Here is a 144,179-nt window from a genome sequence, read left to right on the forward strand (position 1 = left end):
ATCATTCAAAAGACACAGGGTATCAAAATAGATTTTAAAAACCCAAGATCCATCTATATGCTGCCTACAAGAGACTCATTTTATACCTAAAGACCCCTAAAGATTGAAAGTGGGAGAGGGAGAACCATCTATATGCTAATGAACATTAAAAGAAAGCTGCAGTGGCCATATTTATATCACAGAAACTATATTTTAAAATAAAAACTGTAACAAGAGATAAAGAAGACCACTGGATCATAATTAAAGGGTCTATCCATCAAGAATATCTAACAATTATAAATATTTATGCCCCCAACTTGAGAGCACCCAAATATATAAATCAATTAATAACAAACATAAAGAAACTCATTGATGATTATATAATAATAGTAGGGGACTTTAACAACCCACTCACAGCAATGGAAAGATCATCTAAGCAGAAGATCACCAAGGAAATAAGGGCTTTGAATGACACACTGGACCAGATGGACTTCACAGATATATTCAGAGCATTTCATCCTAAAGCAGCAGAATACACATTCTTCTCGAGTACACATGGGACATTCTCCAGAATAGATCACATACTAAGTCACAAATCAAGCCTCAGCAAGTATGCAAAGATCAAGATAATACCAACATATTTTCAGATCACAACACTATGAAACTGGAAATTAACCACAAGAAAAAATTTGGAAAGCCCTCAAATACATGAGGGTTAAAGAACATCCCACTAAAGAATGAATGAGTTAGCCAGGAAATTAAAGAAGAACTTTAAAAATATATGGAAGCAAATGAAAACGAAAACATGACAGCTCAATACCTTTAGGATACAGCAAAGACAATCCTAAGAGGGAAGTAAACTGCAGTACAGGCCTACCTCAAGAAGCAAGAAAAGTCTTCAATATACAACCTAACCTTACATCTAAAAGAACTAGAAAAGGAACAGCAAATAAAGCCTAAAGCCTGCAAAAGAAGGGAAATAATAAAGATTAAGGCAGAAATAAATTATATAGAAAAAGCTAGTAGATCACATTAATGAAACTAAGAGTTGGTTCCTCAAAAGAATTAATAAAATTGATAAATCCCTAGCCAGACTAATCAAAAAGAAAAGAGAAAGGATCCAAATAGAGAAAATTATAAATGATAGAGATCACAACCAACACCACAGAAATACCAACAATTATGAGAATACTATGAAAAACTATATGACAACAAACTGGGCAACCTGGAAGAAACAGATAAAGTCCTAGAAACATAAACTTCCAAAACTGAAACAGGAAGTAGTAGAAAACTGGAACAGACCCGTAACCAGCAAAGAAATCAGTAATAAAAAAACTCCCAACAAACATAAGTCCTGGGCAGGATGGTTTCCCAGGGAAATTCTACTAGATAGATATTTATTTATTTATTTACAAATATTTTATTTATTTATTCATGACACAGAGAGAGAAGCAGAGACATAGACAGAGGGAAAAGCAGGCTCCCTGTGGGAAGCCCAATGTGGGACTCAATCCCAGGACCCTGGAATCACGCCTTGAGCCAAAAGCAGACACTCAACTACTGAGCCACTCAGGTGTCCCTCTACTAGACATTTAAAGAAGAATTAACACCTATTCTTCTCAAACTGTTCTAAAGAATGGAAATGAAAGGAAAATTTCCAAACTCATTCTACAAAGCCAGCATTACCTTGATTCTAAAACCAGACAAAGACCCCACTATAAAGGAGAATTACAAGCTAATATCCCTGATGAACATGGATGCAAAAATTCTCAATAAAATACTAGCACTTTGAACTCAACAATACATTAAAAGAATTATTCACCATAATCAAGTGCGATTTATTCCTGCCCTGCAGGGGTGGTTCAATATTCAAAAAACAACACAACACACCCTACTAATAAAAGAAAGGATAAGAACTATATGATCCTATCAATAGATGCAGAAAAAGCATTTGACAAAATGCAGCATCCTTTCTTGATAAAAACTCTCAACAAAGTAGAGATAGAGGGAATATACCTCAGTATCATTAAAGCCATATATGAAAGACCCACAGCTAATATCCTCAATGGGGAAAGACTGAGAGCCTTTCCCCTTACAGTCAGGAACAAGACAAGTATGTTCACTATTACTATTTAACATTGTACAGGAAGTCTTTCTCTCTGTCTGCCCCCCACCCCCCACCAAAAGAAAAGAAAGAAAGAAATCAGCTTTAGAGGAGAGGCCGTGTTTGTTCTGTTCAATGGCATTAGCAAGGGCCTGACACATAGTAGGTTCTACATAAATGATGTACAAACAATGAATGAATGAATGAATGATGCTCTGATATGATCTTTGCATAAAACTATACATTTCTTAGGCAAATTATTTTACTGTAACTAATAGAAAGAATTTAAAAAGTAATTTTTAATGATGGGGCCTCTATAGAAGACTGAAGGCCTTCAGTTTCTCCATGTTTTCTAGTCAAGAGAATTTCTCTTCTTGAGAGGAAAAGCCTTGTTCTCACCTCAGCATAGTGCCCTATAGAGACAAAGGGTCTCTAAGATCATTCCTGGAGGGATGGATTAATACCAAGAACCCAAGGGTGATGTCACCTGTTGAACACAATGCTGCTGAAAAGTGATGACCAGGAAAACCACACTGCAAGTCCCTGGAGCATCTAACGGAGGAGGGGGAGGAAGGGTGGATAACAAGTGATCCTCATAGAAGCTGCTCTCAAGAAAGGCAGGCATGGGAGGTCTGAAGCCTTAGTGATTTGACTCGTGGAGGTGACAAGTATGGAGATTATTAGAAGTTTTAAAAATCATTACTATTGTTGTGCCATCTCTTAATTGTATTCCATGGGTTGGCATATTCTGGCAAATTCCATTCCATATTTTGAGAAGAAAACTGCCCCCCCCCCACTGCTTCAAAGTACAAATATCTCCAGGGTTGCTACAGTTACACTCCTTCCTCTCTGTCTGAATTCAGTACCCCATTTTAAAAAGATATGTTCTCTTCTCATCATTTAAGAACAGTTCAAAAGTAAGTTGACCATTTTTATGGGTGCGACTGCTCCTCCTTTTGTGTCCCTGAAAGAATTAAATTTGGGCAGCAAAAGAGATACTGTTTATGCTTCTAAGGCTCACAAAGCTTTTCCTTGAATGTATAATTAGAAAATTTTCAGAGTCAGATTTTAACTTCAGATTGTGAAGGGTTTTGGTGCCTATTAATTTCTCTTTGAGAGATTAAATGTATTTGTATGGTTTAACTCAAGTCTTTCTATTTGGGAATAATGAAGTTAATTATAAATAAAGTTCTGCCCCTCAAATAACTGGCAAAAAATGATGAATGTATGTTTCCTGTTTGTCTTTCTGTTGGTTATAGACTAAATCATTTACAAATGGTCAACAATAAATAAAAGACCATTTGAATTCCCTCATTCACTTTAATTTAAAACAAATCAACAAATTTTATTAAAAAGCTACAATTTAGCAAAATTAAGATTTAAACACTTGAGAGTCTATCTGCAAAAATTAATGTGCCAATTTCCATGACCATATAACATAATTTGGTGGTTGAAACTGGCCTTATTTGGTGAGCAGGAAGTTCTGGCCCGACATCAGACCACCCATCAGGGAAAAATCCAATTACAGAATAAAGACGAATGAGAAAAATTAAGATGCTGTTTTGAGTAGTCCAAATTATCACTTTTCTTTGGTTTAGAGGCTGCTAATGGGTAGCATTGCATGAAGTGGAAAGTTTGATGAAAGTAGAGATTGTGGCATTATTCTAAATGCTTTATTTCTTGAATTGGAAGTCCGTGTAAAAGAGGATTGGAAGAGAAGGGTCAATGGGTGGCAGTGGAGGACCATTCACTATAGAAATGTAGCACTGGAAGAAAAGGGGCAGGGGAAGATCCCTCACCTGCGCTGATGAAGGTAAGAGCTATTATCTGAGCCGAGTATTTCTTACTCAGCTTTTTATTTCCAAAATGCTAGAGGAAACAACACAAGTGGCCACAGCGCCAACAGGGCACAAGTTTGGCTTGCCAGAACTCAGGATTGTTGAAGCAGCAAATCCTCCTGAAGCTCTGAGGTTTGTATCATTAATTGATGACTCTTCCAGGCTCAGTGGAGCAGCTATTAAACAGCACAATCAGTGCCAAGATAAGAGGCTCTTCTGTAGGCCACCATCTTAGATCTGCAAGTTGCATTATTTGTTTTTAAACAACAGCATAATTATAGTGAGTACACAACTGGCTAATTCTGAGATGTGTGACGTGTTAAGTGTATTTAACTATGACTTTAAACCTGTTAGGTTATCATCAAAATCTATTGTTTCAATAGATTTTCGATAGCCAGACAATGGCAAGCTTGTTTCAAATAATGTTGCCTACCATATTTCTACAGAAGGGCTTTGGATGGTAACTTAGAGTTTTCTGCAATGAGGCTTTAATTACCCATGAATTTCCTATGTTGACATGAAGCTACTAGAAAGGAAAAATTGCTATGGATTGGGTAGCAAAAATACTACTGGTTGAAATTTCTAATTTTCATAAAAATAATTATTTGAAATTACAATTAGAAGGTCTAATAATCTAATAATCTAATTATAATTATCATTGTAGTTATATAATTTATCATTGTACAATCATAATTTTTTTACTATTTACTGTTACTATTATAATACTAATAATGTTAGTAGTACTAAAATGTACATGTGAACTGGCCAGGTAAGTCCATTCTTAATAGACATAAAGTTTATTGTTACCATTTAAATAGGAGGAATATATGCAGACAATGAGGAACATTCTTCATGTACTAATTTTTATACCCACTTTTGCACATTAAATCTGGCTTTCTCCTCTTTTTGAGAAAAATCAAAGGAACCTAAAAGCATTAAAACAAATACAGAGGAATATATACCAAAGAAATAAATAAGTTTCTAAATGACAATGATAACATTGGGTTTTGTTTTGTTTTGCTTTGCTTTGCTTTGCTTTGTTTTTGTTTTACTCTGGAAAGGATTCAAAAGTAACTCACTATCTGTCTTCAAGTCACTACATTTCTGTAAGGGTTGTACATTGAAAGAGGCTTTATATGCAAAGAAAGTTGGGTCAAGCAACACAAAGGACCACTGGGGCCTCCCTACCCCTAAGTACAATGGAAGACTGAGTCAGGCCCCAACATCCTCATAAAGGTGCTTGTCAATTCCAACAGGGCTCACTCACACAGGGTCACCTTTGGGACTTAAATCCTGCCTCCACTGCATTCTTGTTGATCTACCATGTGCTGTTCTTCTACACCTCCACCCTGGTGCTGTGTTGGCCAAGCACAGAACACAATCTGTTTCCTTGTTTCCACACGTGTGCATGCATGCATGCACATGCACACACTATCTACTGACAAAAGATGCTTTTGGAATTAGCAGACTTTATTGAAGATTTTGGGCAGAAAGAGAGTGGCTTATATAACAGAAACTCAAACCACTTCAGCCTGACATTTAGATGTCATAAACCCTTTGCCATGCCCTGCCAATTTCCTCACCTGCTTCTTATTTACACTCTCCCCTCTTCTCCATTTTTTTTGTCTTCCCATTGTTCCAAATTTCAAATGCAGAGCAGTTTAATCCCTTTTGTTGTTCGTCTTCTGCCAACTCTTGCTGACATGGTTATACTTTTCAACTCAATCAGTTTATAAAACATTGTTTTCCAAAACACTTCCTTCGAAGGAATTCTAGCACCAGCTATTTTAAGGTATTGTTTTCCCACTCTGCTATAGTTAGAAATAAGATTAATATATTTATTAAAACATTTTTTTTTAATTTTTATTTATGATAGTCACACACAGAGAGAGAGAGAGAGAGGCAGAGACACAGGCAGAGGGAGAAGCAGGCTCCATGCACCGGGAACCTGATGTGGGATTTGATCCCCGGTCTCCAGGATCGCGCCCTGGGCCAAAGGCAGGCGCCAAACCACTGCGCCACCCAGGGATCCTAAGATTAATATATTTATATGTTAAGATAACTAAATGTGAAACAGACTGCCAAGTGAGATAATGTTTAGGAGGTCCCTGAAATAGAAATGCACTAATTCACTCAAGAATATTTATGTGCTAGGTTATTCTAAAAATTGAAGATACATTCAGGAAAGAAAAGCAAAGGAAGACCTTGGTCTCATGGGGAGAAGACAATACATATGCAAATAAATTAGCATAGAGAGCATATCAAGTAGTAATGCACGTCATGAAACAAATGGAGATGGGTACTAGAGGGTAACGGGGATATGTGGGTGATATTTTACATGGGGTTCAGCAGAGCTCTGCAGGAAATGAAGATGTGAGCCATGCCAATATCTGGGGGAAGATTCTGGGAAGTGGAAATAGCAAATGAAAGTTCTAGAAGCAGGAGCATAATGGTTTTGTTTTCAACGAATAGCAAGAAGTTCAGAGTGACCAAGGCAGAGTAAGTGACAGATAAAATCAAAGTGTCCAATAGCCATATCACACAGAGCCTTGTAGAGTAAGATCTTAGGTTTTATTCCAAATGAGATAGAAGCCATTGAAAGATTTTCGGCAGAGGAATGTTGTGGTATGAAATTTGTTTTGATGTGGCTGCTGTGTGGAGACTAGATTGAAGGGGGTAGAGGCAGGAGTATAGAAACAGGGAGACCAGCTAAAAGATCATTGCAGTGATGTGGCAAGAGATAAGATATTCACCTGTACCAGGTCAACAGTGACCTGGTGAAATCATGAGAAGTGATAAAAAATAAGGCTGAGATTTTTTTACTACATCAACTAGAAGGACGGAGTTACCATTTACTGTAGGAGGAGCAGGTTTGGGGAAGAAAATCAAGAGTTCAGATTTAAAGATGTTAAGTTTCAGAAGTCTGGAACACCAATCAAGAGCTGTCAAGTGGGCAACTGAATACACACTTCCAGAACTAAAAAGGAAGACTGGAACTAGATATAGGAACCTGGGAATCACCATCATTTAGATGTTATTTAAAGCCACAGGGACTAGATGAGATCACCCAAAGTGTGGTTCTAACCACTGAGCAGATGATGTGGCCAGTATTGAATGCAATTGTCCATCATCCCATCAAATGAGACAGAAGAGGATATTCTTTAAGAACCCTTCCAGCTGTAATTCTTTAATTTGCCCTATTTTATAAGTGAAGAAATTTATGGTTGAGAGTCTGGGAGTACTTTTCTAGAGGAGATGCTGAGGAAAGGACTTGTCGGAAAGGAAATGGTTGAATTTGTGAGAGAGGGTATAATTGGTAGTATAAGTTTCTGAGGGATTAGAAAAGATCAAATCCAAAGCTCAAGTAGAGGGACTGGCTTTAGGAGTCAGAACAGCTTCTCTACTGGTAGATTTAAATAATAGAATAATATTCCATTGGATAGATTACACCTTCCTCCCCCACTCATTATACTGTGATAAGTGCTACAGTAGAGCTAGGTATAAAATTAACTAAAATCAATGGGAATGTATCTATTAGGATATTGCTATAACAAGGGCCAAAATAACAGCAGTTTAAGCCAAGTGAAGTTTATTGTGTCTTACTCAATAGCTTTAGCATCTACAGCCTGGGGCTACTATAGCAGCTCTATGCTGTTTAAGACTCAGGCTCTTTCTGTCCAATTGCTTTGCCAGTCTCACATGTTGCTTCTTTTTTTATGGTTTGAGATGGCCAGTTCAGCTGTATAATAACTTCAATCAGGAGAGCAAGAGGGGAGAAGGGGAAAAGGAGGACATGAACCATCCTTTAAAGAACCAGGAAGTGGCTCAGAGTACTAGGGTCACACAGCATTGATCAGGACTTTGTTACACAGCCCCAGTAGGGAGACCAGAGACATAACCTTCAGCTGATTGGCTATGTGTGCAGCTCCATTCAGGATGGTGCTGCTGAAGGAGGAAGTATTCATATCAGCCTGAGTGAAAGAAGAGGTCCAAGAAGTATTTGAAAGACTGAAGTTTGAGCTGAGAATTTACTTTGAAAATACAGCTTTGGATTTAAACAGTATTTTATTAATGACAAGTGATTTCAAGACAGTGATTTTTCGATATCCATAGCAGCCCTGTTAGGTAATCCGGGCAAATGTGATGATTCCTGTATCACAAATTAGGAAACAGAGACTTGGGTTAAATGACTGGATCGAAGTTGTATGTCTAATGCATGATCCTAAAATAAACCTATGTTTTCTGACTTCTCAAATCCAATGCTATGGCAGAGAACAGACCAAAATCTGACTCATACCCAAATAAAATGGTACTTAAGCAGAATTATATCTTATCTCCAGAGATCTTCTCTATTTGGGAACTTTTAGTTGCTTCAGCAATGTGACATCCAAAACAACAGTTTATAAGAGTAAGTAGAATGATGATAGGAGAAATATAAATAAATTTCTATCTTTTTGAGTTTAATTCGTACTGAGAAAACATTCAGACTTTTCCAAATGGTTTGTCTTAGGAGAGGAAGAAGGAGATCAGGGCATCCAAGAGGTCCTCGTGATGCGTCATCAGCTAGGTGCCCTGGCTGCTTGTTTCTGTTCAGTGTGGGTCACTTCATTTGCACAGATGACTCTTGCTGCCAACCTCTGCCCTCCAGGGAGGCTGGGACTATGGGTACCAATGTGTGAGTTTTGCTTTCACACCCTCCAAAACCACAGACTCAGTGGCAGCTGCTATGTGCAATATAGCAGTGGCTCTGAACGCCTTTCTTAAACTCTTTATTTCAGTAGTATCTTGCCTCCAAAAAACCTTGCAGACAAGAGAGTTTTTTGCTCTGAATTGAGGTGGGGTTTCAGCATGCAGAGCTCCTACTTTATTATGGGGTCCTCATTTCATATTACACATCAGTGCATGGGTAGCCTTCCAAAACCCGCACTTAGCATCTATTATGAGTATTATTGCTTTGAGAACAAGAGACAAATTTTTACCCAGTTTCATGATTCTTTTTGCAATAATTAAAAAAAATGATATCCAAATCTATATTTTGATGTGCATTGCCTCAGCTTCTTTTAGAAGAATATACAAAAACCTTACTTCTGGAACTCGAATTCTTCTGCGTTTCTTCATCTTATGCTTAAATTTTACATTTTTAAAAAGTCTTTTCTTTGTGATATGATGTATATTAGAGAACATTTATTCAAATTGTTAGATAGATCCATGAAAATGGATTCAAAATCTAGCAAAATGTGATCAATGCTATAATTAATTCGTGATTGAGAAGTAATGGAGAAGATGGTGAGGAAAGAGACAGTGTAAGACTGAGTAACAGATGGACTGGATGGGTGATGGGCATTAAGGAGAGTACTTGTTATGAGAAGCACTGAGTGTTGTATGTAAGCGATGAGTTGCGAAATTTGACTCCTAAAACCAATGTTGGATCTTACGTTAACTAGAATTTAAATAAAAATTAAAATAAATGTATTTATGTACATTTATTTAGTCTGAGTAACAGTCAGAACATCTTTTCATCTAACACCTTGTAGAGTTAAGAGAGAACATACCACATCCTTCTAGAGTGGACTTTCCTTTTACTCAGAATAATTTTTGCATTATGGTAACAACTTCTGCCTAAACTCTCTTCGCACCTCTGCTTTTTATCTTCTTCCTTAAGAGAGGGATGTGGTATATTTTCACAGGGGGGAAGAGCTGCCTATGTATCAGTGCCCCGCCACCCCCATACAAAGAAACTTAAAGGAAACCCTATGGGCATTCCTTAAGTTTTGTTCTAACCAAGGGATATGATGGGAAGGGAGACAATTCTAATCTAGAAGAAGCATGAGTTTCCTGTCAAAAGAACTTGAAATCAAATGAAGGCTTTCCATCTGCTGCAAAAGGCTCCTCATTTCCGTGTGGGTATGTTTTTCCTCCCCTTCACTTCGGTGTCACACTCCAGGGACTGCTGTGGTCATTATCACCATCATCATCATTTCGAGACATGCAAGACTTCACAGATCCCTTGATCTTTATACCTTGTCCCCAAGGGAGGATATGGTTTTCCTCCTTTCCAACATTGGCCAGCTTTCCTCCCGAGGTAATAAATAAGGTCACAAGACTGGTCAGCAGCTGCTCTCTCTCTATTTGTCACAACTAGTTGGGTTCTTTCTTCTGCCCCATTTGGCTTGAGACCTTCACTCACCTCTCACTTCCTTCTTATCGAACTTCACTGCTTCAAAATTCTCTTGGCCAATATGGAGAGTCTCCCAGATTCTATAGGATTTACTGTTTCTGACTCAAAGTTTAGAAGAAAATAAGTGATTTTTTTTCACATGAAATTTGCTAAAGATAGTGACAATAAAAGTATTTTTCAGGAAAGTGAAAAAATTTTTGGAAACTTCATTCCTTTTTCATCATTTATCCATTTTCTAGTGATTTTTAATAAACCATGAGACCTAATTTTTAAAGCAGTTAACCAATTAATTATGTCTTACATCTGGAAATAAGAGTATTTGGTTTGATTACCAAATGCCACATGTAGATCAGCTGAGTTAGCACTTACTGGGATTATAAAAATTACCAATTCATGATTTTGTGTTATTATCCAAATATAGCTCTTAAGATTTCTGCTTAGGAAGAAAATACCATATGATTTCACTTATATGTGGAATCTAAAAAAACAAAACAAATGAACAAACAAATAAAAATCAGAAACAGACACATAAATAGAACAAACTGGAGGTTGCCAGAGGGAAGGGTGTGGGGGAGGATGGGTGAAATAGGTGAAGGGGATTAGAATGTACAAATTTCCAGTTATAAAGTAAGTAAGTCACAGAGATGAGAAGTACAGCAGAGGAAATATGGTCAATTAAAAAAAGAGAATTCTCCTTGGTTAATAGGTCAGTGATAGCTTATAACTTTCTACATATTTATGTATATGTACCTAATAGCTATAAATGGAATTTTTTTTCATTTAATATATGAATAGTGTTAATCACATAAGGTTATTTTAACCTCTGTTGCAGTCTTATATTTTATTCATTCCTATTTTTTCCTAAATTTAACTTACCATCTTAAAGTTTGGCCTCTCAGAAGTATTTTTCAATGATTTATATATATATATATTTGATATATAAATCATATATATATTTCCATATACATTTACATATATAGCTGGTTTGAAGACGGCAGGTAATTGATGTTCTTTGCAGCCTATGTCTGATGCTGTCTCAGATGCAGTCTTTCCACGGCCATTGTATCATGTCAACTAGGACTCAGCTCAGACATTATCTGCTCAGGGAGGCCCTCCCTCTGCATCCATCTAAAGGAGTCTCTGGTCCCCTGCCTCCATGTACTCTTTGGTATCATTCTGCTTTATTTTCTTCATCTCAACTTCTTTCTGATAGTATCTTGCTTCTGGTTATTTATTGACAGTTCTCAACTACAGTGTAAGCTCCATTTAACTATCTGTTTTGTCATCACTATGTCCTCTGTTCCTATAATGATGCCTGGCACCAAGGAGGTGTGAAGGAAGAAATAAGTATTGAATGAATATGTGTTCTAAGTTGCTACTGAAGCCAAGGTCACAGAGAAAAGCCATAGGACTGGTACAAAATTTGAAGGAAGGGGACTTTTCCCAGGTTAATGATATTGGGTAACTCTTTATAAGCCACATTGTTCTGCACCACAGGGGCAAAGTAGTTTCCTGTCCTATTTGTAATCACAGCTTTTAAAGAAAATGGAAGACTAATTAAAATCGTATGCCTGAAAAGACATGCAGAAAATCATTTTTAAAAGAACAGTTTTTAAAAAGAGAAGGAGAAAATGGGAAGGGAAGTGATATTGCTGAAATGGTCAAGGACTTGACATATGTATTTTAAGGACAGTGTAAATTATTATTTTTTTTGGTAAAGATTATTTTTATTCTTTGAACTCTCACTGGGAGAAATTTCATTTTGAAGCAGATTCTCACAAATCATAATTTAGAACCTACATACAGAAAGACCTTTCTCTTTCCTTGGTCAGGTCCACATAACTCTTTGGAGGGTTGGGAAAACCTTCACACTTGGTCATGGCTCTGTTTCTTCCTTCCCTGTTGTTTTCCCAGTGGCACTGCCCTCTTCCTGGGCCAGCAGATGGCCATGGGGAGCAGGGAAATACCACGTGGGGAGCAGAACAAGCACTGAGCTTAGCTGCACTTGTTCCAAGTATCAAGGAAGTCAGAGAAGACTAGAATCCAGCCTGAAGGAGGGCTAGAAACCAGAGAAAGTCAGCAGGAGACTATACCTTCTTTTTGTTTTTAGCTTTTTATTCAAGGGTAATATTCTCAGAGAAAGTTCACAAGTCCGAAGCATCTACCAAGATGAACTTTTACAAACCGAGCACCCCTGTGTACCAGATCTGGAAACAGAACATGACCAGCACCGTAGAAGCTCTCCTTGTGGCCCCTGCCTGTCACTAACCCTCCTCACCAAGGGGAACCACTCTCCTGTTTTGCTTGGTTTTATACTTGATATAAATGGAATTATGTAGGATGCATGATTTGGTGTCTGGCTTCTTTCATTCTCTATCATGTTTATGAGATTCAGCCACATTTGTCATGCATTGTGTTTGTTCATTCCTGCTGCTGTGCAGTGTTCTGTTGATGAACACAGCACAACCCATTCATTCTGCTGCTGACAGGCAATTGAATAGTTTTCTTTCTTGAAGAAGGAGGTGGGAACTATTCTGAAAAGTCTGTTATAAACATCCTGATACATCTCTTTTGATGACAGTATGCACATACACACATACATTCCTGTTGGAGATAGAGCTAGGAGCAGAATTTCTGGGTCATAGGGTGTGCATATGTTCAGATTTAGTACATAAGCCAGTTTCCAGAGTGGTTACAAGGACTTACACTCACACTAGCAATGCATGAGAGTTTTAGTTCCTCAACCTCCTCACCAATATTTGGCATTTTCTGGTGGTTTTTTTGTTTTTAATCCATGTTTAGCCATACCAGTGGATATCTATTGAATGTGATTTAATTTATATTTCCTTGAGGTTACCTTGTTCTTATGTGCTCCAGTCACAAAGTTTTGGTATCATGTCTGATGCTGAAGCCAGGAGTGAGCTACCCAGGGGCTCACATACAGAATGAGACACGAGACCAAATTCATTCTAAGACAAAAAGGTTAAAGGTTCTTGGGTTCAGAATCAAAGAGAAAAAATAAAAGCGGGCAGTAAGGTTACTTTTGAATCAACTCCACTTTCCCCCAGCAGTTTATCAGACAAATTAGAACCCATCTTTTCAGATAGAATAACTCTCTATTCTATTCAAGAAAAATAAGAGCAGATTAAAAAAAAAAGGACTGAAGCCTTTACTAGAGAAATGATTGCATAAATACTAGACTATAAAATTCAGAAGAATAATTACATGATGGACAGATTTATACAGACTTGGTCCTCATACTTAAAACCATTCTAAAGGACAGTGAGAACAAGAACCCAGATACTCACAAATTAATATTCTTGATAAGTCTCAGAAATCACAAGTCTCATTAACATCTCTCCCAGAGTACTATTTTTGGTAAGGTGAACAGATGTTGGGGGAAAAAATCACCACTACTAGTTTCTTCCTGACTTTATCTTTTGCTAAGGCATCAAATTGTGGGGTGAACTCATTTAGGTAAACCAGATGGAAATACAGAGCTAAAGTCTTGGGGTTACTCAAAGAATCATGACATTTGTTTCCTGGTTCTTCAAGACAGGCAGCAGGGCTTGATTTTGTGTCTTTATAACGGTCCTGCCTCAGAAGGCACAGGCCTGTCAAAATTCTCTTCAGTTTAAAAATCCACTGAAGTACTACAATTACATAAAATTTTTCCATGGGAGAAGCTGGGTAAAGCATACACATGACCTCTTTATTTTGGTAACTTCTTGTAAGCTATAGGTATTTCAAAATAAAATTTAAACATCTTAAATATCTGTCTTCTAAGACAGAGAATCCATAAAAAATAAATTTCTTTGGATTTCAAACAGATATAAAAATGTCCTGTAATTTTACCAGCAATCACATGCATTCCTTTAGGTTACATATAGTAGAGAAACTCCTGTCCGAAGTGCCTATTAAAAGACTTTTACATGAGTTGGAAACATTGGCATACTAAGCTGTGATACTGGGGCATGACATCTCAAGTACTCTGTTTAAATGATGGATATATGGTAGTGATTTTCACTGCTTTATTTCTCCAGCATGAAATTGCCACTTAGCTTTCATAAAAATTTTAATGAAAAAATAAGAACATAATCAAATAGTCTGCAAACAAATCAGCAAACTAGTTGGATGTAGTGGCTTGCGTTAGGTCAACTATGTTAGCCTCACATAAGAAAGATAAATAAATAGAATTATTTCTGAACTCCCACGAGATGCTTCTTGAACAGGAAAATATAACCAAATTATTCATCCACTCCCTTTAGCTTCTAAATTATTCCCAATTTTAGTTCTTCAGACTTAACTTTAAAAAACAGATGACCAGATTTATAATTGTGAGATGGAAAGCAATTAAACACTTAACAATTTGAATTGCTTTAATTAAAATTGAGAATAAAATAATGAAGATTATGCACTTCGATTTCACTATGACCACTCTATGAGAGAGTTTTCTTTTATAAGCTAGGAAGAAAAAGAAAACTTTGGAGAAATTAATTATGCTTTACTTATTTTTAGCACATTAATTTTCCTTCAGGGAAAGTCTGCTATGAGTTTCTTTGTAGAGCTTGCTTTCCTAGAGACTCTCACACATCTTTTTTTTTTTTTCACCAACAGATACTTGTCTTTGGTGAGGAAAGGCAAAAAGCAAACAAACAAAGAATGAGTGATTAAGTAAATGCCTAGCTGTAGATAAGCACCTCATAAAAAGTGATAAATATACCAGACATCAGGATGATTTAGTGGAAATGTTATGCATATTATAAAACATATGTGAATTTATCCATAGGATAAAAGAGAGTGACAGAAAGCTAAATATTCCCACCAGGTAAATAATACATGTGAAGTTGGATAATGCAAACAAATTCTAAATATGCATAAAACATAACCAACTAAATACATATTTACCTAAGAGGTCCCATAGAAATTTATACTACTCCCTAATATTCATATAATATTAGTATGGAACATATTAAAGGGCATTTGGTCACACATACCAAACATGCAAAGACTATGATGAGTGTTATATATCAGCTAATGTTAGCTTTTCACAAAGGAATGTGAGACCCCAAGAGAGGTAATTAGACATTATGGTAGAAGGAGGTGACTGGAGCATTATCTTACAAAGGAAGTGATATTTGTGGCAATATGATAAAGTTATGAACACGCTTGCTCTCAGAGTCGAACAATAAGAACTTCAATCAATACAGCAACCTTGAAGCTACTGACCAAAGCAATTATTTTTAGGGGAGGCTGAAAGAATTATGTGCACATAATGTCACTTTCATTAGAAGAAACTTGGATTTCTTTCCTTTGAATGCTGCTTAAAATTAACTTTAAGGCTCACTTAAAGCCTTCATTCATTCACTTATTTGTTCATTGAACAGCAATGAACAAAATGACAGAAATCCTTGTACTTACAAGGACAGTAAACAAGTGGATAGTAAGACATATAGTATGTCAGATGTGGAAAATACAGCAGGAGGGAAAGTGGAAAAGGAATGGTTTGCAGTTAAAATAAGGTCAAGGAAACTAACCCGGGTGAGACAAATGGAAGAGGAGGGAGTCATGCAGCTATCTTGGGGAGGAATGTTCTAGGTAGAAGGAGCAGCAACCGTGAAGACCTTGTGATGGTGACAAACTTGATGTGTTTGAGGAAGAGCATTGGAGGCCAGTAGGGCTGGAGTAGAATGAGAAGCAGAAATGTAGAAGAGGACAGAGGGTGGTGCTTATGTGGCATAGGCCACTTGAAAGGCTTCAGCTTTCACCCGAGCTAGAGGAACACGTTGTCTCATGGAAGAAAGGCAGCTGGGCTTTGGGGTGAGGGGTGTGTGGAGCAATGTAGCTGGAGGGAAAAATTAGGGAGGAGAGCAGCAGAGATCATGGCTGGTTAATCTGGTTTTCTTCTGCTTGAAAGCTTATCAATTATCCCTAAATCTGCCTTCATGGGGATGAGTGAAATAATAAACTAGGGATCCAGTTAGGAGATGTGAGTTCTGTTCCCAGCCAGGACACTGATACCCCTCCACTACTTCCCTGCCACCAGGCATTCTTTGGCTCCTCCATTTTTGTGCAGTAGAATACTGCAGGCAGGTGGACTTTCTCTCTTTCCCCTTGTGGCTTTTTAATGACCTCCCACACAGAAACATTAGCAGACAGCAAGCAAATACACTACACACGCCGCATTTCTTCACCCAGGCACACCAGCAGATTTTCTATTGATGAAATAGAATTTAAAGATAGTCTTTATTTTGTGGAAGCTGGATTGCTGTGCACTTTCACTCCCTCTGCTGGTTGTGAGGAATGTGGAAAAGCACAAGTCTTCCATCGTTCTGCTAGAAGAGATCCAGAGCTACCCACCAGATGTGGTTTTACTGAGGTTTAAGCCAGAGGAGAAAGAAAGTCAAGGAAGTAGTGTGCATTTAGGCAGACAACCACACGAAGGAAAGATTCGTTCTCTGCCTTGCTCATGATAGAGCTGCAGAATCATGTGGAGCCTCAGGGCTCCAGCAACTTGGGACAGAAGCAGGGCTTGTAGAAGTGCCCTCAGTTGCTCATCATAAGTAAAAAGACTTCATGGATAGTGAGATTGTGCTGTTAACAAAGAGTTAATGTAGCTTTATCTGGAGCACCCATTTCTTGTGATCTGGTCCTAATTTCAAGATAATAACTGTTGTGGGGAGGTGCTTATCTTAATGTTCATTTTTTAATATGTCAATAGAGCAATCAAAGTCTAGTTGAAAGTCATTTCAATTATTCTCTGAACTCATTTAATGACCAGTCTGATTGGATTTTTAAAATGTAGTTCCGTAAAAATAGAGTCTTCATTAAAGTTTTTCTTGGGTTTTAATGCCTTCCCTCTGTGAGACCAGAAGAAAGTCATCACCACTAGCAAAGCATTTATTTTCAAGTCTTGTGTGTGCCTGGTGTGACCTGAGCGCCTGTGCCAAGTTAAATAAAAGAAGCTTGGACATGGTTTGTGAAGAAATTAACTTGTATACTTATTGTTTTAATAGGTCAGACATTTCCTACTCCCTCATATCCAATGACTTCCACCAAAAATAAATGCTGCCGATCCATTTAACACACATCACATTTCCTGGAAAAGCCACGAATACAAGACCTACATTAGTCAGGATCTTTGCGCAGTATTTGTGGCTCTGTTTATCTTTGGAGGAGGCAGAGGCTGGAGGAGCTCCAACCTCCATCCTCCCTCCTGCAGGTGAAACAGGAGTTGTGTTGATGAACGTAGTAGTGGAGAAGAAAATGCTTGACCCTCATTTCTTGTGAGCACTGCTGGCCACAGGAGTGATGACGTTGGTCTTGTAAGTCAGTCACATGATATGTTTGCCTTCTTCCTTGTATGACAGTTATTTATATACTTTGCTTATTGAACTTCTTGATAGTAAACTCATCAAGGTCTGATACAATGTCTTATTCTTTTTTTTTTTTAATTTTTTATTTATTTATGATAGTCACAGAGAGAGAGAGAGAGGCAGAGACACAGGCGGAAGGAGAAGCAGGCTCCATGCACCGGGAGCCCGATGTGGGATTCGATCCCGGGTCTCCAGGATCGCGCCCTGGGCCAAAGGCAGGCGCCAAACCGCTGCGCCACCCAGGGATCCCCAATGTCTTATTCTTTACAGCACCTAGTATGTACTAGTTTCCCAGAAGAGATTGTTGAATAACTAAAGAGTTATTTACTAGATTCTGAATAAATGTTTGTTGAATGAAAGAATTAATAAAGGAATTCAGTTGAGATTTTTCTAAACCATACCAGAATCTATGGATTGCCTTTAATCAATAACAATAATAATATTAATAATAATTATTATTAATAGTTACATTTGTTAAGCATTTATAGTATGTTATGGACTGTGCTTAGCTTTGTAAATACTTTCTCACTTATTCTGTATAGATGGATGAAGTAGGTCCCAGTTATTTATCTCCATTTCACAGATGAGAAATTACTTGCTCAAAGTTACCTAGCTAAGCATTGTGCCCCAACCCATTTACATCATCTTTGGATATTGTCTTTATGAAATGACATGGCCCTTCGGAGCAGTGGTAATGGGAAAATGGGGTCTCATTCTACAAACCTGAAACTATTTTAAGCTCCCTTCCCAAAACAGAACAATCAAGGACCATATTAGCTATTAAAGTATTAATATCTTTGGATTTATAGGGATCCAAATATCTAGAAGATATTTGAAGAGACTACAACATTTTCATTCATTTAATTAAAATATCTTGCTGTAAAGTGCTGCAGATACAGACATGGTAGAGACACTTCAACTATGATGAGTCAATCATTAGAATTGAAATCCAGTATGCTAAGGGCTTGGCTAGATGTGTGAGAAAGGCACCACAACAGCTCAGACAAAGCAGCACAAAACTCTACCTGAGTCTCGGCCTTCTCTGGGAAGAGGACATTTGAGAGGTGTTTCAAAGCGCAGCTGAAAAGGAAGTGGGGGAGCAGAGGCACATTGTCAGGGGGCTAGCATGGGGAAGAGTGAACATGTGTCCACAAAATAGAAGTTGGCTCCCCTAAATTCCCCCATTCAGTTCACACTTTTAACCATCCTTGTGAATGAAATGCAGTGTATATATTTAAAGGATATTGAAGAAATCCAGGAGCAGATAAATGCTGCAACAGATAAGGAGGCATTTTTTATCGAAAAATCCATGTAATTAAACAAAAAATGTCTTGCTAAAGACACAATAAGGAATTGTTGAACATTGGTGGACTGGTTACTGGAGTTGGCTAGCATACCTTGCAGAGGCACAAGTATGCAGAGGCCCTCCCGTGCCGTTGGCCTCAAAAGAACCAGATGAAAGCAGGTAAATGGAACAGAATAAATGAATTCTCCCATGCCAATCCCAATACAACAACAGCAAAGTCTTTGTCTTTGAAAGACAGAATTATTGGGATGGCATGAAATTGCAAATGTCAACATTTATTTTTGGCTACCGTGAAGAAGTAAATGCAAACTGCAAAGTTAAAAAAGAAAATTGCTGTGGCCTCTCAGTTTCTTGAGAACAGTCTTTATACTGCTTTACTTCGGAGTAGAATAGAAAAAGTACAGTTTTTAAAAGTAGTGGTTAAAGATAATTAGCTATGATTTTGCTGTTTCCTTTCTCTGTCTACCTATTTATTTCTCGATTACATATTTATCATTCTTTTGTATTTAAAAGTTATATCAACAGCTTATACATGACATGAATATGATATATATTTGATATATGAGATATATATATATATATCTCCTTTGACTAAAGTTTGAAGTTTCTTTGTAATAACTTGTAATAAATACCCAAATTATTGATCCACTCTTTCTTGCCACAACTCTAATTGTCTGTTAACATTATTTCTCAACATACCTTTTTTTTCATATCAGAGATGAATAGTGCCTTAAAAATAAATGCATATATAACCTGTTACAGTCTCTACATAAGATCATATCCATGTGAGCCAGAACTTAGTTCAGCGTGTGGTAGGATGATATATATCAATTTCACCATGTTCTAGTAAAAACATTTCCTGGACACCATTTTCACCTCATATGATGCTTAGCAAAGCATCAGACTGTTTATTCCTTTATAAATTATTAAACATCAGTGAGTCAGAAAAGTATTTCTCAAATCAGATTTACAGATTATTATTCTCCAGAAGGCTCTAACCATAAGATTTGGCATGTGATAATTATTAGTATAATTTTTTTTTAAGGAAAGACTATTGCTGCACACTTAATACTAGTAACTAATATAAATAATGTTTGAATTGTAGGCTGTATGAATTTTAGTAAATGTTAGGTCTAATTGCCCCTAACAAGTCCAGTCGAAAAAGCACGTTTCAATTGATAAAAGAACATGCTACTTTCATGGTTCTCTGGCAAGTCAAAGGGCTTGTCCATTTTCTTGACATTGTATTTACTTAAAAGAGTTTATCTAAAGGGAAAGAGCAAGGCTGCAGGCAGCTTAGAACAATGTTGTAATTGTCACTAATTAAGTGCCCTCAGCTGTGTCTATACTGGGCTACTGTTTACTTGCCTCACACATACTCAGCTGTAGGTAGCCACACTAAAAATTCCTCCACTTATTACCTTCCTTTCTGTTTTCATTTCTATGTGGGGAAATATTGACAAATATGTCACATTTGACTTTCACGCTTTGTTCTGTCAATGGGTAAATTGAGGATGCAACTGTTCTTCCCTACTTCAAAATTATCTGTATAGAGAGTGGGTTGGAGTTGGGGGGATACTGGAAGTTGCTCTCGGATTTGACCAATGAAATGATTCTGAGGAGCAGAAATGCAGCACAATCATGCTTGGAGTACATCAACATGTTCTCAAACATGCTCTTTACAGCCATGGCAAGCAATTCCCAAAGCTGGCTGGCATTTCAGCCAACATCTAACCACCGACAAAGTTAACTACGACTGTTATAGACCTAACCCATTACTGGGATCTATTTAGCATCATATTTTAACTACTGTACCTTTCGGCCTTAGAGACCTGTAAGAGTTCATTTTTGCCACTGCGAACAATTCTTAACCTTTCTTTGCCTTAGTTACCATGTTTGTAAAAAGATAATGAAAGACTAGACCAGTATTCTCAAATTTTAATGTGCATGTGAATCCTCTGGGCATCATATTAATCCAGATTTGGATTCAGGAAGTCTACAGTGAAGGTGGATGTTCCACCTTGACTCCCAGGTGCTAATCCACGACCATATACTGAGTACCAGGGAGCTAGCTGATTTCTAGTGAGCCCATCAACTCAGATATTCTCTCGTAAAGTCTCTACTTATGAAACATACTTTATCCTAGATTATGTAATAAATTTAAATTCACTGATTTTTTTATATCATGCTACATATCATTTTATAACATCAGTGAACATGATAATGAATGAGGGATGAAATTTAACCCTGGACTGTTTTCTAAAGTTTTTAATTTCATAAATGTACAGTAATTATAACTGTAGAAATTGGGTGCCAACGTTATGCGCCTATGATTTTATCACTAAATACTATACAGCAGCAAAGTAGATAGCATCTTCATTATCATTACCACTTCAGAACATCACAGGGCCCTATGAGGTTCCCGTTAGTATCTATTTCATTTCCCTTTTGTGTGGATAAATACACATTCCAAAAATACCAGGAGCTTTCAGATATTTATTTCTGAAATGTTTGTGGATTTCCTTTTGATGCATTGATTTTCTTCAAGATACCTCAGAATTCTGGCCATCTCAGATTGCCTCTGGCCATATCTCTCCCATATACCACAATACCACTCCACTCAAGCTCCCCCAAAAATCAAATTAGGTGGAACTTTACTGAAGAGAACTCTCCTTCTGGAGTCTTTTTATTTGATTCACCTGTATGCGTAGCTTTCTAAGAACAGCAGAAATACACACAACATTTAAAAGCCTCTATGGCCTCTCTTTCTTGGGATGTTATTTTAGCATCTGCACTCAATTTTCAAAATCAGCCTATTTCATATTCTCATGATTTCATAAACCTTGAACAACATTTATACATCTTGCTCTCAGTTTTATTGTGCCAATTGCTAAGTGATGGTATGGAAGATTTTAACAAAAATATTCATTTCATATTTTCCTTTAAGAAATTAAATGCAGTAGAAGCAAATATTTTTTAAAAACGTTTCCAATGTTTTTCAAAGCATAATATGAAATGCTGGAGTAAACATTTATGCAGATAATGCATTCGTGACTGAACTATTTGGATATTAAATATGGTTGTGGGATATAAATTAACTTAAGCTCTTGAAATTTATAGATGAATTCAAAAATGTAAATCTGCTCAGAAAAAAGCTATTTATCTCATCCGTTTGTATGGTAATTGGTGGTTCCTAATGAAATAATCTGATGCACAGAGTCCAGCTAAATTAGCCTGCCCATAATGCACTATCTTGAAGTGACTTCACATTCTCATTAGAGCCTTTCTAATTTCTAAAGCAAAATTAATGCAATTAGTGATCAAATCAATACATATTGATCATGAGTTTCTTCAATATGGCATGAAAATATCAGGTCAAAAAGAAAGGGCTTTTTTTAAATCATAGAATTAATAAAAGAAATTTAACTTGTGGGAAAAGCCCCCCGCCCCCCGCCCGCCCCAACTTTGTCTTATTTTCCGGAGTTAGCTATTAATTATTAGAAAGTAGCAATATTACTTTTACCATTGTTTGGATGAAATTCAATATAATGTGCTGTGCCCCCAACCCTTCCCCCCAACATGTCAATACTGTATTCATTGTCCATATGGATTTTTCTTCCCATAAATATCCAAAAGCAAATTTTTTCCTCATGGTGCAGAATTTCAGATGACTAATTACTCAAAAGCATTTCTTTCTTTTCACATGCAAATGTAAGCAAGATTCCAAGGAGAAGTACACCCCCACAACCCCTCGACCCAGTAAATGTACCAGTGTTGGAGTGGGCTGCAGTTAAATGTATGCAGGAAGGAACTTGAGGCCCAGAATAAAAAATCAAAACACATTTGTGGAAATCAAGAGACTGTTGCTTTTCTACATACTAATCAGCTTATTTCAGTGAGAAATAAAATACTTCCAAGAAAAAAAAAAAAGGCTCCATCCCTGGAGTCCCTCCCACTCCTACCCAAATGGATTCTGAGATGTGTTCAACTGGTGTCTACAGAGGTTCTGAGGGCAAACTAGGGATGAACTACCTCAGCTGTTCAACTTCTGATTCTGAAAGTCACCAGATTATGTAGATTTGGGAGGAAATTTCTGAGTAAACCCTGAGAAAAGGATCATATTATTGGGCCAAGTCTACCTTTGAGATCTTCCTAAGGGCTAAGCTGGAGAGACCTGATCCAGGGCCTTAAGACTACAGATTGTAGCTATGGCCAGTTAAGTTGCTTCTACATCTTGAAGACATGTTGGAGCACAAGCCACTCTTCCTAGGTCTTATTTCATGACTGTATTTCCAGAAGTTTTATGGCTTGTGGATAAATTCCCTTTTTGTCTGCGATAAAATTAAATTGCTATGTTTTAAGAAAGGTAATTAATTTGAAGTTTTTCCTGCAATTTTCACACCATATGAACATGAATAAAGCTTTTCATGGCGTGTAAATTTATAAACTGTGATTATGGATATGAATGGCAGTGACAGGTGTACATTTTATTTTGTTTACAGACTGGTCCCATTTACTTGAAAGTGATTTCACAGATTTTGGTTGAAGTTCAGATGCTTTTGCACTGGTATGAGAACTCTGGTGCTTCTGCTGGGGCAGCTTGGCAGAATTGATTTTATATCCTCATCAATGTCACAGTTCTTGAAATTAGAGAGTGTTTTGGCAAAAATAGTGGGTTCATATTTGCCAAGTCATTTTTTAATTCTCCTGAGGGGAACAGTACATGCATTTATAGGTGTTTCTAGAATACTATTTTAGAACAATATTGTCCTAAGTTTTTTGTATGGTCATTAGACCTTTGTGATTCTTTGGTAAAAAAACAAAACAAAACAAAACAAAACAAAACAAAAACAACCACCACCACAGATATCATGGATAAAAATGAAATTTGGAAATGTCTTATAGACTCCCAACAGTTTCCAGAAAATTTAAAAGTGTACATTAGTTTAATGAGAGCTCTGAGGAGCCCTGCAGTCAAAAAGCATATTTAGTGTTTATTGAGCTCAACATTCCCAAATTAACTTGGCCACTCGATTTTCTGGTTTTTTGTCTTTTAAAATCTATCAATGCCCCCTTTAGATCTACTTTGGGATACTGATACTCTGATCCTGATTTGGTAAATGGTAGGGAAGTTATAAAATCTGAATTCTGGGAATATGCTGAATGACAATGACCACTTTATGTGTGGTTTTGGTCATTCATGAGCAAAACCAGCTCATGAACATACGTCTCTCCCCAACATTAATATTTTGTTCCTAAACCTGAAATAGTTCAATCAAATCAGTACTTTAAAAAAAACAAACAAACATTAAGACTGACAATAACTGGGATGCCTGCCTGGGTGGCTCAATGGTTGAGTGTCTGCCTTCGGCCCAGGGCGTGATCCTGGAGACCCGGGATTGAGTCCTACCTTGGGCTCCCTGCGTGGAGCCTGCTTCTCCCTCTGCCTCTCTCTCTGTCTCTCTCTCTCTCTCTCTCTGTCTCTCATGAATAAATAAATAAAATCTTTTAAAAAAAAGACTGACTATAACCTTTACCTGGACCACCTATTCCATTTTCTCCCACTTTCTGAGGAAAACCTAAAATAGCTCTTTAAAAAATTAAATAATGCACATTCATTATAGGGAATACAGATAAGGGAGGAAAAAATCACCCTGGATCCCTATACATACATATCTTGATGTATATTCCCCCTATATTTTTATTTGATTCTAACTATGTATCAATTTTGTATTTGGTACGTGCTATTTTTATAACCTATTTTTTTTCCACTCAGTGATACACAGTGACTGTGCTTCCATGCCACTCATCTGTAACATCATTGTTTTTTCATTGCACCCATGTGCCATACCTTTTAAAAGGCACAAAACATACAGTGGGTAAAGGGCCGTGTGTTGAAAAGGCTTCCACGTGTTCTTGTTAGGTGTGTGGCAGGGCAGGTCCTACATGGACACCACTGCAGTGCTGCAGGGGTGGAGGGGGGCGGGGGGGTCGGCTCTTCCTGGGGACGAATCCCTCAGCAGAGGGAAATCAAGGAGCAAACAGAAGCTGAGCACCCTGTCTGGGTCAGTCACCCCCCAGTCCTCTCCCCAACTCATTTTCCCAAATACTCCTGGGGCATGTCTCTGCTTGTGGGTGCACCTTCTCACAGGTTGGAAGGGGACGTTGGCCTTAGAGACCCTCTCTGCAGGGCCGAGCACACACTGCCCTCCCTTCACAGTCCTCTGGAGCAGGAAAGTCAGACCCTCCGCCTATTAGGATATCTAATAGCCAAGCCCACCAGCCAGCCCTTAGCTGCCTGCCCTAGAGATGCCTAATGTCTATGCTACATCAGAAGCTCCCTTGAATGTCCCCCGATTGGATTCTGGTTTCTGGTCAAGCTCTGGAAACCCATGTTCTGCTGCTGTGAGTTCTGATCTTGCAGTAGCCTGAACAGGTTGCTACTAAGGCTGGTGCTAATTTGATTTGATCTGATATTTAAAATTACTCCTTGCAGACACGCTGTGCATACGTATGCTAAAGATTACAAGAAAGCTCCAGTAAAACAGGGGGACATGTAATAAGATTTTCTAAGGAAATGGAAATCAAAACTCATTATCTTTTCAAAAAAAGACTTCTCTAAAGACCCCAGTCTTTAGACTGAATGCTCCCTTACATACATTTCCCAACTATTTTGCACATTCCCAAGATTCCTGTCACCCTACAGTGTTCGCCTGTGTGTGCCTGCACAGGTGAGCACCTGAAGGAGATGCCACCCTGTTTTACCTGCTTATTTGTAATTTTCTGTAATCCAGGAGTCCCTAGACACTAGTTGTGGAGCAGGGAGCTTGGGGTCTTATTCCAGTTTAGAGAAGTGGTTAAAGGCATGGAACCTACAGTTCAAGTCTCAGTTTGCTGTGACCTTGGGCAAGTTCAATCTCTCTGCTTGGGTTTCTCCATTTAAAAATGCAGATGATAATACTACCTGCTTTGCATGGTCATTCTGAGTAATAATGATTTGGATTTATAATGCACTTCTATGGGGGCCTGGGTGGTTCAGTCGGTTAAGCATCTGCCTTCAACTCTGTGGTCATGATTCCAGGGTCCTGGGATTGAGCCCCCACATGGGGGTCCTTGCTCTGGGGGTGGGGGGGAGGGGCAGGGGAAGGGATCCTGCTTCTCCTCTTCCCCCTGCTTGTGCTCTCTCTATCTTTATCTCTCTCTCTCAAATAAATAAATAACATCTTTAAAAAATAATGCACTTTGAATAATGTTTGGCATATGAAAGTATTGCATGGCTATTAATTTAATTTTACTTTAGTCATATCGAATTGCTACTGAAGCCTCCGTTTCTTTACAGGTGCAAGAGAAATATATTGGAAGTGGCCAGCACGGAGCCTGAAACGTGCTACAGGCTCGGTGGACACTTCCCGGGCCACACTTACAACCACTGTGTCCACTCATGAAAGCTTGAGATGGGGTGAGCATGAAAGTGCCCTGAAGGCGTGCCCGTTAGCAACTTCTTGGGCCTCTTGCTTCCAAGCCCTCTTTCCTGCACATCTGTAGTGGTCGTGCAGTTGGCTACTGCAGTTAAGTTATACCACCAGGTTGTTGTGGCTGTTTCTCAGGAGGAGAGATCAGATGTGTGTCTGTGGGGGGGGGGAGGGGGGCGATAACTCATGTGAAAACAGTAGGAAATGCTCAACCCTGCGTTCCCCTCCACCCTTTCTCTCCCAAGCTGTGACACTTTGTAATGTAGGTAAGAGAAGAAATCATAGTGGGGTCTTTGGATTGGAGATGGGAAGGAGGCCCATTTTTAATGGCATTGAAATAAGAGGTAAGCCTAAACCCACCATTGCTTATTTATGGCTGTAGTTATTTCTCTCTGGTACATCCCAGAGGGTTACTTTCTGTTGTTAATTGGAACTTCTAAGCCATTTTTATTTACAAAGTGTTTTACAGTCATTGGTATTGATGACTTATAATTCCCCCATGAGTTAGGTGTCAGGATGAGGCATTGACACAGGCTCCACTCTCAGGAAGCTGAGACGTGAGGGTGGATAAATCTGCCCGCCCCCTCCCACACAGCAGCCATGGGATCCCGTTTTGCTTTGTTGTGGCTTGTCAGACCAGTGTTACCTTCTCCATGTGCTCCGATAGCCACTACGATCGGATTCCTGAATAAAGGGTCTTTAGAGGAGGGTCGGAGGGAAACTGCGACCCTCGGCACGCTTATTTTGTTTTTTAAAGAAGACAAATAACTGCCTGTTTATTGTTAAATTTGTAGTGCCAGTCATGACAAGCATAAGGATAGTAACACTTTTGCCAGCAGGGTGCTTATCTGTTTTACTAGTTCAGAAGGACTTGATTGATGTGAAAGGCCAAGGTCTCAGTGAAGATAATTTAGCCATTTCCATACAGTTTATGCTTGTGTTAGTTGTATCCTGCAGGGGAGTCCCAGGGGGTGGCTTCCCTGACCTTCCCTCTAAAAGGTAACACATAGGAGATTCCTGAAGGAACCATCATCTAACAAGACTAATGATGGCTTCCATGCCTATTATCATTCAGAGACATAGAAAGAGGCTTTAGAAATGCAGTACCACATTCCTCCCTTGATGTTGCACATGATCTATTAAGGCGTTATGTGGCAGATAAATTAATCATTAAAAACTTACTGTTAAGTCTTTACAAATAATAACCAGGTGTACCTTGATTATCTTTGATCTCAATATATATTTTTTCTGTCACTAAACAGATGATACATAGCAGTTTGTTTTACTGGCAACTTTTCTGAAGGACCCAAAGAAAGAAGGCTATTTTCCTCCAGCACTTTCTTCTGCCTTTTTTTTTTTTTTTTTTTTTAAGTTAGAAGGGCTACAAAGAAGTTTTTCACTCAGTAATAGCTCATGACAGCCAGGATCACTTTTTCATATTGCTTTGCTGGGATGTGAGTATAAAGCATCTTCCCTGTTTATTATTCTAGCCATCCTCCCAGTTGATTTATTTCTCCCATTCACTGCTACTTAGTATTTAAAAGTTCTGACCAAGGGACACGCTCCACATCTTGTGTGCATTAGGTGTTCCATGATACACTGGATTCCACTTACTGCCATCACTTTGGATTGAGGTGGATTTTTTTTTTCAATATCATATGTTTTTTCATCACATTAACCACTTCCAGAGCTAATAACATTTTCTACATTCCAAAAAGAAAAGAAAAAAAATGAGAAGATGAAATAATACAAATACAACAATCAAGCTAGATATACATAAGACAAATGAAAATGCATTACAACACAGAACAGGTTTAGTATCATAAATGATGTAATGATTAAATCATTCTTAAGTGATTTAATATGCTTCTGGGGAAACTCACATTAATAGAAATTGCTTGAGTAACTGATAAATTCAGACACGGCACTAGGAATGTGGTGATGGAGATGAGTGGTAACAGGAGGGGAAGAGGTGTCCTTCCACAGGCAGTAGGTTTTGTAAAGCTTAAGACAGCAAGTTTGGTTGAAATTCTTGTTCTCACCACATATCTCTACAGTTTACTCTCTTAGGAAATGCATGCTTTTATTAAAGGTTAGTTTAGAGAGGTAAAAGTTTTAATTTAGCCTTTCAAAAACCATTTTTGAAAATCTTTTCTTTGGAGATGTGGAATCTTCAATATCTTAAGGACTATTTTATGGTTGGGTATTGAAATATGGGGATTACTCCAGAGGGAGAATTAAGATTTTTTTTTTCTGGTTTGTTTAATACAATATACGTGAAAAGGATTCTTTATTCCCTCTGAATTCTGAGAAATTGATGGTGATGATGTGCAATTTTACTTTTTAAAACTTATGTAGAACATGATTAATAGGAAGACAAAAAAACAACCATATCTTCATAAACATGCCAATTACAACAAGAACATACTAGGGCTATTGATATAACTTAATGTTCTCTTTAAAATCAAAATGTTGGGGCACCTGGGTGGCTCAGTGGCTGAGAGTCTGCCTTCAGTCATGGTGTGATCCCAGAGTCCTGGGATCGAGTCCCACATCAGGCTTCCTGCAGGGAGCCTGCTTCTCCCTCTGCCTATATCTCTGCCTCTCTCTGTGTGTCTCTCATGAATAAATAAATAAAATCTTTAAACTACATAAAATAAAATAAAATGTTTTTGAAGGGACCAATGACTATTATGAACTGTGATAATAGCAAAAATTTATCAAACATCAAAACTGTTCTAAGTGCTTCACATGTGCTACCTCATTTTACTATCATAATATTATAATCTAGTATTATTTTTCCCTGTATAGAGGCAAAGAGAGATGAAATAATTTTTTAAAAGATTATTTATTTATTCAGAAAGAGAGAGAGAGAGAGAGAGAGACTGAGGCAGAGACACAGGCAGAGAGAGAAGCAGGTTCCATGCAGGGAGCCCAACGTGGGACTCGATCCCGGGTCCCCAGGATCACACCCTGGGCCGAGGGCGGCACTAAACAGCTGCACCACCAGGGCTGCCCCCCCCCTTTTTTTTGAAATAAATTTCCCAAGAACATATGACTAGGGAGGAATAGAGCAGTGATGGATGAGAAAGTAAATATTGTCTTCTTTCTTTTAAGATTTTATTTATTCATGAGAGACACAAAAAGAGAGAGGCAGAGACATAGGCAGAGGAAGAAGCAAGCTCCCCTCAGGGAGCCCCATGTGGGACTCGATCCCTGAACTCCAGGATCACAGCTTGAGCCAAAAGCAGAGCCCAACTGCTGAGCCACCCAGGCGTCCCAAAAAGTAAATATTTTCTACTGAACAAAGTATAATGCCTTGATGATGTTTTTCTTTTTCTTTTCTTGGTAATACTGACAGTCCATCCAGTGCCATTCTGGCATCTTAGATTGATAAAACTGAGGTCCAGAGAAGTTAAGTGGTTTGCCTAAGGTCACACAGCAAATTAATGGTAAACAGGGAAAGCTCTTCAGCACTCTACCATGGTATCTGAATTGGACCTATTTGGCAGCCTACATTGGACTGGAGTGGTACCAGTGGTAAATGGGTCCCACTCTAAGAGCAGAAAGTAAGGTTATTTGGCTAAATAAAATCAATCCCCTCTTCAGTTAAAAAGAAGACACCTTGGGAGTAGAGTAAGAGCATGAGTCAGAATGAACCTGAGGTGAATTTATGGAGCAAATGACAATTTCTTGGGTATGATCCTAACATCCTACTCCTAACTACGTCTTCATCCCTTTCCTGCACTATCCAGTGACTTGAATTCAGATTCATTATGCTTATGCTGACTGAAATCCAGTCTCCCTGTATGGCCATCAACTTTAAAGTGTGAGTGCTTTAATAATTCCTTTCTGGGATTTTTAAGAGACCAGCTAAAAAGATCGTTGCATGCGGATTTTTTTATATTGTAGCATCTAGAGACAGAAACTAATTTAATATAAGAGAGGCTTCCAAGTATTCTTCAATTCAGATAATATAAACAGCCACGTTTTCATTTGTGAATATACGTCTGACCCTAAAAAGGGTAATGAAAATTTTCGGGGAGAACATTTACAATAGGCATGGTATTATATATTTATTTTAAGATTACCTATCTTTGAGATGCTCAATCATGGTCAGATTTTAAAAATAAAATCAACTCTTCGACTATTATCCAGTATAGTAGAACCTCGCCAATTAAATTCCTGGAGATAAAATAGAAGCACAGGGAAGTTACTTCTTATAGAAAAAAGTCAGGGTAAAGATGGAACCTTTCTGATTCCAGTTTGTATGAGCCAGTATGCCATTTTATTTGGTAATAGTTACAGGGATAGGAGAGGACACTGGGAATATATAACTCTTGGACTTCAGACTAAGATAATTTGAGTTCTTAGATTACTGGGCTAATCTGACTAAACACTAATTTTCTGGGTTCTTATTCTTGTAAATGAGTACATGTTCACGTGGAAAACACAGACTTCAGACAAAAACATCTTATATCCCTTCCTATCTTCCCTAAACCCGGTGAAGAAGAAAATTAAGGATTTCTACCCTAAGAAGAAAGTAATTCCTCCTTATTAAAGAAATAAAGTTGTCAGATTTACTAAAGAAAATTACAGGATGGTCAGTTATATTTGAGTTTAAGATAAAGAATGTATTTTTTTTTTTTAGTACGTGTCCCATGAAATATTCTGATGTAGTGTATTTTATCCGACAACTCTCAAGAGGAACCCTGAGCCCACTCCTGGTGGAAAGGGGGTGTGGGCACTGACCAGCAACCTGTGGGTCCCCATGGAAGTGACTGCCTCATCAGGGCTCTGGAAGAGCAGTACTTCTGCCAACAGATCTTGTTCTGTGCAGTAGTACAAGCACTGCCTGAGTGTCTGTCTTGTCTCGGACTGTGCTGGGAGAGATAGTCATTGTATGTTGGCCATGTATGGGGCCAAATTCATGTAGGGGAAGTGGCCAGGCCTTCAGGAACTGGACCACAGAGACAAAATTAATCCTTCAATTCTTTTACACTATTTTGATGGAGGCCATTCTTATATTTTAAGCATGGCATTGATGTCTATATTCAAACTACTGCATTGTAATCCGAGTCATGTTAGCTGGATTATATTCAAGGTCTACAGGCTTCATCTAATTTAGGATATAATTTGCTGACCAAAGAAAAAAATTTTATTACAAAGAAGTATTTGTTGTGGGCCTCCTGCACAGTCTTCCAAAGGGGATTTTTTCTAGGTACTCTTCCCAACTCTACGGTAACCAAGTGAAAATCATTTGTCCTTCTCAGTCTTGGCTTTCTTATCATCCTTATGTGAAGTATAGGAAGTGAAGTGGTTTGAGGGATAAGACTCAACTGAATGATATTATAACGGAGCTAAGAAGTGATGACTTGTCCGGCAACTACTCAAATGAAAATTGGTGCTGATTTCTAAAAAATGGTAAAACAGTCCCCCCTGAGTGATTTTATTCCCACCACTGGCTATTTATGATTTTTAAAAATATATATAAACTAGAAGATGCAAAACATTTATAAGGGGAACCCTGGGTAGCTCAGTGGTTTAGTGCCTGCCTTTGGCCTGGGGCGTGATCCTGGAGACCATGGATGGAGTCCCACATCGGGCTCCTTACATGGAGCCTGCTTCTCCCTCTGCCTGTGTCTCTGCCTCTCTGTCTCTCTCTCTCTACTCCCTGTGTCCCTCATGAATAAATAAATAAAATCTTTAAAAAGAAACATTTAAAAAAAACATTTATAAAGATTTTAAATGTGTAGTATTTAAAATAAAACCCTCATCACCTTATTTTTTTAAAAAAAATCTGATGAGCTATTTTAGCCAAGAACAGTAAATTAACATAAATTGGCCTGTGGCTTGAACACTGAGAATCAGATTTTGACAAATCAATACAATAAAAAGCACGTTAGGACCATTAAACAAAAGAGAAAATCCAAAGAACTCTATAGAAAGGCATGTTTTCCAGCATAGCAGTTTTCAAGTGCTCAATGTTCTTTTCCTGCGGCATATGAAGGGCACCTAGTGCCCCCTAGCTGAGGAATCTATGTAGTTTCCCGCCCTTCCCCCACTTGACAGACAGCTGGTGTTCTTGGCGCCTCTGCCCCTGCACACCGGTAGCTCTTGGGAGAGAGCAGCTCTCCCTGCAGCAAAGTGCACCGCTGATGTAGGCTCTCTCTCTGCCTTGTCTTTTGTGTGTTTTTGCAATCAAAACTAACATCTTCTTGTCTCTCTCTTTCTTAGTGATTTGTTTCCCTCCAATACTTACATCCAAAAGGAAGATGCTCAGAGTGATAAAGTGGTCCAGAGCCTCTAACGCTGCAGTGATGAGGCATGAGGAGCATACATTATCCCCAGGAAATCAAGTGCATTGTGAGTCAGGGCTTGGGAAAGCAGCTCAGTGTGTACCTGCAGGTTTCCTTACTGGGCCATTGTTCTATTAGTTTGTTAGAAATTAAGACAAGCGTCTATACGGGAAAAACTTTTTTAAAAATCTTGCAAGAAAATACACTAAGGTGGTTACCTTTGAATCAGTGACTATGGTTGATTTTTTTGAATTGATATTTGCTACAATTTAAAAGGTTCTAAAATAAACACCTAACTCTATAGGTCAAAAAAATAATAAACTGTAATAAAGCAAAAGGAATGTGAGGTTACATATTCTGAGTTTGTCTTTCCTTAGGTTTCAGGAGTTCTGTATAAACTTGCTACCTTTGTGAGCTTCCATGGTCGAATCAATTCACTGCATTACCATGCAGCAGCAGTTTCTATCTTCAAAGACCTAAAGCAGGAGAAGATTGCAGAGCCCCCTTGGACCCTTACAGCTCTAGATGTAGGATGTAATGAGTATGTCTCTTGAAGTAAGAGAGTAGTGGTTGGCTCTAAACCACCTGGGCTGAGTGAGCTTTTGTAGCACATCATGTGGCAGCTGAATGTGGAAGTCACTTTTGAACATACAGAAATGGGTCCCTTAAATGAAATGCAAAATTATGGGTAGTAAATGGATTGTCCAAATATATCCATTCCCCTTTTCTTCCTGAGTGTTGCAGAATCTCTGTGGTGAAGTCAGAGGTTGTATGAATTTTGTACAGTTTTCCCCCAGAAGTGCCTGGCACATTGTCGACGTTCAGTGAACTTCTCTTGAATGAATGAAATGTGAGACTGAGTCAAAATTGCATCACATCTGACCAGAATCCAATTATCTGAGCAAGCACATGTTAAAAGACATCTAGCACAAACCCAGGACAAGTATGGGCACTCAGTAAGTGCTCGATAAATGCCTTCCCTATAGACCTCGGGTTTTTCTGCTTTCTATAAATCTGTGCTCTTTCTAGAAGATAGTAGTTACCAAATGGCAGCGTGTGTGCCTTTGAAGATGTTAACAAGCGATTAAAGAAATACATATAAAAGTTCCGGGGCCAAATAAGTTTGGGGAATGGTGCCTACCTTACTTTGCCCTTAGAAAATTTCCACTTACAAAACATTTGAAAAATACAGCAGTAAAGCAGCTTGTTTAACCATTTTCAAAAATATTTTTATCTCTACGAAAGTTATGTATGCACCTAGTTCTCCAGTGTTTGTTATGGAAAGTAGAAATCCTTCACCCCAGCTTTACATTCCCCACTTCCCAGAGGCACCATTGATTCTGTTAGCATTACTTTCAGTATCTCTAAATAGCCCTAAACAACTATTTGTACTCCCACTTTTTGATATATTGGTTTTAGGTATTATCTATTGACTTTGACAATGGAAGTATTAAGAAAAAGGGCTCAGACAGTGCCACAGCAGCAAACAGTGCAGGCTAAGACTCATACGTGGAAGGACTAGCAGGATACACAGTGTCTTGGCATCAAATGGAGAGTTCTGCTTGGGTGAGCATAGCCAGACACAAGGATGTGCTCTGGAGAGGGGCAGCTCCATCACACCAGTTGCTTTCTTCTTATGGGGGCTTTGCTGGCAGAGTTGTGGTGGGGGCAGAGGATGTGACAGTGGGTTTTATACAAATAAGGGTGGTGTTGCCTGGAGATCAGCATTTTGTAGCTTTATGCCAGTTGCCTAGGAGAGTCGAATACCAGTCTTGAAAGATCCTGGGAGGAAGGAAACATTGGTCCCAAAAGGCTCATTGGCAGATAACCAGAGAAAACTGCAGGGTTCACCAGTGGACAATCCAGTAGGACTCTTTTACTCCACTGCCTCATCCTCTTGGTAGTTATTTCACACTTTGGTTAGATCAATATTCAGTGTATTCATTATTATGACCATTTGAAATGCTATTCAGGGTCGAGCCATATAATACCTTTGATTAATTTATCCTCCTGTACAACTTCTAGTTTTCCCTGGGGTTATTTTACTGTTTTATGTTTGCAAAGTTCTTTATGACTAATTTTTCCAAACTCTCCCTCATTTGTATAACCTTCCTCTCAGTATGTTCAAGCACATTAAGCATTCCCTCAGTTTTATCTTCTTAAAGACATCTCTTCCAGAACCTTCAGGTCTCTAGTCTGACTGTCTTGCCCTCAATGCCTGTTTCACCCAGTGGCTTAGTTTCTCATCATTGTAGTGGTCACTGTTGGCACCCTGCTCAGATTCCCTTACAGGGCTGGGGTGCCTATCTTGCAGTTGCTATATATGCCAGTGCCTCACAGATGCTCCTTCCCCAATAAACTATCTGAAGTCAAACGGGAGCCATTTCAACTAAGAGGTTACACCCCTCCCATGGTCAATGCTGGATTGACCCAGGATACAAAAGTCTGGTCTCCTTGCCTTTAGGTGCAATTTATGCAGCTGTGCTCCCCATAGGATGATGCTGAGCTGTTCTTCAGCTGAGTCCTCATCTTTGCCTCCTTCCCCTACCCTATTCTGTTTCCCTCTCCTGCTTTTTCCTGAGAGCTCTCCTTCAATAAGTCACAGGCACGTGAATTTCTGTTTCAGGCTCTGCCCTGGGAACCTGACCTATGACAACCATCACCCTGAGGGGTCTTTTCACATTTCTCTTGAGTTGAATTTTTCATAGTTCACTCTTATTTTGTGGAATTGTGTCTTCCTCCCTCTTGGTTCATTTTCTTGGTTAAAGGCATCCTTTTGTCATTTTCTGAGAATAGTTGCATGGGAGATAAGTTTTTAGTTCTTGAATGACAAAATAATGTAGGCCACTCTCATACATGATCAATAGTTTAGCTTGGTATAGAATTTTAAATTGGCAATCATTTTCCATCAGAATTTTAAAGTCAAGGTTCTATCCCTTCTAGTTTCCAGTGTTGTTGAGAAGTCTGGTGACTTTTTGATTCCTGAATCTTCTTTGTGTTACCTTTTTAGCCCTCATTGGATTCTCTTGAGATCTGTTCTCTGCCCGAGTATTCTGCAGTTTCTCGGTGATATAGATTGATATGGATCTACTTTTTGTGCATTGTGTTAAGTATGCAATGGACTCTTTCAATCTGTCCATTTATGTGCTTTAGTTTGGGAAATTTTCCTGAATCATTTCTTAGAAGATTTTACACCTAACTTTTTTCTCTTCTTCTTGTTGTGATTCCTATTATTTGGATGTTATAATTCTTTAATTGATTCTTTTTTTAAAAAAATCTTTCTTATTTAGCATCTCTTTGCCTTTTGTTCTACTTTCTGGGAGACTTTTTTTTTTTTTTTTCAATTTTATCCTCCAGTTCTCAATTGAATTTTTTATTTCTGTAATCATATTTTTAATCTCAAAAGCCATACTTGTTTGTTCCATTTTTAAGGTATTCTCTTGCTTTATGAACTCAAGATATATGTCTTATCTATCTGAAGGGTTAATGATAAATTTTGGATTTTTTCTTGCATGGTTTCTTTTTTTTCTCCAAATTTCTTTCTTGTTACCATTATTGTTGTGATTGTTATAGCTCAAATATCTCTCAAATTTCTGGTAGTTTTGGCTGACCTCTTAACTTTGAGAGTGAAGCTCTATAGAGTTGTTTGTTACCTCTATGTGCTTGGCCAGGACTCTTCAACCCTGTGCTTCCCTGTAGGGTTATTGGGCTGTGCCAATTATTATATTGCTTAATGTATACATTCAGCTATATGTAACATAAAATTTAAAGAAGAATGGTTTAAACAAGGAAAAGCTTATTTATATCAAATGCAGGTTTGGGCTTAGCATAACACTCCAGGACCCAGACATCTTCTATCTTGTTGCTCTACTATTTTGTGGATGTACAAGAAGGCTCAGCACCATGTCTACATTCTAATCCACAAGAAAATGGAAGAAGGGAAGAAAAGTTTTACATAGAACATCTGCTTACATCACATTGGCCAGAAATATTGGCCACATCTCACGGCAAAGGAGGTTGGCCTTTTACAAAATATGTATAGCCATATGACTAATTTAAAATAATGTTACTATAGAATAAGGGAAGAATGGATATTAGGATGCAACTAAAAGGTGATGGCATAGTCAATATCTCTTTTTAAAATAATATATTTATTTTTTATTGGTGTTCAATTTGCCAACATACAGAATAACACCCAGTGCTCATCCCGTCAAGTGCCCCCCTCAGTGCCCTCCACCCAGTCACCCCCACCCCCCGCCCTCCTCCCCTTCCACCACCCCTAGTTCGCTTCCCAGAGTTAGGAGTCTTCCATGTTCTGTCTCCTTTTCTGATATTTCCTACCCATTTCTTCTCCCTTCCCCTCTATTCCCTTTCACTATTATTTATATTCCCCAAATGAATGAGACCATATAATGTTTGTCAATATCTTTAAGGCATTTTCTTTGGGCTGGTCAGATCTTCCAGAAAAGATTCTTCCAAAATCCTGACTAGAATGTTTTAACCCTGGTTGTCAGAGTTCTGGGAATTGAATGAGACAAAAAAACAAAACAAAACAAAACAAAATAAAACAAAACAAAGACCCAAAATAGCAATAGTGATAGTAGTGGGGACTGGCTATCATTTATTTATTTTATGTAATTATTATTTATTTATTATTTTAATTGAATTTAATTTAATTTTTAATTGTAATTTTTAAATTTAATTTTATTTAACTATTAAATATTTATTATTTTATTTAATGTGGATAATTCTCGTTCTCTAATCCAAACACCAGAGCTCCAGAAAATCTAGCCTTGGCTTGGGGTGGGTTGTTGGTTTTTCTGCATGGAGTGGTGAGGAGGTCTGAGAATCTCATTTTCGACCAATCTTTGTTTTCAGTCCTATCTTCACTTCTAGTTTCAGAAGTGTTGCTTCCAACTTATGAGTCCAGCAAATATTGGGTTGCTTCTCAGCTTTCCTCACTCTTGACTTAGAATTCAGCTTTCTCAAGTCTCCCAAGACATTAGCCTCCCATTCATCTGCTTTATATCTTCCAAAATTTGGGTTTTGTTGACTTCTCACCCATTCTCTTTGTCTGACAGGTTTATACTTAAAAAAAAAATCCCTTACTTTTGTTTTAGTGGGAAAGAATAGAAATAACTTCAAAGTTTCAACCCATTATCATTAACCTAAAACCTGAATTCTTTAAAGCCTTTTGTTTCAATACTTCACTTCTTTCCTTCTTGGAGTACCTAGTAACATTTCCTAAGGAAAGTATAATTTGATGGTGATGGTGATGATGATATCCAACATATAGTGAGTCCTTACTGGTTCTTACTAAGTACTTCACCTTTTATTTCCAGGACTGACATGAAAGCCAATTACACAGGTTCTACTGCCCTTAGACCTAGACATGTAGGCTCCTGCACCAGGACCTGAGCTCAAGGGGTCCTATACTTTGAGAATGCCTTCTTTAATAATTTTTAAGAATTTCTCTGGGCCTTGGGACCAACCAGTGCTGGCATTGCCAGGGTATTGCAAACTCTACTTAGAACCCATGTGTGCTATGGTTCCAGTTTCTTCCATTTAGGGCATTTTCTGGCCCTCTATCCGTTGTGTTGGGTTGACCAGATGCCCTAAGGAACTCTGTAACTCATACCAGTAGACTCATTCCAGGGCCTGGTGGCTAGCCTGGTTCTAGTGGGCTGCCCTAGTGAGCTAATCCAGCTGACTGCAGCAGCATTCTTTCTCAGAATCATGTAAGATTAGATCAGGAGAATGTGCTGACATGCTAATTTGGGGGGACTCTGACTCAGAGGATAAAAAATCTGGACTTACACTGTGCAGTAAACAAATGTTCATGTTCCCTTTCTCTCCTATTATTAATTTTTCATGATAAATCACAGGAGACTGTGAATATTCTTCATCCTGTGTCCAAATGAGTAAGAATTACCCCACACCAATATGTCAAAGGCAAGTCTTACCCAGAATATACAAGAAAATGTAAATGATAGTTCATTTCATGGCCATGTCAAATTTACCATTTGGAACTTTATAGTGTAAAAGTACAGTGACAAATCTTCCAGCCATGTTTCCTCTTGAACTCTTTAGACTGCAATCATTGACCCCTAGAATGCTATCTCTCTCAACCTTGACTGCACCTCTGACTTTCCACATCGCCACCAATGGGGAAGGAAGGTAGGCAAGGAATCTATGGGCAAATTGAGAAAAGTAGTCCCTATACATACCAATACCTCTAGTGGTGATTTCAGCTGGTTCTAATCATTCAGTGCCTTATGCCCTACCAATCACTGTGGTTTCTGAACATCAATCCTTGTTACTTCATGTAACTTTGTTTTATTGTTGCACTAATATAACTGAAGGTCAAATGGATGAAGTATTTTGCCTAAATTTGTAAGCTAAGAAGTAAATGCCAGTGCAAGGATGTTACCCTAGGGCTGTCTGACTCTAGAACTTGCTTTTCAGGGTATATACTCTACTACCTCTAAGATCCAAAAACACCAATGTAGAGTTTAGACATATTTTCCCCCAAAAGAATCCATTGCACTTTTTGGTACTCTCTACTTCAATTAAAGTAGTTAGTTTGCTGTATTATACTTTAAAATGATAACTCTATGTATCTGAAGTCTCTAAAAGAGAGAATAAAATGGATATATATGAAACAATAAAAGGCTCAGAACATGGTGTAGTGAAAAAGTGCTTGGGCTTTTGACTCACACCAAAGTAAGTCCCAATTCCAGAAAGTTACTTTGACTTTCTATGTATCATTTTTCTCATCCATGAAAGAGAAATGTTAAGTATCTATCTCAGTAATTAACAGTAGGCATTAAATAAGATTCCATGGATAAAACATAGCAACTGTATATGTAGGCACTCAATGAATCTATTTTGTCTTCACCAACTCCCAAACACACACACTTATGGATATGGATAATTCTGGTTTACAGACCTATCTGGAGAAACCAATCTCTAACTGTCATCGTATACCCTTGAGTCCTATCGGTGACATATAAAATGAAAGAGTCTGGGACATAACCCACTTATGTTATAGTGGGTTATGTTATTCTTATCTTTGCTTACTTAATTTTGCCAAATGGCTTAATGACACATCTAAATTTCTAGAAAATCTGTTGAGTATAACCTATGGCTGAGTCACTGTTTTTCAATGTTCAGACCCTGGAGCAAGCAAGAAAAAAAAAGTCACAGAATACTTGTTAAAAACAAGCTTTGAAACTTTAAGAAAAAGAAAGGAAAACAAAAAAAACATAGATTTTTGGGATATCTATAGTTTGCGAGATTTACATTTGGAGACATTTTGAGCATGGAAGACGTAGTGAGGGCAAAAGTTATTTTTTATGGTAACTTAGCTTTTAGTGAGTTTGCAAAAGCAAAGTTGGAGAGTTTTTTGAGATCCAAGTGCCAAGATTTATAGACAGCAGCTGGCTAGTATGATCCTCACATTTCCAAGCTCAGTAGACATATAGAAACAAACTAGTTTATGAATGCTAATCTTGGGAGAAAACCAATCAGAAATTTTGCTGCTACTCTTTGGTTTCTGTGTTGTCCTCTTCCCTTTCCTGCCACCACTGTCTACTTGCAGAGCATACTATCCTGGGCACTAGGCCTATGAGAAAGGTTTTTCATATTCATGCACCACTGGCTTTCCCCGTAAAATGTGAAGATGGATTCCTCTTGGAGCTGCTCTCCACAGGCCTGGTCACATGTGTAGAAAAAGAGTAATTGCTGTATAGATCTTGTATGGGCAAATACTTTTGCTGAATGTTTACTATATGAAAAATAATATTTTATTGTTCAAAGGTGAAAAAGACCCTTTTGGGGCTTCTGTTGGAACTAAATTACATGAATTCTTACCCTTTTTCCATGGGAAAGTAACTTTTTAAAAAAATTTTTCCAATTTATTTTCATTCTTAAAATCTAAGTCTTCATACCAGTCATGGCCACCCTGCTTTACTCACCTAAGTAAAAACATTTATATTCACGATGATTACATTCTTTTTTTTTTTTTAAGATTTTATTTATTTATTCATGATAGTCACAGAGAGAGAGAGAGAGAGAGAGAGGCAGAGACACAGGCAAAGGGAGAAGCAGGCTCCATGCAGGGAGCCCGACGTGGGATTCGATCCCGGGTCTCCAGGATCGCGCCCTGGGCCAAAGGCAGGCGCCAAACCGCTGCGCCACCCAGGGATCCCCATGATGATTACATTCTGACTATAATTTAGTGAGCAAGAAAATATTCTGGAAGAGAGAAATGTAGCATTCTATAAGCACTGTAGGAGTAGAAATTTTCTTTTACTTTGTGGTTCTAACATATACTTTCTATAGAGGGAATAACTTCTGCAAAGGCAACTCAAAAGACCTAAAATTAGCACCATATCTTTGATCCAATAGACTATAGTATCCAAAGATTAGAATATAATGAGCCTACATATTTTCTCATCAGTACTTTCATAAGGGAAATAGATAATTGAAAATTAAACTCCTACTAATAGGATGCTGGATATCGGGTTTGTATCTTTTGAAAAAACAAGAAAAAGTAAATTATAAATCAAATCAAGTTTTAAAGTCATAATGGAATCATGCTTACTTGAAATGTGTGTTCATGCACAGGCCCAATAGACTGCCCATAACATTATCTAGCAAAGACAAGAGTCAGAGAGAAACTGTTTATTGTGTGGAGTCGCTAAACACATATATACTTCAAAACAGGACAACAGATGTGGAGCAGCTGCTCATTATCCACAAGGAAGCGGGAGTCTGCCTTCTTTGAAATTATTTATAAGCTGCTTCATGTTTAGTTCTAATATTTTTTTCTTTTGGGTAAATAGAATTAAGCATTCATGATCAGAATTTTAAAGTATATACTGATTTGCAACAACAACACTCACATATATCGCATTATCAAAATGCTTCACACTTTAATTACAGCAATATTCATGAGGGTCCTGTTATATCTAGTCATTATAATAAACACCTATCAAATGCTTACTGTGTGCCGGGCAGCACTCTAAGTAATTTAAGTCATTTGATCTTCACAACTACCTTCAGAGGCAGGTACTATTCTCATTCTTATGTCACAAAGCTCAGAGAGGTTATTAAACTTGTCCAAGATCACACAGCTAGTAAATGGTGTTGCCTCAATTCAAACACTAGCATTCTGACTCCAGAATCAATACTTGGCTAAGCCATCACGCTGTTCATAAAACAAAATATAGACTATTTCAGGTGTGTACGTTACACAGTGTGTGACAATTGTTGCCTTAAAAGAGAAATTTTCTGACCAACAGGATTATCAGTCAGAATAAGCTTGGTTAAGATGTGGACACAAAATGACACAATAGCACCACATGCCCAAGCCAGGTCAGCAAGAGGCTCTGCTCCCCCGACTTACCTAGGGACCTGGACCTCCGTTTTCTCTGGCAACAGAAGACAGGATAGGATATAGCAGGGACACAACAATTCCTAAATTTCCCAGGTCAGAAGTCTCACATTTCACATTCACTTACATTCCATTGGATGAAACTAGTCACTTGGCCACATTTACCTGCAAAGCTGTTGAGAAATGTAAGTAATGGGTAGAAAAATATTAGGAAAAAAGCCATTGAAGTCAAATAAGAATAAAAAGATTGCGAAGAAGCATTTAGCTACTCTGAATGTTAGCTACTCTAAATGTTGACAGAAATTTAGGAGACACAGGATGTCCAAACTTCCACAAAGCATTTGACACCAGTGTCAAGTGGACAAGCCAGAAAAATGATGACTGGAAGGTCTTGTGGCTAAAGAGTAAGGCTGGCCCCTGAGGACACAACTGGACACAGGGCAGCTCCTTGCAGAGGCCCCAGCTTGCTCACCAGTTCTAAATCCAGAAGCACCTGTTGGCTGGCACCTCTGAAATTTCAGGTGTCTCACCAACAATAGCGATGTTTAAATCAGATTGCTAAATTATTAATGTAGAATAACCATAAAAGTGGAGCAATCTTCTTATTTTGGCTGATAAATTCTGTACTCTGGTAGATTTATAAATTCTGAATTATACATAAATTCTGAGCAAAAAGAGCGAATTGATTGTTTTGGTTATCATTGGTTTAAAACTAGGAGAGCCCTGAGCTATGCCAGACTACAAAGGCAGGTCCACATATGAGATGAGACATTGGTGAGAATGACATCTTGGATACAGCCAAGCCTGCTTTGAGTTGGTCTGCTGGCAAGTAGAGGGGAGGGCACACCAGATCAAGGATTCATGAGGGAACAAGTGGATGTGGCTCTGGGTTCTTCCCTGGTCCTCACAGAGACACAACCCTGTCATCTCAGCAGATGATGAGAAGTGTGGATTCTGTTGGGTTGGAGGGACCCAGAACTTGAAGTTCACTGTCCTCATATAGTCTAGGGCTGAGGAAAGGGAGTAGCAGCAGGCAGAGGACATTTCAACCGTGTCCGTGCCATGAGAATCTCACATCTGAGTTCCAGATCCATCATTTTTTTTTAAATTTTGGTAAAATACACATAACATAAAGTCTGTCATTTTAATCACTTTTAAGTGTACGGTTCAGCGACATTCAGTGATTCACATTATTTTTTAAAGGTTTTATTTATTTATTCATGAGAGACACAGAGAGAGAAAGAGAGGCAGAGACACAGGCAGAGGGAGAAGCAGGCTCCACGCAGGGAGCCCGACTTGGGACTCGATCCCGGGACTCCAGGATCAAGCCCTGGGCTGAAGCGATGCTAAATGGCTGAGCCACCCAGGCTGCCCAGCGATTCACATTATTAAACAACCATCACCACTATCTCTCTCTAGTACTTTTTCACCATCCCAACCAGAAACTCTTGACCCATGAAACCATAATTTCTCTTTTAAATTTTTTTTTACTGAAATATAATTGACATACAGTATCCTATTGGTTTTAGATGTTCATCATAGTAATTCATTATTTTTGTATATTACAAAATGATCTCCTTGATAAGTCTAGTTACCATCTGTCACTATAGCAAAGTTATTACAGTATTATTGACTATATTCCCTATGCTGTGCTCTACATCCCCATATTATTTACACCAAAGTTACGAAGACCTAGGTGCCCCCTGTTTTATTTCTTGTCTGTCTGATGCCTGCCACAAGACTGTACTCATGTACATCTGGCTATACCTGCCTGAAGGACTGAATGCTCAGTTAGGCATTCAGGTTAGGGTAGGTTAGGGCTGGAGGTGGAGGCACACAGAATAAATGTCTATGCTCCCTGGCTCTTTACACCAGCACACGAACATCTGCTCCCTCCGTGACCACATTCTTTCTTGCAATTTAGTATTTATACCAAATTTGGACAATAAGTACATTGATTCTTAGTCCATTCGGGTTGCTATAACAAAATGCCAGAGATTTGGTAGCTTATAAACAACAGAAATTTATTTTTCACCATTCTGGAGGCTAGGCAGGTGCAAGATCAAGATACCAGCAGATTTGGTGACTTGTGAGGGCCCACTTTCTGGTTCATAAGCAGCATCTTTTGCTGCATCCTTATAGGGTGGGAAAGGGGCCAAGGGAGTTTTCTTGGGCCTCTTTCACATGGGCACTAATCTCCTCATAAGGTTTCTGTCCTTATGACTCTCAAAGGCCACAGTTCCTAAGACCACATCATGTTGGGCATGAGATTTCAACATACAAATTAGCCGGGGAGGGATACAAACATTTAGACTATAGCATATTCTTTTGTTTTTATAGCACATTCTCTATAGAGGCTCATGCCCTATTTATCATAAATAGGGGTTTCTCTAGATACCTCAGGTGTTTATTCACAGATTACTTATGACAGAAGGACAATCTTATTCTTTTTTTTTTAATTTTTTATCTATTTATGATAGTCACAGAGAGAGAGAGAGAGAGGCAGAGACACAGGCAGAGGGAGAAGCAGGCTCCATGCACCGGGAGCCCGACGAGGGATTCGATCCCGGGTCTCCAGGATCGTGCCCTGGGCCAAAGGCAGGCGCTAAACCGCTGCGCCACCCAGGGATCCCCAATCTTATTCTTATATGTATTTATTTCCTAATTTAACTTTGAAAAACATCTTAACTTGATGTTAGGAGAATACTCTATTCTTCTTTCTATTTATTATCTACAAATGCTAGTTCAATTGAGCAACCCCTATCTGGTTGAACAGCACCAGGGATGCTGAAGGGTAGGTTCAAACCTACCTGGAGTACCACGAGACACATTTCAGGTGGGACTCAGTTGTTAGCCCTGTTCAACTAAAAAGCTTATCCCATAACTGGATAAAACCATAAAATGGATGCTGATCAAAGTGTTTAATGACTTCAAGCAAAGGAGGAAATGCAAGATTTCAGAATCAAACTCTAAAAAGGCCTACTGGGCTAAAATGATGAAATCCAACACTGAGACTGAATGGTGGTCAATTCAAGGTCCTGCACCTGGATCCCAAACTTCAACTGCTTAAGGGCAAGGCATGGGTCATGGGGTTTGTAAATGTTCACTGGTCTGACTTTGGCTCTTTTATATTTCCCAGCTACCCTGTAGTTAGCTTTGCCACTGACGGACTCTGACAGTGGAATGTGAGTGAGAGTGACATATGTCACTTATAAAATGAGGAAGCTGAAAATGAGGTGTGCTTCACCTCACATACTCCCTGCCTCCTGTCCTCAGCAGGATGATACTAGGGAGACCCTGAAAAGACAAGTTGGAGGAGCCACGAGATGAAAGTAGCATATTTCCTTAGTCACCTCTTTGAAGTGAACAATTCAAATCTCCCTGGAATAGGATGTGAGGGAGAATAAATCTTGATTCCATTAAGCTATTGAGATCTTGGGGTTGTTTGTTTACATCTGAAAAGCATTTAAGGATTTTAACTGGCAGTAAGTTTATATGAATCAACTAGAAGGATGCTTCCTATTCTTAACTTAGTAGCACTCAACCACAGGCCCTCCCTCTAAAAGGAAACATTGATTTCCTGTGGACACCTCAACATCCTCTAGGTTTTTCTCCCACCTTGCTAGCTGCTCCTTTCTCAGTCTTTCTTTGCATTTATTCTCAAGGGCTATTAATTATTGAGTTCTAGGTTCAGGGCTCTGGGCTTTCCTCTTTTTATCTGATGTTCTTCCATATGGATTCAATTACCATCTATATGCAGAAGACTCACAAATTCATATCACCACCTGAGCTCCAGACACACATAATCAAACCTTCTACTTGATGTTTCCTTGTGCACTTTTCAATGACTCTTCTTACAAAACTGTACTCCTAATCTTTCCTCACAAATCTGGCCCTCTTCCAATGTCTCCCACCTCAGTGAATGGCACGGAACCCCTCCAGTCACATCAGATAGAACCTGTAAGTCTATGAATCTCTCACCTTTATCTAATCCTTCCCTTCCCCACTTTATATGATCCATTATCAAGTTTTGCCAATTTTCCTTCTAAATAGTTCTCAATTCCATTGTCTTCTTGCCTGTTACCACAAGCCACCTTGGCATTATCTGTTCCCAAGTCTTTTTACTGATCCATGTGCATATATTCTGGTGTCTTCCCAATCCACTGTTCCCTGTAATCTTTCAAAAATTAAAATTTCATCCTCTCCTGTTTAAAACTCCTCATGGAAAAAAAATAAAACTCCTCACGGTTTTCCATTTGTTGTGTTAGGCTTGAGATAAAATAGGGTCTCAAAGATCCTGCATGATCTGGCACTTTCTTCATTCCTGCTGATAGGCATCCCCTTCCTTGTTCCATTTGTGTTGGACTTCTTTCCATTCCTCACACCTTCAGGAAGGTCCTTACTACCCACCTCTACTGCATATGCTTGCTTCCTCGCCTGAGATGATTCTCTGTCTTCTCGTCACCCTATTAGCTTTAACCTCCCTCAAGCATCTTGCTCAAAAGAAAAGAAGCCTTTTTGATCTCCCAGATTAGCTCAAATCCTCCTATTACAGGTTCATAAGACTGTATACCTTTTCTTAGGACTTGTCACAGATGCAATTTTACATTTATTTGTGAGACTGTTTGTTCCTCTCTATATCCTTCACTGGATTATAAGCTCTATGAAAGTAGAGGCCATGTTTTCTTTTGTTCATTTTTATCTCCAGGACCTAATACAGTGCCAGATAGAGATTATATTCCCAGTATTTGCCAAAGGAAGAGTGGAAGGGGAAAGGGTGGAAAGGAAAGATGGAAAATAAGAAGGGAGGAAAGAAGGAAGGAAGAAGACAGATCAGTTTCTCCCCCATGCTTGGGAGAACTGGGTTAGATTGTAAGTGCCATATTTTGAGACCAAAGCAAACCAGAATATATTCAGAAGACAAAAACCAAAAAGGGAAGGGTGAACCAAGTTGGGGATCCAATTACCATTAGTTTCCTGTAGTCAAGGGATCCTATTCTAAAGAAAAATATGTTGTAGTATTTCATGATGTGAAACAATTTATACCGTTCATCTTTTGCAAATAAAGGCATTTACAAGATTTGTAAATAATCTTCAAAATCTATTTCTGGACAAAAATATATACAAAAGTTCTGCAATTTCACCATGCATTTATTGATGGGAACTTTTGTCCCCTTTTCCTGTTGCTATTTCTATACTAATATAATGGAATTATCTGCTTCAATAAATCTCATGAGTAGTCTCCTGTGAACATCTATGGTTTAATTCAAGAGGAATAGTTTATAGTATTTGTCAAAACCATTTTTTTTATGCTAAGTAGAATTACCACCTGATTGCTTCTGAGTTTGATTTTTTTTGGCTTTTAATAATATTGCATATGAATATGAAAGTTATAGTCATGTAGTATAAATTAAAGAATATATAAATACACACGTGGTGGCAAAGTTAAGATTAATAACCAGATTAGCTGCCAACTATGAACGTTAATAAAAGTGACTAACCAAATTATAAAACCATCTGCTATAGTCATTTATTGGGAATTGCCAAGTTTCTAAAAGTTGCTGATATTTATTATATATTTTTAGTAACAGGTTAGACTTTTGCAAATTTTTCAGTTGTACTTCCCTTTTAAAATTCAGAATTTCACAGTGTCAAATATATCCTTCTCACTACTTCTAAGCCTTTAAACTGCATACCAGAGGAGGGTATTTTTATTTGTTTGTTTCAACACCAGTAAAAATACAGAAAGAATCCAATGACTTGATTCTAGATTAAGGAAGCTAATACCTGAATCAGAGGAAGGATCTGTATTCTGCAGCACTAGCTCACAGCAGAATATCAAACTGGGTCCACCTCAGTCTGTCACCAAGAGTTCCATCAGTGACTATGCTAAAGGAGCAGGAACAAGACTGGCTCCAAGTGGCAAATCACGTTGGCAGGAGAGGAGGACACTCACTCTTTGTGGGGAAGAAGTCTAGATTAAAGCATTGCTCATAAGAACATGGTTGAGGAACAACTCTGAGAATTCACATGAGACTGGCCCCAGCTTCAAATCTCCAAATGGGTAAGGGTCAAGGATAAGGCATATTGGAAGAACTGAATTTCAGTCACTGGTAAAATCTTAGGGGATTGTCTTAGAACAGAGTCCAAATCAGCTCCACTACCCAACAGATCAAAGTCAGAAGGAGCCCGCACTATAGAATCAAGAGCAAAATTGCTTCAAATGAGCCGTAAGTAAATGGAAGGAATTTAGAATTTAGAAGGAATTTAGAACTTACCCACTGTCCAGGTAGTGGGCAGAGAAGAAAGTGAAAATAACATGATCCCACTGACACTAAGTCATATGTGAATCGTAAAGGTAATGAGGTTTAAAAAAAAAAAAAACACTTTGACTCAGTTACATTCACCATATCTTATGAAAGTATTCTAAAGAAATGAACTTGGACAATTAAAAATTGTATGGCTAACAGACTCAGACCCTCTCTTCATCATTCCTATTTTTTTTTTTTTTATGATAGGCACACACAGAGAGAGAGAGAGAGGCAGAGACATAGGCAGAGGGAGAAGCAGGCTCCATGCACCGGGAGCCCAACGTGGGACTCGATCCCGGGTCTCCAGGATCGCGCCCTGAGCCAAAGGCAGGCGCCAAACTGCTGCACCACCCAGGGATCCCTCTCTTCATCATTCTTATACAAATCTGGTCATTGGCAGCATCTATGGAATGAAGAACAAGGAATGAAGATTTCAGCTTGCAAAAAAATATTTTGGAGATTCCTTTTAAGAAATATTTTTTTAGGGATCACTGGGTGGCTCAGTGGTTTAGTGCCTGCTGTGGGCCCAGAGCGTGATCCTGGAGACCTGGGATCGGGTCCCGCATCGGGCTCCCTGCATGGTGCCTGCTTCTCTCTCTGCTTCCCTCTCTCTCTCTGTGTCTCTCATGAATAAATAAATAAAATCTTAAAAAAAAAAAAAGAAATATTTTTTAAATGTACTTGGCCATCTTATCTGAATAAATACATTTATAAACATTGTTACCAGGTAGCAAGAGGTGATCCTGTCCAATGTTTGCAGAGATTTTATGGTTGGCAAATATAGTGTAAAATTTGCAAAGATACTAGGCTAGGAGTATGTTTACATTGGATAAGTGAAAAAGCCCGGCTTACGCAGTGAGCTTCATTAATGTCGACAGTGAATTCGAAAAATATAAGCCCCTAAAGTCCACTTTTCTTATCAAAACTTCTAGGTCAAAATGATTGGGAAAAATATTTCAACTCACACTTCTCTTGGTTTTTAAGGGAAGAGGTGTCAAATTTATGGAATCTCAAATATAGGTTACTTGACAGGATTAAAAGAAATTCCACTTAAAAATACTTGCTGGCAATGTATTCTATTATTTTTTTTTAAATCCACTAATGAATTTTGTGTGTGTGTGTGTATGTGTGTGTGTTTGTGTGTGTGGTTTTTTTTAATAGCCTTAGACCTTGTAGGCTTGAAGCAGTTACATATTACTTGCAGTAACTCTTGGAAGTAGCACACGTAATTCAACCCCGAATCTAAACCTTTAATCATCTGGTTTTGACAACTTCTGTTTAGTGTGTTCTGCCAACAACATATTAATTAGATGTGACCCAGTGGTTCCAGGTCATTGCAGGAAAGCAAACAAAGCTCCAGAGATTACATGCTAAAACTCAACTATCTTCTTGGCTACTTTGTAAAATAAAGGAAGTGAAAATCTGAAGTAATTCTCATAAAGACGAGCTACCTAAAGAAAAAAGGAGGGACTGGGGACACATGGATTACCAAGATTATATGTGTCTATGAATTGTTTACTTTGTCTGCACAAACCTATTCAGAGTGGTCTTACCAATATTCCCAACGCAGTCTGCTGTGTTTCTAAGGAAAACATAAAGGACTAAATAAACAACTTTGATTTTCTGAAACAGTTGGTATAGAAAGAACACTTGTGGTGGGCATTGAGTAATGTATAGAACTGTGGAGTCAACATATTATACACCTGCAACGAATATAACATTGTATGTTAGTTATACTTCAATTTTAAAAAATCAACTAATTTATCTGGATGAATCTCAGTGTTCTAAATATGTAACAGTATTAGTCTGCTAGGCTGTCATAAGAAAGCACCACAAACTGGACTGCTTAAAGAACAAAAAAAAATTTTTTTTAAGTACACTGCTAAATAATAGAAGCAAGTGTGGAAAACATTTGTGCACCACAGCAAGGAATGTAACTCAGTCACTTAGAGGGAAATTATTATATCATCTGTCCCAGTCATATCAGTATTTCATTGAGAGTAGTTATTCCCCCAAAAGATTAATGATAGTTCTCATCTTTATTATTATAATTAATGACAATAAGGGTCACTGGTGAGAATCAGTATTGATCAACAACATTGATTTGAATCATTGAATTAAACTTATTGCAGTAGAAATCTTTGCAGTCAAAAAAAAATGAAGTGATAACAATAGGATTTCTATGATTGTAACACTGATGATTAAAAATAAAAACCCTACAGGAAAATGGATATATTTAGTATATTTTGGTTTTTCATTTTTAGAATGTTAGGGAAAGAGGTATCTTGACCTTTTAAGCAGTTTTCCTGTCAGAAACACTAATTTCCTTCTATATTCAGTGCTGGGCAGGGATATAGATGCTTTTGCTTTTCCCAGCATGTGGTATTGACTTTGGAGCAAAACTTAAATGGAACCCAGATGTTTCTCCCCTTAGCCCCAACTCTTGCCTCCAGGCCTGCGGTCTCTGGCTTTCCTTAGGCCAACCCTGATTCATAACTCAGCACCTTTTGGAATTCCTTGAAAAGAATCCACCCTCTCAAAAGCATTATTGAGATATATAGACTTTATTGAAGACTTTGAGGGAAAGGTTTGCTTTGCAAACTCCATAGCAAGCAACTTAAAAATTAATATAAAATCATCTCCTAAGTGCTCTTCTTAGACATTCCTCCCTCTCCTTTTTAACCATCCTACCTGGATTTTCTGCCCTACCTCTGGATCTTCTGGAAATTTCAAATTACTCCGTCATCTTCTGTGCAAAGTCCTTCAACTCTGCCCATCTTCCATGCCAAACATGGTCACTCAAATGCAGCATGGCACATAAGCAAAGGGCCCTCCAGGTAAAAAGATCCCCTTGCTTTATAAGGCAATTTATTGGCCCATTAGGATCTCATCTTTCATACTAAGAAGTTCATCCAAGTGGGTTTTTTTTCCTAAGAATATATAACGTTCTGCCTAAGAAGAATTCTGTAGAATAAAAATTTCTCCATTTCTCTTAATAAAAGTCACTTTCTCTGATTCAGAAATTCCAATAGCCTACACCTACACAGCAAGAAATACCAAGGAATGTGATAATCCACAAACATATCTATCAACTCCCTGGAGATCTCTCTCCTCGAATAAATTCTAAAAAATTCTAATTTCAAAGTATAAATTGCTACATATGTTTTGGCCTAACTAGAAGATCTGGTTTTAAATAGATATCCTTGTTTTGAAAATGACCTTTGATCACCCAACATCATTTCTCCATTCCACTCACCAGGAGTATACACACATTTTTTTAGAAAACTATATACCACATAAGTTCATATCAATGAGATCAAACCTTTAAAAGAAGCAGATTCATCCAGTAAAATAACTTACCGAAAGATCCTCTTTTCTTGTAATAAACCACACCAAAGAAAATTTGAACTTGCAAATGTGTGTGTTATGGCATAACTAATTATTTAAGATGTAGCTAACAAAATGAAATAACTATTGGATTATGAATCTAAGAAGGGCCTTGGTGGAGTGATGAGGAGGGTGTGTGGAGGTGGCTGGAAATTATATCTGTTTGATTTTCCAGTTTTGGGTTGTGGGACCATGTTAACTGGGCAACAAAAAGAACGTAAGCTGCTTAGTTAACTGGGCAACAAAAAGAACGTAAGCTGCTTAGTTAACTGGGCAACAAAAAGAACGTAAGCTGCTTAGAGTCACAGCTTCAGGTGTGACGATGGCTCCATCTCTAACTTTAGTGAGTTATGTCATCTTTTGAGTTTCAATTTTCTCATCTGTAAAAGAGAAATACAAATCCTACCTCAGAGCATTATCGTGAGCATTAATTATATGAGTATTTTACACATAGGGAGATATCAAGACAATGCAATCAGAATTTCATAGATGCAGAAAATGAGTCTCTTCTTCCTAGCCTCAACTCAGGACGCCTTTTTGCGGGCCCCCCAGATCATCTGGGAGTAACACTCAACAGCCGGCCATGGAGATGAATTTGATCCAATACTTTGTTTAAAATTTGCCAAGGCCACATTCTGACTTTCATGGGCCCTGGCCACTTTTTGTCATTGTAGGCTCCTTCCTCCATAAAAGCACATTGAAAATTATGTTTTATGAATGTGTTGGCATAAAGATGAATACAACCCAGGCTTGATCCATTTTGATATATTTATTATGATAATATTCTTTTTTTCTTCTGATTTCTGAAAGAAGTTAAAACATTTCTGTAGGTCTCTAACAGTACCTTGAGCCCTGGGCACTCTGTCTACAGAGACTTCTGGATAAGTCCCTGTTACCTTCTTGCTCCTGTTGGGAGGCTCCAACTTCTCGTTTGTGGTACTTTTTTTCAAGTATTTAAGGAAAAGTCTCGATCCCCTCTCTTCTTTTACTCTTTGTTGAACACATTAATTTTCTCTAATCTCTCTTCATAGACTCAATCCTCTTATCCTTTTATCATCTGGTTGATTTCTTTGGGTGCCTTTGAATTCTAGCCAAGGTATTGATGTTTCTCTTTGGTAAGTGTAAAACTGTATATGATATCCCAGGCCACCTGATGTAGGCCATATTGAATAAAATGATTTATTTCCTCTTCAGACATGTGAAACTCTACTTTTTGAACTTTTCCAAGTGCATTTGGGCTTTTTAATTTTTATTTGTTTTTAGTAGCTGACAGGGCATATTTAATTTCTTCTGAACTCTTACCCTCAGGTTTTACTGCTTTCCAAATGTCATTGTTTCATTTGTGCCTTTTTTGACTGCATGCACAGAATATTCTCAAATCAAAACTAATAATAAATCAAACACTTAGCCATGGAGATTCAGCATATGATTACCTATCTCCAAAATGTAGCCATTAAAAGAAAGGGGCAACCCTAGGATCCCAGAGTTTAAGCGGGTTTACAACAATATAGCACACAAAATATGACACAATTCACCTTTCTTTGCTTCTTGGTGATCATTTAAAACATTCACGTTACATTTATCTAAAAGTCACTTATACTAGTTTTTGTTTTATCTTAATGTAACTAGTTTACATTTTTGTTTTATTTCTGGTTTTAAAATTCTAGATGTCTAGAAAAATGGTTACTCTGTTTTCTCCACAGTTTTACTAATGATTATTGCCTTGAAGTTTTTTTAAAAAATAATATAATACATTTTTATTCACACTGTGCTGTATTCTAAGAAAAGATTTAAGAAGGTCTATAAAGAAGCATCCAAGATGGTATCATAAAATACATTTGAAATAAATCAAGGGAAAAAATCAAAGAGAAAATAAAAGTAAGGAAATAAGTTGGATAAAAGGTATGTATGATAACATATGCCATGAGTTCATACATCCTTGCTGGAAACAGGCCACAGTGCTGACTTTAAGGTCAGTTTTTGAATACTAGGTAAGGCAAACAATATGTACTTCCAATTTTCCACCTAAAAACTGATAAAAACATTTTAACTAATACTTACTTAGGATGAATAAAAATAGTATCAAATAATTTTTATGTGGCTGTGACTCCTTTATGGGGAAGACAAAGTGTTCTATCATAAAGCTTATATCTCCCCATCCCCCTCCAGCTCCCCATCTGCCATATCTGATTTCTCAGTAACACAAGGAAAATTGTCAATTATCTACAGCCAGAAATTCTCATCTGCTTTTTAAAAATCATCAGGGCTGTCAAGTTGAGCACTGCCAAACTAAGGGATACTATTCACAGGCTATACGTTAGAAATTTAAAGATCTGGAAAACAGAAAAATATAAAGAATATACAAAAGAGTATAAGATACACCTTAATTACACAGAGATAATATCTGTTAACACCTTGTTCCTTTTATCTTTTTTAAGGACAACTTCCTATAAAGGGAATTCTTGCATTAAAAGATATGCTTGTGTTTAAAACAAAATTTGCCAAATTAGCTCTCAGTCTGTAACATATGAGGATGGCCATTTCAGTATATACTTGCTAAATTTATGGCTTGTTTTTTTCCTTTATGACATGAAGATAATATTATCTAACAATAACCCTATTAGCTCATGGGGTTGTTGTAAATAATAAATGAGCTGGCAATATGTAATGGGCTTAGAACAATGTCATGCACATTTTTGCTATTAATTGCAAATTTTGTAGGTAAAATTAGTTTCTCATTTTTTCATAGTCATTAGGGATATGGAATATGTATTCATATATTTATTGGGCATCTTTGTTTCTTTCATTAATTGTCTATTCAGATCTTTGCCACAACTTTGTAATGCTTGCTTGCTCATTTTATATATTCTCTGTATACTAAGGATATTAACCATGTATATGACATAAATGTTTCAAATACATGGTTAATTTCTCTCAGTTCTTGCTTTTTTTAAACTTTGGTTTTATGTTTCTTTACAGGCAAATGTTTAAATATTTTAGTGAGTCAAATAACCAATTTGGGGGAGTTCTGTTTCTTCCTTTTCTATTTAGGAAGTATATTATTTTTTCTGTGATTGCTGTAACAAGTTGCCACAAACTGGGTGGCTTAAAAACAACAGAAATTTATTCTCTTACAGGTCTGGAGGCTAGAAATCCAAAATCAAGGTGTCAGTAGGAATTATTCCTTTCAGAAGCTCTGAGGGTAAACCTCATCTGTTCTCACACTTCTCTCCTAGCTTCTGGTGATTCCCTGCAACTCTTGGCTTTCTTGGCTTGTAGATGCATCAGTCTGATCTCTGCCTCCCTCTTCAACAGGCTTCCCCCTGTATGTCTGTGTCTGTGTGTCCAAATTTTCCTGTTTTTATAAAGACATTGGTAATATCAAATTTAGAGCTTTTTTTCCCCTTTAAATTCAATTTTCCAACATAGAGCATAATACCCAGTGCTCATCACATCATGTGCCCTCTTTAATGCCCATCACCCAGTTACCCTATCCCCTCCCCATCTCCCCTTCCACAACCCTTTATTTCCCAGAGTCAGGAGTCTCTCATGGCTTGTCTTCCTCTCTAATTTTCCTCCACTCAGTTCCCCCCACCTGCCCTCTCTTATGGTCCCTTGCACTATTTCTTATATTCCATGTATGAGTGAAACCACATAATAATTGACTTTTTCCAACTGACTTATTTAATTCATCATAATACCCTCCAGTTCCATCCACGTTGATGTAAATGGTAGGTATCCATCCTTTCTGATGGCTGAATAATATTCCATTGTGTTTATATACTATATTTTCTTTATCCATTCATCTGTTGAAAGACATCTTGGCTCCTTCCATAGTTTTGCTATTGTAGACATTGCTGCTATGAGCACTGGAGTGTAGGTGTCATGTCATTTCACTACACCTGTATCTTTGGGGTAAATACCCAGTAGTGCAATTGCTGGATCATAGGGTAGTTCTTTTTTAACTTCCTAAGGGTGGCTGCACCAGCTTACATTCCCCACAACAGTGTAAGAGTGTTCCCCTTTCTCCATATCCTCATCAACATTTGTTGTTTCCTGTCTTGTTAATTTTAGCCATTCTCACCAGTGTAAAGTGGTATCTCATTGTGGTTTCGATTTGTATTTCCCCAATGACAAGTGATGTGGAGCATTGTTTCAAGTGCTTGTTGGCTATGTGTAGGTCTTTGGAGAGATGTCTTCTGCCCATTTCTTGACTAGATTGTGTTTTTTTGGATGTTGACTTTGATAAATTCATTATTTATCGTGGATACTAGCCCATTATATGATATGTCACTTGAAAATATCTTCTCCCATTCTGCAGATTGCGTTTTAGTTTTGTTGATGGTTTTCTTTGCTGTGCAGAAGTTTTTTATCTTGATGAAGTCCCAATAGTTCATTATTGCTTTTGTTTCCCTTGCCTTCATAGATGCGTCTTACAAGAAGTTGCTGTGGCCAAGTTCAAAAAGGTTACCCATGTTCTCCCTTAGGATTTTGATGGATTCCTGTCTCACATTTAGATCTTCCATCCATTTAGATTTTATCTTTGTGTATGGTATAAGAAAATAGTCCAGTTTCATTCTTCTGCATGTGGCTATCCAATTTTCCCAATGCCATTTATTAAAGAGACTGTATTTTTTTCCATAGGATATTCTTTCCTGCTTTGTCAAAGATTAGTTGACCAGAGTCGAGGGTCCATTTCTGTGTTCTCTATTCTGTTCCATTGATCTACGTGTCTGTTTTTGTGCCAGTGCCATGCTGTCTTTGTATATAGCTTGACGTCTGGCATTGTGATGCTCCCAGCTTTGGCTTTCTTCTGAATTTAGAGCCTATCTTAATCTAGTATGAGCTCATCTTAATTTGATTACATCTGCCAAGATTTTATTTCTGAATACAGTCACATTCATAGGTTTCTGTGGACATGAATTTTTGTAGAACATTACTCAATCTACCACATGAAGTACTTTTGTACCCCAAGATCACAAAAAATATTCACATACATATTGTAGGTATATATGTATTTTTATATTACTCTTTAATCCATCTGTATCTCCATTGTTTCCCGATATAATCAGTGTTTAATTATTTAGGCTAGAGTACATTATCTTAAAACTTGAGCTTTTCCACTTTTTTCCAGTAGTAATGGAAATGTAAAATAGCAAATATTCCATTTAAATAATTTTCACAGAGAGAGACAGAGAAATAAGAAAAATTTAAGAGGACATTTGATGACCCAGAACATAACCAAGAAATACCAACCTTGCCCAGTGCAAAATAAATGCTCATCACTCTTGGAAATCTTCATACTCATCTCTTTCTCCTAAGCTAAGATTTACATAGTTTTATGAAGATGAAATCACACCCTGATTTAGTGCTCAGCTGAACAGAAGATGCTTGTAGTACAAGAAGCCCTTCGGCATTTTTTGTCTTCTATTACATCACATGTTTGCTTTCATGTCATATTTTCCCTCAGATCTGGCTTTCAGATGAACACTCCACCCAGTGCTCTGGCTTTCTTCATTTCCATATTGTCCCTCCTCATCCTGGGGTGGATACATGGGCAGAACTCTGCTTGTTCTCCAGATACTTTTCTAGGTCACATTGGATTCTTTAGTGATCTTCAATTATACTAATGTTTAATGGGTTTCCTCCTTGGATTGCCTTGCTGGTTGTGTTATGTCACAGTTTGTAATGCCTTGTCCTTTGGTTCTCCACAATACTAAAATACTAAAAGACCAAATATTTTGGTCTCTCAGATTAAAATCCTCTCTATTCTGTCTGAAATGTCTGTGCATAGACTGGTATGCTAATTTATCACACACCTGTTATTTTTTTCTAGAGATTTGTGTACTTTGAAGATTTTAGGTGGTTCCATATTCCATTAAAACCTATTGTATTGAAGAAATTTCATCCACTGCAATAATTTCTGAATTGTATAACTGCCAATTAAACATAAGATTTAAGCTTGTTCTTCAAACCAATGCATACATTTGATATTAATCTACATAACAGTAAAATTGGAAGAAATTATTTTTCAGTCAGTGACTAAATACACACCAGGGAAAATTCTCCTTCTGGATCTAGACTTCTGGATGCTGGAAAGAAATAGAACTTAAATCAATAAGCTAATATTTAATTATATAAATATTAAAACAACACAAGAAAAAAACATTTCTGACAGAATGAATCACTCTGTCAATAGCTTTTAACTCTTATATAGCTTAGTTTAAAATGTAAGTGGCTAAGTAATATTAAGGCATATGGATATTAGAACTCTTTGGGTGTTCATTATTTCATATATAAATATATCTAAGCATTGTTATCTTTAGACATAAAGTTTACAAATGTATGGGTTCTGAGAGAGACAATCTATCCTAAATAGAATATTTAGTCTAGAGATATTAACAAATTTCTAAAGGCTTTGTCCTGTAACCAGATTTCTGAAGGCCCAATCATCATCATGACCCATAGATTCCATTTATCTAACAAATAATTATTTAACTCTGCTATGTGCCAGGTCTTGTTCCAGGGGTTAATGAATGAAACAAAAAATAATTCCTTGCTCTCATAGAATTACTGTATGGTAGATCTTCTTTAACCCAAACTGCAAATTCCAATATCTCTTAAGACTAATGTTCCAAAGAGCATGTTAGGAACACCAGAAATAGACTTTTTTTGAGATCTGATAAGAACAGCATTTTTTGATGCAGGAATATATATGAGATCTTAGTCATATAGACACAGGTTGTGAGAAGGAATAGGGCCTATACCAGGATTTTAATAACGTGGAAAAAACTATGTAAGGTAGGGTATTACTGCATTGGGGTGAGATGGTTCCATATGAATATTTGTTAACTCAAAGAAAGGTCTCTATAGTAGTTGGATGAGTACAGTTCATTAATGGGGGTGGGGTGGGGTTAAGGTGGCACTGCATGACACAAATTAGCTGGTTTGGGATCACACTTTTTTGAAATTCTAGATTCTAGGTAAGAAAAGCACCAAACCAAATACTGTGTTCACCTGTTTGGTTCACCAAACCAATTACTGTGTTCACTCCATTGAATCTTTTTGTCTAACAGTGAAATGCTAAATGACAGGAGAAAGCCTCTTCATAAACAATAATGATTTGTGTCTGCTGTCAGCTGTGAAGCCATCTAAAAACAATTCCTTCCCATCGCCTGGCTCAGCCGAGCAGCTGCCATTTCTCTGGCCTAGCTTGTACTGTTGCAGAGCTGAGCAACACAAACATTGGTGGTGCACCTGCTGCTGGGCCTGCCAGAACGATGGTGGTGCCATCGCTCAAGCCAGAGGAACGGGACCATAAAATATAGACGCTCGCCCTTGCTAGCTCAGCTGTTCTCCCCAGTGCTCTCTCCTGCCAGACCAACAACCAGTCCAGTTTGCCTCACAAATCCTTTGCCGGCAGGACTGCACTGAGATATAGCCTTGTTTACTATACCCGGGGAAGGGAGGCAAGTCTTTGACCGTGGTCATCTCTTCCTTGGTGACCTTCTTCACATCCAGGCTGCAACCATCACTCCTCTTGTGATGACTCCACCAAATCATTAACTTGAGTTTAGAATCCTGGAACTCTGGTGCTGGAAGTAACCCTTGAAATCATCCAGACTCCCTCCCAAATTTTAGAGATGAGAAAACTGAAGCAACAAGATGTTAAGTGATTTTTCCAAGCGTATACAAAGAAAGGGCTAGTAAAACCAAGATTACAACCTGGACCCTTGACTCCCAATCTCGTGCTCTCTCCACCTCTCCTTGTTTTACCTGCTGCTTCCCACAACAGCTCATCGCTTCCCCTTATTTTGATTTCTGTAGCCATTTCTGTGTTCCAGGTGATCATTTTTACATGCTTTTGTAATATTTTTCTGGCTGATATCCTACCTGCATTCTCATATTCATTGTAAGATAACCAGTGCAGATTACATCTCTAAAATATTTATAAGAGCTGTCTTTCATGGTTTCTTTATTGCCTCAACTTAGGTCTAAAGTGGATCCAACCCACTGTGTCTGCCTACATCCAGTTCCCTGTTCTTGGAATGCTGCTCATGTTTTTCTATTTTCTGTTCCTTCTACTTGGAAAGACTACCCCCTATCTCTGCTTATCAATATCTACCCAGCTTTCAAAACTCAAATCAACTGTCATCAACTCCATCTATTATTCCCCACATTGACTGTGACCTCTTCCTTCTATGCTTTCCTATGATATTTAATTCTCTCTTTCACATAGCAACCAACCCCACAGTATAGTTACTAGCATATGTGTTTTATTCCTTCAAGAAGACTTTAAATTTTCCCATGCCTGAGATTCTCTCCTATACAGTCTTATACCTGCTACACCCCCAAAAGTGCCTTAAATATGGTGGATGCTGAGTTGAATGTCATAGTATTTGAGCAAAATCTGACAACAGTATAGTCTCTTAGCTTAGAAGGTTCATTTTGATTTTATAATCTATATTCATAGCTCCACCATGTCTTGGAATTAGAAATCAAAGCTTAAAAAGTGGGATTTTTTTGTTTCTTATTTTTTTTTAATTTTTCAACAAGCATTATCTTTTTTTAAAAATGTGGTAATTGCAGTAAAATACACAATAAAACAAAATAAGATAAAACCTACTATAGTATTAAATACATTTGTATTGTTATATAACCATCATCACCGTCGATCTCCAGAACTCTTTTCATTTTGTAAAACTGAAATTCCATACCCACTAAACAGCAGCAACTCTCCATTCTCCTCTTCCTTCAAGCTCTGGAAACCACCATCCTACTTTCTGTTTTTATGAATTTGGCTTTATGAATCTAGGTGCCTCGTGTAAATGAAATTATACAGTACTTGTCTTTTTGTGACTGGTTACATTCACTTAGCATAATGTCCTCAAGCTTCATTCATGTTATAGCATGTGTCAGAATTCCTTTCTCTTTAAGGGTGAATAATATTCTATTGTGGGTTTACGCCACATTTTATTTACCCATTCATCCATGAAGGAACACTTGGATTGCTTCCATCTTTTGGCTGTTATGAATAGTACTGCTATGAACATAGGTGTACAGATATCTCTTTATGACTCTGCTTGCAATTCTTTTGACTATAACCCAGAAATAGAATTGCTAGGTCATACTCTATTTTTAATTCTACTTTTAATTTTTGAAGGGACTGCCATATTCTTCTCCACAGCATTTGCACCATTTTGCACATTTGAAAGTGAGATGCTTTAAAAAAATCTTCCAAAAGCCTAAGGTGTAACAGAATACCTGAAGTAGAAAATATGAGATACTGCAGTCTATAATCCAAGCTGCTTCAGTCAGATGAGTCACAGCTGGTGTTTGGAAACCAATTCAATGTGAAGAATACAACCCATAGCCCTGGAGTTCCTGAGCCTGGCTGCGCCTAAGAATCTTCCCACCAGAAATCCTGAGCTAGAACCTCTGGGAACCTGCAGTCACATAGAGCTCCTCCAGTGGTCATCTGGCCTGGGGATATGTGGAGAGTTTTCTCATGGACTATGAATATGCTCACAAACTTGTTTTGCTAATGGCATTGGGGCTGGGGGAGTGGAACAATGAGTTAGTATTTATTTTAAAATATTACTTGTTTAGATTCATATTCATGGCCATACCTTGGGACAGGACCCCTGCATGTGCCCAGTTAACTCCAGAGTGGTGGGGCAGAAAAACCAGATCCAGGGGGATGCACTATGCGGCCATACCCAGCAGGGAAGAAGTGAATGGAATAATAGATGAGTGTCTGAGAAATCAGTGGCTATGGATTTGATTGGCTCTCTACACGGTGGATGGAAGATGGTCGAAGAAGGAATGTAACAGAGAATCCAAGGGTGGGCAGAACTTGGAAAATGAGTAGTTGGGAAACAAGTTGGAATTGGGGAATTCTATCAGTAGGGAGCAGGGGCAAGACAAAATAGAAGGTAAAGGAGAAAGATCCTTGTCGAGGGAATGAGGTATTTAGAAGCTCACAAAATCAAGAAATCAGGCATAACTTAAAAACTAGGCCAATGTTAAAGGTGACATCCCTCTCTCCATAATTTCTTTATTTTGTCATCCTTTCATCTATGCAGTGACAATCGCTGTAGGCTTTCTTAGTGCTTGGCATCATTATTCTGGGTCCAGAGTGCTCTCCTGGAATCTTCCAGTTCCTACTGCTCAGTCTCACCACAGACTATTGTTACTAACACCCTATAAACTAGTCTATTCATTTACATTAAGTACTGTATTTTCCAAGAAGTCCTAGTCTGTAAATAAAAAAATGGACATTCTTTCAGTAGACATTTCAACCATATCATTAGAAAGGGCATTTCAGTCCTCACCATTGTTTTGATTTCTAATTTTGCACACTCTTGATTAATCTAGGGCACCATTACCCGGCCAGTAGAACTTTTTCCCTGATGTTTTTTTTTTTTAACTTCTCTCTCCCGTGTCCTGTTTTATGGACTTTCGTTGCTCATTAATGTGTGGATAGGAGTAGGAAAATAAGACAAAAATCAGTTGTTTTGCCTACTTTTTACTAGATGGTTTACTAGATGGTTTACTAGATGAGGAAATTAGAACTGTGAACTAAAATTAAGGTCTTGAATTATCTAAAGATTTCACTCACTCTTGTTATCCCTAACCCCAGGGAAGAACTCTCTGTTTACTACCACGAGGAAGGAAGAGCTTCATGCAAGAATACAATTCAGTTGCAAATGCTTCCTGCCAATTTTGAACAAGCATAAATTGTGTTTACATCTTGAATATTTAGGTTAGCCATCTTAATTTAAAATATGCTTCCTATAATTTCACCACTTATGTATTTGTTAATTAAACTGGCAATGTTATAAAAGTAAAATCGAGTTTCAGTTTAGTTTTGCAATTAAATTCTTCAGCACCCAAAACAATTTTATAGCTAAGTATAAATACAGAACATTCTTTGAATAGCTAATCATCAGTACCTAAATTAGGCGAGTGTTTGGATATTCCTTCAATCTTCTAATGGAACATTATTTCTGACTTTAACTGATAAGGGGCTAACTTACCTGCCCCATGGTAAGTAACTCACCAATAACTTTAATTGCACCCATTATTCCCTCTGAAACTGTGCTCTTTTTTTCCCCTTGATTTGTATTATCTTCATGACATCTTGGTTGTTAAATAGGTGTTTAGGGTTATCACCTCTGAGAGTTTCTGTGGAAGACATTCAATGCACTGCAGATAGAAAATACTTATTCTGCTCTAATCTTTGTTATCCTAAGCAAAAATTTAATATACAAATTCAACATAGGTGCCTTATAATAACAACATGCAACATTAATATTATGGCTGACACATCTTTCTATTCCAGTCCATTATTTTCCAAAGTTATTGTAAGCAACCCTAGTCCACATGATGCTCCACAAAAAGTGGTTCTGAAGTAGAGTTTGGGAAATGTTGCACTGCTTTCACACATTTGAAGAGGTCCAGACCAATTAGTGTATTATAGATTTAGTAGACTTGCTGTAAAGTAACCTTATAACTTTATTCAAGTCTTTCCCATGGTTATTCAGAAAATCTTTTCCTCCTCCATGGCAAAAGTGTTCCCCAAAACACCGCTTTTTCTTCATGTTTAAGGCCAGTTTACTCCTCTCTGTGTCTCTACTATATGTCAAACATATAGCACAAAAAGACTGCCTTCTAATCAGCAAGTTATGTGCTAGCTTTAAAATACAGTAGATTCCCCATTAAATGGCATATTCTTTCATTCAGAAAATTGGCTAGGTTGACGCCTTACAAATAATGCCAGATGGTTAAAATTGGGGTGCTGAGGAAAAGCACAACAATGAAATATTCCTTGGGCTTTTGACATCTTCAATAAATTATAAGTCAAATGTATATATCCTTAAAAGTACTATTAGTTTCTTGTAGAAAGAACGAATGTTCACAAGGATGTGAGCATTGATATGTCTTCCCTCAGTGAGATGAGGGAAGCATTAGGTTCTATTGCTTTTTAGAGACCATCATTCTTGCCAGCGCATCTTCAATTTTTATAACTACAGAAGTGAGAGTTGTCTCCTTCTCTGTTTTGACTTTTCCTTAAACTGACACTCTGTTTCAACAGAAATTTGCTGTGTCCCTCTTACGTTTATGAGTTCTTACCACATATGGGACTGACATTTGCAAGAACCTTTGACATGTTAAGAGGACCCAGCCCAGGATGGGCATCAGCATCCATGCACTTCTGTCCCGTGTTTGCTCTTGTGAGTAAACAGACCCACTTAGCCTCTCACCATATTTTCACATATGGGAGCCAATCTCTGGGCTTGGGAAATAGGTTAACATCAAATGTAAAAGATGGAAGGCACCTCGGAAATTATCCAGTTCAGTAATTCTTAATGCTGGGCAGCTGGAACACAGATACATGAGCAAACAATATGGAAGGACCTAGCACATCAAAGATTTAGATTTAAGCGATCTAAGGTGGAGTCTACCGCCTGGGATTTAATATTTTCAAAAAGTCTCCATTGAGGAGGGGAGCGAAATGTGCAGTGTGGGTTGAGAGCAATTAATCTTAAACTTCATTTTATGAGTGAGGGATTTCTTGAGCAGTTAAGCAATTTGCTTGCTTACCGCTGCAAAATTAATTAACTCATTTGAATCAGAACCCAGATCTTCTGATTCTTAACCAGTGCACTCCTGTCACATGGAGCGGCCTCTCCTCACCACTCTCCTTAGCTGTGTGACCTGGGCAAGTCATACAACTCCTCTGTTACCTTGTCAGAGAGGTTACTTGACAAGAACCATCGCAGGATCAAATAATCAATGGAAAACATGCCTGTGCAAATTTAGATGGCATTGCTAATTCATTATAAATGACCCCAGCCGCGTTGTTCATTTGCACTAATTAGTGCGATGCTTCCCATCAGCTTTCACTTGGAAAAGTGCTTTCCTCAATTTGTGTTTGAAGTCTCTTGGCATGTTATTCACATCCAGATCCAGTATCTTTCCTGAAGCTACACAGTGGTTTTTACACATCTGTCCCAACATCCAACCCACTCTGGGATGCAACCCCTTGGTGATAGTTTTTCCAAAGAAAACAAAAGTAAGAATGCTTAAATAAATGTTCTACCTCCATGTCCTGGACTATGATGGTGCTTTGAGATTCCACAAAATAAGAAGCAAGAGCAAACAGAGAGTGTTTTCTCTACGCCTTCCCAAGGGTACCCAGCCAGCAGCCTTGCCCCTTTGGAGTGGCATATCTGCTTTCCCCACCTGTCCCTATGAGCCCAGCACAGCAGGTTCCCCACTGTTGTCTCCATGTCAGCTTGAGCTTCCATCCTCAGTGGGTCTGCTCTGCACCCCCAGGAAAGGTACAGAAGAGGAGAGAGGAAGGCCACCCATGGGGTTGTATGCCAGGACCGCCACTGTGTCTCTGCCGAGCAGATGGGCTGGGTTGCCTTGATGCTGGAGCTCTAGGTGGTTCTTGGAGTGCTCTTTAGACTCCTGACATCACAAGAGGCCAATGGGGATAGTTAGGTTGTTCAGCAGGTGGCTACTACTCTAAGCTCTCAACTACTATCCTGGAAAAAATGCAGAAAGTACCACTGACAAATGCCAAACTGGTCTCCGGGTAACAGACCCAGATACTGCCCTTATTTCTAGGCCTTGAGGATTTTAACTTGATGTCCCACTGGGACCTACAGGGTGCCTGTCTGGTCCTCATTATCATGAATAATTGAATGTTGGAAGTATGTCCGAGGGCTTCTAAGGACATTGTTTTTCACCTACCATAAAGTGATGGCAGTCTGTAGGAAAATCATTTCATGGAAGGTCCCTAGAACGTGCTGATCTAAGCAACCAGCAGCAGTCTCTCTAAATCAGTCATGCCATGGTTTCAGCCTAATTACTGGAAGTGGTGTTCCAGTTAAAGTCAGTAAATACCAAAAAGTTAAGTTTTATTGCAAAACAGATTACAGTCCCAGTAAAGATGCTGTATATGAACAGAAACGTGCTGGTTACAGATGTCCACCAGGCCCAATCCTAAGTGATATAGATGATAGAACAAAGGGGGAGGGTGCCCACAGTAGTAAGGACAGATGCTCCTAGCAAGGCATCACAAATCTAAATCAAACCTAAATGCTCACAAATGGTATGCTGTGACTGGGTGGAATAAAATCAGACAGACTCAATTTTTAAAACAGCTTTACGTGACAGTCTTCTCCAGGAAAAAAAAGGGGGGGGGGTAGTGGCTCCATTTTTAATCCAATGCCTGTTTGAAAGCCTTCATCTACAGCTCTGCTATGCCTTGCATAGAACAGGCGCCCCGTGATGTGAGCTCAATGAATCCTGTAAATAGGAAGAGGAGAGAACCTGTTTCAAAGAGCTTTCTGAGTTTGTTGCTCAGCATTCTCTGCCTCCAAACTACAGAGGGGTTAAGTCCAGTGACCAGCAGGGGAAGAGGTGATTGTTTCCTAACTTCTGTCCGGTACCTTTAAGCAAAACTGGTATCCTTTGCTGGGAGTCTGAACTATTCATTTATTTCTTAATTTCCAACCTTTTCTCATATAGGGGGAGATAATAATCTCTTAGATCCTGAGGATCTGTTAGGCCTTTTATCCTCAGGCTGTAGGCCCCTTGAGAGGTAACTGTATTTCTTTCATAGCATAATAAGTGCTCAACAGATAATTGTATATTCACATTAGATGTATGTCTTATTCAATGGCCTTGCCAATGAGGCCACTGTCAGCCAATAGACTTTTCAGTGCCTACCCTTATATTCTGGATGCTTTCCCATCTATACAGATGGGCTTCATTTCTCTTTTAATCTTTCCCCCATCCTCCTTCCTGGTGTCCTCCTCACCCCACATCCTTTTCCACAGCGTATGGGTCTAGTCTGACTGCTTTGGGGGGAATTAACTCCACCCTCATTGATAGGATTCTAGGGCTCACCGTGAAGATGTATCTAGGTAACTTTGAAATTTTTTTCTGAACTTCTAAAAAGGATGAATGCCTGTGCCTTCCTCCTGAATTATTTTATTACAAAATTAAGTTTTCTGTAAATGAATCTCACGTATATCAAGCTGGATTGATCCAAATCCTTGGTTCAAGACACTGTCACTATTGGCTCATGCCTAGCCTCATCTTAAAACTTTTTGCTTATCTATTTAATAACATAATGAGCCCTTGTGAACACACTGCCTGACACGAACCTTGGAGCATTGCCAGTAACTTAAATCAGCCTGTGTGTTCCAGTTCCCGCCTCCAATGCACAGGAGCCACTGTCCTGCTGAAGTTTGTCTTTATCTATCATCCCCAGGCTTTTGGAAATGTGGCTTTTATCACATATATGCCGAAATGATATATTGTTTAGTTTAATTGCTTTTTGAACTTTTTGGAAGGGATATCCTGTTGTCTGAGGTACTCTCGCACTTGCCTTTGTCACTCAACACTACCTTCCCATGATTCACCAGTGAATCTCCTTTTACAGCAAAACAGATTTATCTTTAAACGCAATAAAAAAAAAAGAAGAAGAAGGAAAAAGCCTCAAAACCAAAGCAACAAAAAACAAAGCTGCTACCTAAAATGCTTATATATTCTCCCACTATGAATGGTAGGTCCCTGAATTTAGGTTATGTTAAATCAGAAGACCACTTGTATGGAATAATATATAGAGTAAAATGTCACACTTTGTCTCATTTATTCTAAGTAACTTCAAGGAAGGCTAACACAAAAATAACTAACTCATTAATGTTCATCTATGAGTCATGTTGCTATTCCCTAATACTTTCTATCAAGTTGTTACATGATGTAGGATACAAAAAATATTTTTACTTCAATATATGCTAAAACTCACGGTGTATATTTTTAATATGATGCTCAATAATAAGGTTCAGAGGATTTCTCCTGTTATCCTCATATCTAGCTCTTCCAGATCATGAAAATACATCTCATAAAGGTTATTTCTTTTGCCATTTCTTACTCAGACAATAGCAAACACCTCTCAAAATTTTCTAGATAAGTTTTCTAGGTTCCACACTGTAACAACTCTGAATTAAATTCCCTGGAGTCTTTAGGAACTGCTCACTGGAACTTAGTCTTTGAATCTTCTAAGACTTGGCCATTAATAATCTAAGCTGATACTTTCACTCAGTAGTTACCCAACTCACCACAGAGCTGCAGCATCAAATCAATCTGGCCCCAGAAGTCCACTCTGCAGGCCCAAAAGAGCTGGACAACTCCTTATTCTCCAGCTAGAGGATTTAGACCCTCACACACCAGATCTCTCCTGCCAGGCTATTTGCACAGCAGCATGGAGTCTTGGTTTAAAAAAAAATTAAGCTTTAGGAGCTGCATGAGAGATGAGTCTGAGACATCAGAAATAAAAATATAGGATGAATGGTTGAAAATATCCAAATTCTAGTTCTTTCCTTGGTAATGTATAGAGGAAATCTCTAAACTACTAAGCAAAGGCTATGATTCTAATGAAAGAGGAAAGGTTTCTTCATTTCCCATGACCTCAAAGAGCAACTGTAGTTAAGGAAGCAAATTTGAAATGAATTACTTTGGTTATATGATTGTACTCTTCTTGTATGTTTGGCCAAGATACCCACTGAACATTCAACATTCTAGTGCGTGCTGGAGAGGACACAAAAAGAAGGATAGAAACTAACATTTATTTCATGCCCAGCCCTGTGTGAGACACTTCTCCTTTACAACTGGGGTAACTGGTACCCAGACAAGTTACCTAATTGCCATGCTGTATTACAGTGTTAGCACCAGGTCTGAGTGCAAACTCCATGTTCTCTCTATAATTTAATTGCCTACTTTTAAGGAATTTTAGACTCTGAGGATAAAGGCACAAAACAAAATAAAACAAAACACCCAATTTTGACGGCCAGGAGACTGGACAAGATTATCAATGGAATGAAGGAAATGAGGTAGAATGCTCATAAGGAGAAATTCAGGATTCAAGTTCAAGTTAATAACCATCATGGAACAGAATAGATTTGTTAGGGGGATGGTTTTATTAAAAACAGATTTTAAAGAAATTGATCTGATTACAGCAGTCGCAATTTGATAGCTGTGGCCATAGGAATGGAGAGAATGTATATCATAGGAGGGTCTCTCTCTCTCTCTCTTTTATTTTTAAATTTCCACATGTTGGCTAGAACATGGTACATGGTAAATAAAGGTTTATTAGATGAAAAATGGAGATATTGTGAAGGAGGGCATGGCATAACTCAATAAACATATATCTAGTCATTCAAAAAGATGGAGAGAATCATCATGCTGTTGGAAGAACTGGGGAAATAGCTAACGTACAGTGTCAGCTATTAGCTATGTGTGGTTCTAAGTGCTTTTACCTACATTGATTCAATCAACATACATAACAAACCTGCGAATAGATGCATTATAATCCCTGTTACACAGGTGGGCACAGGGAAATCGATGTCTTGCCCAGATTGACATGGCTACTGAGTGGTAAAGCCAGGACTGGAACCAGGCTGTCAGGCTGCAGTCTCCATCTGCATCTCTATGCATGAGATGTGATGCACAGAGACTAGGGCAGAGAAGGTCTCTTCTCCTTTTGACTCAGAAGGGAGGGTAGATTTTTGGAAAGGAGCAAGACATATAGGTGAACTGTGGATATGCAAGTATGCTCTGCCTGCGGTAAAAGGGAATACTCTAGGGGCTTACTCAAATACTTCATAACTTCAATCAATACCGCAGAGCTGGGCACTGGTGAAAAACAGCACTCACCATGGGTACAATGTTCCTCCATCCTCCCGCTGGCTAGAGCTTTTACTTGGTTAGGCTCTGGAACACATTACACTGGCTCTAGTTTTATGAAATGATTTGAACACATCTCTAGCTTTATTTATATGTTTTTTCATGTCAGTTTGGGCTGCAATAACAAATTACCATGGGCTTAAACAACAGACGTTTATTCCTCACAGTTCTGAAGGCTGGGAAGTCCAAGGTCAAGGTGCCAGCAGATTCGATGTCTGTGTCTGGTGAGAGCCCTCCTCCTGGAGGCTTCCTTCTCCTGCTCAGGATATAATCTCATCTCTGGCTATCTCAGACTCAGAGATAATCTCTCTTGTAGCTCTTCTTACTCATGAATGAATCCCATTCATTAGGCCTCCACCTTCATGATCTATAATAATGCTAAGCACACTGCGGTAGATGCTGCTAAATGCAGGCATTCCTCTGCATCTAGATCTAATATATTCTAGTTCATACTCGAGTGGACTCTTCATGATATGCCTCAGGGAAGGTCTGTTTTCATCCCTGGAGCTGGGCATTCAGGGGGGCCCTTTCCATTATGTAACTCCCAACCTTTAACTTTGATTTTATTTTTTAAATTAGTTTTCTCCATTTCCTTTGCTGTCTCTTTATAGAATTCATATATTAAGGATTTGGGGGACACTGGGGTGGCTCCATTGGTTAAGCATCTGCCTTTGGCTCAGGTCACGATCCCAGGGTTCTGGAAAGAAGACCTGCTTCAGGCTCCCATCTCAGCTGGGAATCTGCTTCTCCCTCTCCCTCTGTACCCACCCCCCACCCCATGCTTTGCCTGGAGTGCTTGCTATCTCTCTCTCTCTCTCTCTCTCAAATAAATTAAAAAAAAATCTTTAAGACTTTGGGATCTCCTCAAGGGCCCTCTAATTCTATTCCATTTTATTCACTGTCACTATGTTTTCATTTCACTTTGGGGGGGGGACTCTTGAACATTATATTTTATGTCTCCTTCTGAGCCTTACATGTCTGCCATCACAATTTTAATTTCTACGGATTTTTCTTTGTTCTCAAAAGTCATCTTTATGGCATTTGGGGAATCATGCATTGCATAAATCGTATTTTGCTGAGGCTATCAATGACAGCTTTTCGGGAAAACTTTTATTTGCTCATGATTGCTTGTTTTTGTATCTATCATTTATGTTGAAGGCTTTTCCACAGGTTTTGAAGATCTGGGCTCTTTGCTCACATTTAAGGTGAGAGCCCATGGTGCTTGGGCAGAGCCTGGCAAGGGTGGGACTCCCTGCAGAGAGACTGGCTGTTACATCCCCTAGAGATGAGCTTCAAACACCACCAGAAAGGTGTCTGCTGGGCTGAGCCTGTGGGAGCTGAGTGTGGAAAACAGCTAGGTATATAAGTGATCAGTCATGGATATAGTACCCTAACCTGCTGGTCTACCCTCTCTTTAGATTAGACCTCCAGTCTCCTCCTGCTTATGTGGGAAGAGGCTGAAATCCAGGCTATATACCTATAGAAGATCAATCTGGGGACCTAAATACTTCTTCAGCTGAACTTCAACCAACCTTCAGATATGAGCAGCAGAGAAACCTCTCATGCTGAGCCTCTGAGAGGAGTGTGTGGTGTACTTCAGGCTGACCGGCCTCTTCTCCTACTGCTGGTTTATGCTGTGGCTCTCTCAAGATTCGGCTAAGTCTTCCATCTGCTTTCTATTTTCTAGTATTTGTTGTTTCACCTCCTCCATTTTCTTAGGCTTCATGGTTTATACAGTTTTAAAATATTCCTTTTGCCAAAATCCAGTCCATTTTTTTCTCAAGATCAAGAAGGTAGTGTATGAGTTCTACTTGCCATTTTTACCCGGAAGTTTTCTTTCCTTATTTTTAATGGTGTGGAGATCTTGCAAAGGAAAGACATCATTTAGTTACTGACATAGAACACGTGCAACCCAGATTTGACAGCATCCCAATAGGCAACATCTCTTCAGGCTTCAGACTCACCTTGAAATAGGACCCAGCTCTAACCCACATTCCTCACAAGCCAGTTGAACTCCATGAAGCCTTAGTGATCAATGTCTCACTGTGTTCATATTTTCAACTGAAAATACATTGTAGCAAGTGATGCAAGAAAAACCAAAAAATGAAAGTATTAATATGTTCCATGAAGAAAAAAAAATGGTACTGACTTGGAAATAAGATAGAGATTATGGATAGGACTAATAGAATGGGCAGATGTGTTTTGACAGTGATTGTCGGATGGAGTAAATGAAAGAAGCTCAAAGCCTCAGCAACCACAGGTCTGAGAATGTCTCTGGGAGGATGTATAGGGATATTGGAATATGACGGCTGAGGAGCTGAGTGAACATGTGGCAAGGCACACTTTATTTATAGTATAGGACCCCGAAATCCGTGGCTGACTTATTTTAGCTCTTTTATGCTAATTTTACATTCTAATTATTCATGGCTGATATTTAGGAATACAATTGATTTTGGTATAAGCTTAAATGCAGCCACCTTTCTAAATTCATTTACCAGGTTTGTCTATTTAATTGTAGATAATTTTGAACTTTCTCCATAGACACACATGCTATCTGCAAATAATAATTCATTTCTTCTTTTTCTATCTTTATACTTTTAGTTGTTGTTTTTTCTTGTTCCATTGCACTGCTAAGGACCTCTAGTTCAATGTTAAAGTAACAATTGCAGATATCTTTTGCTCCCCATCTCCAGAGGAAAATTTTCAATATTTCAGCATTATATATGTTGTTTGCTATAGATTATTGCAGATAATCTTTTATCAAATTAAAAAGGTTCTCTACCATTATTAGTGTGGTACATTTTTGCATTTTGGTTTATGTTGTTTTGCCTTTTGAGCATAAATGGTTGTTGGGTTTTATCAAATGCTTTTGCTCCATCTGTTGAAATTATAATTTTTCCTTTTTATTTTGTTAAAATGGTGAATTACAAAGGTTGGTTATTTTTTTTCAAAGATTGTTTTCTTAAATATTAATACAAATTGGTATTCCTAGAATAAATCAAACTTAGTTTTATAGTAGGGATTCAAATTGCTAATATTTTGTTGAGATTGTTCATAAATCTCTCATGAAGTTATAATTTTTCTTTATTTTAATATGCTTTTTCAATTTTACTATAAAGGATACAAGTAGGGGATAAGGAAATCAGTTTATTCTTTCTCTAGATGAGTTTGTATAAAATTGGTATTTTTTCCTTTTTAACTGTAAGAATTGTTGAAGCTATCTGAAATAATTTTTTTGTGTGTGGAAAGACTTCTAATTGTACAGTCAATTTATTTAATAACAGCTATTCATATTTTATAATTTTTAGTCAGTATTGGTAATTTCAGTGGGGGATTTTGTCTTTTTCATCTAAATGTTTTAATGTACTGACATATAATTTTTCATATCTGTATCTATATATACTTTATATAAGATCTGTAGTGCCCTCTCTCTCATTTTTGATATTGGTAAATTGCTCTTGTCTTTTTTTTCTTAATCAGTTTTATTATATGCCAAATAATTTTATTAGTTTTTTCAAATAATCAACTTTTGGCTTTGTTGTTTTCATTAATAATACATTTGTTTCCTATTTCAGGAGTTTCATTCTTATCTTAATTTATTTCTTTTTAAAAGCTTTTTTAAAGATTTTATTCATTGATTCATGAGAGACACAGAGAGAGGCAAAGACATAGGCTCCCTGTGGGGAGCAGAACTCAATCCTAGGACCCCGGGATCACGACCTGAGCCAAAGGCAGATGCTCAACCACTGAGCCACTGAGGTGGCCCTTGATTTATTTCTTATTGTTTTGAAAAACTTTTAATTACAATATTTAGACCATTTAGATTTAATGTAATTATTGAAATGTATGGGTTTATATCTATATCTTACTATTGTGTCCTTTTAGGTCCACTCATTTTGCCTATTATTTCTTCTCTCCTTGGGTTAACCTTTCTGGTCTTTTTTCTTAACTTCTTGAGATAGTTACTTAAACTATTATTTCTCAGCCTTTCTTTATTTCTAATACATACCTTTAAGCCCCACATTTTCACCTGTACATAGCTTTAGCTGCATTACTCAAGTTTGAATATATTATATTTTAATTATTTTGTTTGAAATTATTCCTAAATTCTGATGTTATTTTTTTGATCCATGGGTTGTTTTTGAGAAGCATATTGCTTAATTTTAGAACATTTGGTGAATTTTCTAGTCATCTTTTTCATCTTTATTTCTAGTTTAATGCCTGGTTGATAAAGTCTATGATGAGAGACTAAATTCTAAACTCAAAACTTTTAAACCTGGTTAAGACTTGTTTTATGGCCCAGCAGATATTCAATTATTGTCAAAATTCCTTGAGTATTTTGCTGCTTTGTATAGTGTTCTCTATATGTGAATTAAGTGCCATTTATTAATCATGCTGTTACAAATGATAAATTTTATTTTTTTTTTGGCCTGTTTTATTAGTATTGAGAGAGATGTATTAAAATCTCTTACCATGATAGTGGATTTGGTTATCTCTTCTGGTAATAACATCAATTTTTGCCTTACACATTTAGAAGTTATGCTATTAGATGCTTACAAATTTAGAGTTGTTACATCTTCCTAATGGATGACTTTTTATCTTCAAGAAATATCTCTTAATCTCTAATAATACTTCTTTCTCATGTCTACATTTCTCTATATTTAAGGTGTGCCTCTTATAAGTAATTTATAGTTGGGCTTCACTTTTTAAAAAATTCAATCTTTCTATTAATTAGGATATTTAGACCATTTATAATTAGTATGTGGGTTTCCATCTATCACTTTGCTATTCATTTTCCTTTTTGTTCTCTTATTTTATATCACTTTTCCATTGCTTTTTTTTCTTTCTTTTGAATTAATCAGATGTTTATTTTTCTCCTGAGACTTATACATGCATTTACTGGTTGTTAGTGATTTCTCTATAGAGATTATAATAGGCATGTTTAACTTATTAGGGTCCAATATAATTGAATGTTCTTGCCACATTCCAAAGAGTGCTAAGACCTTAGTAAACCTTAACTCCACTTATCTTCTTCTCTTCTTTGTGTTATTATTGTAATGCACTTCATTTTTAAGTATAGTATATGTATAGCATTAGATTTTTAGGTAGTATAGGTAAAATCTGTTTATTTCTTCTTATTTTAAAAATCTTTTCCTTTCTCTTTCTCTTACGGTTTCATCCTTTATGTTAACTGCTCTGGTACTCTTTCTAGTTTAGTGTTTGCTTTTAAAATTATCTTTTAGGGCAGCCTGGGTGGCTCGGCGGTTTAGCGCCGCCTTCAGCTCAGGGTTTGATCCTGGAGACCCAGAATCAAGTCCCACAGTCCCACGTCAGTCTCCCTGCATGGAGCCTGCTTCTCCCTCTGCCTGTGTCTCTGCCTCTCTTTCTCTGTGTCTCTCATGAGGAAATAAATAAAATCTTTTAACAATTTATCTTTTACTTCTAATTATTTCTTGAGTTCTGTCGCTTCATTTTTAATTTTTTTTCGTTCTGACTCCTATTGTTCTTTCAGCTCTTGTAATATGCTCTCAATTTCTAAAAGATTTTTTGAAATAGCATAATTTTTTGTTTTTAAATGTGTATGTAAACATTTACCTTTAATAATTTACTGCCTCCTATTTTCATGTGAATTTAATTTTTATGAACTTTTACAAAGAAGCAAACTTCAAGATAGATTTCAGGGTTTCTTTGTATGTTCTTGTGCATTGTTAAAAAAATTTGGCAGCTCTTTTTGAGATTTTGGAGCTCTATTTTCCTCCCTCGTTTTTATCTGGACCTTCTCTTCATCTCTATTGTCTCTGTCCTTAACTTTTATTCACATCTATTTTTTTTCTCCTCAATGTAGGGCTCTGTCATAAATAGAATCATAACTAGTCCATTTTGAGAGTTCTAAGGACTGGCCTGCTCCCTCCCTCCAGTCCTTATCACCAGACTGTGCTGCTATTAGATTGGGCAAAATCTCTCCTGGTTTCTCAAATTGGCATGCTGCACTTCTCACAAATGTCTGTGGGTTATGTGGGGACTCTCCAGTTCTCAGATCTGACCAATGTCTGGTGCTTTCCTATGTCTCCCTTCACATGGAAGCTGATAACTGGTAGGTCTTGTAGCTATTGGTAACCTCTTCCCATATTCTTGTATTTTGGAGTTAATGAGGATATTTTGTCACTTCTCTGTGTTGTTTGTGGGTTTTTTATGTTGGATCTAGTTGTCTCTCTTTTTAAAAAATATTTTATTTAAATTCAATTTACCAACATATAGTATCACACCCAGCGCTCATCCCATCAAGTGCCCTCCTTAGTGCCCATCACCCAGTTCCAAAAATCATGATGCCACCCCTGCTCCAATTGTCTCAGATTTCCTTAAATAAATTAATAGTTTAAATGTAGTTTTTTTTCTCTGAAATTCTTATGAATTATATGGACAGTTCCTCCAATTTGGAAACTTACCAACATTTTTATAATATCAAGATTTATTACAGAGAAGCTTTATTGCCTTGGGAAAAATTATAAAATGAATCCACAGTAATTTATAGTTGATTCACAATCTACAGATCATAAATTACTATCCAAAATGTGTTTTTAAATAAATTCTGTATTGATCTTTAGGATGAGAGAAATAACAGAAAACCCAACAATGTCAGCAACATTATTGCTGACAATATTTTCGAGTGTTTATATGTCCTGCAACACGTTCTTATTGGATTTATATAGATTGATTTATTTAATCCTCACACTGACCTTATAAGATAGAATTTATTAATATCTTCACATTGTGAATGATAAAACTGAGGTTAAATAGTTTGCAATAGTCACACAGAGGTTAAGTAGGTACCAGCCCATGACTCTATCTTCAAAGATGTACTCTCAGAAGGAAATATCACCCAAAATTGGTTTCGAGGGCAAATTTTGGGGCAGAATATTTTAAAAACTTAATGAGATTTTAAAAATTAAATATTTATATTATGTATTACTATATATTATATTTACATCATAAATATTAACATTAATATTTAACATTTAAAAATCTACATGGGGTTTACAGAACAGAGTTGAATGTAATCCTTGGTAATTCTGTATGTATCACCAGTTAAGCCAGAATGTTCTCCTTGGCACACAACTTCATCTCCTCTTGGCTTTTTCTACACTTATAACGATGATAGAAAATGGCATCCAAAGTTGGATGGTAGGGTGTCATAGCAACCTTAATTCGGTTACTTGATCCTGAGAACCAACATGTTTTCTGCCCGGTTTTCAAGATCGTGTAAAGACACGTTAGGCAAGCAGCAGGGACATCAATGTTCTCACCTCATTGAAACTCTGGGCTGTGCCTGCATAGCTACAAACTACCAAGATTTCAGGAGAACAACTTCTTTCTTGACTCATACAAATGGGTCTTGACTTTCAATATCAAAGGGTTAATTTAGACAGACATCAGAAACCAACTCAGGCCCTCAGTCAGAGAGAGAGCCAGGAAAGACTTCAGAACCAGGAGCTTCTCCTGCAAAAGCCTGCAGTCTGCATTCCATTCATCAATTCGTTTTCCTGGTATTTTTTACGGTTCTTAATTTGCCCCATCCCCAAACAGCCTAAGAGCAGATAAGAGTATTTTAAATATATATTTTCTTAAACTTTTTATTTTTTTTTAAACTTTTTAATAAGAAAGAATGTGTGACTTCTCATCTCTAAAAGACTTTTCAAAATGTCTAGGCTTTGAAGATTTAGAAAAATAGCAAAGCAAAGGCAATCAGGAAAGAATGGATAGACTCTTCTCCACTCTCCTCCACACCACTTCCCTTAGACAGCTCGGCTTATATCTACAGGTATTACAGACGTGTGCAAGATAGAGTTCCTAAAAGGGACCTTGGAGAGGAGAGGGTTCTGAGTGATGACATCAGCAAAGGAAGGAGGAGGTAACAATGTGAGTAAAATATCCACTGTGGTGCACCTATGGTGAAAATGTACACATTTCATTCATAGATTATGCCTTCTAATAAACTGCCACTCTAGGAATTTTATTTCTCTTCTTGTGTGTATCTTTCTGATACCTCAATATTTGGAAGGAATGGAGAATACATTGTCAGAAAGAAAATAATACTATTCATTGAGGTTACATCTAGCCAGAGGATGGAGCAAGACAACTTTTTATTTTTCCTCTTAAATTATCCATCACTCATACTGAAGCCATCTTATCTTAGCTCAGTGTCAAGGATTTTTCTCCTTTTCTGTGTCCCTCTCTCTTATTCACTGCCCCTGATAATCCGGGCTACTTTTTCACCCCTCTACCTCTACCCTAAAGTACTGGATTTCAGCTATGTCGTATCATCTGGATTTCCCACCTTTTTCTCATGCAGCTGGGGTGACTGAGTGCAGGTGGGAGGGCCTTAAATTCTTCAGATACTTTGCAGTAATATTTACAAGGTAAACATCCCCCCCCCCCCAATCTCTTATAATATGACTACCTTCCAGAATAATGCTAGGGCATTTTTATTATCTGGTTCTTTTACTTCACTGTGCCAAATATCTACTTCTATTGCTCTAAGTAGGCATGGGCAGCACTCAGATAAGTAAGCCAGCTCTTCCCCCTGCCCCACAATGAAGAGTTCAGGAGTAGAAGGAGAGCCCTTACTATCTGGTGCAGCCTTTGAAGTCATGCACAGGTGTCTTGTGTGTATGACTTGTTAAAGCTCACCAAATAGTGAATAATTTTCACAAAAGCTAGAAGATGCAGGTTGCAAAGTTTTTCCGAGTGGCTAATGCAAAGACCTGGAATAACACTAGTTAGGCAAAACAGACAATGTGGTCAAGATGGCAGAAAAACTGAATTAGGGTAGTGATTGACGGCACTAATAGCTGGTGATGGAAGCCATGAACAATTCCTTTTTCCCAGCGTCCCAGCTTTTCCAGCTCAGAGGTTTTCTTGCCTTTCACTGTGGGTGGACAATTTTTTTTTTAAGATTTTATTTATTTGGGAGAGATAGGGAGAACACAGAGGAAGAGAGAGCACAGAGGGAGAGGGAGAAGCACACTTTCCGCTGAGCAGAGAGTCCAATGTGGGGCTTGATCCCAGGACCCCTAGATCACCACCTGAGTTGAAGGCAGATGCCTAACCAACTGAGTCACTCAGGTGCCTCTGGACCATTTTATAAACTATTATGCAATACCACAATGTTAACATACAACAGTATATGTTAAATCCTTACCTGAGGAAGGTAATCTTTGTAAATTTGAAGGCAGTTTATAGTTAAAGGTAGTTATACCAAGTATGGAACATATAAATAAGCACAAATGGTAATAGAACACTCTTGAAAATGTGGTTCCTAAATATCCTATATTTTTCCTAAGACATATAATTGCATTATCTATGCTTTCTTCAGGAGACTGCTTCAGAAATAAATGTGTATTTAAAGTAACTGCTATATCTGAAGCTGAAAATAGTCTCCAAATCATCCCCTTTCTCTCCTCTCTCCTGAGTTCCAGGAGACTGAGGTAATATCAGTAGTGGAGACGCTCAGGTATGAGCAAGATACACATTTAACAAGTGCCACGAAGAAATGCTTGTTTGCTGTTTCACTATGCTCTTCAAAGTCAACTGGGATGGTGGCAAGGGGCAACTGTCTCACGACCCCTTACTTTAGTACAGAAAAAGATCCTCAGTGGTCAGAATTACTCACTTTATACAGGGTAATCATCAAAACATTTCTAAATATCATAATTCACCATTATAGAAGTTGTGTTATTAGAGAAAATAAAATTATTAAGCTAGAATAAGAGATCGGGCTGCCCAGAACTAACATGTCATAAGAATGCAGATGTTGCAGTTACCTGAACTTCCTGTTTCAAATGAAAAGAATAAGCTTTTACTGTTATATTAACAATCACGTAATCCTCTAAAGATGGCTTTTATGTCATGAAAGATTCAACATTTTCTATATTAGGAACATTTTTTTTTTTTTATTAGGAACATTCTTAAATTGGATCTTTCCTTTTATGAGTAGAGTGACATCTACTACTTCTGAAAGCTGCTCCTTTGGGGACGAATGAGCATAGTAGGCATGTATTGGTTGACCACTGCTTAGGGAAAACATTCAATTTGCTAAGCACTTTTCAATAAGCATTTCTGCACCACCTACTATATGCTGAGCACAGTATGACAAAATGAGTCAAAGATCCAGAATATGCCTTTCAGAAGAATATAAACTTTTTGGGAAAACAACAAATGTTGAAAGAAAGAAAGAAAGAAAGAAAGAAAGAAAGAAAGAAAGAAAGAACGAACAGAATATGGAGTAGACATAATAAATGCCATGGGAGAGACTGCAATGAAGAGACAAGGAATGTTAGAGGAGGCCTGGAACTTGGCAAGAAGGTAGAGAAGCCATTCTAAGCAAAACAGTAGAAGGCAAAAGTGCATGGCAGGTATGAACACAGTGAAGAGCCTCAGGAAATAAGGTTATTTCCATGAGGAAGGGTCAGATGATAAAAAAAAGTTTCCATTCCAGCCTCACCTCGGTGGCTCAGTCAGTTAAGCATCTGACTTCAGCTCAGGTCAGGATCTCAGGGTCCTGAGATCAACCCCCTCATTGGGCTTTGTGCTCAGTGGGGAGTCTGCTTGTCCCTCTCCCTCTCCTTCTGCCTATCTCCCCACTCACGCTCTTCCTTTCTCTCTCTCAAATAAATAAAAACGAAACTTAAAAAAAAAAAAAGAAAGTTTTGATTCCATAAAAAGGGACTCTTCAGTTGATCTCATAAACAGTGGAGTCATAATAGTAAAAATGAATCATGCAAGTGGGTGGCAGTGGCACATAGAACAGACTCAAAGATTAAGCATCAGCAAACATGAACATTTAAAGCAGAGTTTTTGCAGTAATACATCCATTACATGAGTAGAATCTATGGTGGTGGAATCCATGGGCTAGAAAGAAAAAACAAAACTGGATTGATTGAGGACAGGATTGAAAAAAATAAAATGCTGAAGATCACGCCCTAGCACAGGGCCTGACAGAGTTAAACAAAGGTTATTCAGTGCATGGTGTTTCAATAGGTGGTTAATAAGTAAATCTCAGATTCTGAGCCTGGGCAAATGAGACTCAAAGAGCCAGTAGTGTTACAAACAGCCTCACACTGGCTTAGCTGAGACCACACAAAATTGAAATTATGATCACTTAAGGTCAGTTCGTTTAATTCAGTAAATCCAGTTTTAAAAAATCCAACTGGTTAGTTTAGGGATACATAGAAGGGGCTGCTAGGTTCTCCATATTTCCCTTTTTGTCAACTCATTTTTGATGTTGTAGAGACCTAGGCCCATGAATGAAGAAGGATCAAGCCATATTAGGGTCTGTGGGATATGCTAACCTTTCCGACATTTTTCTTTTACAGAAAAGATTGTTGATTAAGCTGACTATACTTTCAATGAATAAATATTTTTTTTTCATTGGATCATTTGCAAAGTCCCAAAAGAAACAGGACTTCTCATGGAACATAAACACAATAAGCCATTTCTGCCAGGGCAGTTCTATTCACCCTGCACCAGCCTTCTGTATAGCTGTCCCTCCCTCTTTTTTCCTGCTTCTGGTCTTAAATCATTTCTTTATTGTTATTACCTTGGCTCAAAGCTCCCATAATAGCTTTTTCCTTAAGCGCAGGGACATGGAAATCAGAGCAATGGTCACAACCGAACAGTATTGCTGGTGTGAAAGATGGGGAATGCTGGCCTGTAATGACAAATGGTCAGATACAGGGTATTCTATCCCCACAGACGTCACAGGCCACAGCCTCATTCTTGCAATTCTCTGTTTTATTTTCAAGTATATAAATTTGCAATATTTCCTTAAAGGGAGTATCCTCATACGAAAGTCAAAACAAGCAATATTTAGTCCAAGACTAGAAGAGATCATTAATAATTGGATACTTCTTGCATAGTTCCAGGTTGGTAGAGCCTTGTGGGTGTTTATTCCCGGATCCATTGGTTTTTTTTTTTTTTTTTTTTTTTTGTAGTTACCGGCTCTTCTAATTAAAAACTTCAGAAGGGGAGGATTTGAAAGCTATGAAGGTGCTGCCACCTTGAGGATCCTTCCTGTCCTTTTGGAGTTTTACCTTTACAAAGCAAGGGTAGATGAGTGGTGGTATCATTTTATTCTGGAAAGAAACTGAACTAACTTGTGGTCCCAGTTGATATCCCAGTTTGGGATATTGCAGAAGCCAGGGACAACAATCCTGATGAATGGTGGCACCTTACACTCTTCAGCCATAAGTTTTAGCATCAGGTGCCACAGGCACCCATCTGAAGCAGTCTTTCACACTTTCCTTGCTGGTTACTGCTTGGATTCACAGGAACCTTATCATACAACTTCCTCTTCTGTCCCCAGCTCCACCTCCCTTGAGCGGTATAAAATGATTGGAGGGGGAAAAAAAGATTGGATCCTATTTCGTTGAGGTTGAAAACAACATAAAACGAACAAATAAATCTGTATGGTTAAGATACAGATTTAATCACAGAAAAAGAACTACAAAATCCTCACTTCTCCAATTCTCCCAAATGCTGTCAATTCTTCCAGCATTAACGCTTTTGTGACAATAATGGTGCCCTAAAAATGCCCTGCTCAGAAAACAGAGGAGTTAGGGATAGGTGGGATCCCATTCCTAAATTTATAAGGGGCAGGATGGCTGTCAAATTCATTACCATCTCCAAGTGAAAAGACAATGAAGTGTGTTACCAAAAGTATCCTTTATCAACTAGCCCTCACTTGAGATTTAGTTCTATGTATGTTAGATTGATTTTTTTTTTTAAATAAACAAACCTAAACAGTAGACTGTTCGTTTGGAGGATCCTTTTGTATTTCTTGGTTTTCAGAAGCCATTTTCACTAAACCTTCAGTACGTTCCACATGAATCCTTTAGAATATGTTTATCAAGATGCCTGCTTCCAGCATGCTGAGGAAAAGAAGACTTGAACTTCTATTGAACCTGAAGCTCCAGCACAATTCTGGGGCAGAAGTGGTTCCATTTCCCCATTAAAAAGCTTTCATTTGCAAGCCACAGATGAAATTTCATCTGCTTTGCATCAGTCTAGTTTTAACTTGAGAGAACTTGGCACCACAAGCCTAAACCCCATTATTGGTGTTCCCCTTCTGAGGGGAAATAATACATTTACGGCTTGGTTTTTGTTTATTTTGTTTTTGTGTAAAAAAAATTAAAACTCAGTGGTGCCCTCACATATTTCGCCCCTCATTGAAAGTTTATTATTCTGGGCTGCTCTCAACTGAGCATTTCCGGAATGATGGCCATATGTGGGTTTTTTTTGGCCTTTGTGTACCTTGCCAAGCATCCTGGAACTCTGTTGGCACCTACAAACACCCTCTTGGGTTGCTGAGTCCACTTCCATACAAAACACTCTTTTATATATGGGGAAATTAAATGGCCCATTTTAAGTTTCCCCTTAGAAAATGTAATCATAAATAAGCTTTCTCTTTCTCCAGTTGTTATGCTACAAAAGTGCTGCCCAGGAGGTTCTTATTAGACCCATAAAATGCATTTTAATTTGAGGGGCCCGGAATCATCTTAATGGGACATTGACAGTCATGTGGAAGACTCCCCGGGGACCACTGCAGGGCAGAGCTACTCAATAATAAGCTTTTTGAGGACAGGAGAAGATCTCTCACATTTGGAGAATATGTATTTATTGAATAAGGATACAGAAGAATGAGAGAGAAAGGAGAAAAGAAATTTACTTGCTGGAGGCTGATTGGGAGCTACCACAATCCTCATTACTCACTCAGAGAGCATTGGGCACTGAGGAGTGACCAGCCTATCAGTGCCTGTCATCATCCTCTGCACAGAGCAACAGCTCCCAGAATTCACCATTTTCATTTCTCTATGCACAGAATGTAAAGTAATGGTAAAAGGACTACACGAGCAACTGGAACAAGCCCCTATTTCATTCTGGTAGGGATTTCTTTGCCATCCTTGGTTTTATCTTCCTGAACCAAGTTCTTCTAACTTAGCCATTCTTAGCTTTTAGCACCTGTCAATTAGCTTAGCTATTATCATCAAAATAAATGTCTGATTTGACATTTATTCTTCCAGTGCAGAGAAATGGTTTGGCCACAAAGTCTGTATCTGAACTGAATAGATTTTATCATATAACATAGAGGGCAGATCTTTGCAAAAAGTATAGACATTTTCCCCCTCAAATGAAATTTAAAAAGCACAATGTTCAACTTGTTCTGCAAAGCTAAAAATAAAGGAAGGGGAACATGTAACCAGTGAACTTCTTGGCAGATTAAGTCACACGACATAACGGACAGTATGACTCACATTCCAAACTGTTATCGTGTCCCAATATTAGAAGCACTTTTTAAAACATCTTATTATTTAACTCGGTGAGAAAATCAATTATGTGTTATTCATTCTATATCTTTTCTTCATCTGAAAACAGAAATAAAATGTGACTTACAATGTAACTATGGATACGGATAGAATTATGAGAATTTCAAGATGAGCAGCTCACTTAATCCTATGAATCCATGTCACTACACTTAGATTATAATAACATAATAATGGTAACTGTAACCAGGTATTGTGTTAGGAGCTTTGGATCCACCACATAATTTAGTCCTCCTAGTACTACGAAGAAGTCACTGTTATATTTCCATTTTATTCTGACACTCAACCAGACAACACAACTTCCCCAGAGTGATACAATAGTAAGTGGCAAATCAAAATTCAAACAGCTAGAGCCCAACACCAGAAACCACCCTGTGAGCAACCGCACAGTAACGATCATCCTGTTATAATCGTTCACTTATTCTATTTCCATTTCAAGATTCTTACTTACAGTGACTATTCACCTTAGCTCACATTGTCCTTGGAGTAGTGACTTCTGGCATCTACCACAGGGAAGTTCTAAAAGAATCGGCTCAGTTTGGGGTTGTTGTTGTTGTTGTTGTTTTTCTAAGTTACAGTGAATGAAGAAACCACGTCAGTGAAACTACCAAATCTATAGAACATCAAAAGAATTTGATCTTAAAGAAACCAAGTCTGTAGTATAGTATTTAGGTCTAAAAGAGGAAGACTGAGTGAAAGAACAGGCAGTTGAACAACGGGTTCATTCTTTCACTCCTTTAAAAGCTTACAAAGCAACCCCCGCCCCCAAAGAAAAGAAAAGAAAAGAAAAGAAAAAGCTCAGAAAGAAACTAGTAAACTTTTTTTGTAGTTTTATAATATTGGTAACAGCTAACAGCCTCCGGCTTTAGAACTGATGCTAGTTAGGAAGAGATCCCTAGAACATTGTTTTATTGGTAATGGCAGTATGTCCCTTATTATCATCATGTGAAGAACAAAGGGAGCTACAGAAACCCAATGTCCTCGACTTGCTCATATGGATCATCACAGCCTCAGTCTACCTACGAATTTGTAACATGTGCTCTAATTAATGAGCAGCGTTGCAGTGTGCCTTTTACAGATGGATCACTCATTGTAGATGTTAACTACCACAACGAGTAAAGAGAGAGGGTTGAAAGAGTTCCAAAAAATTTTTCACGGTTCACATAGCAGACAGGCATGTGCGAGGTCAATTTACAACAGAGGGCAGAGGTTGCCATTAGAGCCTTTCCCTTCATTTTACTTAAAAAATTAAGCATGGTGGAATTAGGAAGTCATTTTAATGACCTCATTAAAAGCTTCACTTGGTAGATCAAGGTATACAACGTATTTTAGTTTTTCCATAACTAAAATAAATAGTAAATAAGACTCCTTAGAAATGTTGTGATGGCACAATAAAAAGTCAAATTTATGAGGCTTTTTGTACCCCAGAATGATCCATTGAATGCTTTTTACTCACCTCCCTAGGTATGAAAGGGAAGGTTTTGCAGATTTTCCACTGGGGGAAAAAAAAGGATTCTGATGGGCTTTCAAATTAAGGCAACATTTAAATGCAGATTGCTCGTGTTGTTTTCCTTTTATATATATAAAAGCAAATATATATATATATACATACATATATATATATACACATGCACATTTTTTTTTCCATCACACAGTGACTCCTTTCCTACATTTTCTGTAGAACCTGGAGAATCATCAACCCTTCCACACTTTCTCAATATTCCTTGGTTTCAAGTGGCTTGTAGTACTTTTCACATTCCCCCAAACCCCTGGGAGGGTTTGACAACAGTTTCACCAACTGGAATGTTAAATATCAAATTTGTGAAGATCATGATATTATTTATGGACTATGGATAAAATGTTTCTGAAACATTTTCCTACCTTTAAAATCCGATGAATGCAGTCTAATTTTAAATTATATTTGGTCAAGGGTGCTTTTGTTGCTTGGGATTTTATTTATGGTCTAGGATGTGGCCATAGTTTGAATAAGATTCCTTGCCTGTGAAGAGCTTGGCCTGATGAAAGGGATAAATCACCTCTTATTCATGATGCTGCATACAACATGACATAAGCCACCTTGCTGCTTATTCTGGGCACTTCATTATTCCCATTGCTGTCAGACTCCTTGGTAATCCTATTTTAGAAACCTGAACAAACTGGAAGAGTCACAGAGCACTGACACACTCCTTTCCTGAAAGGTAGTTGGATAAACCACCTCTTCTCTCAGACAAGCATAAGTAACTTGGCTTATTCCTACACTTAATGTGGTGACCATTTTTAACCATTTTTAGACAAGCAAGCCCACTTTCCCTTTGCTGGGTTTTGAGGGTGCATCCTCTCACATGTTTGCACTGACTCATTCATCAACACATTCTCCTTTCTAACAAAATGCCATCATCACCTTCTTCCAGCTTCTTTAGCCATGGCCTGAGTCTTCCATAAGGAATGATTCTTGGGATGTTCAAAGGGGTGGGGTCTGTCTCACACATCATCATGAAGAACTCTTCTAACTGGAAGCTATCTTTGAAATCCTCATTCTAAAAGAAATGGATTTTAGAAAATGGCCAACAGTAACTTTCACTACTATGTTTTACCAAAAAGAAGTCTTCCGGCCTACACAATAAAAACAAAGAGAGAAACAACTCCCTCCTCCACCAAAGACACAGGTTAGCGATGGCCATGACCGTGAGAGGCAGCAGGCTAAGGCAGAAAGAGCCCCTGAGCAGGACACAGGCTGCCAACTAGACTCGGTAACCTTGTGCAGGCATCGAACCACTCTGGGCCTCAGTTTCCTCTTCTAAAAAATGAGGATCTATGCTAAGTGCACCCTAACACTTTGTCCGGCCCTATCTATAATACCATTGCTTTATAAACATGACAGATGGCACAAGCTTTTATATTTGACTGTCTCTTATGCATACGTACCTGTCCTTATTTCACATTATTCCACAACCACTCTTCTCCTGTACTTCTTTTCTGATAACCAAACCATGCAGGTAAATTCAATTAGGGGAAGGCCTTCTCTCTGGGCACCAGCAGAGCAACCAGCTGCTGATCATTAGAGCCCCTCCACATCTAGCTATTTTTACAAAAACCAATTAGATCGCTTACATCAGGATTTTTAACAAAAGGATGTTGTCTTTGAATAAGTCCAAAGTGATATGGACAAAATGATAAGCAGCTTATTAGACACTGAATAAAATACTAAACAAACTACAGTGCCTGTAAGTAAGCCAGCAGTTGGCAGCCACACCTTTTCCCCCCATACATCCTTCCCATCTTTTTCATGAGACCCTCGTGAGTCGTATAACAGGCTGGGTCTCCAAGACATTGTCCGTCTGTGATGCTATGAATGCCAAGGACACAGCAGACCCTAGCTCCACAAATATTTCTCAGTTCCCAAACTGCGTGATTATTGTTGGAGGTATTTGTGGATAATTCTTACAACTTTGTTCTTCTGGGGATGCCTGGGTGGCTTAGCAGTTGAGCATCTGCCTTTGGCTCAGGGTGTGAGCCCGGATTGAGTCCCACATTGGGCTCCCTACATGAAGCCTGCTTCTCCCTCTGCCTATGTCTCTGCCTCTGTGTGTGTGTGTGTGTGTGTCTCTCTCATGAATAAATAAATAAAATCTTCAAAAAAAAAAAAAAAAAACCTTTGTTCTTCTACCTCTTTCTTCTACCCTGATTATACAGCACTGGCTTCTGTTTACTCTCCCTGTCTGGACTCAGGTTTTCTGAGACAGCCTCCCTCATGCTCTGACGGCTCTGCAATGGACAGTGGCTGCTTCAGCTCTCTTCCTATCCTTTTCTCCAATATAGGTGGGCAATCATCTATAAAACGAGAAGCTCAACTAGGTGATCAATAAAACCCAACCAGCCCACTTACGTAGGTAGCCATTTGGGGTTGTCTATAAAGATTCCTCCATCCTCATTTCTTGGACCGTACTGAAGAGGAGAGGCTACTCAGCACTCAGATGATGATTTGGTGGAAAAGACAAAGTTTGGGGACATGCCAGCATGGAAAAAAGATGCCTCCTGGAAGCCAAAGAGAGTCCGTCTCTAATTCATTTTCTTCACTTTATAGCATTCCCAGATCTGAACAAAGTCCATGAACTCTTAACCCCTTCCTTACCAGTACATTTAGATAATAAATATAAACAATGTTTTTGAGCACTTAGTATGTGCCAGACACTATAACTGAGTGCTTTTTGTTCATCCTCACAACCACCCTTTGAAGAAAATGCCATTATTATACCCATTTCACAGATGGGGAAAATGTGGCTCAGACAAGTTAAGTAATTTGCCCAACCCAACATCACATACTCGCAAATAGCAGAGCTGGGCTTTGGATTAGGCAACCTGGCCCCATGACCTACTCTTTGCCCTCTCCCACCCCTCCATATGGGTTTCAGATGCACAACAATTTGGTTGGAATTAAGTGCGCATGTTGTTGGTGGGGAAGGAGGGTTGAAGTGATTTAATTCCATTGAATAGCAAGTATTTGCCTGGATGCTCTTTCCCTCTTTCAAAACAACTGCATAAAAGCCAAAAGCATATCTTATTTGTTTAATTTATTGGTGCCTGTGAATCTTAAACTGGCAGATCTGCTCTTCCAAAATTATCCACCCTAATTTGGGTTCGGAAATAAAGATTGTCATCTGGTTTGGGATGGGTACAGCCACTTTAAGAGGGTTCCATATGAATAACAAGAAACATAGACAATAGAGAGAGTAGGAAGGGACTTGATCTTTTTTTATACAAAAGAAAACTGAGGCCCAGGGAAATGAGGGGACCTGTCTGGGTTCAGAAAGTTAGTGATAGAAAAGAATTAGAATCACCAATTTCTCTTTTAGACTTCTTTCTAGAAATGGATGGTATTTCTTACCCGGTAGAAGTGAAAATATCTAACATAGATGCCATAGCCCTTCTATGGTCAATGGGCTTATATTTTAAGAACATTGTACATGTTTTCCCTTCTTTCTCCCATCAGTGTCCAAGGGAAAAGACAATGTCAATAAGAAACCAGCAACTATAGTCACTGTACCTCTTCTGTCATCCCAATAATGAGAAAGTGGTTCCTTCACCCCCATTTCTGGGCCAAAGGGGCCATGGCTGGAGTGGGGGGATATGATGAAGAAAGCAAAGCCAGATTCAACACCTGTGAGCTGGCAAGTGTTTAATCCCATCTTACTCACGGTGCATTTCCCTTAGAAATTCTCTTAAATCTTACTAGGCCTTTTCAGTTATTCAACCTTCCTATAGTTGAACCAAGAGAGAGACATTTTGTGTATTTGTTTTTTTTTTTTTTAAATACTTCCTCTGTCACCAAATACTGAGTCTTTTTTTTTTTTAACCAAATCCTTAGTCTTAGATATATAAATAACCTAAGTCAATTATTAGACCTCCTTCCATGCCAAAGATAGGCATGAATTCCCTTCCAAATTATTTGTCAATGGAAAAGAATTTATTCAATAAATTTAATAATTTACTCATTCTGAGTTTCCCCATAGTGTTCAGCTTGCTTGTAGGTTTCACCTTGCCATGTCACTGGATCTGGCTCTGCTTCTACTTGACCTTTCAACTCAACCTTCAGCCCCCAAATTACTGTAGTGAACATGACTCCATGTCTCATTCCTTGTGAGAGAGAATCTGGCCAGTCAGTGAATTGGTAGGCCTTGGATGACATGTCCATTCCTAGTCCAAGAGCTAAAGTAACCAGAAGAGCAGCAAGCCTGCCTTTCTATTACATGGTCATCATGAGACTCTAAAAAATGCTAATCAATTCAGTAAAGTTCAACAGAAAGTATTAAGACATCAAGCTAGAATGAAGAAAAAGACAAGAGTAATATTAGGATATTCTTGATAATATAGTTCAACCCCTTATGCTAGAATAAGATCAATCCCAATATATATAAAATCAGATAGTCTATTCAAAATGCAGCATCACTTTATGTAAAGAGATTATAGGAACTCTCCAACTTTTTACTTCGTGGGATTTTACTGTGTTTAAATACGAAGGGGAAGAACAGAAAGCATTTTCTCAGTTTGAAGTTCAGAGATAGAAAAGGACTACGTGACTTTAGAGGTATAGAGATAGTAGTGCCATTGCTTCCTGAAGACTGGCATTTCCCAGCTCCCATCTTGGAAGTTATAGTCTCTTCCTTTGAGTTCCTTAAGCTCTTCGTCCTGTAGTCTTTAAAATTTTCTCCTTTTACCTAAGTGAATAGGCTTGTGGAAGTTTTTTTTTTTTTCTTTTTAACCAAACTAACCAGCAAGTCTACATGATCATCCATATCCAAAAGCCTTATTTGTTTGTTTAATTATCTTTTCACTAAAATGGTGAAACATGAGAATCTCCATTGGAAAGAGAGTTAAATGCTTCCATAATTTGAAAGGTTTTTTTTTTTTTTTTTTTTTTTTTTTAATTTTTATTTATTTTTATGATAGGAACACAGTGAGAGAGAGAGAGAGGCAGAGACACAGGCAGAGGGAGAAGCAGGCTCCATGCACCGGGAGCCTGACGTGGGATTCGATCCCGGATCTCCAGGATCGCGCCCTGGGCCAAAGGCAGGCGCCAAACCGCTGCGCCACCCAGGGATCCCTAATTTGAAAGGTTTTTATTTGCAATGTTTCTACACCAAATCTATGCCTGTGTGAAAAATCAGATTAATTGGCAATATGGTTAGTTTGAGTTCCGCAGCCAGTCATTTGTTGAACAGGAAATACATGTAATTTCGGGCTCAGGATATCTAGTTATCATCTGGCAAAGCTGAATCTCCACAAACTCAGAAAGCTCATATGCAGTGAGTAGAATCCGAGCACATGATATTTCCAAATCAGGATGTATAGTATCTTTCAACTTTAGGCATCATAAATTTAAAAAGCGAATAAAGATACACACACACACACACACACACACACACACACACACACCCCATTTAATAGTAAGCAGCACCACACAGTGGTAAGACAGGGAACAGCCACTAGTTGAGGGAAGCACCAGCATTTGTTCCCTTGGAGACAGAGTTCTGGTTCTTTGTTATTTTTCCAGAGCCGTTCATATGTGATCAATGCAGTGCTATTTTCTGTGAGAAAACATTTTTATGATGTTTTCACTTCTTGACCTCTGGACAAAAACAATTGCTGGCTAAATTTCAAGCTCACAGATGAAAATGCTAACAATGAAAAAATAGTTGTCATATTTTACCATGTGTGTTTGTGTTTATTACAAACTGAATGCATTTCAAAAAACAATGATTGGAAAAATGCTATTGCCTGAGGACTTTCCTTTTATGCCTTGGCACAAAGAACATTTTACAGCTAAATTTAATCTACTGAAAATCAAATTTAATAACTGAAAATTTAGCACAAATGTAACCACAGGCATTATAGTGATCACATTAAATAAATGAAAGTAAAATACACCTCTGATATTGTAAATTTGGCTACAGTTTGACTTATAATTTATCCTGTGTGTGAAGTATAAAACAGTGATCTGAAAACCATTCCCACCATCTCAGTCTAAAGATATTGCTTCTTCTGCTCTTTGAAGTATAAAGACCTTAATTTCTAAAATGTATTCTGTTTGTGTCACAATGGGATGTTCATCTTTCTTCAACAATGCTTGATCTCTTAATACCTTCACTGACATCCTCGGTGGACAGCCTTCCTAGGCATTTCTCCATAAGTGAAGAGTTTTCAAGAGAACTTCAGCAGAATCACTGGTGTCTAAAGAGTCATTTTCTCATTATTTAACTTTTTAAGCCTTCTTGCTATAGAAGAAAACATGATTAGCAGCAGAGCTGCAAAATAATCTGTAGTTAAGAAGAATGCATGGTCAGGATCAGGGAAGCTCAGATAGCATCTCTGAATGGTTAACAAAACCTAAAAATAAAGACAACCCTTAGCACAGTTGAGTAACATATGCAGAGTGAGGCCAGCCCCAGCGTTTTCAATACTTTAATATTCTTCATATTCCAGAACACAGAGAATGGAAGGTCCTGTATTGCCCATATTTTCTCTATTTTTTGATGCTCTGGGGCCTCACCTGCCTGGGGGAGACCACCTCTCAGGGACAATTCCTAGAGACTTTAAAGGACTTGCCCAGCAAGCCCCCCTTTCATATGCAAACCAGCCAACCCCAAGTCCATACTCTCCAATCTCCAACTACCTCCTTTACAGAATTCTCACATACCAAGCCTCAGGACTAGGTATAAAAGAGTTTAGTACAATCCATACACCCCTGAGAGCCTGCTGGAATTATTCAAACTAGCCAATCTTATATCTGCTTACCTTGCCTTGCCCATTCTTTCCCACAGAAACTATAATAAAAGCTTTTACCCACACTTTCCTGTGCCTTCCCCCTACATCCTGACCAATCTGTGCTTCCTTCCCATGTGGACCTGCATAGCATGCCTAGCTTCCAGCTTCTGAAGATCTGTGAGCAGAAAAATTCTCTCCTTCACCATAGTCTTTTCTGTGTCTACATATCTTAGTATAAAACAAATTAAAACAATCCCTGGGTACATTTTAGAGCAGGTTCCTGATAATGAAGTGCTCTCTCATCTCCATCATTTTCATTTCCTAATACCACTTTATTCCCCGAATTCTGTGAAAGTATGTTTTGTCCAGGACTGTGGGTGGATTTGAAGGCCAAGAGATGTATAAAGAGAAGATGATTACTCTCTTTGTTACTTTGTGTGTGGATCTTATTTATGCTGTTGAGAAACTTTTCCCATAAAACCTAGCCTAACTGGTGATTCTGAAACCACACTTTCTGGGGCTTTATGACCCAAATTTAATTTCTTACTTTGAAATTTGATTATGGCTCCGGTCTCTGTATTAGTTCCAACCATCTTTTATTGCACTGGCTTTGACTGATTTTAAAGTGCTAAAAAAAAATACAAAACTGATTCAATAACCAAGGCATTAATTTGGTGGTAATCAATAGTCGTCACATTTACGTATTTGCCCCACGTGGCTTGATGCCTTTGGCATGTTATGACGTATTATATTTTGACTGAATAATTAACTTCCAGTCTGCCTGATAAATTGTTTCACTCTTCTCATAGCTTGTGCCCAACTGACTGTGCTGCTCAATTTCCTCTATTGGATTCAGAGTGCCCTAGGGCTCGGCCCATTTCATTTGTGCAACTAAACACTGTTCTCCTAGGGTTACATTTAATTAAAACAGCAGTATTTAAGAGAAATATTTCACTTCCAAGGTCTAAACCATCCTTTGCTAGTGTAATTACTTTACAAAAATCACACTGTGGCAAGATAGGGAAAACACAGTTGCAATTATGGGATCACTCTCTAGAAGCTGTAGAACAAACTCAGGAAGCAGCTGTCATTTTTTTGCCTTGTTTCTACTTAATAAACGTATACGCCAAATGTATCAACAAAATACCATCCACAGGAGACGCTGAGGTCTACTGATTTTTTGTTTTGCTGACAGAAAGCAGCTTTTGAATCTTGTATCCGAGTCTGCTACTAGGTGTGTGTGAGTGTGTGTATATGTGTTCACATACGTGGGTGAGTGGGTATGTGTGTGCCTGCGTGTGTATGTATGGGGGGGTATTATCATAAATTTAACTCCTCCACAAGGCACTTTTCTTGATCACTGTGCATTCGTTCTCTTTTTTTAAAAAAATTCTTACAATTCTAGTAAATATTGTGATTCTCACAGTTACAGCCCTATATAGTGGTTTTTCAACTTCAAATGTTCTCAATAACGTAAAGATTAGTAAGAATGGACATTTATGGCTTTTACGGGAGTAGAGAACTTAACTGCTGAAATGAAATATGTTTTAGGAATTCTGCCAACTTTATAGGGAAGTTAACATTTCTGTGCCAGGCCTTGAGTTAAGAATTTTATGTATGTTTTCTCATTTAAGCCTTACAACAATCAGTGAAATGGGATTTATTATTCTCTTTTTATTGTTAAGGAAAATCAGCCTCCCTAGAGGTAAAATGATTTTTTTTACATTTATGTAGCTCTTTCCACTCCCCTGTATTTTTTGTCAAGGGATATCCAGATGGTGAGGTAGACAATATTTTAAGATCTTAACTGAGGTTCCTTTTCGTGCTTTTTCTTGATTTGCCTGTGGCTTTCCTCTCAGTGGAGTGGGCGGATATAGCTTTCCAGATCTCACAGAGAAGTCTTATGCCAGGTCCAACATGGCACCTGAACAGGAAAAGCAATCATCCAGGCCAAGACTTCTCAAACCCACTGTGAAGGAACAGTTACTTTTTTAATAAAAATAAAATAATAAAGATGAATTACTAGGTATATGATATAGAAAATCCAAAGACATAAAAATACAAGCCCCAAGTTTGTTGTTTTTGTTTTTGTTTTTTATTCATGAAAGACACAGTGAGAGAGAGGCAGAGACATAGGCTGAGGGAGAAGTAGGCTACATGCAAAGAAGTCTGATGTGGGACTCGATCCCAGACCCCGGGATCATGCCCTGGGCCAAAGGCAGACACTCAACCACTGAGCCACCCAGGTGTCCCCACAAGCCCCAAGTTTTAATTATTAAAACCAAATTTCTAACTAAGTGTCTGAATGTTTACTCTCAATTCCTGTATTGATCTCACTAAAACTAGTAACAAGTAATTTAAATAGTTTATGTACTCATATCATGTCCAAATACCACTCCTTTTAGCCATGGACCTTAGGGGAGCCACCCAGAGTTTTACTCGCCCTAGGTTGGGGTGGGGGGACCAGCCAGGGGTTTCTGGTCCCCAAGAAGGCAGAGAAGTATCTAAGGGGATGATAGACTAAAGAACCCTTGTGACTGGGTCAGAAAGGACACAGAGAGTATGGATTATACAACTGAAAGCCAAGGTAGGACTGCAAGCATCCATGGAAGACAAAGTGAAGGCAAAAGTCAATCCCCACGGCCTGGTGAGGTGAGTTACACTTCAGTGAAGGCCTTGGAGGGCAGGAGACCACCACAGATAAGATAAGCACCCTTCAAATGCACCAGCATTACCTGAGATAAGCCTCCATAAACCCAGAGTCTTCCAAAGAGAAGGCAAGAAGGGGGGAAAGAATCTTGAATGGTTGAGTAGTGAGTTTCCAAAAAGACTGAGTTTAAAACCAGAAGTGACTAAGTTATCTCAATTTGGCAAGATCCAGTTTTCTGCTATTGAAGAGAAAGAGGGTATTATACACTAAAATAAATGCAAGTCCAGATATTTTTTAATTTTTGAAAACAAAAAACCATATATTTTGTGAAACATCTTATCTTCTACATGGAATTATTTATACTTTAATAGAAGACAAATGCTCTGATCTAGAAGAGTGAATTTCTAACAGAAGAATGTCTAGTCATAAGTCACTAGAAAAGCCTTTTTTTTAAAAAAAGGGGAATTTTAATTTCCTAAGTCACAACACCACAGAGAGTCGCTTACCCAAATGCTAAGGCCTTTTGAGAAGTCGTCATGCCCCACAGAAATCACTGGCAGATCTGTAATAATACATAACACTGTAAGGCTTTGCATTTTAGAAATCACATAATATTCCATGTGTTTATTTGAGAATTTAGAGTGATACACAGCTTAAATATCTGTGTGGTAAATAACCTGTCTCAGTGACAACTGAAATTGCTCTTTCAGTCAGGTGTTTTGCCAGGATGCAGACCATGGCCTCCATATGCCACTAAAACCTTCAATTTCTCATCCCAGTGTCTGTGGCTATGCCCTCCAGGCAGGGACACTCACCTATCCTGAATGGCAAGGGCTCTCCAAACATGTTAGCCATGGGCTTTTTTTTTTTTCCTAAATAAAACTGAATATAGAATCTTTTTAAAAGTTGTTATTTGGGGATCCCTGGGTGGCGCAGCGGTTTGGCGCCTGCCTTTGGCCCAGGGCGCGATCCTGGAGACCCGGGATCGAATCCCACGTCAGGCTCCCAGTGCATGGAGCCTGCTTCTCCCTCTGCCTGTGTCTCTGCCTCTCTCTCCCTCTCTCTCTGTGACTATCATAAATAAATTAAAAAATTTTTTTAAAAAAGTTGTTATTTGGTATCCCTGGGTGGCACAGCGGTTTGGCGCCTGCCTTTGGCCCAGGGCGCGATCCTGGAGACCCGGGATCGAATCCCACGTCGGGCTCCCGGTGCATGGAGCCTGCTTCTCCCTCGGCCTATGTCTCTGCCTCTCTCTCTCTCTCTCTCTCTCTGTGTGACTATCATAAATAAATAAAAAAAATAAAAGTTGTTATTTATTTATTTGAGAGAGAGAGAGAGAAAGTACAAGTAGGCAGAGAGGCAGGCAGAGGGAGAGGGAGAAGCAAGCTGGCTCCTTACTGAGCAGGGAACCCAGTGTGGGGTTCCATCCCAGGACCCTGGTACCATGACCTGAGCCAAAGGCAAGACACTTAAATGACTCACACACCCAGGCACCTTAGAAAGCCAATTTCTGAAGCAGAGAAAAGTGGTAAGGAATGGACACGTTTCCACTAGTAACCTCCACTTCCTGCCAATTCCAGAGACTATGCAAAACCCTGGGTCTCTGAAGAACGAATTTAGAAACCACTTCAGGGGCCCCACCTACACAGAGGGCTATATCCCCTCTGGAGGTCATGAAACTATGGACTTTACCCAGGAGTGTACTTCCCTCCTATTTGAAGTAGTCAGCATTCAGGAGACACTTTAGTGGGAAAAGTTTTGACTGATGGTTATAATGACAGTTGATGAAGAGAATGTCTTATCTCTGAGGGCATGGCCTGTGTGACACCATAGATCTGGGTTTAACATGAAGTTCCTGCTATGCGGCCACATCACTGGACTTGAATGAAAGATGTGGCTGGTTTTATTCACTGTGACTTGATAATAAGGCAAAGCCTTAATGCAAAAACCTGGAAAGTCCTGGCTTCCCGTCTTGTTGACACTGACTTAGCTAAATGACATCAACAACATGTTTTTAGTCCCACATTTTCAATGAATATATCCAGATTTACTGTTTTGATTTCTTGTGATGACATCTTGTGACAACATCTGAAACAAGTTTTGAAAAGTAATGATATGAATATTTTATGCTGTCTTCCACTTCCTGTACTTTAATCTCCATATTTGAGGGTACTGCTTCTTCCATGAATCATCCTTCTAACTTTCTGTTTGGTTGTGTAGGGTAATAATGACATATGGTAGCTATTATCACAATCAATAGCAAAAAATAACCAAAAAATGCTCAGTTTTAAACACGACCACTTTCTGAATCCATTGATTTAGAAAGACACGTTTAAGCCAACATATTTATACTTTATTTAAAATCATAGAAACAAGCCATTATTGAATACATTCTTTAGCCTCCATCAACTTATTTTAAATATACATGAATTAGGGGCACCTGGGTGCTTCAGTCGGTTGTGTCTGACTCTCGGTTTCAGCTCAGGTCGTGATCTTACCATCGTGGGATCGAGCTCCGCACTGGGCTCTGTGCTCACAGTGAAGTCTGCTTCAGATTCTCTCCCCTGCACTCTCTCTCTTTCAAATAAATTAATAAAACCTTTAAAATAAATAAATGAATATACATTAATTGAACACGTACAACACCTTGTGTTGGGATAACAATTTGAAGGAGTCATGACCCCAGCTCAACTTCAAGGACAGCCTCTGAGTGACTTAAACTATTCAGATTAATCCCATTCTCTTGACCTAGAGGGACCTAGTCCCAGAATTAAAGACACAATCAATGATTGAGGAGCTAAGAGACCAGAGCTAAGAGAACTTATGAGAAACAGAACCAGAGCAATAATCAAACCAAGTGTATAGGTTTTTACTGTATGGGCAACAGCCTATCTAGGTTTTCTGTCACTTGTTACAAAGGCACTCTCACCAAAACAATATCAAGAAGTCTCAACCTCAGGAAAAAGTGAGAAGTTACCAAAACTATAGTCAGAAGTTCCCAAAATAATCCTATTCTTTTAGATAACATTTAACATTGAGCTGAAAGTTGTCATCAATTCTAAGTGATCATTTCTTTTTCTAAAAAAAAGCAGCAACAAATATTCCAACATGTCTTTCTAAAGAGATGACATCTGTAAGGAGTTAACATTAGGATCAATTATTCTCTTAAACACCCCCTTACCATTAGGTATATGCTTTATTTAAATTCCTCCTTAACTTTTGAAATAGTTGAATATAGTTCTGGAGTTTGAAATCATGTGAACCAATGAGGAAACTTGTGAAAAGAAAACAAATAACAGCATGTTTACAGTGTTCCTGTTATTCACCATTGCCCTGTGTCCCTGATCACTCGGTTAGGACATCCCAGTTCTAGCAGTCTATGATTTTAAGTATCTGTTAAGCAGCTACTTTGGCCTTGACATTGTGTGAAGCTCTGTGAATTCCAAACATTTCAGTGAAGTCTGTAGAATACTAAACATCTTAGCCATGACCCATGTGAAGTCTACTAAAAATAACTGGTTGCTTTCTTTAGGTAAAATTAGAAGTTTAGTTTAATTTAAGATATAAGTTTGCTTCACTCAGAGTCCATTGGTATGAAAAATTTTTAAAAACTCACTGCTTTTCTACTTTAAAATATTCACCCATGAAACAATGACTTTATCACTTTATTTCTTAGAGAAGATGGGCCAGAAAAATTATATAAACACTAGGTGGCACTATCGTTTGAAATAACACTTAGATAAAAGACAAGCTATTTAGGAGAGATGGTAAAACAGAAAAAAGAAAATCAAAAGAGTATAATAAATCTATACTTAAGAAAAGATTAAATACTGAAGTCCTTTAGTGCTTATTAGAGAAAATGAATTAACCTTATGTAGTTAATAAATAAATTAACTCAATAAATTAACTTAAGTAATCTGTCTAATAAAAAAAAAACAACTAGTTTTTTCCTCCAGTTAAAGCTACTACTCACTAGAAGGCAGCAACTAATTAAATCAGCCATAGTTATTAAAAAATATTTTTGTTTTTCCACATGATTCAGCCTTATCAATCAAATTTTACAACTAAATAATTTTTTTTCTCAGAAAATAGAAACAAAATATCTACTGGCATTCCTCACTGAAAGAAAAAGTTATATAAGAAATTAAACATATGGTTTAATTTTTTTCTTCTATTTAGAAGATAGGCACGCAGGTAGTTTATATCCAACAAACTCAGTAAATTATAGCTTTTATAAATTTAGGATATTTGCCTGAGGTTACTTTTTTTTTAAGATTTCGTTTATTTATTTGAGAGAGAGAGAGAGTGAGCAGGAGTGGGAGGGGAGGGGCAGAAGGAGAGGGAGAAGCAGACTCTCCGCTGAGCAGGGAGGCCAACGCAGGACTCAATCCCAGGACCCTGAGCTCATGACCTGAGCCCAATGCAGCCACCCAAGCACCCCTAGAAGTTACTTTTATATATATTTTTACATATTTTAAATATATGCATCTGTATGTATATATACATATGTGTGTGTGTGTGTGTGTGTGTGTGTGTGTGTGTGTGTATATATATGCAATATTTTATTGATCGTGCATAGTCTTTAACTGGCTTCAAATTCAGAACCATGGGAGCTCTCAGCGCCCTGAGTGAGTGAGTAGTCCATTGGACTCCACCTTCTCTGGGCCACTCAATGATCTTGGTTAGTTTTCAAACTCATGTCTTTTGTCCTTCAGTTCAATCTACTTATATGATACCAAGCAGCGGCCCTTTGAGAACTCCCTCCCAAAGTTAGAACACAAAGCCTAAGAGTGAAATAAAACAGATTTTTAAAAACTTCACCTGAATATTTGATTTCACATGACCAAAGACTTTGTAGAGTAAACGTAAGCTGGTTTTCATCCCATTTCAGAGAAAAAATAATACTATGTTCTTTATTTGGATGGCTCAATTTGTCCTCCCTAAGTGTTCTGGGCTCAGTTTGTCCTCCCTAAGTGTTCTGGGCCAGGGTCCATTCTCTTCTATGGAAAACAGTCCTGTTAAGTCACTAGGAAGAGATATTTTCAAAGTAATTAGGTAGGTTCTGCTAGGGATTTCTTTAATATTCCTTGTCTTTACTCACAAAATATTGCTATTGTGGCTGGATAAACTTAGAATACATTCACCATCTGAGGCAGGAATATCATGATCATAACATAAAGAGGCCAAAAGCACTAAGAATAAGGTTTTTTAAACTTGGACTAATAATGTGTTATTTTATTTTGTTAATTTAAGAAATGAAAATATTATATCTTTGGAGACAGAAACTTGAATTACAAGCAATGAAAAAGAATACAGGAGATTGAGGGTAGCCAAAAATTACAAATACATACTGAACTCTTCTATTCTTTAAAGAATAATATTACAGATTATGTAACATAAAAATTTATAAGACATAGTCCCAGTCCTTTAAGGAGCTTAAAATTTTGGAGAGAAAATCTCTAAACACTCATAAAGTTAATTAACAATAAAAATACAAGTAATAGTTCAAGACATAGAGAAGAAATTAAAGGTAATACCTAAGATTTCCTGCATGAATGGTACAAATACAAAGGTGTAGACGTTGTTGAGAGGCAACTATAGTTATAAGTTGAGGTATAGACTAAGCTACTGTAAAAGAGACCTAAAAATTCAGAGGCTCAAACAACACAGACATTTAGAGGAATGTTAGACATTTAGACATTTAGTCAGGGTAGATAAATAATTTGACTCCACTGGGTCATCTGGGAACCCCCAAGCCCCTTTCATTTAGTTGTTTCATTGCCTTTCAGGGTATCGTACTGGTTAAAGTGGTGTTAACATCTAGGGTAGATAGAAAAAGCATCTCAATGGCTCAACACAATCATTTCTCACTTACATAAAGTCTGGAGGGCAGCCAGAGTGGCAGCAGGGGAAGGCAGGACATCTGCTCCAGGAAGACATTTAATGACCTAGGTTGACTGAGGCTCTTGCATCTTCAGCAGTGTGGTCCTGGGCATAGACATCACCATTGACTGCTTATGAAAATGAGGGCGCTCAAAAGGGTTTTTATCTTCTTTTATTTTATCTTCTTTTATTTTGTTGCCATTTTCTGGGTTCTTTAACAATAAAAATCCCTCTTCTAACCTGTTTATTCTCAAGCAGTGTCTGTGGTCTAAGATAGTCCACAAAATTTCAATCCCACCATGTACTGCCTTATGTAATATATAAATGCCACCTTGAGTTTGGGCAGACCTATGAATATGATGGGCTGTATCATTTCCATGATTAGGTTACCTGGCCTAATCAGGTGAGCCTCTAAAAGGAACTGGGCCCTTTCCGAAGTCAGAGATGCATGTGAGGGAGATCTTCTGACCTGATAGCATCCACTAGGATCTAAAAGCAACTCCCAGGGATCCCTGGGTGGCGCAGTGGTTTAGCGCCTGCCTTTGGCCCAGGGCACGATCCTGGAGACCTGGGATCGAATCCCACGTCGGGCTCCCGGTGCATGGAGCCTGCTTCTCCCTCTGCCTGTGTCTCTGCCTCTCTCTCTCTCCCCCTCTCTGTGACTATCATAAATAAATAAAAAATAAAAAAATAAAAAAAAATTTAAAAGCAACTCCCAGCTGACACTCAGTAAGGAAATGGGGACCTCAATTCCACCATCTCAAGAAATTAAACTTTGCCAACAACCAGCAATTTTAGAAGTGGACTTGGAACCTCAGATGAGACCACAGCCCCAGTCAGTACCTTAAGTTCAACCATGTGAGACCCGAACAGAGGGTTCAACCATGCTGTATGCCCAGACTTCTGACCTACAGAACTGTGACGTAATGTTGTAAGCTGCTAAATTTTTTGGTAATTTGTTATGCAGCAATAGAGAGCTAATACAATTCCAAAGTTGCTAGACATAATTCTCAAGCTCAATTTCCTTCTTTCTTTCTTCCTTACACTCATACTTCTCTCCTTAACTTAATACTTTCCTTGAGGCCACAAACTTAATATGACATTTTCTACAGGCAAAGTATTAATGGGCTTTTGTTACTTAAAGGCTTTAAAATTTTACTTCTTCCCTTTGGGGCTGTCTTAGTCAGTTCAGGCTGCTATAATGAAGTACTGTATCAACAACATTAATCTATTTCTTACAGTCTTGGGAGTTGGAAATCTCAGACCATGGTGCCCAGCATGGTCAGGTTCAGGTGAAAGCCCGCTGTCCTGGTTTGCAGCTGGCTGTCATCCGTGGTCTCCTCACATGGCAGTGAACAGCGACAGGAAGGAAGCTCTCTCTAGTCTCTTTATATACGGGCACTATTCTCATCCATGAGGGCCCTACCCTCACAACCTAATTACCTGCCAGAGACCCCACTTCCAAACACTATCACACTGGGAATTAGCTTTCATCGTACAAACTAGGGGTGGGGGAAAGAGGGTGGGCACAAATATTCAGTCTTAACAGGGGCCTCTAGGCAGTGGGTATTTCCAATCCCTCTAAATCCTAAATTTCTGGACTGCCTTTAGTCAGTCCTTTGTCTTGCAAACCTGCTGAATCTTCCTCATGTACTTCTCTTATATAACCTTGCTAAATGAAACCAGTTACAACCACACATACTACTAACATTCTGTTTTCCAACTACATTTGCAAACCTGAATAAAAAGGATAATTTTCCAAGAAAAAAATATATATCATAAAAACTTGTTCATAAAAAAATAACTTGTTCAAATAATAGAGCAAAATGATAGTTTTGAAAAACAAAAGACTTGAAAACATTGGCTCAGAGAGGGGACTTTTTGTCCAACTTCAATAAAAGCCATAGGAGCAATTCCTCTCCTACTATTTATTCATTTCTAGAACAGAGAGGAAAAGAAAATTTCATTTTTTAATGTTATTACAATTTTGAATCCTAACCTAACAAAAACAGAATATAGACAGAATATAGACCAATCTCACTTTTGAATGAGATGTATAACCCCAAAAAAGCTGGCAAAATATATATACATTTTAATATATGTGTAAAAATCCTAAAATAATAGCAAAGAATCCTGCAGTATAACAAAAGAATAAAACTCCATCACCCTAGGAGGGCTTTCAAAGTACTCTGAGCATTGTTTAATTAGCATTGGTTAGCAAGAAAAAAAATACGTACTACTCTACAAACAGGCCAGAAAAGAAAAATCAGATCTTGAGAGACTTTGTTAGATAATAATAGTGATAATAAATATCACTAATTTCAGATGTTACATGAAATTTAACACTTATTTCTGATTAAAGTTCTCAATAAAATTGGAATGTAACACATTTCCTTAATATGGGGGAGGGTTATAAATCTATTTCCAACCAATTACCAATGTAATGCTTAGTGTTAAGACAGTGAGGAGAGAATCGGGAATATTTATTAGCACTATTATTATCTAACAAAGTCCTGAAACTTCAAAGCAATGATACTTTAGCCGGGAAGTTGTAAATAAGATTATAATTTGCAAATATACCTGAAGAATCCAAATAATTAATTTAAAAAAGATATTAAACATAATTTATAAAAAACATTATGGGTGGGGTAACAGATTAAAAAACGATAGTATTTTAAATATCAATAATAGTCATAATATAATAGGTAAATTATGTGTTATTATGAATAATAACAACACAAAAATCAATACCTAAAATGTACTTAATAAGTCCAGAAAATATATAAAGAAAAAAACCTAATAAGTCCAGAAAATATATAAGGGAAAAAAAACCTACAATGATTTTTAAAAATCACTCAAGAAAAGTTAAAGTGCTATTGACAAAAACGAGACATTTTGGATATCTTGATAATCAACTGGAAACATTTAGACAATCCCTACCTCATAATTAAAACATATGTATTTTAGCTAAATTAAAAGTTAACTATAAGACATAAGATTACAAAACTACAATGAAGGATTGGTGAGTATTTTTAATTCTGGTGTCAATAAGGACTTGTAAACTTAACTTCAAAGGCAGATTCCTCCAATGGAAAAAAAAATTGGCAGAATTTTATCATATACACTTTAAAGCCATCGCCCGTCATTTTCAATGGAGAGGAGGTAGTGATCAAAAGGAAAGGCCTCCTTTTCCCAAGGCCAGGAGCGTATCAGAATCTTCGTGTGTGTGAATTCTAAAATTACTCTCACTTCGTATAATTTTTACTTTTTAACTGTCATTAAAGTAAGTGTTTAATATGTGCCAGGCAATGACCACAAGAAGCAGACATCATTATTCTCATTTTACAGATGAAGAATGACATTTAGAGATGTCATTATCGCTATTATTAGTAGTAGTACTGAGGTAATATTATTAGCAGCTTGCATATTCTGAATACAATGCTAAGTACTTTATAAGGATTCTCATAATGATTCTATGAGGTAGGGACTATTACTATTCTCATATTCAGATAAGAAATCTCAGGTTCAAGAGGTTAAAGAATCTGACTAGGCTCTAAGTGGCAGCCTGGAATCCAGCCCACATCTGCTGAATCACACCCCCCCGCCTCCACAAACCAGAGCTCAGAAGCATTAGTTATGCTATTTAAATGTGTTGAAGTTCTCAAGTAATCTTAAAGGTAGACATGAGATTTTCATGTTTTAAACGAACAGATAATTGTTTGAAGATGTTGAGAAACAGTGACTTAAAATTTCCATAAATTCAAAAAGTATTAACTAATAATGTTAAAATGTAACATAAAAACTGAAAAAAATTATTTGTAACATTTAATTAGCATATATTGAATGCCTATTATGAGCTGGACACCATTTTTTGTACGGAATATTTAGAGATGAGATAGATAAATCCCTAACCTTATGGAGTTTACATTCTAAAAGTAAGGTAAATATTCTTACAAAATTGTTACAGAAAAAATGAGCAGCAAGCAGTCCAATATTAAAAGAAATAAAGCTGCAGATAGGCAAGAATGAAATGAATTCTCAGGAAAATATACTCTCATTCTCACTAGTAATAAAAGAAATGAAACTTAATAAAATACTAGTTTTGATCTATCAGAAGAACAAAGATTAACAAGAATGATTACATGTAGTACTGTGGTTGGTGTGTGGAAGGACTCCACCAATCAGAACATAAATGGGCTCAGAATTGCTGTAAAACTGTGAGAATAGGCCTGTTACCAACTTAAAAAGTGGTATGTGAACAGCCCACAATAAAGATTCAAATAATATAATGGAATTTACATAAAATGGAACATAGTCAGTGATTAAACATGATGAGTTGATCACTACTTCCCAAAAGGAAAGATCATTAAGAATTGAAGAATATCACATGTTAAGTAGAGGATATAGAGAAAAAAATATAAAATGAACTCATTTTTTATGAATCAATGTATCTATATCCTGTCACAATACTAGATTTTTAAAAATTTTGCCAATCTAGGTTTTAGTAATAATGTATCATTTCTATACTCTTTAGGCTGCACCTACACCACACTAAAAATTCAGTAAGTTGAGGAGAAGGTCACAGACTCATTCAGCTGTTGGGATCTTAGAGACAAAAAGCCTGTGGCTGGAATCTCACTGCCCCTGTTCTATTCTGCCTCTGCACATTGGCTAACTTCTATCAAACCTGATACATGCAGACAGATAAAATATACTAGAATTAAAAGGTATATTTCAAAGCATTTTCCCCTAGAAAATAGCACAAACCACAATTATTTACCATTTGTTAGTCTCTAAAAATAGAGTATTACTTTCCACGTCTCAAATAGGCATTAAAGATGCAGAAGCTATGAGTCATGCTTGGCAGGTTAAATATCTTATTTGCCTCTAGAACATGGACCACGTCTTTATATTTCATCAGGTAAGCCAAATATGGCATCAGGGGAACAGCTAATTCCCTCTGCTGTCCTAAGTCAGTGCTGATATTAAATGACCCTTTCATCACCACCCAAGTGCTAAGGAACTGACCGAGGCAACTACAACTTTGTTTATACTAGGAATGCTTATAATTTGATAAGCTCAGGACTTGTCTAATTGGGGCCACTAGCTTAAATGTTCATTCATTTGGCAAATCAATCTAATGTGCCTTTCTCCCACTATTTTTTTTTAAATTGAGAGACCTGCCAATGGATTGGTGTTACATAAATATGGTCTCGAATATTTGACCAACAAAGGGTCCTTTGAAGTTAAGAAAGGGCGTTTCCGTTAGAGAAATGTCACCTATATTAATTTTCTAGTTGGAGACTGCCATCTAATTTAAGTCAGAGCACTGTGTTTATGAATGTAAGGTCTCCCCACCAGGAAAGGATAGAATTTTTTTCTCCATAATATCCAATTCTGCAAAAAAAAATCTCTAAAGCTGAGGAAGTGTGGGTGTGGAAGCCTCACAAGCTATTAACTAGCAAGCTAACTTCTCAGAAACACCCAAATTAAAATTTTGTGGCCAGATTTAAAACAATATGTCATATTATTATCTAAAGTTTTTACTTGGTGTTTTACAGTTCACAGGGAACTTGTGTAGTTCTCATTTGAGATAATTCACAAAACAACTCTCGCAGCTCAGGAAGGTTAAGTACCCTGCCCTGAAATACTCAGGTAGGAAACAGTCAGGTTCAATCCAAATCCAGGTCTTCTGAGTCTCTATTTGGTCGGTCATCTTTCTATGCCCTACGTTTTCTTTGGTTTAGCTTTGACCTGATCACAGCTTTGAGTAAAATGCCCCATAAATCTTCCATGCCCATCACACCACTCGGCATTAAGGCAAAGAGCATGAATGACAAATAGCTGACATTTATGCTGGCTCTCCCCACTCTGACACTGCACTCTTTCTTGCTATTCCTGGATGTGGCCTCAGAATCCTTCACAACACAACCCTCCATGCATCCACTATAAATTAATCAGATTTGGAATGCCAAAGGAAACCTATTTTTGTCATCCCTGATATAACATTCTGTCATCTTGCATCCTCTTAATTCTTAACAACTACAAATTCATTAAAAAAATATTTATGTGCATCTGGAATGAATCGATTCTCTATCATTGTAATAGTACCCAGCCTTTGAATTTCCCACTCTGATTCCACCACAAGGTCATCTTCCCAAAGTCCTGTTTTCATTATAGCACATCTTTGTTTCAAAACCCTCATTGCTTCTCAGTGACTACTGGCACCCAGATTCCTTGCTCTGGCATCCGAGGCCCAAGACCATCTGGCCCAGCCTCTCTTTCTAGTCTCACCTGACACTATTCCACAACATGAACACCATTCCCAGACAACTGGGACCAGTCATTTTCTGATACACACTCCTCTTAACACCACCCTCTTCTCTTGATGAGCTCTGTCAGAAATGCCTTTCTTTCCTTCCTTATCTTACCCCAAGTTTATTCACCAAAATCCCTGCCAGTTTTTCAACTGCCAGATAAACAATTGTCTAAGTTTTAATTTTTGTTCTTCCACTTATGAGCTGAATGAGGTTGGGCAGGTTATTTATATTTCCTGTGCCTCTACTTCATCTATTAAAGAGGAACAATAATATCTGGTGGGGCTGTTATGAAGCTTATTCTATGCAAAGATCTCAGAACAACAACTGGCACATAGATAAGGGCTATGCAGTACTTGCTATTAGTGGCATTATTACTATTTAAGCATTGATTGTTTTTTGTTATACTCTAATGCCACTAGGTATTGTTTTGCGATAAGACACCACACACTGCCTTGATGCATTATTATTTGTATATATGCCCTATATTGTATATAACAGCATTTTAAGTTCCTCTAGCGAAGTAAGCGTGTTTTCTTATTTATTTTTATTTCCCAAAGCCAATAACATAGAGCCTTAAAAATTGTAAGTAATCAATAGATATCTATCGAATTCCGTGTTTTCACAAAAGAATCCTATCCATAGACATAGCTTAATAAGTTTTCAAGTTTTATTGCCTTTTCCGCCATACACACAGTAAGAAGTAAATTATTTGCTAGAATCTCAGAGCAGGCAATGAACTTGAAAGGGATTGCAATTCACTCTGACTTCTGGTTTAGGGGAATCTAAGCTATTCAAAACAAATGACTACTTCTCCACATTTAATTGATCTCAAAGGACAAAAATACTTCAATCATCCCATTTGGCTTATTCCAGTGTTTATTTAGCTAAATGCTTTTCCTCAAGTCTAGCCAAATTCTCTTGACACAGTGAATATCTCCTCAAGATATTATCTTCTCTGTCTTTAATCCAAATAAAGTAAGATTCTTAGTTTCTTCTCAAAGGATCTATTTTTCTTGCCTTTAAATCAACTTGAATCCTCTTTCAAGATTCATTCTTATTCCTGCACTGAAAGAAAAAATAGAAACCAGTGCCAAGAATTAAGGATGAATGATTTTCTGGATACATTAAAATATTATTTTGTATTTTTCATAAAAGCTACATTCTTGCCCCGTGTGCACTGTGATTAATAAGACCCTTGGAACTTGGCTGCATTTATGTGGATTTTGTCCATCCCAGAGCTGTCTGACTTAGTTTAGTTTAGTCCCTAAGTGAACTGTTTTGCAACGGGGTCTATAAACCACTCTCAAATGTATCAAGGAAACTCTAGGAGGTGTTATTTGCCCCAGCTAATTTAGTGTCATGAACAGACGTGATGAAATCTCAATTTCTTCATCCAGGTCAGAGTTATCCAATAAAATTAGCCCTTAAGGGGCTCCTGAGAAGCAATTCCTAATGGGTGATCTTTCAGCTTGTTATTGTATGCACTAGCAGTGGTTTGGTCTAGATTTAATCTTTTTAGCTCCTGGACAAGACTATCAGAAGACAAGTAAGTGGTGGTGGTGAAGGGGAATCTAAATCCTTATTAAAATCAGTCAGGATATGCCGATTGTTTCTCCTTGGTCTGAATGCAGCTCACGTCTCATATGGCACGAACACAATATTTTATAACATGACTCACTGTGCAAAGAACTATGTCTCACATCTAATACTTTGTGTTCATTTACATCATTGGAATAGATCACTGGGTCATTTTTAATAATTCAAGAGCTTTTTCTATTACTTTTAAGGTTGTACCAGCCTAGAAAACTATTTTAAGAATGCTCCTATACATTATAGCAAAGACTAAGAAGTTTACAAAATAGTGGATGAATTTGTGGTTGAAAGCCTAAAGTGATAAATGATAACCGCAAAAATCCCACATGTGAGGAAATACTCTGTTCTTTTTGGAAAAGGAAAAGGCACTAGGGAAGATCAGATCTAAAGTTTTCCCAAAGGCTTATGCCCTGAAAATTGGAAAAAGACCAAACTCTGGAAACTGTTAAGATTTTTTTTTTTAAGGGATTAGGTCTGAAAGCAGGCTGAGGGATAACTACACTAAACTGAGAAATGGATTGTGCCCAATTGCTATCAGATGTCCCAAGTTAAACACAAGTAATCTTTCCATTTACTTTTCACGATAGTGACAGGCAAATCAGAATCTATTTCTGATGCTCTTTCATGGCAGATACTGGAGAATCTGTCCTGCCTTTGTACATTTGGTGTTTATGACAGGTCGTATTTTCTTTGAAAGCCATAGGGATTGAATATATACTAACCCAGGAAGTGGCATAAATGATCCAATAGAGATGTTACTCATCCCTAAATGGTATCTATAGCTTGGAAATTTTGCCAAAGGGAGTAAAATAACAGCAGCAACAACAACAACGATAATACAATCGTAATCCCTCACTGCAGTTGCATTTTCATTTGAAATGAAAATGTGTTTTGCTTATTACAAAAATTACAAATATTCACTGTCTACTAAAAATACTAAGAAAATTACAAAAAAAATTGAGTAAGAATCACCGACAGCCTTTTGCTCACGTAACTACATTTAATTGGTTTGTAAGCAGCCCCCTTCTCTATGCATATTAGCACATGTAAAATTGTATTTCCAAGTTTATATACACAAGATCATATTGTGTAATATATTTTCATTTCACAACACAGTATGCATATTTTCATGTTATTAAATAGATTTTTTTAATGGTTGCATAGAATTCTGTGGGATGTATGTACATTTTGGTCGTGGATATTTAAGCCATCTTCAATTTTTTGCTATGGTAAATAAGACTTCAACAAGCAATTTTCAGTGTGTGTACTCACAGATTGGTGCAACTGTACCTTCAAGAAAATTATTAGATGTGGAGTTTCTAGGAGGACAAAAGGGCTGTCTTTACATTTTGATACATTATTACCCTCCAGAAGAGTTGTGTTAGTTACTCTCAAAGCAATGTGTGATCAAATTCATTTACTTTTCTAACACTAACCTTACTGTTGCAAGCACCAAGTTCCATCAACTTTTTCATCCTTGCTAAGTTGATGGGTAAAAATGATATTTAATTATTGTTTATATTAATTTCTTGGCTTCATAGTGGTACTTAAGATATTAACTTCGATTTTTAATGCCTTTGTCAATTCTCAGTTTATTATGCTCTTGGTCATCTATTTTTCTATTATTGCTTTCAAAAAGCATACTTTTAAAATATACATTATGGATTGTTAATTTTGTCTGTCTTGTTTAGTTCAAATATTTTTTAAAATTATTATCTGCCTTTCAACTTTGTATATGGTATTTTTTAACCATATAAAATTTGTCATCAATATAGTCAAAATAGCACGCAGTCAATTCTACACTTCGGATTTTCATGTCATGACATGCTTAAAATAATACTCAGCTCTGGGCGCCTGGGTGGCTCAGCAGTTGAGCCTCTGCCTTCGGCTCAGGGCATGTTCACCGGGGTCCTGGGATCTAGTCCCGCATTAGGTTCCCCCAGGGAGCCTGCTTCTCCCTCTGCCTATGTCTCTGCCTCTCTCTGTCTCTCGTGAATAAATAAATTTAAAAACTTTTTTTAAAAAAAGATCATCTAAAAAATACTCAGTCCTAATGAGTAATGTGATGACTTTATTTTTACATTTAAATTTTATGATCTATCAGGGATCAATTTCCAAATGAGGGGAAATAGGAAACAAGATTTTTAAAATTAAATGGCTAAACAACCATTCCAGCTAATATTATTTAGTTAAAAATATATATATTATATATATTCTTTTACTCAGTTATTGAAAACCCTCTTCTTGTTATACACAAAATTGGCATATATACCTGGCCATCTTTCTGCAGTCTCCCTGCAGCTCAATTGGCATGTCTCTTCCTATAGCAGCACCACCAGCTTTAATTACTTCAGCTTTATGATATGTTTTGCTATCTAGTGAAGAAAGAACCCTTCATTACATTTAAAGAATATTTCCAGTTCTTCTTCATATGCAGTCTCCAGAGGACTATAGAAACATTTAATCAAGTTCCAAAGATTTCCCTGGACTTTTAATTGAGTATATAGATGAATTTAAGTAAAATTAACATTTGCCCTCTGTAGTGGTTTGTGATGTGTCAACTTGGGTAGACCAAACTACTTTCCAGGAATTCATTTTCCTGTATGTTTCCTGTCAGAGTGCATCAAGGGAGAGTTTCTTGGGTGAGTCTTGGGTGGTGAAGGTGAAGCAGCAGCTATTTTACAACTCACACTTCATCACTAATCTGATGACTCACTTGGTTGGCATAAGGCAGCAGCTGGACCTGCAACTGTCCCACCTCCTAGATCTTCCTTCAACTTCTCTGACTCCTGGGCCATGACCAAAATCCCTAGCTTCTGAAGGATACCATACCAAGATCTGAAATGGACAGGACTAGGTGAGGAAAGCAGGGCTCCTAGGGCACCAACGACTCTCAGTTTCCTGCAAATACCACCCTATGAGTGTGCAAATCTGAGCATGTGCACTTCCTTAAATTTGAGCTCTAGGATCCTCTCTTACCTGGTCCTAAAATCTAATACTACAATGCAACAAGGACTGTCCCAGGTTTTTGATTGGTCCATGTGGGCTCCTGATTTTGTTTGTGGGTTCCAGTTTGTTCTTGCTCTGTCCCACCTTATATTCATGCTCTGGCATCAGACATAAAGATAACAGCTAGTTGAACTAGTTCCCACAATTATGTAAAGTCAAATCCCTGTAACAAATCCTACAAACACACACACACACACACACACACACACACACAGAATCCAGGAAAATATTTGAACTAATTATGGCAGACAGAGTTGAACAACCCTAAATATATAAAAATGCTCTTAAGAATCAACAATAGAAAAATGGACCAAGGATGTAATAAAACCAACAATCATGAAAGAATGAAAAATCCAAATTAATATTTTAAACTTCACTATTAATCAAAGAAATCAATATATGTACAATTAGACATAATTTTTCACCACCATATTGGCAATGATGCTATGGAGGCATCCCCCCAGCTCCGTTCCCTTGCCCCCTCCCTCAGTAATCCCAAATTAATATCACTCCCTATTCCATCTTGTTACAGTCTTCTACAGAACTCCAATCACTGAAGATTTTATCCCCTGGCTCACCATTTTCTCTGCCACTAATGCTGTCATCATCCTTGATGCCTCACATATTATCTGTCCAACGCCCTGGACTCTCAGTTAGCAGAACTCTTTCCTCTTAAGGATTTTGCCCTTCCCATCACCCCAGACACTCTCTCTCATGCTCACACCCTCTCCTGGGCTATCCCAGGGCACTGTACCACATCAGAAATCTTGATGTCAATCATGTCACTATCACTAAGCAAGTAGTCAGTTCAATACATAACACTTATAGGAGCAAGGGTTTAGAAACTTAAGTAATGACCTCACAATAGCAGTATTTTGCCTCCTACTGGTTTTCATTTATAACAACCTGACATGCATTTTAGCTTCCAGGTTACAGTCTCCAGTGCCATTTTCTATCCAAAGAAACTAGGCAAGTGGCTGATTCATGTCTTGGATGAGGAATAAATCCAAATAGATGGGTCCACACTATATTTTTGTTTCCAGAAATCAAGAATATTCTTTTAAAGTGCTTAAACTGCAAAGGAGCTACATAAAGTTGCTCTCAAAGACTGTTACCACAATTTAATAACAAAATATATAAGTATTTGGAGAAAGTTAAATCTGTGATAAGCCATTAATCTATAACAAAATTCACAATGGGAGAAGTCAATATGATATATTTTTTAAACAGTTACAAATATAAAGAAAGGCAGCAAGATTAGAACATGGCCATTTTTAAATTTTAATTTTTAAAAATGTGGACTTTTGTATATATGGATGTTGTTTTCTCAATACTTTTATGCTTGTCTATGAAATACATTATTAAATCTGAAATTGATGGTCATTTGACTTACAAAAATGGCAATTTCACGTGGTTCAGCCAATACACATTTATATCTATATGTGTAAGAAACAAAGGTGTAAACAGATAACTATAAATGCCACAAATTCTAGAAACCATATGAAGAATTGTGAAGAATAATTTTCTTTAGGGTTCACCCAAAATAACAGATTAGCCCAATGTCCAGAAAGGAGAGCTCACTGCACAAAATTAGCTCCTCATCCTTTGGATGACCCTGGTATTTATAATGAAATAGCAAGAGTGCCCAACAAAGTGAACTGAGGAAACATATCTGACAAATCCTTGCTGAGTATAAAGAGAAAAGCATCGTCAGACATCAACAGATCTGGTTGAGAGTGCTCCATTTAAGTAGTAACTATAAAAGGTTTTGATGTGAGGTGACAACCAGCTCCTCATAGGAGAATGGCTTACCATAATGCCTTGGTGACCTTGCATTCTCTTCATTAAAACTACAGAGGCAATGCTTGATTGCAGTTTGACCAATTTCGGCAGAATGTCCTACAATTTTACATCCTCTGCTAGGGGATGTAAGTATGATGCAGAGCCACCAGGAGACAATGCTTTATCCCTATCATGTGGGACACTGCCACTGGGCTGCTTCTCATCCATCTCCCTAGCTCCAGTTGGAGGATCTTGACCCTCTTTTTAAGGGTACAGCTGCAGGCTTCTGTGTAGGACTATAAAACTGCTTGGCTGCATTTTAGAGTTGGCTGCTCTATAGCAGAGCAGCCCACTACTCACATTGTGTGTCATCTGGACTCTGATTTGGTGCCATCTTGTGGTACTAGGGAAACCGGAAACTGACACTATGCCCTTTGCTTTTGCTGTCTGAATCCATGTGGATTCATTGTTTTTCTCCAGCTTCTAGCTATGGAGGTATATGGCAAGCCAAGCTAACAGGTGCAGTAGTAAACTTGTGGCCTGTTAACCACAGTGCTGCTGCTTTCGGAATGCTTAACTGCCTGACAGTCCTCTGGCCCAACGAAGAACCAATTGTTCTGTAGCTCAGAAACAAACAACTCAGCAGTCTGAAACATTATCCTTTTTGTTTTGAATCTGACATGATTAAGGACACCTTGAAAGGCAGAGAAAAACGTACAAAGAAAGAAAAGAAGCACATCCATAATTTTGCTACTTTGAAGCACCATAAATGAAATAATAAATCCTATTACTGTAATAACTTGTGTGTATGCTTAAGGTAGAAGAGGCACGTAAGAAACTGACATGTTAAATCAAGTTATTTTTTGTAATATTTAGGAGATTTGTGTTAGTTTGAAATCAACATCTAAATGGTGAAAAGGAATTTATTTATAACTAATACATTTTGCTTTATTAATAATTAATTAGCTGTACTAGTAGGGTTTAAATTTTTAAAATTTAACAGATTTATAAATTATTAAATTGAAAATTGAAATAATCAAAATTAGTAGCAAGTGTTCTTTTCCCATACAAAGCAGCCCAGACATTACAGATTCTGGCTACATCACTCTCCCTTCTCCATCCAGCCTCCCTACTCTGGCACAATGCAATGCATTTGGAGTCCACTGACCTCAGTAATTCACACTGCCCATCACCCTCTTGGTGTTCTCAGATCTCTCCTTCCAGGCTCAGAGTCCATAGTCCATCACTGGAATTACTCCTTTGCAAACATGTTCCATTTTCATGTTCTCTTTCTATAGAAACTAGCAAAACATAGTCTATGATTTGCCCGGTTATTCCCTTGCTCCGTGTCTGACTACAACCAACTGACTGGTCATATTTTAAATGTATGACTAAAACTCTAAAGTGGGCCTTCAGCATTGCTTAGCCAGTCTAGAAAATTCACTCTCAATCCAAGATGACAACTTTATACTTCCACTTGGTTTCAAATCTCCAGTTTTTTCCATTTCAGCTGATAACTCTGCTTTCCCATTCACTGGGAAATTAGAAGAAAACAATCTCATCTTCCCACCAGCAAACCTACTAACCTACCCATTTATGGTGTCATAAACTCTGCCTTCATCCTATTGTTAGGGATGGTCACTATCTCCACTATGAATTTAATTGCACACTCTCTTTCCTGTTCAAAGATTCTGTTCCTACAATTACCTGCTTTTTCCTCCTTCAATTATTTGATGCTCTTTCTAGCAGTACAAAAATGCACTAATTTTCATAGTAAAAACAAACAGTAAATTCTTATTGACTCCAAATCTTCCTCCAAGCTCCATTTTTCAGCAAAACTCTTTATGAGAGTTTTCTATACTATCTTTCCTTCTCGATACTCATTGTTTCCATTTATTTAGTCCAAATCACTTCACTAGGAGGGTTTGTGTCAAGGCTGCCAAGGACTATCTTGCAGACTTTAATGGTTAATTTTTTTCTCTTCATATTCCTCCAGTCTCTTGGCTTACCTCCTTCTTGGCTATTATTGCTTAGCTCTAAGGATGCCACAACTCTCCCTGTGTTCCTATTGACTATCACTTTCTCTCAGTTATCTTAGCAAGCCTCATGGCTTAGTCCTAGGTTCCCTTCTCTTCTCCATGTCTTGCTCCCATTTTAAATGTCTCATCTAGCTCCATATTTTTAAATACCCACATAATTTCTGATAAGTCTCAAATTTCTATCTCCATCCTGTCTTCTTCCTTGAGTTCCAGATTCCTATATACCACCTACTCACTTCACTTGGATGCTTCATGGGTATATATGTCAGGATTTTCCTGAGAAACATAGTTAATACAATGTGTATATACAGAGAAAGACATTCATCTTAAGGAATTGGCCCATGCATTTATGATGTCTGATAAATCCAAAATCTGCAGGGTAGGATGACAAGCTGGAGACACAGGAAGAAGCCAATGTTGCAGTTTTAGCTCCAAGGCCATCTGTTGTAGAATTCCCTCTTGCTTGGAAGATTTAGTCTTTTGTTATATACCAGCCTTCAAATGATTGGCTGAGGCCCATCCACATTGTAAAGGGCAATCTACTTTACTCAAAGTCCACTAATTTGAATGTTAAGTTCGTCTAAAAACACTGTCACAGAAACATCCAGAATAATGTTTGACTGTGGCCCAGCTAAGTTGACAAAAAGTCAATCACTGCCAAAAACAAAAACAAAAACAAACAAACAAAAAAACATCATAGAAATTTTCTTCAATTAAACAGGTCCTCAAATGCACTTCTCCCCTAGGCTTCCCCATGTCAGTGAACGGTACCTCCATTCACCCAGTTGGTTAGACCAAAACTTAATATCCATACTTTATTTCTCTTTCCTCATTTGTTTCATATCCAATCCTTAAGTCATCTTGTAGACTCCATATTCAATTTGTTCTGAGTCTGTCCCTTCTTACCACCAGATCCTCCACCCTGGTGTAAGCCACTATCATCTCTTACCTGAGGGAAAATGATTACTTCCTAAATTGTCCCCCTACCTCATTCTTGCTTCTATTTTCTCCACAGGAAAACCAGAGTGATCTTTTAAAAAAAAAATACATCAGTTCATCTGCCGCTCTTGCTCAAAGCCCTATAAAAATTTTTCATTATACTTGGAATAAAGTCCAGAGTCCTAACTTGGCTCAAGGCCTTGCACTCTCATTCTCATAGAGCTCTTTCCTTTATCTTCTACCACTAACCTCCTCAATCACTCTTCTCCAACCATGCCGTCTTCTTGCTGTTTCTCAAATACTTCAAGCTTCTCTTACCCTTGCTGTCTCCTCTTCCTGGCATGCTTTTTGCTTACACCTCTCCATGGCGATCTCCGTTCCTGATAGGATCACTTTTCTGTGTTAAGAATAGACTAAAGATGCAAGGTATAAAACAGAGTGACCAATGAGGAAGTTTCTGTGGGAATCCAGTGGAGAGATGATGGGGGCTCTACTAAGATAGAGATAATGAAGGCAGTGAGAAGTAACTGGCTAGATCCTCAGTATATGGAGAAGATATGACCTGCAAGATTTCCTATGAGACTGGATATGGAGTGTGGCAGAAAGAAAAGATTCAAGGATGACTAGTTTTCAGACTAAGACCATAGAAGAATGGAGGTATGATCAATCAAGACACAGAGGACTGTGGAGGTGCCAGAGTCCATTCTGGGACAGTTAAGTTCTGAATTCTTATTGGACATCCAAATGGAAATATTGAATAAGAAGCTGGATTTAAGACTGAGATTCAGAGGAGAAGTCTGGCCTGGAAATAAACATGATCAGTTTATATATGGTAATCAAAGCCTTTAAACTAGATGTGACCACACAGGAAATATGCAGATAGAAAAGAGAAAAGTTCCAAGGGCTGTGATTTGATCTCCTCCAACATCAAGAGGTCAGGGAGATGAGAATAAACAGGTAAAAGAAGTTAAGAAGAAGCAGCAAGAAAGAAATTTACTGTCTTCACTTTTCTAGGAGTGAAGACAGCATTATAAGAAGAAAAGTGAAGAAGAAAAGTGAAGACAGCATTATAAGGAAAAGTAGTGACTAAATGGATCAAATGCTGGTAGAAGAATTTTTTAAAAATATAAATAGTAAGATTTGACAATTAGACTCAATAATATGTTGATCAATGAGATCTCAACAAGAACAAGTTTGGTGGGGTAGAGAGGACAAAAATCCTTCAGATGTTCAAGAAATTATGGGAGAAAAGGAATTGGAAACAGTGAGTATAGGCAACTATTTGAAGGAATTTTGTTTTTATGGAAAGAAGAAATATGAGCTGGTAGCCAGAAGGAACAAGAGCTATATTCTTAAAAACATGACAAAAATCTGTTACGTCCAACAGACAGTAGGAAATTGATTGTTGCAGAAGGAAAAAAAGAAGAACTGTCAGAAGTGGTGAGCAAGGACAGAATTCAGCGCTCAAATGGAAGAACAGTCCTTGAGTCCATATGGCAGATGGCAGCGCATGCACAGTAACAGCAGGGAGAGACAAGTGTGTTGGCACAGACCGCACCTCATCTGTGTAAGTTCTAGGTAACTCCCCAGATAATGTCCCCTGAACTCAGACAAAGGTGTTATTCATGACACCCTCGAATGTTCATATCTGATGTATTGGCCAGGAATCTTAAGATAAAGACAAGAAATAGACCTTGGGGAGCACAATACCCACAGTGCTTAAGATTTCTGGTATATCTGGGGCAGGTGCCTTTAGGCCACAGCCTCAGTAAGATTTGAAATATGGAATTTTTTTACCCATGGGAACTTGCTGAAGTTCAATGTGGTTTTTCCACAGGTAAGTGGTCAGTTTCAATCTTTGGATAACTGTGAATTTATATTTAAATTGGGGCAGGGCTTATTAATTAAACTTATCCCAGTACCTTCAGTAAACGGAATCTGCACTGTGGCTGTTGGCCCTAGTAAGACACCCAAAATTGTGTCTGTGAAATGGCCTCTCTAATAAGAAGCCAGATACCTGACCAGTTATTGATCTTCTCCAGGTTAATGGATCTCAGTTACCCATGGGCTTTATGGTTCAGCCCAAAGTGTTAAGAGAAATGAATCTGGGAAACACTATTGGTAGGAAGCACATTTATGTTCCCCTTCCTTGACATTTCCTTCCATGTAGAGGGACGTAATACTCCTGACTCCTCTCTATTTCTACACCCACTCCTCCCATAAAGGGATGGAATGCTTTATCCAACGGGTGAATTTGCAGGGAAAAAAATGAATATGAAAAGTCCAGTTCCTTTCTCCTCCATTTCTCAAGTGAGCTAGGTTGCCTACAGAGCCCATGTAATCTAGGTGGTTCTAGGACATGCAGTAAATATTACAGACAATGTTCCCACTCTCTGATATTTTCTTTTAAGATTTATTTATTTACTTGAGGCGGGGAGGAGCAAAGGAAGAGAATCTTCAAGCAGATTCCCTGCTTAGCGCAGAGCTGGAAGTGGGGCTGGATCCCAAGACCCATGAGATCATGACCTGAGCTGAAACCAAGAGCCAAACGCCCAACTAACTAAGCCATCTAAGTGCCCCACCACCCTCTGCCTGTGAATAGGAGTTTAGTTCTGCCTGTGAACAGGAGCACAAATCCACTAAATTCTAGAATTCACGTTTAGAAAGCCTAGTATCCAATAGATATGGGCAACCTGCTCAAATACCAACTTATCAGTAATAAAGGTGATATTTTGATCTCCCATATTCTCTACTCCTGTCCTTTAAATAGCTCCAAATTCAGGTGGAGAAGTGGGGTACCATTTTTTGGACTCTTAAATTTCCAGCAATTTCACCCATAAAGGTTCAGTACAAAGTCTATGGCTACTCTGATTTAGAAAGATTTAGGTTTAAATACATTTGAAAGAATGAGTTTGATCTGTTTTCATTACTTTTACATTTATCCTGAAATATTTGCATATGTAAAAATCTATTTGAGTATTACTGCCAAGTGCTTAAAATTCTTTCACAAAAAAACCGACTAAAGGCAGAGTGAAATTAACATAGGTTGTAGAAAAACACAAAATGCCTTTGGCTTACCATTTTATTACTAGTACTAAGTGTGAATATATTTCCTTCTGCATATTTTAAATTATTTTGAACACCATCAATCTCTAAGATCTATTTACATGGATGATTATACATTAAAATTAACTTGCAGTATAAACCAGATTGAAATTTTTAATCTGCTAGGCAAAGAATGAAGTTGTTTGGCATCTCACACAAGTCAACAAAAAATAGAAAAGCAGCTGTTTAATGAGGTTTTGCTAATTTTTTAAATAATGAGATGCCAAACTGGTACCCACACACCAAAAAAGCTCTGCTCTAATTAAGGTGATATCAGATACCAGTGTCAATGTGATTTCATAAATATAGCTTCTTCATATGGGCCCTTCCAGTCTGTCACAACTTAATGGTTTTAGTAATGAAAAATCATGCTTGAGCAAAATGTTATTTACAAATGCAAATGTGCTTCCAAAAATAATTTTTTTAAGTAAATCTTACAACTTTTCTGAAAGAAGTTACATTAGCCATTTGACTTATGTTCATTAGGTTCTGATACCTAAAAATATAAAATGTAGGCTCCATTTGGCATAACTTGTGTTCAGGTTTAGTGCCTTTTTCTTTGTCCCTCACCCACCCAAAAATTTCTTAGAGAATATGGTATCATATTCAGAAAATTCCATTACATATATTAGTCCTTATGTATTTAGGTATTTCTGTCAGCTATCACATCAAAAAAGCAGTGGAACAATATAAAAAAATAAGTGCAGTGTCTTTCCTGACTACTCTAGGCAATCACTAAAGTGAATATTTTGGGCACTAAATTTAGAAACTCTGGGCGCCTGGGTGGCTAGAGCTTCTGCCTTTGGCTCAGGTCATGATCCCGGGGTCCTGGGATGGAGTCCCCCATCAGGCTCACCACAGGGAGCCTGCTTCTCCTCTGCCTATGTCTCTGCATCTCTCTCTGTGTCTCTCATGAATAAATAAATAAAATCTTTTAAAAAATAAATAAATTTAGGAACTCCATAATTTAATAATATCTGCCATTTGGGGATATGAATTCATCATTTGGATAGCCTAAAACATTAAACTAATTAACCAACCAATCAAAACCATTTATTTTTTGTATTAAAGAAGATCTCTGGCTGAATTAAAACTAATAATAATATGCAATTAAATATGAAGTCACACACAGCAGTAGTAATAGTTACCACTTATTGTGCCAGGCACATATCAGATGCTGTACGTATCTTATCTCATATAACTTAATCCCTACAATAATGCTTAGATAGCAATATTCTAGTTTAACAAATGTGAAAACAGAATCTCAGAGAGGTTAACTAACTTTAACTAAGATCACACAGCATGTAGGTGGTAAAGCTGATATTTAAACTTAGGGATGTCTGCCTGTAATACTGTCCTTTGTCATTATACAAATAAGTATTTCAGGTGGGGATCCATTTGTGCCAAAGTTCTCATTTGTGAACTGGTTGGTCTGGTATGGGGTTTAGTTCATGGCCATGGTTTAGAGCAAGGGCAGCCATTCAGGCTTGGGGTGAATTCTAAAATCCTTTCCTTCATTAATATCATGAGCTAAGTGGTTGAACCAACTTATCAAAGACATCCCTAATGAAGGGGGAATTTGATATGGAACTGTAATCTCTACTCAACTCAGGTTTATACAGATATGCTAAATATCTGAAGCATTTATGACCACTTATTATTGAACTAAGCTGACCATAAAAGCTATACAGCTTGTTGATCATGTACAGATATTGGTTAATATTGATGCTTGTGTGTACAGAGGACACATAAGAAGGATTTTGAAGTTAAAAAACATTATGACATCTTCTGACATTATATAACTCAATTTTTATATGTGTCTATTACCCAACCCAGCCTTGGGTACAGTTTGAAGTTCCAAATAATTATCAAATAAGAATCACAAGTAAATGAAATATGTTTGTAATAGAAATATATTATTTGTAAAGTAAATAGATAATGGTAATGGTAATTAATAGGTGTATTATGGGACAAGCAAATATTTAGAAATGGCTAAAAATTGAAATTAGCAACTGATGGGTAATCCCAGAAAGATACAAGAATTTGAGGCAGTGAATAGTACTATTTGTCACATAATGCGAACACACTACTCTTTCCATTTGGTTGTCCACCTATTCATAAGAGTAGTGGATTCGGGTTACAAATCCTTGAGTTCTAAAGATACTAAGCATGCTAAACTCTCATCACAGGCACATATAATCCGTCTCCATTAGGGAGAGTAATGCACGCCTAGAGCAACAGCAAATGTCAACAATCTGCACTCAAGAACCCAGGAGATTTCAGTGAAGCCAATTTCTCAGAATCCTTCAGTCCTGAATATGTTCATATTATTTGACCCAACAGTTTCACTTCTAGAAAATTATCCCACAATAATGCCCACCCATATATACTACACATTGAAAAGCTAAAAGGAGGAAAAAGCTAAAAGGAGGAAAAAGCTAAAAGGAGGGAAATCTAAACCTCTACCAATAAAAGAATGATTAAATAAATTATCATTATTATTATTACTATTATTGAGCCATCAAAAAGAATAAGGTAAAAAAAAGAATTTGTGCCAAATGAAAAGCTCTTCAAGATACATTGTTCAGTAAAAACAAGCAAGGTAAAGGATAACATCTATAGTATGACATCATTTTTAAAAAAATAAATGTGTTAGTATATATGTGCAGGTAAATGCATAGGAGGAACCAGTAAAAGCTATATCAAATATTTGGCTTTAGTTATCTCTTGGGAAAAGAGAGAAACCTGAAAGAAAATAAGCAAAGAGGATCATTCTCATTTTCTAAATACTCTATATTATTTGGATATTTTATAATGAGAATCAATTCCTGCAGTACTTGTGTAATAAAAAGGTAAAGAATTCAGTTATTATACTAAAAAATTGCTTTTAACATACCAGAGTCATTAAAGGATATATATTTTTGTGTGATGGGTATATGTGTATATATGTATATGACATAGTTCTTAACTAATTTATTCTCTGACCCAAGATATATTTATAGCTATAAATTGTATCCAAATCTGAGTAATTTGAAAACTTTTTGTTGAAATCATGCGAGGATTTAAAAAGTATATTTAATTCATGTAACAAACCACACTAATCTAGACAGTGATATAAAAGTGCAAACATAATGCTAAGTTTAGAATTCCAGACCTAAAATAATCTTGGGAACATTTGTTTCTTCATGATTCAATCTTGATTTTATTTATTTTTTCAAAGATTTTATTTGTTTACTAGAGAGAGAGAGAGAGAACATCAACGGGGGGGGGGGGCCAAAGTGACAAAAGGAAAAGGAGAAGCAGGCTCCCCACTGAGCAGGGAACCCAACCCGGGGTGGGGTGAGCAGGGGGGCTTAATCCGAGGACCCTGAGATAAGGACCTGAGCTGAAGGCAGGTGCTTAACCAATGGAGCTACCCAGGCGCCCCTCAGTCCTGATTTTAAATAAAGCATTTATTATTTTCCCACTTCAAAGTTGAAATAGAGGCCAAGATTACGTGGAATGATCAAAACTGGTTAAGTTGGAAGGAAGCTTCAGGTCTTGATTTGTATTTAAAAATTAAGCACAAAGACCACTCTGTCAGTGTGCACCGTGTTACACTCCATCATCCGCGCACGGCATTGTGTAGTATAATGCTTGAACTTACCGCTAAGGAGCAGATAAAAATTTTCTCTTTTGCTAATCTTATGTTAAAATGCCTAATTCAAATAAGAAACACTCTATATCTACATGTCACAGTTTCTTAATGAAGGAGGCATAGTGATGGAAGAACTGCTGGCTCTAAACATTTTAAGAAATTAATTAAACTTCAAATGTTGTGATCATGGACATCCATGACTATAAAGTAACAATAAAAATGTAATCAAAGACTCACAAATCAGGAAGTTTATCACAAAATTCCTAAAGTACTCAGAACTCCCTGGTTTTTATAAACTTCTAAGAGTTTTCACTATTCATTCACTGATTTGTTTTTCATTTACAATCAAAATCTTCCCTACATTAATTCTACTTCCTTTTATTTGGTCTATCGTAAATATGTCGAAAACTCCATTTCCTTGTTATAAAATCTCCTCAAATATTTCACTAAGGCATGAACGAAAATACAGTTTTTCCTCATGACACCTGAGTTTCACTGAGTGAAGCTGATGCAACCTCACCATGATCTATAATTCTTTTAATAATGACAGCAAATATCTGCTTTCACTCTTGTAAGAGATCCTTTAATTGGATGATTGGATTAAAGACCTAGTTGTGTTGACTATTTTCACCCTTATGCATCATATAAAGGTTAAGAGCTCTATTTGTTTTCATTCTTTTGGCTAGAAAAGAAAAGGAGGAATGAACAAACATATTGAGTACTTCTGTAAGTTAGGCATTGTGCTGGGTGTTTTCACAAGTTTTCCTGTTTAATGCACCCAACAAACTACTGAAATGGATATTACTTTCTTCACAAAGACTCAGAAAATTATGTAAGTTGTTGAATATTACATAACTAGTAAAAAGGCAGAGCCTGGATTTCATGCTTGTATGACTCTGTCATACCAGCAAAATCCAACTCTTGAAATATGGAATTCCAGGTGTAGCTAATACTCATTGCAAAGTTGGTACCTCTCAAACACCTATACAATCCCCTTTAGACTTTCTGGCATTACACACCTCTCTGCTCTCAGATATCTCTAACCCACCCCTTCTCCCCCACCCATGAAAGGAAGATTGATCCTACCAAACAGGAATACTGGGAAACAGATCATCAGCAACTGGATTACAAAAACATTCAAAGAAAAACAGCATTGAATAACAATATGGAAATGACTCATTCAAATATTTCGCTGCATCCTGTCTCTACAATTCAGAGGAGTATCGGTTGCCTGAGATTTTGCTGGTAGAGCTAACGTTCAGTGACCTATAAACAATAGAAATGATGGACAATACTTTCAGAAAAAGATTGGTCATTGTAGAAAGAGTGTTTTCTAAGTGCTGATATTTGATCCTAACCTAAACATTTCATAGTTTTAGAGTAACAGCTCTGATTCCAACATTATATGGCTGCATAAATAATAGACAGTTCCTCCAACCTGGGTTGTGGCTAACTAAAGTGTTCGTGAAGGGAGAAGTATCCATTTAGGATAATGGAGAATGGGAAAGATGATGTTGGCATAAGGTGTGGAGTGAACAAAGGGAAATACTAAGTCTATGGATAAGGATGACTGGCTCACGTCAGTGACACCCTGATTTATTTGAGGAACAAGGCAAAGAATAAATAAAGGACTTAATAATTTGCTTCTGGAGCCAGTATATAGTAATATATTATAGCATTTCCTGAGGGAAGTAATATGAGAAGCCAACCTTCAGAGATCTTGATAAAGGAAAGAATGGAGAGATAAAGGAGACCTTTTAATATAGGCCAGTCTGTGGTTCTGAGAAAAATTAATTTTTATCAGTTTTATGTTTTGTTACTGAGTGGAGGATGCAATTTCACAAGTATTACAAGGATTAATAATAGCTACATGTTTAAAGAATTATTATTACCAAAATGCTTTTGAATTTCAGATACTTAAAAGGTAGAACCAAAAGCTGCCATAAGGGCTTTTTGTTTTAATATAAAAAATAATGTACTTATCATTAAGTACATTATACTTATCATTAGAAATTTAAGCAATACAAATCATATAATGTAAAAAGTGAAAACGCCCTCTGTGTTCCCTCCCAGGACCCACATGCTTAGCTTCAAGAGGTAATTATTAATCTTTGATAAGTATCAATACCATGAAATCACAGTTCTGCAGCTAGCTTTTTTTTCACTTGATTTTTTCCCTCCATGTAAGCACATGCAGATTCTCATTCCTTTTACAGTTATGTAATATTCCATAATATATAGAGTGGGTGGATTTTAGTGTGTATATACCAATTATATATCAAATATTTTTTTACCTTTTGATGAACCTTTGGAAGGTCCACGATTTTGAGGTATTTTAAATACTACTGTGATGAACAATCATATGCATACCTGGACTTTGATTATGTCATTGAAAGTAAAATAAACCATAAGGTCTCATTTTGGCAATTTTTCTTTGGTGCTATTACATGAGGCCCAAATTCTCTCATACTGTAGCTCCATTTCATAACACTAATTGTTTAGTAAACTTAATTAACTTTAGGACAGCTATTTAGAAAATGGATCAAATGTCAAGCAAAAGAAGCTTTCAATGTGTGTGCATGTTAACCATGAAAATAAATCCCTACATGGGAAATGTTGGAGAATGAACATTTGTGGCTACAGACTAAGGACTGTGTTTGAGAGTCATCAGTCATATATATCAAAGTCATTAGCCTCAATCACTGGGAGTAACGGAAGAACTGATTAGTGCTGTTTCACTCATGTTTTGGGTAGAGGGAAACAGAGACAGATTTTGGTGCTTCTCTCCAAATGCTCCCAATTTAATATTGGGATATTTCTTAATATTATTTAATTATTATTAATATTTCTTAATATTTCTTTAATATTGTAATATTTCTTACAATTCTTAAAATTATGTGTTTCTCACCAAAAAAAAGCATATTAATGTAATATTTTAGGCTCATACTCTGAGACACTCAGTTTTTTAGAGTGAGATTAATGCTCTTTTTAAAATGAAAGAGCATGAACAAATTTGCTTATGTATATAGATGTCTATAAAAGTGCATTTAAGAATCCTAGCACATAAGAACTGGAAAAAAAAAAACTGTAATGGTTGCTTAGTCCATTGATAAGAGACGATGAAGCCCAAAAAGGCTAAGTGATTTGCCTAAGGTCCGACAGCCAGTGCAGCATAAATAACACCAGCATCCAGGCACAGATACCCTATCCAGTGTCTTTTTCACCATACCATTTATATGAAAAGTATAATCGATAAAAATAAATCAATTAAGCTCTGTCAGTTTCTTTGCACCTATAGAGTCAGATACAAAAGGAAAGCTGGTAGATCTTTGGCTTGTGTGATTAATGATGCCAGACTCAAACACCGCCATGGGGCCTGAATTATTCTCATTTGTAACTGATTGCAGAGGCTGCCCTACTTGCCCTGCACTCTGTGTGGGCACCCCCATCCAGGCAGAAATGCAGCTAGAAAATGGCCATGCTTCATAACCACTGGCTGCATTCAAGCAGAATAACAGCTGTCCAAACAATAATTAACTATTTATTAACAAGCAGGCTGTATGGACAATGACTTGACAAGAAATCAGGCTTGAGCCTCTTGTGACCCTTCTCATTGTTTGAGGGCAGCTCTGTTCTGCAAGATACAAGATTTGGTAATACCAAGAGGAATCCACCGTAACTTTACTTTAAAACAGTGAAAAATAGACTATAAAACTATGCCAGTGATACTGTGGGCCACCATGATATCTCCAGGATCCCTTGTTTAATTCCTGGGTCTTTAACCTGAGGTAACAGATTTTCACATTATTGCAGTATCCACTCTCATTCACAAATGATGATTGAAGGCAGGGCCCCGGGATTCTCAGAGCAGTGCTTCTTAACTCCCATCACACTCCATCCTCTACTATCTAACATATCAACTATAAGTCCTGGAAACGATAGAGGAGAAATAGAGGAATTAAATATGGATATTAAAATATTATGAGATGTGTGTGCGTGCACTTGTGCACATACATGTACTAGAGGGAGTGCATGTAGAGTGAGAAAGAGACATAAGAATCTTTAGGCATCTGGTCTTGATTCTTAGAAATAAGGACTGAAGTAGCACACACATAAACAACTTCTGGGTAACCCTAACAGATGTCAAAGTGGATACTTAAGTGATACCTGGTAGAGGGCAGAACAAATAAAGAGACAGGTGGTTTATCTCATATTTTATCAACCAGAGATTCGAATTAACCGGCATGTCTGCACATACAATCCTCTTTCTGGGAAATGACAGTAAAATTCCTACTTTGCTGGAGAAATCTTACTCCTTCAATGTGGAATTCAAATGTCACCTTCTTAGGGACAATTCCTTGACTCCCCAGGGGTTATCTATCACCTTTAAAGCCGTGATTGTGATTGTATGTGTATGCCCACTAGGATCTTATTGCATTTTTATAACCATATGAATCTATATCTCCCATAATTAAGAGATAAAAGAGATAAAATTTTATTCATCACTGTTTGCCAAAAGCCTATCACACAGTAGGTAATCAGCTAACATATGTTAAGTTTCTACAATGACCTTTGTGTCATCTGATTTGGTCAGGAAGTACAGTTAACTATTCTGCTGAAAAGAAAAATGTATATGCTCTATATAAATGGCCAATTTTAAGAGCATACAATAAAATGCACTTACTACCTGAATTTCACTAACATGATTTCATTGTCCTTTGATAATTCACACAGCATTCACTTACTCAGGGTCATCATTAAAAATGTCAGTTGCTGCTGAGTAGAATATGTGCAGACGTGCCAGTTAATTCAAATCTCTGGTTGATAAAATATGAGATAAACCACCTGTCTCTTTATTTGTTCTGCCCTCTACAAGGTATCACTTAAATATCCACTTTGACATCTGTTAGGGTTACCCATGAGTTGTTTATGTGTGTGCTACTTCAATCCTTATTTCTAAGAATCAAGACTGGATGCCTGAAGATTCTTATTTCCCTTTCTCACTCTACATGCACTCCCTCCAGTACACATGCACACATGGGCACACACACACACACACATCTCATCATATTTTCATATCCATATTTAGTTCTGTAGTCACTCATCACATAGAAATGAAAGTGAAATGAGCCAAGTAAGTATCCCCCAATAGTAATCAGCTTATGTAGTTTTAAAAATCTAATGTTTTATTCAAGTACTGTCTCTCCTAAGAAGATGGTTATGTATATCCAATTACTAAGGCCAACTACACATACAGTAGACCAATAAACTAATTTGGGGCTCAATAAAATGTAGCAAAGTACAAGATTCCAACTTTCAGATATTTCTCATTCTTGATTTGACTTCCAAGGAAAGGAGAAAAGTTAGTAATTACAATGCAAAATTGTAATTAAAAATTGGAAAATATAGGTATTCTGACTTCAAAAAGAGAGCCCTAGTCCACCAGATATTTAGTAACTATTGAGGATCACATTTTCTATAATTATACAAAAGCTGTGACTATTCAGTAAACAGTTGATCTGCTTTCAGCATGCCACAATTAACAGAATACTTGGGCCCCAAAGCACTATGAATCGACCTTATAAATTTATAAGTTGGTGATAATTATAAATATTTAATATTAATTATTGATTTAGGAATAGTCTATGAATCCAAAAATGTTATTCCTCTTAAAAAATACATGTGGCAAAAAAATACATGTGAATATCTTTACAGGGAACATATAAATTAGAATTGCCAAATTTGGCAGATAAAAATATAGACACCTTGTTAAATTTTAGATAAAGAACAAGTAATTTCTAGTATAAGTATGTCCTGTGCAATATTTCATCAGGAACCCCAATATAAATCTACTAAAGAGGCAATTTATCCAGTGAGTTTTGTGGTGGAGAAGTGAAAAAAAAAAATTCCTCACAACTGGCTTTACACAAATCTATCACTCATTCCTAAAAACAGGGATGGAGATAAAACAGAAGTAAATCTATTCTGAAGTTTATACTTTTTAAGGTCCAGAGAGGTTCAACTATTTAGTAATGTGTTTACTTTCCCTAGTCACTGCATTACAAGCCTACATATGGCTTGTAAAGAGTTACTGTGTGGTCATTTTATTTATTGTTTTTAAGATTTTATGTATTTATTCATGAGACACAGAGAGAGAGAGGCAGAAACACAGGCAGAGGGAGAAGCAGGCTCCCTGTGAGGAGCATGATGTGGGACTTGATCCCAAAATCCTGGGATCACGCCTGAACCAAAGGCAGACGCTCAACCACTGAACCATCCAGGTGCCCCTGTGTGGTCATTTTATAATCAGAAGCTCTCCAAAGACTTAATCTCCCACACTCGGCCGTACAATCCCCTCAAACATGTTGAGCTGCTTGTTTCCTGTTCTGAGCATCAGGGCTCACTGGATATGGGTCATAAATGAATTAAGAAGTATATGAAAGGGCACCTGGGTGGCTCAGTCAGTTAAGTACCTAACTCGATTTCAGCTCAGGTCATGATTTTAGGTTGTGAGATTGGCCACCAATTTGGGCTCCATGCCAGGCATTGAGCCCGCTTGAGATTCTCTTTCTTCCTTTCCTCCCCCTCTGCTCACACACTCTCTCTCTTTCTAAATTATTTAATTATCCAATTAATTTAAATAAATAAATACATAAAAAGAACTATGTGAATTATTTGTAAATAGTAAATCCCTTATTATTTATAAGGGAATATATTCCCTTATAAAGTAGCTTTATAATAAAATTTGATAGCTTCCTTCAGGGTGGACACTGACTAGCATGGGACATTTTCTTGATATAGTTGGACCTCCACAAGAGATATTCAAATGTTTAGCCTCTCTCAGTTGTGCTTGAGTGGTTCATCCACTAATCGAGACCTGCTAGTACACTAACAAGTCATTTTTCCACTTTGTTCTTCTAATGACACAGAACACCAAGAAAGAGCTAGTCAACAATAAATGATGCTTCAGCAGTGATTTGATACCAGTTATGGGGACTTTGCAGTCACAGGACCTTCATGACCTCCACCTGTGGCATTGCACTGGATGTGAACAACTTAAGACCAGTCATCCACCATATATCATTGAACCCAAGGTGTCAACACAACAATAGTTGTAGTCCACTAAGAAGGAAACAAATGTTGATTCTAAACTATGATATGATGCTTCTTAAGACTTGGAGTTTTATACTTATTGAAAGGTTTCTTTTTTTTTTTTTTTTGAAAGGTTTCATACACTTCTTCAGACATAGATTTTTAACAAGCAGTTACTGGTTTTGTGCATACAAAAGAAGAAAAATAAGCAAAATAATTTGATTAAGGTACTCCTAAAATATTTTTGTATTTAGAATTTGACTCATCTAAACAGACCTACCTTTAACATTGTAGGACCCGGGAAAATGAAGGCCCAAATGCCATATTCCTAAATAACTAGAAGTTATGAATTAAACTACACTCACAGTCTGGACCCTGTTTCCACCTATGCTCCCAAGGAATTACTCTCATTATTGCAGAAGCTGAAGGAGCACTTCCTTTCCCAGACCAAGTTTACTACTGCAAACTAGAGGAGTTGCTAAGCAAAGCAGGGCAGAAGCAAGGCAGAAAAAGGGCAGAAGTTAGGTGGTAACTGGACTTATCAGAACCAAGTTGGTTTCCCAGGAACTAGAAAGAAAAACTTACCTATCTCATTTTTTAGACTTAGAATTCCAGTAGCTTTAGTACCTCCCCAAACCATGCCACACAGTAAAGGGGAGGAAGGGCACACTGTTATTCTGGGACCAGCTCTGCCATGGTGTGGAGGGCCAACTGGAAACAAAGCAGCCACTCTTTCTCTGGTTTCCCACAGGAAGTCCATAAACATTTTTAACCAACCCCACCCCATTTTCTCTAGAAAGTTTGGGGGCACCAAGCATAATTTTCAAATGCTCAACTTTCCAAAAACTTCTTAAAGAATGTAAAAGAAATAAAGCATGTTTGGGTTTCAATGTGTGCGAAATATAAGCCCTCTAAAGGGCAGTACCTAGAGCAGTGCACCTCTAGCTAGGTTGATGAGCAGTAGTTCTGAACCACTTTTTTAATCCAGAGTCCAAAGTGTGCTGTTATCCACTGAGTATCATCCTCTGTGCTATAAAAACCTCTAATGATGAGCATTTCTTTAAAAATTTTACCAGGATTTTTTTCTAAGTCACTAATCACTAAGAAATGTTTTCAGATTATCAAGCAAAAGATAAAATATTGGCACATTATTCTTAGTATATTTGCCCCTTTTGAAGTTGGTAGGTAAGCACATACCATATGCTTAAATCTTAATATTTCTGCTTGTATTCATGAAATAAATATCTAGAAAGTTCCCACAAGAAAAGCATATTTCTTAATGCTTATAAAATTTTTAAAATTCTAATTATATATTTTTCCTTCTCATATATTCTTCAACTTGCAACTTGAGAAAAGAAATTGAGTAACATGTGTTCAATGTATAATTTCCCATCCTCACTACTAAGAGTAAAGAAAGATTGTTGTTTTAGGGATAATAAATTATTATCCAGGAATATAAGAAGTTAAATTTAAGAACAGCTTACTGTAAAAAAAAAAAAAAAAAAAAGAACAGTTTACTGTTTGTTGATGGTAAAATTGTTGATTCAGTTTTCAAAGTCTCTTCATTTTTTTTTCTTCCACCTTCCCTATGTATTAGCTACAGGGGAAATAGTCCTTTTGAAATAAAAATAGCTTTACTTAAACTGTCCCTTTTTAGTGTTTAGCTCCAAATTATTCGTAGATGTATAATTACTCATTAAGAGAACTAGATTCAAAGAATTCTACTTCAGTGCTATATAATTCATAAAGTCATAATTACTTTCTAGATAACAATGAAAGATAGTGAAAGCCCAAAGGGTATTGGTAGGCTAAATCCAGGTTATGGCCTAATGCCCACTCCTATTTAAAAAGAAAATACCAGGAAATTGAAACAGTTATGCAGGTAGCTATAGTAAATGTCTTCCTAATCTGCACCAAAAAAAAAAAAAAATGATAGAAGAGTTATTATTTCAATAGGAAATTCTACATGTATATAGGATTGATGTCCTCTTATGAAAACTGAGAAGATGAGAGACTAACTCATTTATTTATAGAGATGTCAGAATTGGGGAGGAGAAAAAAGGATAGACCAATCAAATTTTAATTCCAGTGAAGTTTTTTAGTGTAAGTATATCACAAACATCTTATGGGACATACTTGTACTAAAATTCATTCATTATTTACCTAAAAATCCAATTTAACTGCCCATCATGTATTTCACCTGGCAATGCCATTTGCTCATGGGAACAACCCCCTGAGGTCTGTTTTATCATCCCCAATTATAATTATGTAAGTCGAGTCTCAGAACTTAAGCAGATCAAGATCACACAGATGGGAGGTAGCAGAATCCATATTAGAATCCAAAGCCCATGTTGCAATCCTACATTCTGACTATGTACTAACTGAAATTACATTTTGTATCTTTAACATACATACAGGCAGAGCTTTATATGCTTTATAAAAAAACTAGTATATGCTAGTTATTATTATAAACCTACAGGGTAAGTACTGTTATTATTCCCTTTTTATAGATGAGAAATCCAAGGCACAGTGAAGTCAGGCAATGCCCCAGGTCACATAACTAGAAGGTGTAGACCCTGGTTTCAAACCCAAGCAATCCAGCTCCAGAACCTGCCTGTTTCTCTCCATTCATCACTCTGTCACCTATAATTACTATTTCATTTCCAAATTTTGAGTTAACTAAAGGTGTACAAAATCAAACACAGAAACAAGCCTTAGAACATTTTTTTCAAGGGCAATTAGCAAAAACTTAGTTATGAGAAAAATATAATCCTCCAGGTGATATAAGACATCAATGACATGAGTAAGATAGAAATATTATATTTGAATTTAAAATGGAAAATATCAAGAAATACTATGTTTAAATATAGCTATCTAAGTAAATATGAAGACATTGAGCTATTTTTAAAAGTTTCTTAATGTAATAGATTTTGAAGATGATTAAGTTTCATATGATTTCTAAAGCAAAGATAACTTAAAGAGGAAATATTTTCCCCAACAGCATGTTTCCCCATTGGTAATAGGGTAAAGTAAGTAATGTATCTGTGATGCCCAGCCCTCTTCCTGTTTTTGCTCCAGGCATAGCCTCAGTTACCTATAGTACCATCATTAATCCTGCTTACCATCTCCATCACTCTCAGAGCTCTCTTATAGGCTCTCCTAAATCAGGCTTATTTTGTTCACCCATTGTGGAACATACAAACCATAAGTACTTATTCAATTTAGATCCAACTCATTCTGTTTTAAGGAAATCTAAATACAATACAATATAATTTTTGAAAGAATGTATCCATTTGGATTTGCATTTTTCTGTTATTTTTCACAATGTTATCATGAACATACTTGATCTCATTGAATTTTATCTTAGTTTTAATATATACCTTTATTACTTGAAATCATTCTGCTCTTAGTTTATTATGCTTTTTCACATCATTAGACAGAATCTTATTTCTTCCAGGTAGGTATTCATATTCATTCAATATATATATATTTTTTTTACCTTACTGTGTGCAAGGCACTGTTCTAAGGACAAACATTAATTAGGTATTTTTTTTGTCCTGCCCCATATAAAAAGACCTTTCCAGTTGTTGAATCATCAATCATCAAACCCCAAGAAATTTTTAAGTCATTCATTTTCTCACTTCTTTCCATTCTTCAGTCTTTTCTATGGCTTCAAATTCTGCCTCTAAAAAATGACCTCTGATTCTTTTCTTCTTCCCTGATGTCTTATCTAAATTTCATTCTCATGGTATCAAACACATATAAAATATTTCCTTTTAGGACCCTTCTCTAAGCTGATTCTCTTCCAGAACATCCTTGACATCCTATGGATTCATCCTTGACTATCGTTCTCCCTCTGCCCTCAGGCATAGCCCTTCCATCAGATTTTAAGCATTACTCAGTAGGAACCCTCCTCTATCTACTAAGAGAGCCCCTTCCTCTGCACATCTCACAAGCCTTGCTCAAATTATCTTTTGTTCCTTTATTCCTTGTGCTTTTCAAATGTTTATTGGGCACCAGTTATGTGCCAAGCACTCTTCTAAGTGCTTGAATAAAAAACAAAAACAATAAACAAAAAAACAAAACTCTGTCCATATAGAGCTACATTCTAGAGAGGTTCTGATACTCCCATGGTTGGAATAGTAATAATCATAGCTAACATTTATGGAATGTGTGGCTGTGTGCCAGACACTATGCTAATCTTTTTATATCCAATTCAACAAATATTTATTAAGTGCTTAGAATATTCCAGAATATCCTAAGGGCTTCAGATACAAGACTGAACAAAATATATTCTACTGCTGGGAGAGAGACACTAAACAATGACCATAATAAATTAGCAAATTATAGAATCTGTTAGAAGGTGACCACTAAGGAAACAAACAAACAAAAAGAGTAGAACAGGACAAGCAAGAAAAGGAGCCTTTGCAATTTTAGATATGGTGGTCAGGGTAATTCTCATTGAAAAGGTAATATTTAGGCAAAGACATCAAGGAAATGAGGAAGTTAACCCTGTTGATATCTCAAGGAAGAACATGTAAGGAAGAGGGAACAGCCCATAAAAATATTCTAAGAAGATAGCACACCTGGCATGTTCCAGAACAGCAAGGAGGTTGAAGTGTGTGCTGTAGAATATGCAAAATGTCAGAGTAGAGGAGGTCACAGGAATAAGGGGGATCTTTCTGGCCAGTGTAAGGATTTCAACTTGGACTCTGAATAAAATAGGTAACCTTGGAAAGTTTTGAACAAAACTAGAATGTGCCTTAGGATTTTAAAAGATCATTCCAAGTGCAATGTTGGAAATTGAGCATAAAGAGGAAGGGCAAGATGGATATCAGTAAGGAAACAATTTAAAAAAAAATCCAGGAAGAGATGATAGCATAGCACCACTCTACAGCAGGGGACGTTTTGCTGAATGAAGAAACAGAGTCTTTGCAAGCAGAAGTGACTTGTCCTCCAGTCACTAACCTCTTTAACTATGTCTTCTGCCTCCCACTGAGACCCTTTAGAGGTCAAAAGGATCTAATGAAGTCAGTATGAATGGTGCCTTAAAAATGGCAGATCGTTTCATGATGTAAGGCTTCAAACTATTAAAGGGAAAACTGCTTTTATAGCTAAATTACAAGTCCTGCCCATTCTTGAAAGCCCATTATCAAGCTCTAAGAGCTACTCTGGCTCTTGAAATCCTGCTGCATTATATTTGATACTACATGGTTTCTCTCATAACTGTGTAACATATCTGGAACATATCTACCAAGCTGAAAAGAAGCAAAGGGAAAGTTTGTACCCTTATAATTTTCTACTCCCTCAGTTTTTGTGAAAGTTTTTGTGATTTCTCAATGGTATTGTGAACCCTTGAGGGCAGGCAACAGGATCACATCTATATCCCAAATATTGTCTGGAATAAAATAGAGATATTGATATTTTAAAATACTGACTGATTTTCATCAGTATCCTATTTTGAAAGTGTTCTACAAATAATGCAAATGTACAATTTTTTAAATGCTCTTATGGAAGGAAAAGAAGATAAATCTGTAATTTATATATAAACCCTCACAATCATAATATGTGATAGATAAGGAATTTATTATGAAAGCAAAATTACTTATATTTATATAGTACATTACCGATTACTTAGTCATTTCACACAAATTATTTAATTTGATCATTGCAGTGCCCATGATTTTATTCTCACATTGATATTTTTGAAAAGACCAAATTATCAAATAATCCTTGATGAAAGATGCATAATGTATCAAGGGAAAAATCAATCCAAAGTTAAATTTAAATTCTGTGCACTGTACCTTTAGGATTTCTATTTTATAAGAGCTACTAAAAAGTGGTGAAAATGATTAATTAAGAGTACATTCTGGTGACTTGAAAGCAGTGTTAGTTCTATGGTAAATACTCCTACTTTCCTCAAATATGTTCCACACATAGATCCACACATACTCCTTCTCACAGGTGAATAAGCACATACTTAAAACTGACCTCTCTGTCCTCTTTCAGCACCTTGCCATTTGATGTGGGTTTTAAATGTCACCTACTCACATATCCTTTTTTCTCACCCTCACAAATACCATTAATCATGCTCATCTGTATGCAACATTGCACAGAGTCATATTAACTCCTATGCATGCCTATAACTCCCATCCCTCTCAGACAGAATTACCGCATCTAGGTTCTCAACCCTTCTTCAGATTTTCACCATTCATTCCTTCCATGGAATTCTAAATACTTTAATACAGCTTCCTCTTTATTATCTGTGCTAATGGCACACCAGGGTAAGTGAGAGTCACAGAAAACTTGTAACCTCAATTTAGCCTTTGATCTTCCCCTTCACCACCCTTTACATGAGTTGCTAATGAGCAGTGAAGTTGACAGATTGAAATGTCACCTCTTTCTGCCCTCTGATATAAGTGTTAATGAAAATGAATATGACAAGGGGTTGATAGGACATTAGGCAAAGAAAAGTAAGGGCCTGCCTGACCTACATGACAGTCAACTCTTCTTCATAATTGAGTTTGTTTTAGCTATTTCTTTTACAAATTATCCTGTAAGCTGGGATTGCATATTATACCCTTCTTATTTCTGATTTTGTGACCAAGTAAGTCACTGAGTACCTCCAAGTCACTGATTTTCTATCTATTCAGGTTGGTCAACTAAAATGTTTATGGCACTTTCATAACCCCAAACTATAGGACATAGCTTTCCATTTCAGCTTTGCTCTCTTTCAATTTCTCATTAAGAAACCCATAAAAAGGCAAAAAAAAAAAAAAAAAAAGGATTATATGCCATAACAGAAAATCATGACTCAAAACCAACTTCTTGCCAGGAAATGAGATTTTTCTACCAACTGCATCATCAATGGAGTGGACCTCAGAATCCCACATGGTAGCTTGTGAATATTTTGCTGCCATAACTGGAACATATCTACCAAGCTGAAAAGAAGCAAAGGGAAAGTTTGTACCCTCATAATTTTCTACTCCCTCAGAGACCCAGAGGCCATAACAATAGGAAACTTAGCAGCTATCCTTCAGGACAGGATGCTGTTGGAAACAACTGCCCCTCCCGGCACTATTTTTCTACTTCTCTTCAGAAACTGTAATTTCTGGAAGCCAATGCATTTAGAAATGAGAGGTAAGGAGAGGTAGCAATGATACATCACCATATGAGAGATGGGCATTTGACCTGTTAGAGTCATAACAACAACAAACTATAGAAACCAGAAGAGCCTGACAATGGCAAATACTGAGAAGGAAAACGACAGTGTCTCTCTCAGGGAAAAATGCCACTAAGTCCAAAGGGCCACCGTAAAGAGATGCTTCCTAGAGAAGCTTTAACACCTAAAGCTGTCAACCAGGTGAAGAAGATCTGAGGATATGTTTTACCAAAGCCCAAGTAGTCAGGGAGCCAGGAGAAGTGTCATCCACTCATTCTGCCTTTAAAATTCTACCTAAAAGCCAGTTGTATCCTTAAATTACAGCTTTCTTTGAAAATTATATATTCTAATAAGTCTATCACTCATGGATGGGGACCTATTGTTTTGTCTATGCAAAGGTTCACACTCCGTAATGGCAAATATGAGGATTAAAGAGACCTCTTATCATTCCAGTGTGGGTAACTAGAAAGAAAATAACATGGAATCCTGAAAATGCGGAACAGCAAGAGAGATGGAAGATCATCCTGAAAGTTTAGAGTGAAAGTATACTTTTCAAAATAATTAATGATGATAACTAAAGGGTTTTTTAAAGATTACTTATGAATTATCAATAAGGTATAAAATTTTATGATTTCTCTGAAACAAGAAACTCATGAAAAAAGAACATGTAGATAAAATGACAATCCAATAAATTATAAAGATAATGTGCTGAAATGAAAAGAGATCTGAGTGAGATAAAAAAAGATTAAAAGGAATGCAAAATGCAAAATGAGAAAGATGATAGTAAGAGGAGCAGACAAAAGAGATCCAGTCCCCAAGGGATTGATATTCCTAAGAGAAACTTTAGGGTGGTTGAAAACAGCATAACAATGAAGATATAGTTAAGGAAAGAATCTCTGAAGCTGAAAAAAAATTAGCTAAGCATGTCAATTGAAATGTTTCCTTTTGTTCCCTGAAAAATTACTGAGACTAGACTTATATTTATGTATATACATTACTTTACTTTATAAATGTATTATATATTTATTTAGTTATATTTATATATTTAAATATTATACATATATTCTATTATGTGTAAATATATATATAAAATATTTCAAATATACAGAAAAAACTAAAGTTTCATGTTTCTTCATTTTCTATATTTAAAAGATGTGATGAAATGTTTATTTACATCTTTCAATTTCTACCTAAAAGCCAGTTGTATCCTTAAATAACAGCTTTCTTTGAAAATTATATATTTTAATAAGTCCATCACTCATGGATGGGGACTTGTTGTCTATGCAAAGGTTCACACTCCGTAATGGCAAAAACTGAATTGTTTGACAGATAGTGGGATTTGAGTTTCTGGGGCATTCTGGGTGGGAGAAGTAAAGAAATTAATGGTATGGAGAGAAGAATGATGTAAAGAGTGATGGAATTGAGGGTCCAGGGAAACAGGATGCCAAAGACAGTCATCTAGTGAAACACTTACAAAACTTAATGGTCTTTCCTCTATCCTTTTTTTCATCCAATAGGGAAATATACATTGAGGAGCAAGCATTTGTAGGCCACTGTTCTAAGAGTGAGCAGTAAATAAAACATACCCAAATCCCTGGCCCTGCAATGCCTGTATTTTTCATTTTTGATAAATTTGGCAAGTGATCATTCTCCCTTAACAACCATTATCATATACAATACTGGGACCTTACTACATCTCCTGATTTCACTGTAGACATTTACTCCTGACTGCTAACTCTTAAGGTGTTACCAGCCCTTTGCTTTTCTCTGATGATCTCCCTTGGAGAGTTCACTTTTACACAAAGCTTCAACACTGTCCCATTTATTAGGGCTTCCAGTTCCATCTCTCTAGCCCTAGACATGTACCCTGGCTAGACCCCCACTTCTATTTCCATGATAACTCCATTGCAATACCCTCTTCTCCCTTCAATAGCACATGTGCATGATTGAATTCCTCTTCTCATTCTCTTCAAATTCCTCATGCTTTCCAATAAAAATACCATTTTTCATGTCATTTAAACTAAAAACTTTAGATCAATTTTTAGTTTCTGATTTACTACATTCGATTTGTTCTTAAATCTGATTTATCAAAGGTGTCTAAAAGAGCGCAGTAATTCAATGCCTTATCTCCACATGACTGCAATAAATTGGTTCCATTTTCTAATTTCTTTCCAGCTTCTAGGGCATCATGTGTACCATGGCTCAGATTACTTCCCAAGACCCTGCTTTCATGGTCAGGCCCCAATGCCCACATAAGCTGGGTCCAGGCCCTGACCTCAGGTACAAAGGAGTATCCTGGGCTAAGGACACTACCAAAGGCTGTGTGGGACAAGATGATGAAAACATCACACAAGAAGACAAATCTGGACATCGGAAGAAAGCAGGTGACTTTCCCAATTCTTCCTTTTAATACATTTCTTATATTTTCTAGTCAAAGGCTAACCAAACTCCACACCTAATTGGTAGAATATGAAAATTTATATGTTCCACAGGAAGAAAGGAAGAAAGTGTGTTTAGTGGAAACACTAATAATATGTTCTTTTAAGGTTCTGTTTGAGTCTTGGCTCTTATAAAACAGAAACGTAGAATTTTCTACCTCTGAACCTTTAAAGAGGATGTCAGAAAATTCACCTACAGAAAAAAATCCATCACAAGAAAGCCCAACAATAAGCACTGACGGCTGCTGGACAGGAGCAGCCCACAAGGCCAACAGGACTCTGAAATGAGGCGGCATCTTGAAGGAGCAATTACTAAAGGAATGGATGTTCCTGTCACTGCAAGAAAGAAGGAAAATGCTTATGTTTTTCCTCCGAACTAATATTTTCTTTCCAAGATCACGAAGTTGTGACTACTTAGCATAGTTGGTCTTATCACATTTTATATTTTTTTAAAAAATCAGGAGGATAATATGTATTTCAGAAAGTCAAAATCAACATTAAGAACTTGGAATTCTCTAATTTGTTCACAAAATTTGTGGCACGTAAGTCTTTAAGCTCTTTTTAAAAACCCAAAGGCATTTCTGGATATACAATATCTAATTTGTGGTGGCCTTTCTTTATCCAGTGAGGTAATTGATATTTTTAAAAGAAATACTGAAATTCCCTGTGTTTTGAGCTGCTCTAGGCTTGCTCCACCTAACAGACTTCCTTTTCCTAATACTGACCAACTCAGAATTATTCTCTATAAAAATGTATAGTCCTCCCCAGGTAACTATGGTCAGTTTTATTTTTTATTATGGTAATATGCACATAGCTTAAGATGTACCATTTTAACCATTTTTTAATGCAAAGTTCAGAGACGTTAAGAGATTTATATTGTTTTGCAACTATCATTTCTGGAACTTTTTCATTTCTTCCAACTGAAACTGTCTCTATTAAACACTAACCCCCCATTCCTCCTCCCTTCAACCCCAGCAACCACAGTTCTGCTTCCTGTCCCTGAATTTGACTATCCCAAGTACCTCATATAAATGGTATATCCTACAGTATTTGTCCTTTTGAGATTGGCTCATTCACTTAAGCATAATGTCTTCAAGGTTCATCCATATTGTAGTGTATATCAAAATGGCCTTCCTTTTTAAGGCTAAATAATACTCCAGTATATGGATATATCACATTTTGTTTATCCATTCATACACTTGGGTTGTTTCCACCTTTTGGCTATTAGGAATAATACTGCTCTGAACATGGATGTATAAATATATATTCATTTTCCTTCTTTGGCTTCTTTTGGATATATATTCAGAAGTGAAATTGCTGGATCATATCATAATGTATGCTTATTCTTTGAGTACTCACCATACAGCTTTCCACAGCAGCTGTACCACTTTATATTCCCACCAACTATCCAAGCCTTCCAATTTCTCTACATCTATGCCAATAGTTGTCACTTTATTGTTTGTTTTTAATAGCCATCCTAACTGGTATGAATTGGTTAGGCTTATATTTGTCTTGAACAAGAGGAGGAATGCTGTGCCGGAGCTAGATTAAAGGGTGGATCTTTAAGGGAAGAAACATTGCTGGAATAAACTGAAAAAGTGCTACCACATAAGCTAATTTCTTCATGACCCTATTCACATAAAACAGACCAATTGTAAATTGACTAGCATCTTGAGTTAAAGGAGGGGAAGTGGCACCAAACTTTCTCTGCTGAAGTTGGGCTGCAATTAAAGCTACCAAGGCCAAGACTCTCAATACTCAGTCTGACATTGGTTGAAGTCAATAGCTGCAGTTAACTGAAATTCTGAAACCAAATAATACATAAAGCTGTTTATTGACAATTTATTGTGAGTAATTTCTTGTATAAACTAAATGTTAAAACTTTTGCTACCCTTTCTTGGAAGTTTTCTGACTTTATCCCCCTCCCACACACACACACACTGAACAAAGACTACAGAAATATGGGAATTTTTTATGCACATGGAAGCCAGAAAAAATAAGTTTTAGACGTGAATGGGATTTGAAAATGACTTTATAACTAAAATCACAGAATACATTATGTCAGAGTCAAGAAAGAGATGGCACACTTAAACTAGTGGAATTTAATAGATGGAATTTAATAGATTTTATCTATCAAGTTGTGAATAGGGTTAAGGGAAGCCAACAAGAAAATGTGCCATTCAGTAAGTCCTTACCACTCCTGGACCTACAATAGCAATGGAAGAGAGTAGCTTCCAGGGAAAGATGAAGCCAATCTGCAGCAACCCAGCAGGGAAGGACCTAGGAGAATTTTTACTCCAATCTTTTCTCCTGGCCACCCATCACCAGCTGATACCTAACAGTTGTCTGAATCCACTGGAAGCCAGAAGACAAAGGATTAAGTTGGCCTAAAATAATTGGATGGCCTTCCCAGTGTGCACTGTTTTAACACCTTTGATGGGGTGTGGTGAACATTTCTTATAAATGTTTGTGATCAGTAATTCCATTTTGATTGTCAGGCTATCAAGATTTTTAAATTATTAACCTAATCTTAGACATTATAGTTTCCATCTCTAGGCATTTGATTAGGTCTTTTTTATATCCTGTATGTTCTACTTAACATTTTATATTTTTTAAGTTTTTATTTATTTATTTATTTATTTATTTATTTATTTATTTGTTTGTTGTTATTTAAGAGAGAGGGGGGCTACATGAGCAGAAGGAAGGGCAGAGTGAGAGGGGGAAGCAGGTTCCCCACCGAGCAGGGAACCTAATGCAGGGCTCGATCCCAGGACCCCAAGATCATGACCTGAGTGAAGTCAGACTCAGCCAACTGAGCCACCCAGGCACCCTTCTACTTAACATTTTAAACACATGGAATATAAACTTAACTGTTCAATGTGTTTGTGAGCTAATTCTAACATCTGTGTCAAGTCTGGTTTGGTTTCAAATTGATTATTATCCTCAATCTGTGTCATATATTAAAAGTATACCATTCCCCTTTGCATGCTGATAATTTTTAATTAGATGCCAGCAATTGTGAATTTTAACTTGTTGGGGGCTGGACATTCTTGTACTCCTATATATATTCCTGAGATTTGTTCTAAGATGTGGTTCATTTGCTTGGAAACAGTTCAACCTATTTAGATCTTTGCTTTTCAGCTTTTTTAGGGGTGACCAGAACAGCCTTTAATATAGCTCTAATTCCCACTCCCCTTCACCCATCCCCCCACTCAGTGAAGAAAAACCATCCTGAGTACTTTACCCAATATCCTCTGATTTATGAAGTTTTCTTTTCTGGCTGGTGGGAAAAGGAATTATTCGTGGCCCGGTATAATCGTCAAGGGTTATTGTCTTGATTCCTTCCAGGTGTTTCTTTCCTTAGCCTTGAGTGGTTTCCTCATAGGTGTGTCAGCTGATCAGTACTCAGAGGAAAGTAGACAGGACCATTCACAGTTCTAAGTCACCTCGGCCTCCATCTCCTCGACTCAAGATACTACCAGGTTCTACCTGGGTTCCCCTGGCCCATACGATGGCCCAGAAACTCTCTCCTACAGGTAAGCAGGGGCAATCATGCCCTGGTTGTTTCCTGTCTCCTTGTGATTACTGTTCATTATCTGATGTCCAATGTCTTCAAAATGATTGTTTTATATTTTGCTCATTTTTTTAGTTGTTTCAGGTGTGAGAGTCAATCCGGTCCCTGTTACTACATCTTGGTCTGGGGTAGAAGTCCTTGCCACTGTTAAATATTACATAAAAGCAGTTTTATTTTTTATTTAAAGTTTTGTTAAAAAATAATTATTAACATTCTTTCAGGTTTCATATCTTTAAAATATAATACAATTTGTATTTAAAAATACAGAACATAAGTCCTAGTAACTATTATTTATTTAATTTCATTTTTATATAAATGTGAAACATTAACTTGATAAGTACAAGAAAATTATGCTTATCTCAATATTGTAAGATATTCCATTCAAATAGTATTTCTAAGCCCAGTGAAAATAATAAAGGGGGTTGTATCAAAAAATTTTGAAATAGGTGTCTCTGGGCCCTTGTGCCTTGACCACAGCCTTCACCATAGCAATGCCACTTCCATTTATCTTGAAGGTCAGATGTCATCTGGTTTTGGTGCCTGCTTCCACCACAGTAAAAATTAAAGCTCTCATAGTCTCTTTCAAGGTTGTTAGAGTTGCTTGCTACACCTGTAAGCAAAGAGCAGCTTCAAAAGAATGCCAACTAATAATGTGGATTCACCAGCAATTGAAAGATTCCATGTATGTTCTCTTCTCTAAGATTCCAGCATGCTCTTGGACTTAGAAATGTCATATGTGTTTTGCCCCTGGAAAATGCCAGATGTGTTTAATGATAATATGATATTCAAGAGTAAGAGATCTTTGTACAAACCCTGGTTCTTACTGATACTAAAGTACCTGTTCTCTTCAATAAACACAGCATGTGCTATATGGATATCAGCACTGTGTCTATAACCAAAATT

General features: G+C 37.4%; 1 long non-coding RNA gene across 1 annotated transcript; it reads right to left on the minus strand.

The window, feature by feature from the left end:
• Positions 1–41,974: 41,974 nt before the first annotated feature.
• Positions 41,975–113,445, minus strand: LOC121484110. Its single transcript, XR_005985947.1, has 3 exons — positions 113,321–113,445; positions 95,210–95,265; positions 41,975–42,122 (listed from the first exon to the last, which is right to left on the minus strand). It is a non-coding gene; the product is annotated as an uncharacterized LOC121484110 (long non-coding RNA).
• Positions 113,446–144,179: the final 30,734 nt, after the last annotated feature.

This window comes from Vulpes lagopus, chromosome 1 (assembly GCF_018345385.1).
Source record: "Vulpes lagopus strain Blue_001 chromosome 1, ASM1834538v1, whole genome shotgun sequence".
Lineage (NCBI taxonomy): Eukaryota > Metazoa > Chordata > Mammalia > Carnivora > Canidae > Vulpes > Vulpes lagopus.